Below are 143,777 nucleotides of genomic sequence, written 5' to 3' on the forward strand. Positions count from 1 at the left end.
CATGGGTCTATTGTCTGTCTACAAATTTGTTTACTTATTTGTTTTTCACTCAGGTTTCCGTTGTTGCTTAACTACCTCTCCAAACACGTGTCCCGTGTAAGCTATAGTTTATTTTGCAGTAACCATGTGAGTCAGTGTAAGTGATCAGACACATCTAGATACAGATAAGTGTTCTGGGTTGTTTCTGAACATCCTACACACAACTGCAGGAGGACAGACACTAGAAAATAACAAATGCAGAGTCCTAAACTTGCACGTTGGCTGTAGGCATACTGCCAATTCTCACATAAAATTTGGCTTGCTCTCAATAACCAAGGAGCATTGAGTAAGTATTTTTCCTGTAATTGAATATAACGAGATTACTTAAGTGCTAGCCTCTCCACCCATTGTTATAATTGCCGGGTTAGTAAGATATTTAGATATTTCCTTGCTGTTGAAAACTAGGTGCACTGTTTTTTGGAAATGACACTGAGGTTATACTTGTAGATTGCACCCCAATTCAACTGGTATTTGATTTGCCAGCATTCTTGCTGTCTGCTGATCATCTCTATTTGCATCTATTCTTGGAAAAGTCATTTTTCTGAGAGGTTGTTTAGAGAGATGCTTGTTCTACATTTTCAGTTGATACTGTTGCTTTGAAGCTTACCTGATGCTTCCTACTGTAAGGTGGTGTTCTTACTTATCACCATCCCCTAGCAATTTGGTTTCAACTTCCATGCTAGACCTCTGACTCTTTCTAGAAGAAGAAGAAGGGTGGGGAGGGAAACTGTTGATTTTAGTGTTTTTTGGAAATGAATTTGCAAAAGCTACTTGCTTACAGTAAATTCTTGTGGGCCTTTCTTCAAAATACCCGTGTTTCCTGCTTTGAAACAAGCACTTGGAATTTGCATAAAATACAAAGATGCATTTGTAGTCCCCTGAAAACCTGTCCAAATTGGCTCAGCTGTTTATCTTTGAAAATATGTTTGCTTGTGGTCACTGCTAGATCTTAAGAGCTAACTTATCTTAAGCCTGCTCTCATTGAGGGGGTTAAGCCTCTTGCAGGTCCAGTGTGGGGCCAGAGGTGTTATTGTTTTAGGCGAATGCCTCTGATGAAGGTCAGAAGAAGGACTTGCATACTGGTTGCTCCCAGCTGCTTTTTGCTGTTTGGGCTGTTGCCCAAATGCTTCCATACATGTTGAATTACTTTAGCGGCACATAAATGGAAAACTGAACTTCTTAAGGGCATCTAAGTGGACACAAACATCCAACTTCTGTGAATACAGGACAAAAACAAAGGAGGAAAGCAGTTAATGATTATGTAATAGGTGGTATGGGAATGTTCAAGGGGATCAACTTAAGACTGAGAGTTGTCCCCCAAATCTTAAGTTGATTTAGTACATATTGGAAAGCCTGGCTTTGCAATGCCAGTAATGGGATTGTGCCCTGCAGTAGAACTGCTTGGAAATTCAGTTGCCAGTGGTGGAGGATACCTGTGATGGACTACGTGAATCTATCATCTCTGTAGTTTGCAAATGAAACAATTGCCTTTTGATCATTTGCCAAACAATTGCCAAATGATCATTGCATTTTGAACAATTGCCAAATGATCATTGCTAGTCCCATTTTTTTAATTTGTTGTTGTTTTATTAAGGCAGGGGGACTTTCTGGTATTTCTATTGTTTGGGTTAAACTTTGGGGAAATGGTGTCCAGGACTGTCATCCTTAGTTTACAAATACCTTAATTGGAAAAGAAAAGACGTGCCATTATGAGCCCCAGGTGCTGGAACAGGAAGGGGCTCCACCCAAAACAAGGGTTTGAGGCTGGAGGAGGACATGTGGCTCAGAGAAAAGTCTAGAATTTTTTGGCTAGGTAGTCCACCGGTCCTGCAGTCCCATGTTTTAGTTATTAATGCTGCTGTTCTGGTGGTACAGTCTGCTTAATAACAATTTCCTGTTTCTTAACAACTGTATAGTCTGTTGCTAGGCTGTATGTAATCTGTTTCAAAAAAATAATAAAAAACTTCAGGAGGAAATGGGCTTATTAAGTCCTAATTATTTATTTCCTTGCATATCCTTTTCTCTTATTATTTCTCAGGCAGCAGTTATCGTTCACACAACTTTCTTTAAATAATTAATCTGAATTCCAAATAGATTTTTTTTTTCCTTTTTATTATCTTATCGTGTGCCCTGGGTACTACAGTACTTTCATGTATGTCCTTTCCTCAGTGTTCCCCAGAAGAAGATGCCAGACCCAGGTCAAGTGCTCTTTCCTGATCTGGAGTGCGTATGTGACCTCTGAGATAGACATATAGCCCTGCTTCCCCTAATTGCTCGTGCCCTGGAGAAGAATCAATTGCTGAGCCGTCAGTCTATTCAGCCAAACTCATGCTTTTGTAAAAATAATGTAGTGAAGGATGATAGCATTTAAATTTTTATTCAAACACTGAATTGTTAGTGATCTTTTTAAGAGGAAGAAAGCAGTTCAATGGAACAGGAGGCATTATTTCTTCTCAAGACTCCTCAGTACAGTCTGGTATACGTGCCTTCCTGCTTCCCAGAGCTTGTCCCTCAAGGCATGCTGCTTCTATAGGGAAGAGTGCTAGGCAGAGAGCCAAAAAATCTGAAAGATCCCATTATGCTTTGTACTCCACAAAACTAATCCAAATCAATTTCAGAGTGATCTTTGTATTGTGTCAAGGAGAGAAAACTTAACATCAAATAAATTATGAAAGTGCCTACTTCATTTGTGTTTGCACCAGAAACTATCACCCTAAGGTTATGGAGCCGAAAATTACCCAAATGGTTTTACCACCTTGCAGTGATAAATGTGCATTTAGCTTTTGCACAGCCCCTGACCCAATCTTTCGGTCAGGCTGTGTTGGCCCAATGTAGGGGATGGGGTGGGAGCAGGAATGAGAGGTAGAGGGGAGGCAGTTGCTGACTTGTGAGTCAACATTGCTGCTGAATGTCAGTCAGGGTTTGTATTAAGGGTCTACATTTGTAATGCAGCAACACAAAAACTAAACTCATCCAGCATCAGTGCATTTAAAATGAAAGGAGATGTACAATGGCAACAGTATAGTACTAAAATACTATAGCATATAGTACCTTATAGTACTGTAGTACCTTCTATATAGTACTTTATATAGTACTCTATATAATGCTTTATAGTACTGTAGTACCTTCTAGAAGTTTCCAACAGTTTTGTGGTTTTTCTTATCCCTGTATGTTTGTTTACCTGTCTGCATTGTTTATGGGATTTTATTTAACCCTTTCTTAGCTTATGTCTTTTTAAATACCATTGTTTTTGCTATTGATATTACTGCTCTTAATATACACTGATTTGTTTCTGGTAAGATTCCTGCAAGTATAGACCTTGTAGGATGAACCTATTATGGGTGAATTTATTGTATCCAACACAGTGCTTCATAAATTGTCAGTCATGTGCAAGTCTTCAGTACTTTTGGGTGGAGGTGGCTCTCCCTTCCCGTTTGTTTTGTCTTTTCTAGATGTTATGTGAAAGGGGAAGAATGGTTTTTTTTTTTTTTTTTTTTTTTTTTTTTTTTCTTAAAGTTCCTAGTTTGGTGCGGGGAAACTACCCAGTACACAAACTGAGGGCATCACATCTGATGGACAAGTTTAGTTTCTTCAGTAAAGACACCTATTGCTATCCATCTGCTATGTGTAACGAGCTGGTTTGGGTCAAATAAACCATGGGAGAAAGTAGATAACCTAGGGAATGGTGTACTTGCCCTCTCTGTGGCAGCAGTATCTGGCTGAGTTCCTAGAAAAATGGGCAGCTCCAGCTGCTGTCTCCTCAACTGTGTTCAAAAGGAGAAGCCATGAGAAAGGCTGGATCCCTTTTTTCAGCAAGAAACTGCTTGACTATTACTAGCTTTTGGTTTTTACTGGGGAGATTAACTGTCTGACCAGCCTTCAGGAACTGATATCATGTGGAAAATTAGGTTGCTTTTGTTTCTAAGCACCACAACTTTATACATAAAAGAGGTTAGTGTAGAAAACTCAGAAAACTGACACAAACTTCGGAGAGTCCTAAAGGGGAAATGAGTTGCAAATGGTTTCTATACTGATGTAGGGCATACCTATTTTTGTAACTTTTTGTTGTACTTTTTTATAATGTACTGAGAAACAAAAGAGAACCAAAGCGTTAAAACACCCCCAGAATAGTGGTTCTCTGCCAGCATGCGTGCGACATCCCTCCAGCCAGCCTGACGAGGCCGGGCACGAAGCAGGCCCAGCAGCTCGGGCATGGCGGCTGCTTGCCCCGCCGGCAGGAGGTGCGGAGCCGGCCCCGCTATCCGTCGGGACCAAGCCCAGGGCGGCAGCCGTGGCGCGGGCAGATAAAGTCTGTCAGCCCGGGCAGGGCCGGGGAGGCGAGGCGAGGCGCTGCCAGCCGGGGGGCGAAGAGGCCGAGGGCAGGCGCCGGCCGCCGGCAGCGGGGCGCGCGGTGCGCCCCGAGGAGCAGCCGCAGGCAGGACGTGCTGCGGCCACGCTGCGGCCGCCGCCATTTTGCGGCCGCGCTCCCCCCGCGGTGCTCGGGCCGGGTGCCGGGGAGGGCCGGGGCGGGCTCCGGGGCCGGGCCAGACCCTCCCTTCCCTTCCCTCCCCTCCCTCCCCTCCCTCCCCTCCTGGGCCTCGGCACCGGCGGCCTCGGCCTTGGGGAGGCGGTCACCTTGGCAGGGGAGAAATCCTCTATACGCGCGCTCGTGCGGAGGTGCCTGCCGAAAGCTAAGTAGGTAAGCGGTCCGCTCCTGCCCCCATCCTCTGGTATTTTTCTTTCCGTATTTTTTCTTTTCCCCCAAAGCCAGCTGTCACAGCAGGTAGCGCTGTTATTTTTTCACCCCGTGCGTGGAAAGCGCCGTGTGCTCGGGGCTGGGGCGGCTGCTTGTCGTGGCCCTTTCTCGGTGAGGCGAGGGATGCTTCAGCCCTGCGGGGCGGCTTTCAAGAGATGCTGACAACAAAATGTGATCTGTATGCCGAAAAATGCACTGCTGCTTGCACCAAAAACGCATGTGTCTGTTAATGAACCCTCAGATGAGCCCAACTGGGAATTAAGGAAGGTGCGCTTTCCGCTTGCTTTTCTTGCCTGGTGTTTTGCGCTGCTGGCAGCTGTGGCTTCACTGGGATCTCTCTGAGGTTCCTCGGGACCTCCTGCACCCACACGGCCACGTCCTGCAGCAGCACTGGGTGCCCCTGTGGGGCAGGCCTTGGCGCCTGGGGGTTTTGTGGGTGCTCACTTTCCCCTCCTGCGCTGCTCCGCTGCTGCCTCGTAACCGCAGCACGGGAAACGGGGAAGGGAAACGTGACCTGGGAAACAGCCGCTCAGAGATGTGCAAGGCCCGAAATCTCTTGTGGCGGTGTTTGGATTGCAAGCCCGCGGTGGCACGCTTCTCAGGTTAACTGCTGCTGTGGGGTTATTCCGTACCTGCCTTCTTGGCCCTGCAAAGAGAAAAGCAAATTTTGTGGTTAACTTGCAAGAACAGGAGCTGTAGTAATCACTTCTTCCCACTTAATTTTATCATTGTAACTATCTGCAGATGCTTCCTTTTTTTTGACTTACAGTAAAAACTCATAAAAATATGTACATTGCGTTCTTCTCTGAGATGCTGGAGCTGCTGTGAAGGGTAACTTTTCCTGCCCCAGTCTAACTTTCAGCCTCTTGAATAAATTAGTGTCACACGTGAGGTGTTCCTGCATTGCATTAGGGTAGCAAATAAGGTCACAGTGTGGGATATAATTTATGAACAGTGTGCAGTCTTGCTAGTGTCACCAGAATTATTGTGAGAGTAATGATCAGCTGAAAGTTTCTCTGAGAGACCAGAGAGATGTACATAGAGGATTGAGGTATCTCCTACAATCTCTCATAGTTTAAAACAAAACAACATCAAAACCATCCGAACAAAGGAGGGGAAAAAAAAAAAAAAAAAAAACAGCAACAACAAAACACAAAAGGGTTTTTCCTGCTGGGAAAGGAGGAGACAACTTCTCTAGTCTCATGCTGAGAAAAGAACCTGATGTTGCTCAACTCCCAGCTGCTGGAGAACTAACTTTCTGGTCTGGTGAATTTTAACACTTTACAAATATTGACAACCTACAGGAGACATAGGCAAATATCAGTGCTCTGGTTTATTTCAAGGGAATTGTAAACTGTGCTAGTTCCTTGCTCTCCAACTGTTGTCAGTCTTCATGCTAGGCTTCCTCTCACGACGTCTGAACTCTTCTTTACGGGTGCAACCTGACGGATGGGCTGCAAGCAGCTGTTCTTGACACAGTCAACAGCGGATGAGGCAGCATTGTTCTTAAAAGCTTTGTGTTTATTATTAGTTCCCAGCAATGTAGCTGTGACAGAGCTTTTAAGGATTCAAATCTTAATCTTAAATTCTTGATATATCCTATGTGGGCAAAGCCAAGCTCTTGCCTTTGGGGCTGTGTTATATCTGCTTATTTTAGCGTCCTTTGACTAGTTAATGTTATACATACTGTATGAACTGATGGCTTTCTGTGTAGAATATATAAGGCTTTGGTTTTGCATCAACTCAGCAATATTGATTTCATTAAAAACTGAACTGAAGACATTTTTGCTCACATGAGAAGCTAGTTTGAGTTCAGCCCTAGGTGTGATAAGGCTGTATGCTAAATGTGTGATTAGTCATTATGTAAGCTCACTACAGTTATGTAAATGCATGTATCCTGTGGAGCAAAAGGAACCGAGAGAAATAATTTACTGATAATCAGTAAATCAAAAGCCTGTGTTTCTGGAAAATACCCATGGCTCTGCAATAGACAGTCTTTGGTAAGCATGAATGTTCTGGGATGTGCGCATCTCTGGAGCTGAAGAGGTGATTCATGCTGAAAGCCCTCTGAGGAGTGGCAGTAACAGCTTTACCATGGCGCAGGTTCTGTCTTTGAAACTCATGTGGTTCACCAGAAATCATGCCTGCCTGACTTTACAGGGGCCCTTGGAACAAAGTTCAAGGTGAAGATAGCCTGAAGGAAGGCTGCAGAAGTGCTTGTGGTGTTCTAAAAAAGATGGTTGTAGGATGTGTGGGTGTATATCCGTGTTAGTTTTGATCTTGTGAGGAAGATAGGGGATTTAGCACGTGCTGCTGACTGATACAATGAGAGTCAGCCTGCTGCGTATTCATGTGAGTGAGTCCTGAATTATAACGTGGGACCAATTCTATATTTCGCACTGATTTTTAGAAGGAGAGATAATTTCAGTACAGAGGGAACAGAGGGTGTTTAACCAATTCTGGCGTGGTCTTGGCTTAAAAGCATTTGCCTTGGTAGACTTGTCTGCGAGCGCCTGGCCTGCGCAAGCAAAAAGCTTGCATAGCTCAAACGTCTTTTCAGGAGAGAAAGAGAGGAAGAAGTTCTGGCTGCAAAAGTCTTTCACTGTACATAACTGCATGTAGACTATGGCTTTTGTGAGTAAGAATTTGGGAAAATAAGTACAGCCAGGAGAATATACTTCTGGTACAGATTAAATGTTTCTTTTTTTTTTTCTTTTTTTTTTTTAAGCCTTGTTATTATATAAAAAGGTTATATACATATATAAAAAGTTTGTTATTGCTAAAAAAAATGCCTAAGCAGAGTAGGGAGCAGGTTGAACATGTTGTGTTGCAGAGTCTTATCTCCATGCAGTCCTGCAAGCTTTTATTTGTTGTAGGGCTGCACCAAAAAATGCTTTTTACCTTGCAGCTAATGTAGAATGTGGCTGGCTTTCAGGAATTCAGCATTGAAAATCTGTATTTGACAAAACAAAGCTTGATTCTTTTTTGGATGTTTTGCAAATCCCAACTGCTTCCTTAAATATTCCTAGTAGGAGAAAGGGTTTGTTGTCTGCTTTATTTCTTGCAAGTTTTGCCATTGTTCTATAGGAGATAATTCTCTGAGCTTCGGGTCTAAATAAATCTAGGTGAATGTATCTTTTATTTTTATATATGTATATTACTGTAATACAACATTTAAACAACATTGAAAGTAAGCCCTGCTTGGAATGAGAGTTATTTTCCTTGGAGGAAGAGGTAGCCAGGCTACTTGACAGATTCGGATGATGCAGCTGCTCGGTCCAGATGAATTACAACAGCATTGTGGTGTTTTTCATTAAAAGCTTTGGGCATAAACTCTCTGACTCATGACTTGTATTTATGCTACATGTGAATATGTGTATGCAGGTTGCCAGGGGGTGAAATAGGGCATACAAGATCTCACCTTTGCTCTGACTTGATTTATTTGCTTATTTACCTTGCTGTTACATGCTCTCTGCTCCTTGAGGACAGGATACAAGGAGGCTGGGGAGGCTCTTAAACCAGCCATTGATGTGCACAGATCTAACCACACTGCTGTACAAAGCCCTGCTTTGGGAACTGGGAATCTCAGCTTTGCCACTGATATGTTTGATTTATGATAAATCAGTCTGCCTTGGCCTTATTTTTTGTCTCTACAAAATGGGAGAAACTATCTGGACTTGCTTTCCAGAGTACTCTAGGCTTTAGTCATGTCAAAAATTAATGTGTAGGGTTAGCGTTGATGTGCTGCGTTAGACCATTGACCACTGTGTCCATGAGAATCCCTTGCTACCTGGGAAGTGTACTTCATTAGCACATGATACTGGGAAACCGGGGAAGGTCAAAGTTGCAGGAAGCAAGGTGCAACATTGCAGTGTGATAAGATGACTTGTTTTCTGTACGCTTTTCTTGAAGGTAGGGAGCACCTTGCCAAACGCTTGTGTGCAGAGGTGGAGAAGCTACAGTCCTGGTCAAATTTCTCTTCCTTGCCAAGCACGCAGTTCTTATAAGGGCTATTCCTTCTATGTCTGTTAGAAGGAAGAACAGGAATGGTAAGAAATCTGTGAACTGGCTGTCCGGAGTGTTAGGAGGTGATGTATAACCACTTTCCAGAGTAGGTGACAAGGTTCTCATCAATAGGGTGTGTCTTCCATTGATGCAAGCCCAATTACGTTAGTGTGGAGGCTTGGAGTAAATTTGACAACTCCTTGCGTCCATCTAACTGCTCTGGACATCACAGCCTGGGAGATGAGAGGTAGTTTTGTGCTGGAGATGGGGCTCTGGACAACCTGATCTAGTGGGTGGTGTCCCTGCCCATGGCAGGGGGTTGGAACTGGGTGATCCTTGAGGTCGCTTCCAACCTGAGCCATTCTGTGACTCATTCTGTGATCCCATGGTCTCATGCTCAAGTACTGACTTCTTGTGGCTGAGAAAATACGAAAGTTAGGTTTCTGTGCCAGTCATAGTTTGAAGGCGTTGCTGTAGCCTGATGTGCACAGACAGCATGCTAAAATGGAACTTGGAATTGGGTGTATGGAAGCATATAAGTGATTAATCTTGATAAGTGAATAATCTATGACTAGCCCTGTTAATTTGAGATAATACATGGGCTGCAGTGTCCATGTTCCTGAAATTACCCCGAATCCTGTATGCTGATGAAGAAAGACTCTCAGGGAGTGTTCTTGCTCAGAGCAGTTAGTGCAAGAAATCTTCAGTAACGGTGTATGTTCAGCCTGACAGAACTGTTGAAGAGAAGTGACCAGGTTTTATGTACAGAAGTACGTGAAGGATGTGATACCAGTGGTCCCCAGCAGTACTGTGGGTGTAAAGTGTATAAGATGTGTAACTGACAAGGTTTTGGAAAGCTACCTTGAAAAATTAAAGTTGGCAAGCCAGCCTAAACCAAGTTTGGAATATTAATGTCTTTTAAGCTGGAAAAAAATTCTGGAAATAAGATTTTAAAACTCCTCTCTTGAACTACCACTAGGACGCAGTTGTAGCAGAAGGCAGCATGGCGTTGGACAAGCTCACTGCCTTCCAAAAGGACTGGCTCTGTTTTAGGCCTAGTCTGTGCTACATTTCAGACAGAAGGTGATACTGATTTCCCAGTACATCAGCTTCCAAACAAGCTCTGAGAGGACCCACCTCTCACAACATCCAGACGCTCAGCTGGCAAACGTAGCAGGTGCCGTGCTGTTGGAGCAGTAAATGCTGTTCCTTTACGGGTATCAAAACCAAAAGGGATTCTAATATTGGGTAGAAATAAGGAAACGGGCAGTTTTACTCAGTCTTTTGATGACCTGCTTTTAAACATCAGCATCTGCATGCAGAAAAAGCACAAAATGTATTGAAATACAATGTCATGTTCTTGGCTGATCAGTGGGAAAAGAGCTCTTGTTGTTCCACGATGGAGTGAGGGCATGCAGCTTAGAATGGGAAGGAACATGGAAACAAATTGTTGTTTGGGGGGCTTTGTTGTTGTGGCTTTGTTTGGATGTCTGTACAAGGATGTGTACAAAGGAAGAACTGCTACTGATGGACTAAAAATTTTCCCTGCGACAGCATTATATATCAATGTGAGTCCAGTAAGTCTGCATGTGCCCTGAAGCAGAGGGTTTTCTAACTGTTCTCCCTCACCTCTAACAAAATAGATAGCCCACAGTAACTGAGGGAGCATCCCTTTGGGAAGGTAGGAAAACTGTTTCAGGCTCATTGGACTCTAATTGACAGCAGGACATTCACAAAAGAAATCCTGGAGACAGGCTGAAACGGTAGTTTTAGCAAAAGAAGATGGATCTAGATTAGAGAGCAAGAGATCTGAGTCATCTGTTTATAACTGAATAAGGGCTTATGAAAGTACAGAGGCAGGGGGTGTAGGGAGACAAAAGAGGAACAAGGAAGGAGCCCTATCAGCACCCACAGAAATTTTGAGGGATCCTCCCATGTAGATGCCATAGGATCAAATAGAGATGGGAGGAGAATTAGGAGGAGTTCTAATTACAAAAGATAAGGGAAGGGCAAGATCGAGAAGAAAGTGGTTATGATGTATGATGCTCACAAAGGATGAGGTTGGAACACCAATACTGAAAGGTTAAGAAGACTTTTGGCCTCTGAGGATTTTGGTAAGAGATGTTTCAGGGGCAGAATTTGGGTTAAACAGGGTGTAAAGGAGGGTTCCTGACCATGCTTGAAGCTGTGCATATGGAAGCAAAGATGAAATAGCAGTAGCTAAAGGGAGAGCAAGGGTAGGACTTCAATGTTGGAAGTTTAAAGTGTATTTTTATTGCAGAGGAAAAAGAACCAAGTAAGACATGGCATAGGAAGGACCTGAGATAAGATGTCATGGGGCAAACAAAGGGAGTTAGATAAGAAAATTAACAATTTGATAGTTGAAAGCAAAGAGAATGTGAGGACCATACCTGGGAATTGCTAGTGAGTTGAGGAGGTAAGTAGGATTGTAAGTTGGTAATGAGTGTTTACAGAGTCTTATGCTTTCCCAATAGAGAGGTAACTAGGCTTCTAGTGGTAGTCCAGGAAAATAAGGAATATACTCTGAGAATTTAACAATTACTGTTTTCTGACTGGAAAGGGCTAAAGGGCAATAATTTATCCTCAATGATGTTTAGATCCTTTTTTTTTTTTTCCTTTTTGGATTCCCAAGCTACAATTACTATTTCAGTATTTAGCCTCTACCACTTGTCTTGTTGGGATGTGTGAACTTGAGAGAAGAATGTGTGAGTACAGAATGGTATTTCAGTTTTTCACTTTCTCAGATTTGTTTCTCAATATCTACTTATTACTCTTCTCACTGTTTATACTTAAAAGTGCATTAAAAATAAACTCTATCGTATCTGACTTGCTGACAGAAAACGTTTACAAGCACAGTTTCAGAAGTTAATGAATATTTTTGTTTGTTTTGCAGATGAGATCACTGCATGCTCCTTTTTTTGGAAGAGGTGGTCAGAGGAAATGGATAGCTATTCAGACTTCAGTGCTGAGAACCTCTCATCTTCAGCTAATATGTCTATTGCTTTGCCTGGACAAGTTGGACTCAATACCACCAGTGGTCCTCCTTCTATGTCAATAAGCAGGCTTTTCCCAGCCCTGTTAGAATGTTTTGGAATAATTCTTTGTGGCTACATAGCTGGAAGAGCCAACATTATCACGTCAACTCAGGCCAAAGGACTGGGAAACTTTGTCTCACGTTTTGCACTCCCAGCACTACTGTTCAAAAACATGGTGGTACTTAACTTTTCTAATGTGAATTGGTCTTTCCTGTACAGTATCTTAGTTGCCAAAGCTGCTGTGTTTTTCTTAGTCTGCGTTTTAACCTTGTTGGTAGCCAGTCCTGAGAATCGATTTAGCAAAGCAGGTTTGTTCCCTATTTTTGCTACACAAAGCAATGACTTTGCACTGGGATATCCAATAGGTAAGTAGTTCCTTATGCTTTCCTCTTCAAAATTATTTTTCAGTGCTCTAGATGCTTTTGCTTTTCTTTTGCATTATTTGAAATTGACTGAAGTTATGAACTGCCTTAACAATTTCTTGTTACATTTCTTGAGGAAACTAATTTAAAAAATATCCTCAGACCACGTGCTTTTCAGTAAGAGGGGAAAAGAAAAGCAAACTGTTGGATGTTATGAATGAAACAATTTTAAACAATCTATCTTCTGTTGTATAGGACTGTGATCTTTATCAATAAAAAAAATGGAGTCTGTATCTGTGGCCTCTGAAATAGTAATAGAGGGATTTTGTGCGAATTTGTCATTAACTCTTGGTCTACCTCAAAGAAAACATTTAGCCATAATGTTGATGCCTACTGGTTAAGGTGTGTGTAAGACACACTTTTAATATGCTTAGACTCTAGAAAAAACTTAGAACAAGCTATTTTTTGTGTTAATCTACGTAGCCAGTCATGTTCCATCCCTTAATCTTTGTTCTGTCACAACCAGTAAATGTGCCTTAGGATAGTCTTGGAAGAAGGAAGTCTTTTAAAAGGAAGATTATTGTGTGATTTGTGGTAATCTGCATTTGTGTTACCTCAAATTGGAATTTTATGTGGCTGTGATGCCTTTCTCAGTATGTGCAATTAACCACCCCTCCAGTGGAGTTAAACAAAAAAGGAAAAAACAAGAGAAGGCATTCAGAGTACAACTTGCATAGCTGTGTCGTCTTGTTCTTGTAAGCCTATATTTCTAATTCCAGACAATATCAGTTATTAAACTTGATTTTTATCCCAATCTGCAGACTATTATTTTCTTCCCATTGGGTATTTATTTATTTATTTATTTCCCTTTTTTATAGATTTCCTTAAGCATATGTTGATATGTTTTTTAGTTATATACTATGATATTTAACAAGGGATCTGGAGTTGTACTTTTTACTTTGGGAGGTTCTTTGTTCCAGCGCAGCTTTCAGTGCTGCCTCTCCCCAGGCTGACCTGTATGGCCAGTGCAGAAAGAACAGTGCAAGTATCAGAGTTTCAAAACACACCTTGAGTGGGTAGCATTTGGAGGGGATGGTTGGATTCAGTTGTATTTGTTTGCTGTTCCTTGAGGAGAAGGTACTTGTGCCTCTCAAATTCTATTGAGATCACTGTTACCGTCCAGATAAAGTTAAGAACAACAACAAAAAAAATAAACAATAAAGTTTGTTCTAGCAAAGGAAAGAGCAAGATAATTGCTTACAGAATTGAAAATACAGTTACAAAAGAAAAGCCTAAGCATTCAACTCCAGATTACATGTAGCTACATGTAGCTCCATATTTTAGATAATTTGAGGAGCTGGCAGTTTTATTCACCCTATTCCAGGGCAGCATGCTCCAGAGAATCTTGGATCTTTATTCTCTTCAGATTTTCTGGATGTATATAAAATATAGACAAATGCAATTGCAAACTTTTTCTTCCCTAGATGAATATACCATTTCCCTCAGTTACGTCTCCTGAGACTTATTCCTCATGAGGGAAATCAGAAGTATATCACAAATACGGCTGTGAGAATTACCTCTTTGTTTCTTGGTGCTGGATTAAAATACCAGTTAGGATTTCTTTTTCTTCTCTTTTAAGGTTCTCTGAATATATTTGCCTTGCATCTTTCTACTCAAAACATTCCTTCTATGTTGAATGACTTTCTTGTTGGATTACATTTTTCTCCAAATATCCACAACGTATAAGATATGATTCATGTTTCCTCTATACACAGTTTAGCCAAATTCACAACATCTAGTTTATAAAGGGCTTAATGGCATACCTAACACAACAGAAACTGTAGGCTTTGTTTCTTACAGCTGTTTATTTCCTTTCTTGCCCTTTCACTTCTCTTCTCCAACCCCCAAACTTTTACCAGTTTTTGATTCATGCTGTGTTGTGTGCAAGCTGTTCATGTTAGTGGCTTCTCTGGAATGTTTGCAGGGCTGGATAACACGGAGTGCCTTGCTTAGTTCTTTTTACTTGTGGTAATAGGTGGTGGTTTGAGCAAAACCTGATCTTCTAATGGAAATATATTTTTTAATGCTGCCTTTAAAAGGTTCAGTTGAAATTTGTAAACAAAAAAGTTAGTATTGACAATTCTTTATATTACAATATTTTAAAAGGCAGTTTATTTAAAAAATAATGTCTGGAGTTTTTCATCCAATGTGATACTTCTTTTCTGCAGTAACCAGTATGCTAATTTTTGCTGTTGAGCAAAGATTTGCACATATGAAAATAACTACCTGTATAGGGAAATTAAAATACAGGTTATATTTTCAAAGCTCACCGGCCTGTTTTTCTCTAATCACTGTTACAACAGTTCTATGTTGCAAGGTGATGCTGGTAAGGAGGTTTGCTAGCAAGGTAATTTACCAAGGTAAACTGAATTGCTATGATAGAAAGCTTTGCCTGGTTGGTTTGTATTACTGGGAGAGATGATGCAGCTCTGACAGAACAGCATCATATACTCTCAGGTGCTGTGTTGTTAAAACACAGATGTAGCAGAAGTGTGGTGTGGATGATGTCTTAGTTACAGTAACTTTAATGATGTTAATTGTAGTAAGCATAAGCAAGTAGTGGTTTATTTATATGTATTTTTGAGCAGCTGGGATGAGGAGAATTGTTTTAAAAGAAAGTCTTAAAATAGCATTAATTCATTTTATGCCTATGATCAGCAAGCAGACACCTTGCTTTTTTTTTTTCCTTCTTTTTTTTTTTAAAAAAAAGGCAATTTTTCATCTGAGAATTGTGGATTATTCTCACTGTCCTAATGATTCATCATGAGTGATTTCCTATGTGACTTTTGTTGAGCTGCATTTCATTGAAATGGGTGTTCGACGTAAAGCAGCATAAAAGCATCACTCTCAGGTGTGATGTTTTAGGAAAATTTTGACTTGTATAAAAAATTACCATCATGTTTAAGGTGGTTTTATTTATCAGAATATGTTTAGTGTTTACAGTTTCACTAAATAAAAATGTTTATTAGAGGGGGAGAAGTCTATATCATTGTGCTGGGTGAGAAATGGAAGTCACTTTTCAAGATCTTCTTTATAAAGCTTTTTTTTTTCATCTGCACAAATTACTCTAGCTAATAGGTCAGAACCACAATAAACCATGAGATCACAGAATTGAAATGTATGTAGTCAAATTTTGAGTTTTTTCATAGCACAGAGAAGTTTTAGTGTTTCGCTGAACACTAAACTTTCTTCAAGGTTTTCCAACCTTGTCAGTTCTGTAACTTCTTTCTGGCAGTGCTGTAAATTTATAGGTTAGCAAAAAAGAAGCAGAACTATTATTTTTTAAATCTACCTTATACTCACAACTCCTGCTTGTAATACTTCCAAGAATCACTTCTCCTTTATGCAGTTACTACTTGGTGAACCTTAAAAGTAGTAGCAGATATTTGCAAGAATCTTGTTCATAGAAAAGACTGATCTAAAAATGAACCTAAGCAACTAGATTTTGTATTTTGCATCATTGCTACAGATCAAAATTTGGTGGAGATGTTGAAATGTTCAAAAATATTGTGTCTTGCGAATGCATGTGTAGTGCTCCACAATTCTCATATGTTTCTAGGGAGAAAAAGCAATTCAGAAAAGAAAAAAAAATCAACGTTCAGCATTTGGAATTAATCAAAAGGTGCATGGAATTGTTTATGTTGTTTTCTTTCCTTTTTTTTTTTTCTTCCTCCTATAAGTGTTGCATCATTAAGTAGTATTGGTTAAGTTAATGTTAGGACTTTAATGTGTTCATTACATGACTGTGGCCTAATGGTGATTGGAGGTAGTGTGTTACCTTGTATCAGTTGTGAATACTGATGCCTCTGAAGGATAACAAACGAATTTTCTCTAATTTTCAGGATCAAAAAACAATGTCAATATGAATGTATTTTTGTTCTGAAATGTTATCACTCATCACTTTTCATTTTCTGTCTTCTAGTTGAAGCTTTATATCAAACCACTTACCCAGAGTATCTCCAGTACATTTACCTAGTGGCTCCAATATCTCTTATGATGCTAAACCCTCTGGGGTTTATCCTCTGTGAAATCCAGAAGTGGAGGGATAATCGCACTGTGGCCCACAGCAAGTTCAAAATAGTGGGCCTAGCACTCCTTCGAGTTCTGCAGAACCCAATTGTATTCATGGTCTTCATAGGAATCATCTCAAACTTTATTCTTGGCCAGAAAATTCCCGAATACCTTGAAAATTTCCTTGACGGACTGGGCAGTTCATTTTCTGGCTCTGCACTATTTTACCTTGGACTAACCATGGTGGGACAAACAAAAAAACTGACAAAGGGTATGTTTGTTGCACTGATCCTTCTCATCACAGCTAAACTGTAAGTTCAATTTATGTACTTTTATAATTTTGTTCTATAAAGTTTTTTAGGTGTTTTAAACTCTGAATATACAGCCCATATGGCTTTTCTCTCAAAATCATTGTAGTGATAGCGTCTTTAACTTCCTGTATTTTGTGTGAGTGCTTCCCAAACTCTCTAAGAGTACACAACTTCTAATTTTCAAAAGAAACTTTGCAGACCACATGCCTGTTGTCAGGCTCTGCAGAGAAAATAATTTCAAGGGTGCTACAGCTTACTGGACTGCCCTCAGGCCATCTGTCATGAATTGGGTGTTTGAGGAATTACTTTCTTGAGTTAAAATTCACTAGCTTGAATAGTTAAAGAAGACTAAGTTTAAGCACTACTTGATTAGTTTTTGCATCTTCTTTGGATTAAATAAATCTCTAAATTAGTTGGTTTTTTTTGTTTGCTGTGTCTATAAATCTTTCAGACTGCTGTTTTGGAAGAGCTTAGAAGTTATCATTCTACACTGATAAACTGACTTTTGAACATAAAAAATTACAATTTTTATTTAGAACTTATGCTGTCATTATTTTCCCTTAACTATATCTCAGGTACTGGTGACCAAGTATTTGCTACAGAGCTACAATCAGCATAACCAAAATCTTATTTGGTAATTATGCTTAGAATAGAAAATTTGAAAACCTATTAGAGTATCAGTACAACTAACTAGCAAGCTTGAAGACCTAGTTTGTAAACCAGCTCAATGATAAATTCTGTAAGAAGATGGGAAAAATGAGTGATTGTTCACCACCCTGCTTTACTGGTGGACTTATGGAAGCCTGTGCAAGACTTACAGAGCGAGTCAGTGTGACATCAGGGATATTGCTAAAGGCAATCAGAGGAGCATCAATGTTTGTGCGTTTGTTTTTTTAATTACTGGGCAAAGCTTTCAGCTTGCATCCTTGTTCCATGTCAGACAGTTTACATAAAGGTGGTCTGATATTCAAAGTTGCTTACTGGTTATAGCAGCTTTTACAGTTGAAAATAGTTTTGTTTGTATATTCTACCTTTTCAAATCTGAGGTTATACAAAGAATGTTTCTGCACAGTCAGAAAATGTGTTTGGATCTCAGACATCAGTGTCTTTTTAAACATTTTTGTGTATTTTTTTAATTTAATTTGTGATTCAAAATTTTGAAGCAGCCTGTAAATGTTGTGGTTCTATTCAGTCTTTTATGAATAGACTCTATTGCTCTGTCTTGAATTACTTCTATTCTGTTTTTTTTCCCTCCCTCTCTTTTCAGACTTCTGATGCCATTTCTTTGTAGAGAAATGGTAGAACTCCTGGACAAGAGTGACAGCGTAGTCAACCACACCAGTTTATCAAACTATGCATTTCTTTATGGAGTTTTTCCAGCAGCACCTGGTGTCGCAATATTTGCAGCTCAATTTAATATGGAAGTGGGAATTGTATGTAGTCTTTTTCTTCCCAAACTTGTCATATGGGCTTATTTTTGTTGATGAAATACTTATAATAAACAGGCTAGCTGAAATTACTTTTCTGTAGACTCCCCAGATTTCAAGTTTGAACTGTATTGCAAATTTAATAGTTAACCAATGCACTCTTTCCTGGTGTCTCAAGTTTCTTGATGGCACAGAGTCTGAAATTTGTCCTCATACTTTTCCTATTTATGAAAACAGTAGGAAGAACTAGGATAACTTCAAAGATACAAGTTCTTTATATTTATTTTGTTTTATTTTTCAAATACCTTATCTTTGTTCTACTGTTTTTATAGGGAAAACAGGAATGTTGTTACTGATTTCAGTGAGAACAGTGTTAGGTTCATGCTGAAAACTTGTGGAAGGGCTTGAAGAGCTTGTGCTTTAACTGATTCTCCTGTGTTGTCCTTCAGTTAAATCTTGTGGTAGAAATGCATTTTAAGTAGAAGGTATTAATTAACCTTTTCAATTTAAGATTTAAACATTAAGTTACCCAGCTCCCCCCAACACACACACTTCCAGCCTCCCATCCCCCCCCAAACTTGAAGACAATGGAAGTCCAGCATTACAAGATAGAATTTTGTGCCCAACAAACTCAGGATATTTGTTTAAAAGAAAAATCTGAAGCATGAGTAGAAACTTGTACGTCCATCACTGCAAATTCTAATAAGTGGAAAAACAATGCAAAACTAAGATAGAAATTATTTAAATTTAAATATATATTGATACTTCTCATTAATTCATACATATTAGTGTTTACATAACTACATGTTTGCATATTTATTTACAGTGTGAATCTTTACATCCAAAAGTATATTGTGTCATTGTGAATCCACCACTAGGTTGGAGACATTACTATCCTTGACACATATGAAAAAGCTCTGTAAGAATTCACAGTGGGGAATTTATGTATTCCTACTACTTCAAAAACTTGTCAAAAGTTTCTTTTTAACTGTATATATACAATGGATACTTCCTGGTTTAAATTCTAATTAATTTGTCACAGAAACAACTCAATGGTTTGTTTAAAGCTCTGCTTAAGTCAAAGGTACAATATTGCTAGTTGGTGTATTCATAAAAACAGGCTATTTAACTTGATCTGCTTAACTGTTCATGTTCTGTTTGATTCATTTTGCAGATTACCTCAGGCATGGTGATAAGCACGTTTGTGTCTGCACCTATCATGTATGTTTCTGCATGGCTGTTGACCATTCCATCTATGGATCCCAACCCACTGGCGTCTGCACTCCAAAATGTTAGCTTTGACATCAGTATTGTCAGCCTTGTTTCTCTGGTAGGTGTTGGTAAAGTCAACTACAAAAACACTGTAATGTCAGGGTAGCTTTAGTACATAAGCAGCAAATCAAATCATGATCAGCTGAGACTGACATTTTGTCCTCAGAAGGATGAGGGAGGAGTTGAGTTTAAAAACACAATCTTCTTAATTTAGCAATGGGTCAGCTGGAAAGCTGCACAGTGTGGGAAAAAATGGGTAAATGAATTACAGCACTGCTGCAGGGCTTGAGAGTTTGGGATCTGGCCACCTGATATGTATGGTGTATGTGTGGACAAGCCATCGAGCTGCTCATCTTTAGTTCCTTTTTTAAATGATGGAGTGGGGTGGAAATAACAGCACTTGTTTACCTCATGGGGAATGATTACATCAAATCACAGTTTAATCACAATATTTAATTTAACCTTAACCAGTGCCTATTGGATCCAGAATTCCTAGCAGTTCTAGGCATCCAGCCCTTTTAAAGGGTGTTGATATCTCAGAACCTCAATGTGAGTTGTATTTTGGCTTCACAAGTGTTATAGATATGTGCTTAGGTTTTCTTACCTTTTAAATAAAAGTTTCCATATTGGAGAGAGCTGAAAGTTCCTTAAGCTGGTATCTCACTGAAGCCGTCATACCAAAAACTGTGCCTCAAGGGAAGCAATATATTAGCAGTGCCTCTTGCCATCACAAGTCATGCTGGGAGATTCAGAAGGGATAGGGTGAAGAGACTCTTAAATTCCACATTGCTAGGCTGTTCTAAGGTCACTTATGTCCTGGGGAACAGCCAGGCTTCTTCACGCTGCAGGCAAACCCTTGGTTCTTCCTGGAAATATTTCACAGTCTTGAGAGGCAACAATGCATTGCTTTTTCTGGCCCTATTTTCTGAGGCACAGGGATTGGCAGCAGATGGTATGGAGCTGACCGTGTTAGTCATGTTGCTGAGAAACTTGTCAAGAAAATTTGTTGTATGTTTAATTTCACTGTAGTTTGCCACAATGTTCATCTTGCATGTTTGTTTGTTTTGTGTTAGTCTTAAATTCAGCTTTATCTTGTCTGTTCCAGATTTGGTCTCTCATTGTTGTTCTTCTGAGTAAGAAATACAAACAGCTTCCTCATATGATTACAACAAATCTACTGGTTGCTCAGGTCAGTAGTAGGAAGATTTTATTTTACATCTTGTTTTTAACATTTTTGCAAATTTGGTTTCTACCATGATATCTTTGTAAGGTGAGCAGAGGAATTTAATTCGTGATTTGTTTGAATAATGTCTGTGACTTAGAACACACCCTTGAAGAAAATGACAGAATGACCCTTTGTGCTGGTAGTACAGCTCTCAAAGAGCAGCATCTCAAACAGAGCTGTAAGCAATCAGAATGGCAAATGGCTTCTGCAATATATTTTTCGCTTTGTAAGTTACTGCCAAATAGCATTAAGTGCACTTCCAAGTCAGTTTATGCCAATTTGCAATGCCATGATCAGCAGCAGTGTGCATCTGACTCTGTGGTGATCTGATTCAATGAGTTAAATAGGAAACTAATCCAAATGCTGGTGTAGCTCCCTGAAGTGACTCACAGAGGGATAAGACAGGTGCCAGTGCTGACACAGGGAAGGGGTGTGGGAATACATGGCTGGTGGCTAGGGAATGGCAAAGTCTAATAGCTCTGACTTGGCTTAATTATATTTGTTATTTAAGCTGAGAGAGAACTATAGAATACATGTTCTTTTTTTCCTTGAAGCCAACTGTACAACTATTAAATTCAGTGAGTGTAATACATAGGTGCAGTAGATGCTGTCTGGTGTTCTGTAGTTTAAAAAAAAAAAAAAGTAAACAGGTTAGATTGTAGTCACGTTTGGGAAAGAAAGTAGTGCATGAGAGTTGCAGATGCTTCTTGTCTATAACAGCATGAAGTTAGCTTTAATTTAAAAATAGCTTGAACCTTTGTATTACTATTTGCATGTTATTTTTTTGGCCTATTTTTTGAGATTCCTTCAGTACTAACTCTCATATGATGATGAAAACTTGTATAATTCTTGGCTGAACAAACATCTGTTGTTCTCAGCTTCATTTCTGAATAATTTAAGATAAATGATTTGTACTTAGATAAGATGCAAAGCTTTTGTTATTAAAAGATTGATATTTTTTTCCTAACTTATCTTATTCCCAGCTTATTGAGCTATATAATTGCTGTCAAAAATAAATAAGAGAGAAAGGAGGGGGTTTACCCCAGACATTGACATAACTGTAATATTGAGCTTACTGCTGCACTAGTTTAATGCTATGAAACAATCTAATTCATAAAATGACACTGCAGTTGATCTGGGGGTGGAGTCTGGAAGCTTATTGTAGTTATACTACACTGTGTTCAATTTTATTCTGTCATCCTGCTTTTGAAATCCAAATGATGGAGTCTTCCCTTTCTTTTCAGTTTATTGCTTGCATTGGAATGGTGATATGGAATTTCATTGTTAAAGAGAAAGACATCACATTGCAGATCCTAGTATTTATATTTCTCTACAGCTCACTTTATAGCACCTACCTGTGGACAGGTATGATTTTTCTAGGCAGCACTAGGTAATGTAATAAAAGATTCATGTACTGAAATAATTTGATTATATTCTTCAGAGTAAGTATTCCTTTCACTTGTGTGTAATTCTACAAATTACTTGTAAGCTGTGCCAGGTTGAAGCTCTAGCAATGCAGGCAGCAGTCTTGCTGGCTTGAGGTGGGAAAGGGGAGAGGGTGACACAAAAAACACATCCCAGGTCTCAAGGCAGAAGCAATTACAAATAGAGTGAATGGTGATGGGTTGCCCTTCAACTGGTCAAAAGCTTACTGTCATTTTTTATTTAATGCAGAGTTTAAGATTTTAAATTATTCGTCATTAAGGAGATTGTAAAACCTTATGCTTTAAAAAAAAAAAAAAAAAAAGGGACTTCAACATTTCTTTCCTCTGTCAATTGCAGTTCCTAAAAACAATGTGTGTTCTGCAGGTGTAGATAATAAATGAAGGGATTATTTGAAGTAGGCAGAGTAGAAAGATGCATCAAGGAACTTGGAGAACCATACAGGTGTGATTGAAACAGACTTCAGATGTTTAAGAGACTTTGTACCATTCATGAGTCCATAAGTTTAAAGGTTTAATCCCTGTGGTGTTTTTATGGAGTAAGTTTTGTTTACGTTTAGCTGAGATAGGTAGCTAATGATTAGTATAGCCTAACATAAATACTAGCTTTACTTCAACAAGGAGAATATTGCTGAGCTTCTGAGTTGTAAATAGAATAGACAGTCCCAGAAGATATTCCCATATATAGGTATTTAGGTGAAAACATAGGAAACGTTTTGGTGAAATTTATCAGTGACTTTATAAAGGACTAATCTGCTTTAACCTTAATAAATTAGTTAAGCATTGTATTATAAGTAAGTATTGTGTCTTAAGTATTCTTATGGCACCTTTTAAATACCTGCAAAAAAAAAAAAAAATGCTTTCTAAGCATTTATATGTGGAAACAATAAAAAGTGTGGCAGAATTTCTTCAAGTTTTGTTACTCATGGCTTTTTTTAAAGACGGTAGGTATTTCTATTTTACTTCCTCAAAATGCAACTAGAAAAAATACAATTTTGGAATATTTGAAGTTCTGAGAGGAACGTTTTGGTTACTGAACAGGTCACATCTTAGAGTGTCTAGTTTCTGTAATTTTCAGTTCCCTTTTTAAGAATAAACAAGGTGTTTCTTTTGTTCTTTGTAGGTTTTCTATCTTTCTCTTTGTTTCTGTTGAGGAAGAGAGAAACAGTAAAGATTCCCATTGGGTTTATTATCATAGCTGGATGGGGGTAAGTTAGTACAGATGTTTCCCTGTAGGATTAGTGGGAGCATGCTAAATACATTACTTTGTTTGCATTTTGCTCTTTCAGAATCCCAACACTTCTGGTGGGAATCTTGTTAATAGTTGGTGAACATAACAGCACTAGCATTGACTCTGCCTTTTTCTATGGAAAACAGCAGGTATGAATATGTTCTGTCCTAATCTCTCCTGATTTCTGACACATCCAATACATTACTGAGAAATTGCATTCTCTGCTTGCTTCTTATATAAGTATCTTTCAGTCGAAGTGCAGGGTGCCATAACAATATCACTATAGAACGCTTAGAGATCAGTATAAAAATGTATTTCTGTAATGAAACAGTAGAACAACTTGTTTGAGCAATGACCTTCAAGTTTAGGCAGCTATGACTAAGAAAAAGGGAGTAATCTTCCAAAAGAAAAGGCATAGGAGTGACAGTTAATGAATTGCAAAGTCCTTTTCCTGGTGACTAATTTGTAGTCCAGCTTCATAATTATCTAAAATTGTCACCATCCAATAGTTAATTAATGTTTTTTAGCCTGTAGTAAATTGGATCTGTATTACACGTGTAGCAGCGACTGCTTGCACTATGCAAGACTTCTCTGCACAATCAGGAGATGAAAATTCTTGAGCCTAAACTACTGTTTTTACCAATTAATAGTTCACCTTCACCAGATGATGTGAAGTGCATTAGGGTAGATAGTTGTCTTGTTTTCCCTCTGCCTTCCTTAAGGATAGGGAGGCTATGAGTTGCTCAAGATTATTCATGTGGTGTTTTCACAAGTAGCAAAGTAGCTTCACAGTGGACTCTGGGTACTGGTGGCAGATGATTAGAAGGAAAAGTTAATTAATGGGATAGTCCCCACTGGAGAAAGCATGGAAATTAGAGTTGTGCTGGAGGGTGACAAGAGTACATTCCTCTTTGGAATTAAAAGGTACCCAAACAGAACTTAAAATGAAACACTAATGACCCTGAGGAGAAAGAAGATAATGATGAGAGGACATGTTTGGATTGCATGAGAAATAGGAGTCCCCATTAAAAACAAGAGAGGAGGAAAAAAAGAAAGGGGGGGGAGCAGGAGGAGCAGCTGGGTTATTCATGAGAGGAAAATTAGTTTCATGTACTGAATATTCCTTTAATGCTAGAAGATGTAAGAGCAGTAAATATAGAAAACTGTCCCTTTTCAGATGCCTTTCTTAATATATTTAGGAAGCTGTAGAGTTATATTTGCAACTATTTTCCTTTATTTTGTATGTAGGTGTATTTTCATTTCTCTCTTAACAGATAATTACCACAGCAGTGATTCTGTTCATCAGTATATTGATGTCAGGCATCTCACTTATGTGCATGAACAGAAATAGACAAGAGTCAAACTATGAGGTACTGAACCCATACTCACCTCGTAGCCAAGCAGAGGAGGTTGAGGCGGAAGGGAATGCAGGGAATCGAGTTTCAGCCACTGTGCCTCAACCTTCTGCAGGGTCTTCTGCTCAACCTTCTGTGGCATCTTCTGCACAGCCATCTCCAGAAAGAGGTACAGAAACAAGATCTGTAATAAATGAATAAATGGCTTGGCATACAAAGATAAATAAATAAAGTACTGTTCCAAATTTAATTCTGACCTGGGAAGGATTGTTGTTAACTTCAGATTAGGGTGGAAGAAGATCTAGATATAGCTTTCCAAGGACCCTGGTTTATATTTCTGAGAAAGGTTTGATTATTATCAGTGTAGAGGTGGGGGAAGTGGACAGGAGGGAAAAAAAAAAGGTGTTTTTTTTTTGTCGTTGTTGTTGTTTTTTTTTTGGTAAGTAATGGTGTCTTGATAAGCATGTGATAAATGCAGTCCAGTGGCTGTCTTAGGACATTAGCCCTTTAAACTGTCTCTTTGAAAATAAATTATATGCCTACAGCATTGCTACTCCTTGTTCATGTTTAGCTTTCTTAGTCACTTCCCTTATGTTTCCCTTCTAGCTAAAATACTTGTGTTGCTTCCATGGTGGTAGTGCTGTGCTAAATATTTCTATAGATTTGTAGTGTAACACACATACCCTCTTAGCAAATTGGAAGAATTGCCCACTTTCCCCTTTCAGGTTATTTGTGAGCTGCATAGTGTATACATTGTTATACTTGGAAAAATAATACGGTGGTGAAAGAAACTATCCTGTTACTTCATAGGTTGCTGTTCTTGTCAGACAACAAATGGGGAATTACCCTGTGCTAACGAGAGTAAAGCAGTGCCAAATGCTGTAGAAAGCAAGGTTCCTTCCATTGAAACAGGTAAACTAGTAGTGTATCCTTGTTTTACTATTACACACTGGAACAGGTTGCCCAGAGAAGTTGTGAATGCCCCAGGAATGGGGCTTTGAGCAACCTGGTCTAGTGAGAGGTGTCCCAGCCCGTGGCAGGGGGGTTGGAAATAGATGACCTTTAAGGTCCCTTCCAATCCAAACCCTTCTGTGATCTTCCACAACATTTGCGTGTATTGCACTCGTAGTGAAACTATCTGTTCTCTCAACTGTTGTTAAGAACTGCAGTTCTCTCATCTCTACCTAGTTAACTTATATTTCATATTAAATTCAAGTGTTAGTATGTTTGTTGTGATGTTTGTTCTATTCTGTTTGATATTCATTGGGAATCTTTCGTTGTTCAAGATGAACAGTTTTGAATTTGTTTGGTTGGTTTTTGTTTTTTTTTTGGGGGGGGTGATAGTTTAGTTTTTGGTGTGTTGTTGTTTTTAAACTTCTGTGCTACTTCAGTCCTACTTTGCCTCAATTTTAGCAGTTTTTTATTTAAGCGTGCTTTCTACATACTCATATTCACATCTCATTCCTCCCCAGAAACGTCCATTAAATTATTTATTATAATCATGCTCACGTTTTCAAGAAGAAACCTGAGATTTAGAGAAGCAAATACTACAGACTAGATCAAATGTCCATGCTGCTGCATTATCCATGTCTAGGGGAGAGATGTGGAGAAAATTGATGAAGGGGGCCTTAGGAATCACTGAAATAGAAAAGTGGATCAAAGTTGTATGTTCAGCACCTGCTGGAAAATTGCATGCTCAGCCTGTTCTCATCATACATCACTTTCAACAATGAAAGTTGTCTGCAGGGCAACATTTCCTTTTTTTTTCCTTATTTTTTTTCCATCCTTAACAAGAGAGTTCTTATCCATATGTGTGTTTTTTCTTTTTTTTTTTTTTTTTTTTTTTTTGCATGCTGCATAACCTTCAAAAAATCTAAATATTTCATGCTGAAACATAGTTGGCTTTATCTCCTTTCATAATATGTAGCTTTCTACATATTGCCAGCTATTATTCTGTGATGTAATTCAGACAAGCACCATAAGAATGTCTTCCAGTGATATGGAAAGCAAGTATAATTTTCTTATCCTGAAGGGTAAGAAATCATATCTTATAATTGAGTGGGATTTTCTTCTGCCTACTGAATGAGCACTTCAAAACTGTAAATCACTAAAAGCAAATTGTAATGGATACACTTGTGTAACTTGCTGCAATAATTACTAATCCTTCTGCTATCCCATTGAATGAACTATGGCAGGTATCTGGCCCAAATTCTTAGTTATGTCCTTGCCAGGAGGTTTTTCACTGCCATCTAGAGGATGCTGCTCAGAATTCCTGAGAACTCTGTAGCTATGTCAAGATACAGGGACACTGAGATACAGAGTAAAAATATCACAGCTGATGGTATACCTAAAATATTTATTCCATAAATTAATTCTAGGTTTCAAAACTGTTCTGAGAAATTGTTTTTTTTTGTTGTTATCTCTAGCAGTGATTTCTGAATATTAACCATAGTTTATATTTGCATTAAAGCTTAGAAGGAAGAGATCTGTTGCAAAAAGTTTCTTCATTTTAGGAACACATGTAAACTGTTCCATTTGGGAATAGATGTCTGAACTGGTTGTTGTCAAGACTAATATTAACTTTGTGTGCAGGACTTCAATACAGATACTTACAACACAATTTAACGTAGTAAGTTACATAAGTACATCTTCTACTGGATTTAGAGATACTTTATAAGTTAGAAGCCTAATGAAAATTATGGTTTGTTTTTCAGCTGATCAGTGTGTGAGTCATTGCAGTGCTCGAACCTGTGTACTGGCTCAGGAAGAACAGCTTCTACAGACTGGAGACAAACAGTTGGCCAGACATGTGCTGCTGTGTTTACTTCTTGTTGTTGGCTTGTTTGCTGTAAATACTTTTTATCTCCCTGTTGTTTGAAGTAGAATGTTTTTTAGGAAAGCCGTGTAGACAGTCCTGTAGAAAATCTTCCAATTCCTTTTTTTTGTGGTTATATATATTTAATAAGGAGGCTTTATTTCAGTGTCTTGTTTTAAGGAATATATGATAAGATTAATTTTTCCATGCCACACAATAAATTAAAGGCAAGTTGAAGCTAATGGTATTAGTAAGCAGGCCTCACTGGAGAACCCTAAAGGTACAAAGGAAAAAAAATGGAATCATATTATTAGGTAATTAATTCTTCACCACTACCCCTCTTCATATTTTGCTTAAGAGCTAGTCTTTTTTCCTAGATATTAATTAAAACTATAAAACAAATTCTGAAGGAGACTGTACAAAAATTTTTCCATTTGATTTTGCTAGAATTTGGAAAATGTACTTCTTTGAGATGTTTTTAGTAACGAAGATAATGTAAGACATTATTTGAAATGGAAGAGTGCTGTTCTGATTTGGGGATAAGGTAACCGAGTTGGTAATGCCTATTAAATGGGGGGGGAAAAAGGTTTTGATACAGGAAGTTTGAGAGAGAAATACTCTATTGCAATATATTTTACATCTTCTATGTAAAAGAGGTGTCCCAAACTCCCAAATTTTAGCCTCTATTTTAGTTGTATCTGAATGAATACTTACATACTATGAAGTAATACTAATTCATTAACCTTTACACCCAAAGGGGTTAACTTTGGTGTTTTTTTGTTGTTGTTTTTTCCTTTTATCAGGCATCTAAAATAGCTGAAGTGGTATGTGCTTCAGCTTAACACAATGTTAACTATGTAGAAAATATTTAGAAAGTACTGGACTCGGCTAAACAGGCCTAAAGACAAATATTGCAAATCTGTCTGGGCTAATATTGTCTGTATTGGCTTGCGTACTTAAGTATGCTTAAACCAAGTTCCTTATGTAAACGTGTGAAGAGGCAGGACCTCTACACTGGTATGTTTTCCATTATTTTCTTTAAAAACATACAAGCTCTTTTTTTTTTTTTTTATCTATTAAGCCTAACTAAAATGATGTTCTAAGGTGTTTATTCCCTCTTACTTTTTATCTGAATTATTTGTTGAATAAAGGTAGTGAATGTTGTGTAAGAATCTTATTACCATGTGAAGACTTAGAAAGTACTTCTTAATTTATTTATTTTTAACAAGCTTGGTGGTTTTATTGTTTGATCGTTTTTTGTTCTCTTAACAGAATCTTTCCAGTTGTTTATGGTGGCTGTTCAACCAAGAGCCTGGAAGGCTATATGTTGAATTGCAGTTCTTTTGTGCTGTGTTTAATTTTGGTCAGGTAGTTATCAATGTTAATTCTGAAAGTTACTTCGATAGGCATTGCAATTCATTCTATTACAAGCACTGTAAGATGAAGTCCTCAAATAATGCTGAAGCCAGCAGTTCTTTATGTTATTTAACCTTCTTTTTTTCAGACCTTTTCCATTTCCTTTGATAGCTTTCTTATCATAATGAAATTGTTTCATGTGCATGCACACTTTCAAAGGTACAAATGGCAACACAGTGCCAAATGCCCATGGAGACTGAGGAGGATTTCAGCCTTATTTGTTCCAGAAGGTTTCACCAGCTTCTATAGAATTGCACCAGTAAAACTGAATACATGCAAGATAGCTATGTGGATACTTTACCTATAAGGCTTTAAGTCATTATCTCTTCGGTTTCATTAACTAATGCCTGTCCATTAGATGTATAAATGTGCCAGCTGAACATAGTCTATTTCACGTGCAAACTGACACAAGTTAGCATTGTTACCTATGAAGGTGAAAGCAAGGCAATATTAATACACTTACCAGAGTGTTGTTTGATAGATCAGTGAACAGGTGTGCCTCTGAGAAGCAAGTGCAGTATTAAGTAATGATATACTAGCTTTTATACAAAAGCAGTATAGAAAAATGAATTAATGGGAGAGCATTCTAGCATTTAAATTGTCATCAGTTAAATCATTTCTTTGCTGATGTCAAGGAAAGTCAGATTTAAATAACTGGCTATGTAAGGCTACTGACATTTTGTTCATCAGATGGCATGTCACAGCATTAGGTTTACTGAACTGTTTCTTTGTCAGACTGTTATATAGGAATCCATCTTTTTAAGGACCAAATGAAAAATCAAAGCAGAAACAAAATGAATTTTAAATAGCGTCTATGGAAGAGAGATACCTTTCACTTGTGTTTTGGCAATGAGTTTTTAACATTTTCTTTCAGTTATTCAGAAACCAAACATTTTTGCTTAATCTTCTTCCCTTTTTTTTTTTTTTTTTTTTTTTCATTTTTCCTCTAGGGCTTCATTTCCTTTGGTATTTTTGGCTTAGATAAGCATTTAATCATTCTACCATTCAAGCGAAGGTAAGTAGAAAATTTACATTTATGCCCGTAAACTTAATTATTAACACTAATCATTTTTAAGGGGCTGTGAGTGTTTAGTGCCATAGCATTTGATTTCCTATTTGTTTTATTTTTCAAATTTCTTTTCATTCCTGTTGTGGAGAGTTAATTGCAGTTCACCATACGTAAGATTTTACTGCTGCCCTTATGACACTCGCACAGACAAAAATCTCTCAGTCTCCCTGTAGACAAAATCCTTGTCTAATGATGGTGAAGCAGGTGTTTGGGTCACTGAGGTGATGGATCTTCAGAAATAATTTCAACTGATAAATAACTTCAATGTGAATATTGAACCAGATTCTGTCATCACTGTTTTAAAGTCCTGTTAGCTCATACAGATTCTTTGTGTGAATGGAGACTTTCATTGGTACCTCACTGTAGAGGAGTACAAAGCAATGTTTATTTTACAGCTGTCTGGCTGCAGTGTGAATCCAGCAGCTATAGCTGGCTCCCAACTACTCTCTGTCTGTCCTTCTACCAGCATAAAACCTCCCAGTGTTCAAAAGGCATATGAGCATATGCTCCAAGGGAGCATATATAGCAGGTGGAGGGCCTGGAACACAAGTCCTATGAGGAGCAGCTGAGGGAACTGAGGTTGTTTAGTCTGGAGAAGAGGAGGCTCAGGGGAGACCTTATTGCTCTCTACAGCTACCTGAAAGGGAGTTGTGGCAAGCTGGAGATCGGTCTCTTCTCACAGGTAACTAGCAATAGGACTAGAGGGAACGGCCTCCAGTTGTGCCAGGAAGGGGGGTTTAGGTTGGAAATTAGAAGACCTTTCATCTTTGCAGTATCCTTAAAAGTGCCTTCGTTTGATGTTTGTTTTTTCGGTCCTTCCCCCCCTCCCACTCCCCCCTGCAGACTTGAATTTCTCTTGGGAGGCAGAGAAGCAGCAGAGCATACAGATCCCACTCTACCCGAGGAAATCAGGATGACCTGTCAACAGTTTGTTCGTTATCATAGAGATCACTGTGTCAAAACCATTGTCAAAGGCAGAAGGTAAGGTTTTCAACCTGCACATATAGCTGTTATGAAAGGTCATATCTCACCTTCTGGAAATAATGAAATGCAGTATAGCCGTTCTGTGGGTGATGTCTGTTTTGGAATATTTATGGAAACCTTGAGGTGAGGATTAAGATCTTAGCAGTAACGTTTAGAAAAACATTTCCAGTCTAAAGCTGAAAAATAGAGGTACAAATTACCATATTATCCCATTTAGGTTTTATAGTATCATAAGTTTTGTAACATAGCATGAAGACTTGGCCCCGGTTCTTCCATTTACTAGGAGCTTAGGAGACAAAATCTTTCTGACGATTCCTGTAATAGCGTGTATGTCCATGAATTTTCGTCAAACTTGAGATGCTTCATTTGTTTTGTTTTGTGATTAAGAAGGTGTTGGTATTTATGTTAGAGAGAGTTTACTAATAGATATATTGCAGGAGGCAAAACCATTGTAATAAAGGCCACTCACTATGTGAGATTATAACGTTTTTAGAACACCTATATCTTTTGAATTCATACAGTTTGTTTTGTTCATGTGTCTCATGAGGCCTGAACTTCAATTTGTGAGATTGCCAAAGCTTGCAGACACAAATTATAATACCTGAATTGAAGACTATGTATTCAGGTATGTGCAGGTAGATGAGAAGTGCCAACAGAAAAAGCAGGAACAAGAGAGAGATTGTCTGTCTTTGTATATTTACTGTATAAAATAGAAATAGGAAGAATTGTTTGAACAAGACACTTTCGCTTTTCTTGGTATGAGAACTTTCTAGTAGGACTAGTTTTGGAGGGGAAGTTCTTTAAATGGTTAGATAAACTCAGACCACATTCCAGAACTATTTTTGACAGCATTGGCTACTTTGGATCATAATTTCATTCAGTCTCCCCAGAAATCAGTAATGTTCCATAAGAAATAAATTCAGGGAACCTTGCTGATTTAGGAAAAAATGAACTATGGCAGTTCAAAGACTTGTCAAACAAAAAAGCATCAGAAAATGTTTTAGAATAGGACAGGTATTATAGCTGTTTCCTGTGTTTCTGCTGTTATTGTTTCTTGGGCTTTAGGCTGTTCATTTGGTTGTTTTCAGTGCTTTGTTTGTTGGTTTAATTATATATCATCTGAGAATACATCAAAATCTGACATTCATTGCTTTGTTATTATAATATTATGTTTGTGCAGAACTAGCTTCATGTCTTATTTCTCTTTGTGGTTTAAAACAAAGTATTTATCATACTCATCTAACTTGATTCTATCCTCTTCAATTTAAATATGCTGTAACTGAGACCTTGCGATCATGGACTTTTATTTTTGTTTTTATTTCTCTGCTAAGATATTAACACATGCTCTATGTTTCTGCTGCTTTTATCTTAGGAAAACAAACAAACACACAAACATTTTTTCTCTATTTTTTTATCTTGTATATTTATTAATCATCTTCAAAAACCCTGTGCTTGGCTTCCATAGAGCAGATTTTAGATAAGCAGAAACATTCATTGCTGCAGGTAAATTTCTGAATGGTATTTTTACTGCAGCTAGCTAGATGTTAATGGAATTGCTTCATAAATATGTAACAGAAAGTTAGTTTAGTCCTCTTGTAAATGTTTCATTTATTCTTAGTACTGCCTGTTGTAATAAATATTTAACCAGATATGCAAGTTAAATGGTTTTTGTTTACAATATATGTAAGTAGTTAATGTCTGCTTAAAGCTGTAGAGAAATTATAAAATGGCATTAAATTGCAGATTGAGGTCCTGCTGCTGCAGGCACTCAGCACTCAAATCATATTTTGTTGCAGAAATGGTCATGCTAATGAGTACATGGGAAGTAAGTATCCAATAAATAGACTCACATTGTGTGTGTTTGTAGGAAAGCTGCTGCTTATGTTCATTGAAGTTTATTTGCACAGACCTAAAATAACAGTACGTAAATCTTACTTCTCATTGAATTGTCTGTAGGAAAAGGTAGTGAACGTTGGCATGTCCCTAAAATGCAAAACTTGCAAATTCTCTGCTAACATGCTCTTAACTATCATGATGTCTTTCCTTGTTTCCTGCTATTTTTCTTTGCCTTTTCCATCGTGCAGTGGTGATACCAGATTTACAGAACATGTGGGTGAATCATTCCTTTGACATACAGGTGTGGTGCAAAGATCTCCACTGGCATCTTCTTTGGCTGTGACCTGGTGAACTGGCTCATCCAAGTTGGCCTTGCCTCTGACCGTGGTGAAGCTGTGATGTATGGAGACAGACTGATGAAAGGAGGCGTCATCCAGCACATTACGAATGAATTTGAATTTCGGGATGAATATTTGTATTACCGCTTTATTCCTAAGAGATCAACTACAGTCGAGAGCCAGTGACCTGAGCATGTAGACAGAGGGCGGGCAGGTGGGGTACACATGACCATCTCCTCTGCATTTGCCACCGCACCTGGAAGTGTCCCTTTCTCAGGGCTCCTAGGGAGTTGTGTCACGCTCTCTTGTAGAGTTACAAATTGTGGTTCTACCTGTGTCTATTCTGAAGAAAATAGTAGCAAGTGATATTCTCAGTGAGTGTTCAAACCAGAATGCAGCTAGAACAGAACAAGGTACTCTGGATTTAGAGCATTTTCTCTATTTTCAGCAAAACAAACAGTGAAATTATGTGTGTCACTGATGTTTTTATACCTGCACTGTAACAGCAGCTTTAGTGACTGGTGCCACAATTGGGGGAAAAACAAACATATTCCTCTCATTGTGTTTTTTATGTTGCCATTTGTTTTCAGTATTTCAGTGTGATTTAAGGTCAGGCTTCCCACTGGCTTCACAGAAATAGGATTTTTTCTCTGTTATACCCCAGTTTTTACTATTGTGCACTCTTGTCTAACACCAGAATTTTTTTTCTGGCTGTTTTTTACCTTGGATGAAGCACTTTGTTTCTCCCTTAAAGATAAAGTCCTCCACTCATGATAGCAGGATTATTGTGAAGATGATTACGGTGTAAGAGGATTAACGCTGAGGAAATAGAGTGGGGGGAAAAAAGGTTTTGTACAAAAATACCATGAAAACTTTATATATAAAAAGAAATAATAACCACCACTTTCCATACTAGGAAGCAATATAATGGATTTTATATATATAAACAATTGGTTTTGAAGTTCTGCCTTTTGGCAGTACTAACAGCTTTGTCAAGATTTGCGTTTTACCTTCTGAAATAAGCCTTTCCATTTTAATTCAGAAGTGCAAGCCTCAAAGAAAGAAGTTAGGGAAGCCCTGGATACCTGTGCAAGTTATAACCAAAAATTGTATCAAAATATAAAAACTTCTAAATGACATGCAATGACTTCTATTTCATAAACAGATGTAACAACTTCAAAGCTGGGCTTTAGAAAAACTAAATACTTTAAAATGTTGTTATTGGGTATGTAACGAAGTTTCCTAGCAAGTCTCAGTATCCCTCTGTGACATTAAGTAGTTACTTCAGTGTCATTCAGTGTTCTGTGCACTGAAAGCACCATCTGAGAATCTCTACATCCGCCAGCATACTTTTGAAAAGGTTAAAAACAAACCATAGTATCTGGCAGCCACTACACTGCCCTTCTAAATTGTAAGAATGGTATTTGTTTGTCTTTGTAAAATATTACCTAACGAAGGGAAAGAACACAGGTATTTGGGGGGAAAAAATTGCTTACCTGGAACAGTCAAGCATTTGAACAACTCTTCTCACCTTCTTTTTTTTTTTTTTTTAAAAAATATTTTTTTTTTTTTTAATACATAGATTTTATTACAACTACTTATGCGTTTACTTTGTATTAAGAATTAAAACTGATTTTAGTAGCATAAACTGCTGTTCAGGAAACAGTCATTTTATGGTAGCTATAACTCCATGCAAGACTTAGATTGGAAAAATAATTCTTTTTACTGTCAGTCTTATTGCACATCTGCGGTCTGCACTGAAACATAACTATGTATGTATACTATACAAGCTGACATTTTAATGTTTTCCAACAACAGAATTGGTATTTGTATCAGGCTGCAGCCACAAAGAAAATGATAGCTTATTTCCATTACAGTTGCTGAAGACAGCTATATAAGATATTTTGGAATAACTAAATATATGTGGCTTAAGAGTAGAAGCTATGAGTATGTCTGGCTTCTAAATACTGTAACTTATCAATAAATCTATTATTTGATTTCAGAGTTCTGAGTTTTGGTGTGATACAAGAAGTGGGAGGGTTACATGTGTGTGTCAAGTTTTATAAGAAATATGTCTGAGAAGTTTGTTAAAGTGGCTCGTGGATTTCAAATTTTGCTGTATCTTAAATCCATTCTTGATCCTTTATAAGTATGTAGATTTGTTAATGGATGCCCACCAGTTTTCTTCTAACAGCCTGCCTGCTACTTATTACCAGCAAGGAGCTAATTCAGATCTTTAGGAATTTTTTTGTATTATCCTCTCCTTACCAAATACGTACTTTTGAAGATCCTTCAATTTTTGAAAAAGTTGCTCTTAGTTCAGTTTTATGCTCCAAAAGAGAGTCATTGTTCTCTCACTCATCTCTGTCATTTTCATCATTTAAGTCCTTGCCCTGGCCTCCCTTATTATAATGGCTCTGACATTCCCTGCATTTGATCACAACATACCTGTCTTAAGTAAGAAACGGTTCAAAAGAAGAGAAGAGACTTTGAATAACATTAGAAAGTTACCTAACTCGTATTTGACAAGTATTTGCTTCCACCAAGGAGTACCAGTAAGCTGTAAAAAATAGTTGATAATCCAGTGTATGTCAATACTTTATTTATTGTTGTGTGAATTTTTGGTGGTTAGAAGTAGCTTTGCTTTGAAGATGTGGCCAGTGGTGCAGTAAGTTCTTTTATTTTGAAGGTTGATTAGTTCGGGATAAATACTGCTTAATCTGAAAGCTCTAATTCTGTGAAAACATTCGCTGAACAAGAGAGTAAGTCCGGGGGGATCTCCAATGAAAGACAGCATTAATTTTTTTAGCATTCATTTCAAAATACTTATGATAATGGATGGGGTAGATATTAAACACTTAGAATTTTTTTGGTAGCAGTTTTCTTTTTTTTCTTAAATAATGATCCTTCATAAAGCTAGATGAAATACATGCAAAGATTGCCCTCTAGAGGACATTCTGATTGTTGATACTTTTTTTTTAAATTTATGGTTGCAGGATGGAGGGTCATTTATTCCTTCTGGTTTCATCCTTGTTTTGCGTTTTGCACTGCATGCATTCTAGGAGGATGAAATCCCAGGAAGAAAGGTACCAAAATATACCGTAGTCTGTCAGCCATGGCTTGATCTATCTGAAAACACATTGTTTTTACTGCGTGTCCTGTAGACAAATAAAGGAAGGACAACACCAAAACCAGAGGAATAGCTGGACTGTGTCTACCTATATTAGAATTTGACCACTATGCTTAACCTGATAGACTGGTTAATTGACACCCTGTAATTAGATGGCCAAAAAGTTCACTTAAAAGCCTGTACCACAACTTTCACTACTTCCATTCTTCTATAACTTTACTCTAGTTGCAGTATCACATAAAATTCTCTGTCTCACTCTGCTACACTGCCTGTAAACTTGAATTGTACCTTGATTTCCAGCACTGTTATACCTGGCATTTATTGCTTCTCTGAATTTATCAAGGAGTTAGCATGGAAGAGCTGATGATACAAAACAGCACACGATGATGCAAAGAACTGTCAGATACAGACATCCAAAGAAAACAGGTAAATACAGCAAACTTTTATTAAATATACCATCCAGTTCATGAACATCCTTTTATTATTCTAATAAATTTTGTTGGCAACACAAGCACAAAAGGTTCACAATCAACTTGTGCTTACTTTCATAGATCTTACTTGCTGCTGCCACTTGGTACATATATGATCCCTAGAACTAGGAAGTTCAAGAACTTTTGCCGACCCTTTAGATTTTTGGTGTGGATCTAAATACTTTCATTGTTAGATCAAGTACAAATTTTATCAAACTCTTCATCTTACACGTTTAGCAGCATTCAACAAACTTCATTTTAAGTGTATTTCTTTTATTTGCCTAATTGTTTTTTCCAGTGGGAATATAGAATGGCTTGCAGAATGAGAAAACTGTATGTGTAGCCCCATCTTTTGCATCTGAGAAGAGATGACTCTAGCATCTTGACAAAATATAAAGCATTCATCAAATAATGGTCTTTCTGTGGTCTGGGAGGTTGTTGTATATTGTCACGTATTACCACTGCAGCCTCAATGCTCCACTTCATGTTACATGTTCTCACCTGAAGGTTTGCAGAACTGTTTTTTTGTTTGTTTGTTTGTTTGTTTTGTTTGTTTGTTTGTTCTTTGTCAAGTCAGAACCTTACTTCTCTGTTTGTTCTGCTTGCCCCTTGCCATGGATAATAAAGTACTGACAGCTTGATCACTACTTTTAAGCAAGACTGGCATGGAATTGCTCCTGGCAGGGCAAAAAGCTTATTTAAATCAACTCCTTAAGTCTACCAATTTTGGTAAAACTAGGTATGGTTAAAATGGCTTATATGAAGTAGAAAAACTTTGAAGAATTTTTTTTTTTTTTTTTAAGTGCTCTACTGAGTGCAAGTATATACTCATGGACCCTGACTTCTTCCATTTTAGTTGCCTGATTTAAACAAAAAAAAAAATCAAGAAACATTTAAAAACTCCCTCACAGTGTTATAAAGTGTACTGAAGAATTAATTTACAATGATCATGTTGTATTCAAATAAATAATTGTGTGGTAACTTGCTAGACACTAACATTGTTGAATCCTGTATAATCAGATTTCACAACAAATTATGGTAAAGCTGTAATTGATTTGGGTTTAGCCTAAGACCTTAAGCTCTTAGCCTTATTTCACATTAGAGGAGTAGAAAATTCATATATGAAACATACCTTAGAAAGCCTTTATCAAACATCTGAATATCAATCTCACTTGACTTGTATATCACGTTCATTTTAATTTAGTAAAAAGCAATATTTTTCTACATTTTAGAAAAGCCTCTAGCCTGGCTGTTTTAATTCAAGCAGTAGGAAGTTCTGCTACAACAATTATCTTAGCTATAAAAGCTACATGTGTGTAGCTACTTTGGTGTTCTTCATCCACAGATTAGGTTGTTCAGCAACTTAAGTCAAACTACTTGAATCCTAATTGCATCTCAGGTTGTTGGTGAATCAATCTCTGCTGTCAGTTTTTTCCCACTTAGAGAGGTACTGCCAGCTCTGAAGACACTTTTCAGCCTTGCTTCCTACAACTAAAAGCTATTTGGCCTAAACAGAGATCTGCAGCTTTAAAACTGTCCATACTAAGTAACTGGTATATTGAAAATAAGAGGTAATCTATATAGCCACTCCATTAGAAGAGTTAACCATAACAACAAATTATAATCCATTCATTCAAATAGTAGTTTTAACTACTATATATTTTGAGTTCTTCTTCTACACACTGTGAAAAAAGGTTGAGCACTTGGTTAGTGTCAAGACATCCGTTTTGCAGGATTGATTCCATTTCACTTATCTTACTTTTCTCCAGCATCTGTATCTTTTGCAGCATCTCTTTTCCTTTGTCCTGCAAAAAGAAATGTCTGTATTTCACCACAAGCCATACAAAATATGTAGTGTTCACCCTAACAAAATGCTGTTGTACTGTCCTTATCTAACTCTAATTGTTTCTAGGGTACAAGTTGGTGTTTGTAGAAGTTAGCATCATGGTAGATTTTCTTAGATCAGTGCTTCTTTTCTCATTATCTAGCACTCACTCTGTCTCCCTACATACTTTGATGGAATGCAAAAAAAAAAAAAAAAGGGGGGGGGGGGGGGAGGGCAGGAGAGCTGTTCCAGGTGTTTATGTTAGCAACCCCACTTAAGTTTTGTCTCTCTTTTTTTTTTTTTTTAGAACATGTTAGCTGTGTAAACAGGAGACACTACTGTTACAGGTAAGTACCTCCCTGTTTTACCTTTGGGCCCAGCTATCTTTGTGATCTCTCCTTTCCTGGTGTCACACAGAAGTTCCTCAATGTGAACTGCTTAACGCTGTGTTGTTTTGGCTGCTTCACAGTAACTTACATATTTCAGATTTCTATACTGCTACCTCCATACTGCCATTTAGGTCAGCAAAATTGGGGTCTACAAACTGTAACTATTGTCATAGAGCTACATACAAGTCAGGTGCTTTAAACATGTTTCCAAATTCTATCTGGTTTTAGTATTTGGTACTATCTGGTGCTGTCAGGATCTTGAGAAGATGTACTAGTGAATGTAGTGTCAAGGTCATTAGCGAGATGCTAATTTGGGAAAGAGAGGAAGAAACTAGCACTGGGGCAAGAAGAGAGAATAAGGGGGGGGTAAAAAGCAGCAGAAGATTGTGTCAATACATGACTAGAAGAACTGGCTTTACAACAGGAGCTGAAGTTGGTGTGGGTAAGGACAAATCAACTATTCGAATAAAAAAAGCTATTTTCATTGTTTATTGTGGTGGCGGGAAGAATGTCTCATTACCCTCTAACCCCAGAACTGACATACCGTAGTATCTAATACACTCACTAGGATTAATTGGAATTTGGTGCCAAGATGTTATTATATTAAGTCAACCTGGGGCACTTACAGAAACTGAGTAAAATGCAAAATTCAGGTTTTGCTCCTAAGCTTGTCTGGTATATGGTGTACCTGAGGGGGTCTACCCTCTACCCCCCAACACAGAATGGAAAAGGGCAGGATCTCCTTACTGACCCATATTTGCCTGCAGCTGCTCAACCACTCCTTGTTAGCTAACTAGTTTGTGCATTTGTGGCCTGCTTCTTTCTGTGCAATATAAGCGTTACAAATAGCTGTACACCCAGGCCTAACCCCAGACAACTAAGTGCTAGTTTCAGTTTTTTGTGTTAGAAGCATATGCCTGCCAGATGCCAAGATGATTGGCTTCTGGTGCACTACAATGTTCTTTACTATCCATCAAAGGGCATTAAGTGGTATCGCATTAACAAAATGTGAGCAAGGAGCTTATACAAACCACCTGCTTGCATTGAAATCTAATTTAATCAACATACCTTCATGGCTTCCATAGCTACAGCAGCACTTTCATGTTTTTTATAGAGCTCATGTCTTCGATCTGGCTTACTCTGAAAACGTGGTTGCTTCTTAACTGGATCATCATGACCAAATGTAGGGGAGGTGGTTTTCAATAACTGAGTAACATTGGGCACAAAAATGAAAGGCTTGAATACAGACCTAGAAAGAGAAAATAAAACAGAGATCCTTCACTGATACAATTTTGATAAAATTAAGTCAGCAGATTGCTGTATTTTTCCCCATACTTCTACTTGCTTCTCTCAAGGAAGAATTTAAAAAAAAAAAACAAAACAAACAAAAAAAAAACACTTCTAAAAAAAATCCTTTCAAAAAATCCTAATGCGTTTTTAAGTCGGTGTCATAGCAGTGTTCCAGTAAGTAAGTAAGTTGGTAGATGACACCAAAATGTTCATGAGCATTACTTTTGCCCTACTTTTTGATTTCTTTCAAAAACAAACCAAATCAAAAAGGAATGTAGTTAGATAAACTGCAATACTTTTCATTTAGATACTTGTACTTGCAGCTTTTTATCATAATGGCTTGTTACTACATCACCTTGCAGGGTCTGGAGTTCCTGTAAAGAAGTGAATACAAGGCAGATTAGGCTCCTGAGGCAGTACAGACACCATGCTTCCAGTTGTCATAAAACCGCCTTCCATATTAATGCCACTCTCTTTGTCACGAAGAATTTCCATCATTGTTTCAGAAGTGATAGAACCTATTTCAGATACAAAACAATTATTTACACAAAACTCTATTTATACTATCAACTAAATGGCATGTTTTCTACAACTGGCTGCTTTTACCTTCAGTAGGCAATGCTAATTTTAATTTGTATTGGCAAATAAAAAAAAATCCCAACAGTATGCTTTAATATGTAATATACTTTAAAATACTACTGTTTTCCCACAAGAATTTATTTCAGAGGGTAGGTGATAATGAGCTATAACATTTATGATCAGGGAGAGGAGGGTGATGTTTCCCAGAAGGGTAAGATACACATGGCTAGCAAATGGTCATTCACACAGTAACTTTTCAAATGAAAATTAGTAGCTTGGATTAAGGGCTGAACTTTCTAAGTATTATGTGGGAGTTGACAAGACAAATAATCATATTAGTTATTGGTATTTGTACACAGTTGATACCACCAAGCTGCTTTGAAAATATAAAAAATGATAACTGTGCATGGATTTTGCATGTTATTTTGAAAATGAAACACCAAGCCTGTGGTTATCTTTTTTTTTTTGATTTGGTTTTAACATCTGACCTTTCAAAGCCCTTAGGCTACATATTGACAGTTGAAACGATGCACTGGAGTAACTTAAACCCAGAGTCAACAGAAACTAAAATAGTACATCCATTTGCAAAGAAGACTTAATCAATTACCTATGTGAGGTATAGTGTCTTTATGACAGTAACTCTTTCTTCTCAGTGAGGTGAAACAGAACCCCTTCCACTCTGCATCTGGCCTTCAAATGCTGTTGCTGTTTGTGTACTGTACACCACAGCTTAAAGGCTGGTGTAGTATAGTATCACTACACAATCCAGTATTCTAACAGGCAGTACTTGCAGTAGTTTTCTTTTCAGATTTGGTGTACCAGTTGAACATATGTGTAGAGCGGAAAAAGACTAGGTAATTCACTATTTTTTCCTTCTGCTTGAAGGTACTGTTAAATTTTTTTTGTTGTTGCCTCGGTGAAGTTCTAGCTGCGTATTTTTTTTTTTAACTGCCTAGCCGTCTGTTCTTACAATATACTACTGCTAAGTCAGATGTTCCTTTTTTTTTAATACACAGTCTGAATTGCCTGTAGACAGGCATGCTAGGAAATGCTCCATTTCAGCAAACAAACACACGTAACTATTCCCACAGTTGCCTGGGCCAGTCAGAATTCAAAAAATCAGCACGCTGGATAAACTGAAGAAATTAAGCAGCAGCAGTCAGTTTGTGAGCTGCAAGTTGGCAACTTGTCCAGCAGAAAGGATGGTATTACATATTTTCTACTAGTGTTTTTTTTTTTTTTTACATTACTTTATATTCCTGAAATACATTCCTTATATTTTGAAATGTAACTGTTTATCTAAAAATGGTGTTCCTGTGGTAGACAGCCTGGAAAAAAACTTTAATGCCACTAAGTGAAAAAGCTGGGAAGGGTAGATTAAGAAACTAGCGATTTTACTGCTGCTCTAAACTAAATAGCTTTTAGTTAAGGCACCTATTTTAAAATAAATCTCAACAAGACTGAAACCATATGAGGTTGATAACCTGAACACCTAGTGTGATTGTTAAAATGGTTCAGGTAAATGCCTGAAAATGGGGATTTAGAATGAAAACCCTGACAGAATCTCAGCGTTATCATCATACAGGTAAATACAGGTATTATGAAAATGCTTTCAGTATTCAGAACCTGCAATTCCCCAAATGAATGCAGGATTTACATGATCACTATAGCAGGACAGTAAAAGGTAATTCATTCTGATGCATGAACTAAATGCTAAACTTGGCCTGGCAGAGCTTAGCCAAATTAAAAAACAAAACAAAACAAAAACGGGTGCAATGTTATTTTGGTTCAGATTAATTATTTCAAATGAACAAGTGAATACGGATGCATCAAAAAGCTTCCAGATGGATGTATTTGGAAGTAATAGCTTCTCTCTATACAGGTCTGAAAAATAAGTTAGCAATTAGGAGAACCTGCTTACTATACAGAAAATTCTTTTATTCTGCTCTCAGTGTTTCATTAGAGTGCATAAGGTTGCTGTAGCAGTTATTGGTGAAACCACAAAGATTTTAAAAACAATCTAAAAAATAAATGCAAGATGTGTGTGAAAACACTGTGCCGACGTCTTAGGACTGTATGAATAGGACCAGATTAAAGTTGTTCACAGGGCTGTTTGTGGCTGCCACCCAATAGGAGTCTCTACCTGTAATTACGGGTATAATAATAATACATAGCCTATCAAAATGTTTCAGAGCAGGGCTTACGGACTACTTAGCTGTATGGTCATAATGTGACCTCTCAGCATTGTCACTGTAGTTGTGTCTGATAATGGACCCTTGGCTTAATTTTTCCTCATCACCAAATTGGCAAAATGGATAGAAGACTCTAAAGTTCAGAGTTTCTCCTTTAAGGAAAAAGTTGTTCTAAGAAATTCTGGTTCACCAAATCATCTGCATCAGATGTTTAATCATTTATGATTTAAATTAATGTAGCTCACTAAACACTTTGCATCTCTTTAAAAAAAAAAAAAAATCAAAAATGATACCTTTGTGTTTGTTCAGAAGTTTGTAGCCTTCACAATAGCGGCCCCTGGATGTAGTCATTCTGGCAGTATTTACGTAAGAATATGTGGCAGCAAAATCAAATTCCTTTTCCCCATCCCACCAGCCCTTGCTTTTGGCATATTTCTGCAGCTCTGGATGTTGTCTGTCAATCTTAGTCGTGATAGAGAGCTGGTTGGAAATATTCCGTACACCTCCTGCTGGGAAGGTGAAGAAAGAGTTATTTTAATTCTTCAAATGCTTTTTCCAAGCACTTTGTTTACATTTAGCTTAACAGCTTACTGAATCAAATGATGCATTGAAGAGTTTCCTACGAGATCTGTGCAATAATGTAGTTTATTTTTTGCACTCTCTCCCTGTCTGCATGCATCTTGATTGAAATTCCGCTGCTACCTCAGTTCTGAGTCATTTACTTCTACCACCACCATCATATTTCAGGTTCTGTCCTGATTATTCCTGTCTTTGCATTCTACCTCTTACACCTCCAAAGACATAGCTTGTCCCTTTAAGTCCACTGGAAGAATTGACTGCTTCAGGACCCAGTGCACTGAATCTGTCAGTATCACCCTGTCACCAAATGAAATTGTAAAATGAAATTGTAATTGATTACCATCATCTTTAAGACCATACATCTCATCCTGACCTTGTTGTCCTCTGTTTTCCAACTGCAGAAGTGGTCATCTCTGAACAGGCCTCCTGTGTGTCTCGGCTTCTCTGTCAACCTGCTACCCTAAGATGTAACTCTTGTTGTTCACAGGCACATGTATGTATCTGGAGGTTAGTTTCATGCCTTAAAGAAATGGTAACTGAAAACTGGAGATTTGCCAATTGTCACTGCATTCAAAATACTTGAAACAAAGAGCGTCATCCATACCTTCTACTTTTTCTGCTGCCCAGTATTTTCCTGATGTCTCCAGCACCCAGGCTTCCTTTCTGTCAGCTATCAGAAAACTGTTATGGTACGTAAAAGCCATGTGGCTCTCCATACAGTTTCCTCCCTGTCCATATTTTTCTAGCAAATCAACTATGACAGTAAGAGCCTTTTCAGCTGTGTCCGCTCTCTCGAGTCCAAGCCTAAAACAAAAGGAAGACGTTATCTTTGGAACCATAAACTTTAAACATTATCTATTCAGCATGGATATTCAAATTGAATTGGAATTCAATTAACAATCAAAAGGAAATGCAGAAAGGTAGGCAGAGGGCTCTTAGGAAGTGCCTCTGAATCTGAAGTGGGTATTGGTCTGGGGGGAAACAGTACAAAGAAGAGCTGACTGCCTGCTGCAGGTTAATGAGAGTTACAGTGGCACCCAGTGACACAGACAAAAGAAATTATCATTGTTTACATGGAGATGTATGGCTAAGAGTGAAACTTAGTAGTATGTGTGTGAAAGATGGGGGAAACAGGAAATGAGAACAGACCCTAGGACAGCCCCTGTACATTTAACCAGCCCAAACACTAATTCCTGCGGTTCAGCTGTGCTTTTAACAGTCCTGGCTCAGTTTAGCATATGCTTTGCAGAGAAGAAAGAAGTGCGATAGTTTCCTTGACAGATTCTGTTCTGGTGTGCGACACCTCTCAAGGCCTCCTAGCTCCCGGCAGAGCCCCCTGCTGTGCCAAGACATGCTTATCTGAACCAGGGCTGGAACAGCAGAATAGACGGATGTGTGTCCTGAAAGTGCAGGCAGGTATTACAGAACTAAGCAGGCGTGCTTTAAAGCTAAATTCCAGGCGGGGTACCATTGACCAGCCCAGCCCGCGCAGACCTCACGAGATCCATGCCCAGGAGAGCTTCATCATCGCAGACTTCGTCTCGGCCCCACACGGCCTCGTTGCCGATGCACACCCCGTGCTCGTTAGCGCCCATTTCTGCTCCCCACAGCCACGAGGGCCGGCTCAGGACGACGGCGTAGGTGTGCGGAACCTGCTCGATCTCGATGTAGGTGCACTGCAACGAGCCGGAGCGCGGGACGAGTCACGGTGCGGGCAGCCCGAGGGAGCCGCTCGGGCCGCGGGTGCGCAGCGGGGGAGGGAGGCAGGGAGGCCGCTCACCTGCAGCGCGGCGCCGGGCGGGTGCTGAGCGGCGGGGCAGTGCAGCACCTCCTGCACCTCGTCCCGCGGCCGGTCCGAGTTCTTGCCGAACACCACCCGGCCCCCGGCCGCGGCGGGCGGCAGCGCCACGAACGTGTCGCAGGAGCGGGGAGGCGGCCGGGCGGCCATGGCGCTGCCTCTGCGGCCGGGGCGGAGCGGAGCGCGGCGGGGGGGGAGGAGGAGGAGGAGGAGAAGGAAGAGGAAGGCCCGCCCGCCCCGGAAGGCCCGCAGCCGGCCCGGTGCGGACAGCCGGCGGCTCCCCTCTCGCAGCCGCAACCATGGGGAAGTCGTTCGCCAACTTCATGTGCAAGAAGGATTTCCACCCCGCCTCCAAGTCCAACATCAAGAAGGTGAGGGGTGAGGGGTGCCGGGGGGGGCTGAGCTGGTGCCCCGGCGGCGAGGCCCGGCCGTGCCCCGAGCGCTTCGCTCCGTGGTGTCCGGGGCTTTCCGGAGCCGTGCAGGGGCTCGGGGGGGCGGCCGCAGGCAGCGGGGCAGGGAGCTGGGGGCCGGCGGGGTCGGGGCTGCCCCCGCGGCTCGGAGGAGCAGAGGGGTCGGGCAGCTACACTCGAGCTCACGCCCCCAGGAGATCAGCAGCGTGAAAGACCGCTGCCGGCTGAAATCAGGCGTTAACTGGACATTCAGAAGCGATTCGCGTTGATTTTGGTGTTCTCGCTTTCTAATGAACGTCTCCCGTGGCATAAACTGACCTGTCATGGCAACGCCGTCCTCAGTGTTATCTTTTCAAGCTGATGATTTTGGTTTGGAAAAGCAAGTGTTAATAAACAGGGGGAGGAAAAGGCAAGAAAAAAAGCTTAAAAATAGTTGCAGTTTGAGACTTCCTCACAGGCTTGTGTAACTCTCTTTCCCTGGCTCCACCTCCTGAACACGCATCTCCGTTGATAAATAAACACCATACACCGACCAGGGAGCCCCCCTCCTGGCACCATGTGCTCTCCTTTTCCCAGTATTTCCCTGCTGTCTGACCTGGCTGCTGAGATTTCATCCCCAAAAGAAAAAATGTCACCATTCCCAGAGCTCCTGAGAGAAGCTGGGGTCCGATCAGGGTCTGCCCTGAGCCTTGGGTGTCAGGGTGTCAGTATGGGAAAGCCCAGGGCATTTTCTGAGCTTACTTTCCATTTGTGTTCCTAAACTTTTCCACGTTTTATTTCTGAAATGTTGTTGAAGTTTCAGCTTATCTTTTATACAAAGTCAATTTACAGTAGACTAAACAAGTGATGTAGTTGTACATGGATCTTTACAGTAAGTTCTTGTTTGTTTAAAGTAGAAACTGACTTGTTTTTACTAGGTATGGATGGCAGAACAGAAAATATCATATGATAAAAAGAAACAAGAAGAATTAATGCAACAGTATCTTAAAGAACAGGAATCCTATGATAACAGGTGAGAATTGGCATACCGTCACATGCTTCTTCCTTCCACCTCCTCTTTTCATGACAGCGAAGGTCATCTGAGTGTAAGTTATTTCACAGACTGTCCGCCACTGACCGTAAGTGAGGTCAGTGACTTGTGTGTTATTATCTGTTTAAGCAGAAGTCACAAGAACTTCTTTCAAAAGGTTTATGTGGGTCCTCATTTTCCTTTTAACATCTGCTACATTGAACAGAACAGCAAGTAACCTTGTACAGTGACATACTCTGATCACACAGGAATCTGTTTTCCATAATTTTGTGAACACAGAATTGTGTTTCAGTTGTGTTTGAAATGCGTGATCTTTGGTACGCAGTGGAGCATACAGAAGTGTTGACTGGTCTCTCAGTTCTTTTGATATTCAACATTTGGTGCTCAGATTAACAAATGACAAATTTCAAGTTGCTATCACAATTTCCTGCTGCACATTTCTTTCTTTTTTTTTCTTCAATAATTAATACGAATGTGAATGTTTTGTGTGTAACACTACAAACTCTGTCATTTTCGTTTAGATTGCTTATGGGTGATGAGCGTGTGAAGAATGGTCTTAATTTCATGTATGAGGCCCCACCTGGAGCAAAGAAAGGTACTCTGGTTTCCTGACTGTGAGCAAACAGTGTTGCAAAGCTAAAATCACTCCAAAGAAACAAGCATAGCGTCTTATATTTTAAAATAACATTTTCAAAGTGAGTTAATGCTAGAAGGTATAGTTTTTAGTTCTTCCTGCGGGAATATGTGGAGATGCATACTATTTAATAATTTTGTTGTAATAATAGTTTGATTCCTCCTAAACTGAGAAATTGTTTTTAAGCAGCAGTTCAATGTGAAGAGAAGAAAAAGATAAAATAACTTTTATGGCAACAGCAGAAATTCAGTCCTTGACTAAAGGTGTTTCTCTAACCAATTACAAAGTCATTGCGTGAGGGGCAGGAACTAGACCTTACCAACACAGTAACTCAGACTACACAAACCTGTGTTTGGCCTGCTCTCCTTTTTAGAAACAGCAAGGTCACTTTTGCTTAAAAGATCTGCTCAAAATTCAGCCTGATCCATGTCAGGCATGGGAGATATCAAGGAGTTAATTAGCTGAAGTGTTATAAAGAAATAAATACTGAATGATCCAACTCTGGTGGGTCTGTGACTATGTTTAGTAGATTCATAAATATGAGTTACTGATTACTGTCCCCACTGAGCTGAATTTCTGAATTTTTATTTTTGAATATATATATATAATTCTATCTGCAATAATATAGCCAAAATATTTCATCATATTTGCCTGAAATATTTATTTTCATCATATTTAATATTTTCATCATATTTACTGAAATATGACCTTTTAATTTTTTAAAAGTTTTAAATATGACACTTTTAACATGAAGCTGTACTGATAAGTATGGGCCCATGGGACTGACACAGTGATTGACACAGTAGTTTTTGTTAAGTAGCTTTTAGGGTATTTTTGAGATCCTTTTAACCAAAGAATTGAGTTTAATATAAATTGAACCTGCTTTGCAGTAAGCCCATGCCTGCTAGGAATCATGTTAAACTTTGTCAGAGGAAAACCTTTCATAAATTGCAATTTCAGTTTCATGAATTGGCTAGTGAAAAAACGTATTTTAACAGAGTACTGTACTGTAGGAGGCACTAATTTATTTTGAGAAATTTAGGTTAGGTTTCTCTACTAAGCTTCATCTATTAAATTCCAATTGAGTTGACTATAAAGTTAATGATAACCTACCAGGGCAACTCCTTGTATAACTGGTATGACAGACGAAGTGACTATGAAACAAATCCTTCTCTCTCTGAAAAGCAAAGAAAACTTCACATTGTAGAGTCCAACTCCAGGACGTTTCTGCTGCCTGATTGTATAATGTTGCTTTGGCAAACTTCTAAAGTTTTTTGTGCTTCCATATCAAAGCAATATAATTCTAAGAAGATTTGGTTTCAAAGGATTTGTAACTGCACATACTAGAAGCTGATTATTTATTAGTGTGCTCTATTTAGTTTATGTTACTTTCTGAGTATTTGTGCTATTGTATTAGTATAAACCATAAAATACTTTGTTTCCAGATTAGGTGACAGCTGCATTTTAAATGTATAATTAATGTATCATCTCTTTTCTTTTCATGATTTCTGAAAACTTGAAGAGGAAGCTAAAGAGGTATTTCATTACACCATTTCTTTTGCTTTCTACCTATTTACTTTATTTTTTTTTTTTTTCAAATCAAACTTTCTGTGTTTTCTGTTTTATAGCAAGAAGGAGAGACTGAATACAAATTTGAATGGCAAAAAGTCGCCCCTCGAGAAAAGTAAGATATCTCAATTTTATCCAAAGAAATATATATTTTTTCCTATTTACCTTCCATAACCTCTTATTTTTCTTACTTCTTACTCTTTTTAAGCAGGTTGTATGTGTAACCCTTCCATTTCCTCACAGTTAATTAGTAAAACCTCTAAACCTGGAACCATTTCCTTGATCAGCTTAGTTTTTGTTTGAATTTTATGTCCGTGTTTGAAAATACATTAAAGCCAACATTTACCAGAAGCATATCTCCGAAATAGGTACACTTAACAATAAGAGGTCTCAAAGTAGTTTTGTATGTGATGATTTAAAAAAATAAAAAAAAAAGTGAATTTAATATGTTTGTTTTTTGTGTTTGTGTAACAGATATGCTAAGGATGATATGAATATCAGAGATCAACCATTTGGTATCCAGGCAAGTTACATAAATTTCACTCTGTGGATGTCTTGGGTATATTTCAAATATTATCTAACCGCAGAACATTCACATGGACTCTCTTAATTTTATCATCTGTTTATCAGTGAGTTTAAAAGCTTTTTTTATGCCTAATAACATGTACATTTCTTTAAGTGTTAGGTTGAATTGTTAGGTAAATTATGGTTTGTTTGTTTGTTTTCCTTTTAGGTGCGGAATGTGAGATGTATTAAATGCCACAAGTGGGGTCATGTAAACACTGATCGAGAATGTCCTTTATTTGGCCTTTCTGGAATTAACGCGAGTTCGGTCTCCAGCGATGGTTCAGGTAGGCAGTGAATGCCTTTCAAAGGGTCTGGTTAGAAATTTTGGGGAAAATCATCAGGTTTATTTTGGAAGGTTTAAGTTTATCTTATTTGAAAGGGTTAATAAAATGGGGAAAATGCTTCTTTATTTCAACTGTGCTATCCCCAATTTCAAATTACTTCAAAAGCTAGGGATCTAATTGTTTAATTAGTAACACATTTTAAAAAGAATCTGTAAACACTGTTGCCTTTAATTCTATCTGTGGCAAAAATTCAGAAGCTGCCATTAAATTGTTTATATAAGATTGACAATATCTGTCACAAAACAAACAAACAGAAAAAAACCAACAACCCCATATTGTCAAAGACTGTCCCAGTTCAGAAATTCAGATTTGGACAAACTGCTTGGAAATCTGTAATGTAGCAGGATGTCTTTGCTAATCATCTGGGGAGAAAGGAGAGTTTTTTTTTTTTTTTTTTTTTTTTGTTTTTTTTGTTTTTAAATATATGTAGTTGTTTTTAATATGGACAAAACCATCTTTACAAATGCCTGGTTTCTTCTCAGCTGTCTTATTGTTGCTTCAGGAACTACGTTTTTTGTTTCTCTTTATGAGTTTTCTGTTAGTATTAGATTAAATTTAAAGAAGTGGATGGATATAAACATTCAAATTGAATGTTGTTTGCCTACAGTAGTTTGTTATAAGTTGACTCAAGTTTGTAACACTTCTGATATTCTTAAAGTTGTGGTTTGTTAGGAAACACCTGGTAACATAGGTGAGTCTTCAGACTTGTTTTGCATTTTAAGATCACGTGCCATGTGTATTCAGTTTTGTAGGGATACCATTACAGTTGCACACTTGATAACATCTATTTTTCTTCCATTTTTTCTCAGGTTATCTATTTTATGTAGTAGCTCTTAGTTTTATTACATGTTTAGCCTACCAACAATATTGCCGTTCAGAATTAGACCACCTAGATATGTCATTTCTCTGAGATGAGACGTAGAAGATTTAAGTTAAAGGAAATAGTGTCTCTTACACTCCTCTGCTTTTAGGCATTGTCTGATGATTATACCATTGTATTAGCAATCCTGTAGTTGACATTCACAGCCTTTATATTCAATAGGTTATAACATTAAATCATTTTCTCACCTCGTTCTTATCTTAGAAGAAACTGTGCTTGGAGCATTTGGTGGTGGCGGAATTACATGGTGCAGCTGTAGGTGTCAGATATGCTTTTGTGCTGCAGAACTTTTTCTTTCAGTTCAAATTATGTGGGCAATTTTTAGGAGCGCTTGGCTGGGAAATTTGAAAACATTTGTGCATACTTGCACAAACTTGGGAATGGACTCATCATTTGTAACAGTGTAAAGTGGACACTTTGCAGTGTCAATGTAAGGCTAACTACTTGCTTCAAACCTAACCAAACTAATTATCTAGATGCGGGCAAAGTTTGACTGCGTGGGTGTTTCCTACTGAGAGAGATTGTCTCTAGTTAGCTTCCCAAACAGCCATACGTAAGCCTAAGAGAGGTTGCACATGATGAATTTTGTATGAAGGAAAGAGCTGTAAAATTATTTATATGTTCTCAGACTGTGCAAGTGACCTAACATTTTCGACGCTGGAACTTATACGACAGTGTGCTATGCTGAGCACAGACTTCTTAACAGGCTGAGAGGAAAGATTTCAGCAAGTAGGGGCGGGTGACAGATCAGGATTTGTATATATATAATTTGTTAGACACTGTTCTTGGATTTAAACAATCAGCTGTGATGATACTACTACTTTCTCTTCCTTTCTTTCAGGCAAACTATATGTAAAAACACTAGTAGTAACGTTAAACAATTACAAACTTTTGATTTAATAGCAGATAAAAGGCTTATAGGAAGTAGTAATATCATTAATTAGATCAGCAGTAAAAAGGTTGTCTGCTTTTTCTGACCTCAGGCATGCAATCCTTTCGTCAGCTTTTCTAAATCTTAATCTGATTTAAAAACAAGCTAAATTATGCACCTTTAGGGACTTCTTTAGTTTGCATGAGTGTAAACGAAGCACACAGTTTAGTGAGAATACAAGTTACTGAATTCACTGATTCTATTAAGACTCGTAACTTATGCACAGGACAGATTAAGTTTATGTCTCATATAAATAGTATTTTCTGAACCCTGAAACCAGTCCTGTGTTGTCTGGAATGGGAGTAAGTGTCTTTGCTGTGCTGTGGATCTTCAGTCAGCTCTGTAAAGTTAACCTAAACTGAAAGTCAGTCAGTCTGTCAGGGCAGTGTTTATTTATTTCATAACAAGACACTGTACTACTAAAAAAAAAAAAAACAAAAAACATTCTGACATGTTCTGATCAATGCCCCCCTCCCCAGATATTCTTGGCTTTGACTATTTCTCTTTATTGCTCTTTGTATCCTTTCATTACATCTACCCAATGCTTTTTTATTAGCCCTAATGCTGAATCAGTCTGCACCTCTAAGAACTTTCTTCTGTTCTTCTGTAAAACACACTTCTTCAAGCTCTGCTTTTATGTCTCTAGACTAAATTTCTAATTTTTTTTTCTGATTATTTTACAGTACTTCGAAAATATCTGTTGCCACACCATTCTTTTTTGATTGGCTAGAACTGTAGAAAATACTGCTGTGTAAGGAACAGGCTTGTTGGTTGTTTTTTAAAGGTGTATCTTTGGAATTTTTAGATAGGGTCCTTGAAAAGAGTTCTGTTGCTCTGAAGTTATTTACTTAGTAGCTCTTATTCTGATCTGTAGTCTTGTCATCCTAAAAAAAAGATGATCTAACAATTCTTTTTTCATTTAACTGATTTTTTTTTTTTTTCTTCTAGGCAATGCTTGGTAGTCACACTACCTAACTTTAGGTTAGGTTTCTTAAAATTTTGAAAATCCTTCTCCCTTGTTAGAACATACCATGCATCAGCACAGTGTCGGAAGGTGCTAGTCCACGTACCACAAATCATCCTGGCTGGTAGCAAATTCCAAAGTAGTCAGTGCTTGAAATCCCTTGACCTTGTGGTAGTACAGTTGATACTAGATGGCCATTGACATTGCTGATTTCTTGAGAAGTATCTTGTGAGAAATGGTGTGGGTTCCCTGTGGAAGGCTTCTAAGAGACCTGTTCTTCTGAACCTTGCTGTTCTGCTTTAGAGAAGCACACCTAATGCAGAGGAAGGTAGATAACTTTGTCTTGTTCGCTGCTCTCTTCCCGCATTTACCCAAATGTGAGTAGTTTTATACTAATTGGATTCATGTCTGAATTGCATCATGCAATAACTTTGAAGTCTTTAAAAATCTCCTTTGTAGAATGGTCACTGCTCTCACATTAGCTGTTCACATTACTGAACAGCTAATTAATCTGGAAAGGAAACAGTGGTAGGCCACAGTATTGCTAACAAATCTTGATGCATTTACAAAGGATTGGCACTCACCTAATAGGAGGGAAACTTTCATCTTTTTCCTTGGTTAAAAGCAAAAGCTCTTCCCAGAAAATGATGTGAAAATTGCTTTATTAGGAAAACTAAATTACTGAGTTAAAAACTGCAAAAGCAGCAGTCATTCCCCATCCTTCTTTTCTTCCCCCCAAAAACCCGACATTCAAAGATCTTCTTTGAATGGCATCTTCAATTTAATAAAAGCACAGGGGGTAATTTGTATCTTTAAATGCCCAAATCAGTAAGTTTCGGTAGGACTTGGACTCGTTATTTGAATGAAAAGTTAAGTAATGCAGAAGCTGTTTTACCAAATGAGTATTTCATGTTAAAGGGAAAGAAATAGCATGTGAGCAGAACAGTGAATTAGAGGTTTGTATGGTGAGCTGCTAAAAAGCACAGTTCCTGCATTTCAGCATTTTTGCCTTTTTTGTTTGTTGACAGAAGTTTTCCAGAGCAGTCTGCCATTAGAAGGTGCTTCAAAAAATTTTCTACTTTGTTCTTCTACTACTAATACGAGAACTGTACACATGACTTCTAATAGCCAGCATTGTTTCCTTTGACATCTCTACAGGCAAAGAAGATATTGAAGAGCAATTAACACAAGCGCAGTATGTGTTTTGTTCTACTGTTCTCCTCCTCCAGGAAGAGAGCGAAGTAAAATATCTTATCTGGGCTCAGGCTTTTTTTTCAGCCTCAAGGGAAATGGTTGAGTTAAAAATGAATGAAAATGAAACTTCTGTGTCAAATTGAATTGCATTACCTAAAGTTCTTGCTCTTTTTCCTCATGAGGAAAGAGTTATTCATCTCCTATTTACAATTTTTCAAGCATCATAAATAACCACCATTTTTTCTTTCCCATAAATTCTACAAACTGCAATTCTCTTGTTTCAGCAGAAAGATACTTGTCATCGAATTTATCTTATGTGACGACTGCATTGCGATCTTCCTCTTGTCACATAAACCACAGCAGCAATCGCCAATCAGTTTTAGTGTTGAGTAACTTGCATGCAAAGAGCAGTTGACTTTGGTTTGCTCAGGTGGCACTGCTGCAGGTTAATGCATGCTTGGCACACAACTCTGTTTTACGAGGAAAAAAGGCCACTATCTTTTGGGATCTGAAATACACTGCAGCGCTCCAACAAACAGAAAAATAATTACCACCAGTACCTTAACTTAGGCTTGGTGGCTTGGTTATTTTGCTTCTGGGACTGCTTTACTAATCTAGCTCGTAATTCATACTGGAAAAAAAATAATAATCTTACCATTAAAAAAGCGCCTTTTGAATAATATCTCACCAGTGAATAGAGATTATTTTTGCAATAAGGCAATTTCAGTGGATGTGGTTATCATGGGATAATCACACCCCTGGGGTACAGCCTTGTCTGTAATCTCCCAGGAGTGTAATTATTTCATGATAACTGCACCCCCTGGTGTTGCATTATTTCCATTATGAAATTCTTAGTTTTAGATATAAAGTAACTTACTTTGATCACTGGAAACTGCAAAGTAGTGTTAGAATGCTCCAGCTGTGAGGCTTACAGAGACCAACTTATAAGATTTACTTCTCCTTTGCAAAGTTAAATTAGGCAATCAAAATGCTGCTTTGGGCTAAACTGATTTACAGTTTGTTGGTTGTTTTTTTTTTTTTACTGATAGAATCATAGCTTTCAAAGTTCAGACGATGAAAATACCTGTTGTGGTGCTGACTTTGTGCAACAGCATGTATATGCATGTGTAAAATATGTAATGTGTACCAGGAGAAAAACATGTCAGTAGCCTCTGAAAGTTTGACTGTACATTTTTAAAAATTATTAATCAGCAACATCTGTTTTGTTGTGCTTTTCAATAATTTTTGTGTGTGAGGCCTGAAAAACCTTTGACTTTATTAGAACAGGGACTCATAGGTTTTATGTGCAAAAAGTTTTTGAAGTAATGTTGTTAATTCACTTCAACATTGCCTGTAACTGCCCTGGCTGGGTGAACTAAATACTCTTTTTTTTTTTTTTTTTTTTTTTTTTTTTCATGCAAGCAATCTATCTTCTTCTTCCATTTTGAAGGAGGCAGATGGAAGAAATTGCTAAATAAATAAATAAATAAATAAATAAAAATATGAAAGCTTAAACACTTACAACTTAAATTATATCTGTTTTGAACAACAAGAACAACAAAAAACTGCTAGGAAACAATTTATTACTTTCTTATGAAAAAAGGCATTACTACATTATGAAATGTAGTCTCAGATGGGGAGGTAATTTTATGAATGCTCTAGTTAGTGAGATACTAACATTAAAAAAAATAAAAAAATGTTGGCCTAGGAAACCTAATCCTGGAAAGTTCTGGGCATCCTTCTCTAGTATGAAATCCTTCAAATATTTTGCAATCAACTGGCTCTGTACATAATTCTTCCAGTGAAATTACAGTGAAAGCAAGTACTGTAAAATGATTTAAATGTTAAGGATAATTCAGACAAATAATAATAAAAATGTGACTGGATATCCAGAGCCTGATGTTCTACCAAGATTTTTTTGAAGAAAAAACAAAACCAAAACAAAACAAACAAAAAAGCCACCTCAGTTAATGCCAATAATTTTTTTTTTTTTTTTTGAGTATACCTGAACTAATTGGGGTTGTGTCTGTCACTTGATGATCTGAAGCTTTTTGGGGTGTAAAATTCCTTTCTACGGTAAATGTTGAAATTATCAACCATATTGAGCCAGGAAAAATGAAATCTAAGCATATATTATTATGTCTGTAATCTCACTCCATTTTTTTCAGTGACAAGTATGGTACCATTTTGTTTTTCAACAGATAAAAATTTACATTGTATTGGGAACGCAGGACTGGATTGAAGTGTTCTCTTGAATCTGTATTAACAAAGAGAAAGTACTTGAATATGCTAACTGTGACCATTTGTATTAATGGTCATCTGTAGAAACGCATAGTGTATGAAACTTTCCTTTATGATCTGCAGCTGAGACCTTTGATTGTGAACAGTAGGAGCCCTAACAAAATCTCCACATAGTTCAAGAACTGACACATTTTAGAATAATCCTCCATTTATGCTTCAGAAGAAGCCTCTGTATTTGGTGTGAATGCATAAAATACAGATTTCTATTAGAAGCCTTTTGCTTGGCATTTGAGTGATAAATATGGATTGCTATAGCAGCTTGATAAGTTAAATGGTTTTTACTTCTTAAAAAAGTAAAAAGGAAATTCAAGATTCTCTGAAATAGCCTATGACAAAAGCATGGCAAAGTGTTAAATTCAGCTAAACTGCAGCTACTTCGAAGAAAAGCTAATTAAAAGCCAGAGTTTTTGCATTCATTGGTCTCTCTCAATGCCAACTGGAGCAGTTGCTTTGAAGTGTAAATATGGTCTGAATGCAGTCATCTCTGAAATGGATGGAAAAATTATCAGTAAAAATTTTCAGTTATGAATTAGTGGAGGCAGCATAAATTTGCTGGGTTCTTCAAGACCAGGATCATGGTCACATAATTATGATGATAACTCCTTGTCATTTAGATAAATAAGAAACGTCTATTCTTATCTCTGTCATAACCACCATAAAAATTCACACAAGATGCAGTGTGATTATGCTCAGTGCATTTTATGTCATCTGCAAAATAACATATCAAACTGCGCGGAGAGCACAAAAGCTGTATGGATATGTTATTGACAAGCCTGTCCATGCGAATTCGAAAATTAGTTTCTGTTTTGAAGAAAACCTAAAAAGCCTCGTATCCAAATGTTAGGCATTTGCTTCCACACAGAGAAGGTAACATTCTGAATTCAGAATATATTCATCCTCCTTGCGATGGTGTGCTAAGCTAAAACCCACTAGCAGCATGGTTTTCCAACACCTAGTTAATGTGAAAGAGCTGTTTGCAGTTCAGTTGTGTCATGTGTGAGCTTAGGATGTGCAGTTCATCTTTAATGGATAATTCAATAAAATCCTGTTTGTTTTGTTTAAGGATCACTAATGAGGGGGTTTTAAAGTCTGAGTGGTAGTTGCCAATTTGATCGATCAATTCAACAGCAGAGCATGACTTTAATATTGTTGTCACATAGAAAATCAAATTTCAATTTGGAAGAGTTATGGCATCATACTGTCCAAGATGCATGTAAGAAAGAATGATGACAACATGCTTAGGCCTACTTTGTTAACAAAAATTACGTGGCTATAAAGGATAAGCCTATAAAGGATACAAGAGTATCTTGTCCTTGATTCATAGGTGACTTTTTAAACATTGATAGAGGGGCGTATAATGAGTGCAAAGTATACTGCTGAATGGCTAGCATATCAGCCAGTGTGCTTTTTCACATTTATGTTCATATGAGCTGCCTCTCCATTAGGAAATCATGAGATGTCGAATGGTATGATGTGATATTTTGAAAATGATCACATCTGTAAACTAGAAGATATCCCACACCAGAATGCATTCTTGGCATAGGAAAGCTCTACAAAACTCCAAATGTATTCTGCATATTCCGGTTTGATGAGACACAAAATGAGCATTAGTTAAAATGAAGGTTTAAAAGTTGTAATTAAAATGGCACCATGAAAAACCTACTCCTTTTTTTCTGTATTTTTAATTGAATAGTCTACTTCAATTTGTAACAATACATAACAGCAACCACTATGTAAGCGCAACTGGTTGCTATAATTTCCTTTGCTGCAAGTGGGCATATTGGTTACAATATTAGTGCTTCTTATCTCTTTGTTTTCCATATGTATTCCATGATAAAAACCTAGTTAGAAAATTAATTGATTGCAAAGACTACTTCAGTTTGTTATCTGTACTGGTGACGGCAGTGAAAGCTTTTATCAATAAATCGAGGAGATACTGTCGAGTATGCATCATGAGTAGATAGATGTAAAAGCGCTATTTTTAGTGATACTGGCAATCACAATATTATTGTCTGTCCTTCCTGCCACTGAAACTGTTGTAGAAAAAGTGGTATTTAATCACAGTTGTTATGAAAAGAGGCTTTAACATACTGTTCTCTAATGTTGGGTAATTTGAAAAATGTGCTTTAGACATTTTAATGGAGGTCTGCTGGATGGTGTGTTACAGCTAGCATTGTTCTCCCAAGAGGAGTCCTTTGCCCATGCTCATTAGAGGAAATACTTTGGCAACAACAAAGTGTTACACACACAGCTTCATGAGAAGTACAGACAGAACTGAAAATGAGTTTCAGCTATAGGTTTTTCTCATTTCTGGGCTGAGAGTGGGGGTAATGATGTGGGGTAGGAGAGCTTGCTGTAAGCTAGGCATTTAGTAATTGAAATCCAGAATTATATTGCCCCCTGGTTGTTTAATAGAAGCAGAATTGATTCTGTTAAATTGATCTCAGTTAAGTGCGATAAGAAATTGGAGTGCTCTTTGTTATAAAAGCAAATTGACAAAATGTTGTAGAAATCTTGGTATGATATCCTTCTGCAATTCAGTATAATTGATGCTCACATACGCTTCAGAAAAATTCTATTTACAGCTCTTCTATTTATTTAATTGTATGAATATTGTAGGGATGCACCAACAGCTGTCAAGCTAAGGTTGCACTTGATGAAGGTTGTACTTGATGAAGACTAAAAACCCTCTTTTCACTCTTCATTGAGTGGTTTGAGCTTCCAGATTTAATGCCCCACCTCTGAGTCAACTGAACTATCTCAATGTTTTCCTTAAATGCTATCTTAAAAAGAAGAAAGAATTAATGCATTAAGAACTTCTCTGAGAAGTAAGAAGCAGGAATAAACTATAGCCTGTTTGCTTGAAAACATTATTCCTTGAGAATTGTAAAGACCATGAAAAAATATTTTTAAAATGCTTTTGTGAGTCTTTATTTATGGAGCCTGTGCAAGTCCTTAATATAATTTTAAGTACCTGTAGCTGCAGAAAACTTAACAACATGTCTTAACGCACAAAAATAAGTATGATATCAGCATACAATTAATTTCAATATGTGGCAAAAAGCTTTTCTGAGACTGGATTTTACAAAAGATAAATGTTTCAGTTTTAAACAAGTGTCATCTGGAAAAGTTTTAGTTTTTTTTTTTTTTCCTATCAAAATGTAAATTCCAGAAAATAAGCTTGACACATAGTCATATTCAAAAATAGCAAGGTACTGTATTTGACTTGTTTCAGAAAGAATAAGAAACAGATGATGAAACATTATAGCTTTGAACTTATTTTTAGTTAGCTGATGGATGAATGCTGAAAGACTAGTTGTTAGAAGTCCTAGCAATCAGCTATTTTTACAGGATTCCTGTATCTAAATTGCTGTCAACTCATGACACAATGTCATCTCCAGACCTTTTCACCTGCATGAGATGATTCAGCGAGCTTCTTCACAGACCATCTCACAAGTCTATAAGGAAACACATATATGAGGGCGTCAGTTTGCACAGTACAGTGTTTTTCTACCTTCATATATGAATGATTCCTTGGAATCATATTCCTTGCTGTTCAAGGAATACCTAGCTAGCATCAGTTCCCAATATCTTAGCCAAGAGCCCCTCAACTTAAACTTACTATCTGTTCTTACCATGTTAAACCATACAGTTTTTTTGGTTTTTGTTTTTTGTTTTTTTATTTATTTAATGAGAACTTAACTGAAGGAAGATGCATAGCTTCTCATGCTTAGTCATAGTTGACTTCAGATTTTGTCTGAAGATCTTGCAGGGTGATGTTGTAAGTGTAGTCATAAATCAATGATAAACCGAAAGGATTTACCTCTTTGGCTTACCAAGTAAACAGTTTGATCACAGTGGACACCGTCATGTCTCTAACAAGCACGACTCCACAGCCAGTCACACCAGTGAAAGGAAGATGCCCTCTACCTGAAAGCACACTGGTGGCTCCACAGTTTTAGCTTTAGCTCCTAATAAGCCAAGGACACTTCTGAGAATAATTTTTTTCAGACATGCTAGGTGAGGTTCAGTGTTTGGTTTTGTTTTTTACTGTTTTTGTCTTCCTTGTTTGTATTAGCCAGGAGAAATATCCTACTTAATTTTATAGTGTGGAAAGGAGTGTGGTTGTTTGCTCACACATTGTCACCCACAGCTTTTAAGACTACTACAAAGCAAACTGGCCTGCTTGGGTTGTGCCTGGCCCCAGTCTGCGCATGAAGGGTTGTAAAATAGGACTTTGTTTTTTACTGTACTTTCATTTATGGGGTGGACTTATTTTCTGTTGTTTTCTGAACCCTTTGGTTATAGAAAAACTAATGTATGTAAAAAAGCTTTGTGGAGGCATTTCCTTACAAGCCGGGATGAATTTAAATTACTGTTCCCTCGCCACAATTAAAGGGAGACCAAAAACAGAAATAACTTGATTCAGAAACCACTTTAGTCACAGGGTTCTGTGGGTATGTTTAATGTAGCTTGTATACGTGCAGAAAAGAGGAGTAACAGTGATTCGTTAGCTGTCCTTGTTATCGTAGTACCATCTTGCAACTAAAACGTAGCAGATGGAGCCATGAATGTGTTTCCCTGATGGCATTAATAAGCACAGAAGCAGAACTCATAAATTTATTTTTAGCCTAGTTTGCTTTCCTTTTAAGCATACCTAGTATGTGTGTTTGTTTTTTAAACCTAGTGCTGATTTCACCTCTTAAAAAGCAAATGGAAACTAACTCAGAGCTTTGTGTGTGGTTGTGTGGTGGATCCGGGCTTGAGCAGGCCTCTCACAGGCCTGCTCCCATCTGCTGGTCTGTGCTTTAAAGCACAACTGCTGTCAGTTGGACAGAAAAGCACAAACATCAGTAATATCGTGCATTGAGATTAGCTTTTTATGTAAAAGAGGAAATGACTTTACTTACCTCTTTCCAGTGCTGTTGTGAGTAAAGAATGCCTGATCAGTTAGCGCTGTGCTCTTGTAGGCAGGTATGCCTTCGTGCCTGTCTGTTCGTGCACGTCTGTTCGCTAGTCTTTGTGCATGACTGTAACAGTAGGGGCTCCCTCTTAGTCTTCTTGCAGATTTCCTGTATAAATTTGGACAAGTTGTGTTTCTCTGTTTACCTAATCACACTGATGGGAATTGTTAGTTATACAGTACAGTTCAAAGTGTGTACAGTGCCCCAAGACACCAAGGGGGAAATACCTGCAGAGTTAATTACCTTTCTTTGTTAGGCAGTGGCTCTTCCCATGTTTGAATAAAGGGGAGAATACAGGCTTTGATCAGGTCAAAAGTTCTGATTTCTTTGCTATGGCGAAATCTTTCTTTGAGAATTTGCACTTGTCTCCATTCAACTTCCTCGTACAGGGCTTGGTTTTGATTCTGTACTTGGCACACACGCATGTGTGTTAACAAGCATGTATAGGTACACCAGGGAGCTGGAACTTTTGTTTCTTCTCTTTGATTAGTCTTTTAAATTTGAAATAAGCAAAACTGTAGATGCAAGAACGCATATATGTTCATTAACATCAGTGAGCTTATAATTACACTGTAACACATATAAAGAAAAAACTCTTTTGTTAAAAATGTATGTGCAGGGGAAAAAAAAGCCCCTACTTAATAGATCATATAAACTCAAGGAGAGACTAAAAGGTATCTCATTAAAAAATTCCTTTGCCTGGTAAAATAAGAAACTTGTAAAGAAACACGGGGGCTCCTTAAACCATTTCCAAAGTTTTATCTTCTTCAGTCTTGTTTTACATAAAGGCCTGTTTGTTTCTGTGAACAAAGTGTTATACAGGAAAACTAAGAAAAAGATGAAGCTGACTTGTTTTGAGAAGGTACTATTTCATATTTTCCATAATAAAAAATTCCAATCACTTTTCATACTTTTCCACATTAAAAATTCATGAGTTTTGTTCTTCTCCACAACTAAGAAACTCTTAAAACCGCAAAGCGGGATCAATATTTTCCATAAGACTAAGTTAATCTTATCATTTGCAATTAGTTCTCTGAAGTATTGGTAATCGTCTGTTTGATGCTCAGTTTTACATTGCTTCTAATTGTACCTACTAGATTTATCTTATGCAGTATTGCTAATTCATTGACAGGAAGGCTAGTGAATGAACTGGTATGGAAATTTACTAATGTGACCAACCAGAGAGGGTATGTTTGGGGTGAACAGAAAGCAACTGATCAGAGAATTACTTCAGGTTTTGCTGATTGCAGTATTCGTTTAAAGCAAAAGATTGAGTTATGGGATGTGTAAGTGACACAGTCAAGCTTGAACAATCCAAGCAAAGCTGATGTGCCTAATCCCAAACATCTACTCTAATGCAACATACTGCATATTTTGAAGCTGAAACTCATGAGAAGACTTACAGTAACGCCCAGAGACCTGTTTACGGGTCACTAAACTAAGTAAGGACGTAGATTAACTTTTTTGTGTATTTATTTTCCATATATATACCAGGTTTCTAATGATAGTTAGTTGCTACATTTAAGTCAATTCAAAAATATGTCATTTTGAAAAATGCCTTATTGGTGGCATATTATCAGTGTACTTTCCCATTGTCTTAGGGGAGAGGAGACACTTAAAAGTCTTACTGTATCGTTTAGTTTCTTTAGTTTTCCTGTGCTTTTTGTACTGTAGTAGAAATACACTACTAGACTTACCTAAATATATTGTTTTCAACATGACAAAGTTACATAAGAGAATCCCCTTGTACTTAAAGAAAAATGCAATTATTTTCTATTCTGAATCTCCAGACTGCTGTTTTAGAAAATCATATCTGATTATTTGCTCAGCAGAAGATTATTGAGTTGATTTAGCTGTGATTTTACTTAACAAAGCTTCAACTGAATTCCTACTGTGGAGTCCAAAAAAGGTAGAGAGATATAAATGATACATTCAAACTGTGATTTTTGTGAACAGGGCCATCAATGCACCCCTCGGAGCTAATAGCGGAGATGAGAAACAGTGGGTTTGCACTGAAACAAAATGTACTGGGGAGAAACTTGACCGCAAATGATCCATCACAGGTAATGATCTTTTTACCAGTAAGCTGAAAATGTCTATAAATCTAAATGTGATTGCTTGTGAATTGCTACTTAATGTTTTCCAATATGCATATCCATAGGAAAGCTGAATAGCTGTACCAGTAGAAAATCTCCAGAAACTTACTGTGTTCTCCAGCTCTGTTTTAGTCAGAATGGTGAATCATAAGTTACTTTTTTAAAAACTATATGTAATAAATTAAGTACCTCATTTGGATGACAAGAAATTTAATTTTTCATGAAAGAATGGTTACGGGTTTTGTCACTTAATATTGTTACACCTGCTATTTCTGAGAATGCAAAAATTTAGTTGTCTTTATTTAGACTGCACAAGGTATACTTCTAGTTGAGGTGCTTTGATAAAAATGTAAAGTGTAAAATATATATATATATATTTATTGTGCAAGCCACAACGAAATAACCTTTGTTCATGTGGCAGGATAATCAAGCCAGCAAGTGACCAAGTTTGAAATAGAGAGGGGACAACAGCCCTCAGCTGTCCTTTAAATGCTGGAATAAATCAACAATTCAGTGTGTACCCGTGCATTTAAAAAAGCTATGCACCCCAGAATACATGTAACAGATGGGCACTGTTAAATGGATCACTGAGATACCAGTCTGTTTGCTTTATGTTAGGTGTGATGGTTGTTTTTTTGTGTGTATGTGGAAGAGCTTTTTAATCTTTATTTCTTCTTTCCCCTCCTAAGTGTGGCTAAAATTAAAAACATCATAGTGGAGAACTGTAGTGTTCCAGATGCACATAATTTGAAGAATTCAGGGTCTTAAAAGTAGCTATGCTTTGATTGTGATACTGTAGGCAGATTGTATGATTACAGTATTTTGCGTTGCTAGGACACTTTATGAACATTTAAAGACTAATAACGCAACAGGTAAGGTAGATGTGCTAATGCCCATTTTCCTAATGACTAAACTGAGATAGAAGAGTAATTTGCCTAAATTACTCTGGGTTTGAGCAGGACTAGCATCTTACCTGTTCACCCAAGCATGGTAACAATGAGGTGACTTATCCTAGAGAATCATATGGGCTCCAAAATTGGTTCATTTTTATTAACTATTTCAGAAATGTTTCTTTCTCTAGCAGTGATTTTTCATATGTTACTAATAACTTCTGATGTTTATCCCCCACATTATAGCACCTACTCAGTTTTGAGATAGGATCTGGGTGGGTGGTTTGTGTTTTTTTTCCTTATAGCAAGTATGTCGGTCTTCCAAAGAGTTTTCAGCTGACTTGGTAATGCAAGTATATTTGTGCTTGTGCAAAAATAAGGTACATGCAGATGCATCACTTTTAATACAGAAGTCTGAATGAAGAGGTTATTTTTATGCAAAAAATTAATGTCCTACAATATTTTCCTAGGAATTTGTTGCAAGTGAAGGAGATGATGATCCAGAAGTTGAATTTTTAAAATCATTGTCAACCAAACAAAAACAGAAACTTCTAAGGTAAGTGTTGGTACCTAGGGGAAGGGATCAGTATTGGCAGTAGTTCTGATTCCATCATTGTCTTGTGCAGCATTGTCCTTGTAACTCTTCTATGCCATTGGTACAGCAGAACATCCACTTAGCTTAACATACACTTGACCACAAATAGCACTGTGCAACGTATTTTTTTTAATCCAGCTGTTCTGTTTTAATACATCCATTCTAACCTAGTTGTGCTGCATTTGCATTGTGCCTCATTTCTAACTGGGATACTGAAATAATAATTGGTTCATTGAAAATGCTGACAATTGGTATTTAAAAATATTATTTTGCATTCTGTTGCTTACAGTATCTTCTTCTGGTATTAAAAATTGTATGTGCTGGTTTACTGGCTTACAATTTGGCCAAGTTTGTTATCATCATCTTCTTCTGTGCAGCTAAAGTCAACTTGATGGTTGGCCTAGCTGAGCACTGCTCTAGGATCAGGGTTTTGTAGTTTGCTGCTTTAGCTAAGCCAGCAGAGGGAGCTCCCCGTATTTCTCTAGTTCTAATAAAAAGTTGATGAGGTTTTCATTCTTTGCTTCTACCCTACTGACTTTGTACGTCAGGCAACTCACAGTTTTTTCCTCTGTTAATTTGCAACATAATCTTGAAATAACCTGAGCGTTTCTAAGATGAAAAGTATGAACTACTGCCAGGTAGATCTCATACAGGTATCACTAGTTAAAACAGCAGTCAGCCTTTTGGGTTAAAAACACATGTTGTATACATGGGGAGCAGAAGGGGAGATAGGTGTATGGTTAAGCCGTACATGGGTAGGGTAGGTACATATGATATTTGCATATATAATAAAACATTCTTTGAAAATATCGTGCATATTATGTTTATTTTAAGTAAGGAACTTGTATGTAGTCTGAGTAATTTAAAGCAGTATTTGTGAACTTCTGCTGCCCCAACACAATTAATTATAGAACTTTATATTTTCAAAGTTGAACTTCATTAAGTATGTGGGTCTTTTAGATGTTAGGAGTCTGAAAGGATTTTTTTTTTCAGTGCGCTGAAACTAGTTTCACTGTTCAGTCACTGAGTTTCTGAGGTTAAACACAGAAGGCAATGAGTTGAAAATAGAAAGCTAGGTAAAAGTAGTTGAATGGCAGTGAATGCATGTGAGTGATAGAGTATTGTAATTGTGGCTAGAAATTTAAAATTTCTAGTTGTGACAGAAGAGGTTATTGAAAACAGCAGTATTATTTGCCTGGAGACCTCTGAGACATAGGTAGGCTTTAAAGTCTCAATTTCCATCTTTTTGCTAATGCTAATTGCTTTTTTTTTTTTTTTCAATTTCAAAATCTGCTATAAAGATGCACAAATAAAAGAGCAGATTGACAATAAAAAAGCACTACGGAATACATGTATTCCTAGTGATAAGGCTAAAACTTATCTCTTTGTAAATTAAGGAAATGCAAAATTATATTGTAATTATGGTTAGCTCAAGGTTAGAAGCTTAAAATAATTTTAAATACTTGGCTGAAAGAGGATTGAAATCAACATGCTTTTATGGAAAATAGTGTATTTACTGTGTAGGACATCTGAAGTAGTCAACTTTAAAAGACAATGACTGTAATTTAGAGTGTCTTAACAAGTCTGATTGCACTACTCTTTTATTTTGAAAATAAAAGGAAATTGGATCGTCTGGAGAAGAAAAAGAAAAAGAAGGACAGAAAGAAGAAAAAGCAGCAAAAGAAAAAAAGCAAGAGTAAACACAAGAAACATAAGATGAGCTCCTCTTCCTCATGCTCCAGCGAGTCTTCAGGAAGCAGCAGCGATAGTGAGACTGACAGCAGAGATAAAGCAGCACAAAAGAAGATGTATTCTAAGAAAAGAAAAAAAGACAAGTTTTCAGAGGCTAGCAGCAGTGATTCAGAAGGAAAGGCAAGGACTAGGAAGGAAAAACTTTATGAAGATCTCTCCAGTAGTCACGGTAACAAGGACAAAGACAGGGAGAAGTATAGACTTTTAAAGCAAGATAGTTCCGCGGAGAACAACAAACAGAGCTCCTGTGAGGGGGAAGGAAAGCCCAAAAGCAGATACCACAGCACCAACAAGAGAGAGACTGAAAGAAAAGAGAGGGATAGGAGAAGCCAAAGTGTGGATGAGAGGCGAGGGAGAAGCCCGTGCACAAGTCACAGCAGTTACAGTAGGCAAAGGCAAAGAAGAAGTCCAAGTGAAAGCCCAGCTGAAGAGCGGCACAGGAAAAATGAAACCAGAAGCCCCAGCACAGATGTGCACAGACAGGAGAAAAAATACAGAGAGAGCAACGGGGACAAGTGCAGTAAACTGGAATATAGAGAAAGGAGCAGACGCAGTAGAAGCAGAAGCCGAGAGAGGAAAAAAAACAGATAGTGTAGGGGACAGGTGCAAACAAAAATGTCTCCTTTTTGATGAATACCTTTAACAAGGGCTCAATTACATATTGCTGTTCATTTTCCAACCTCCGTAACTAGCATTTCCTAAATAAAGCCAACAGCATCATTTATCTAATGTTATAATATTTGTAAATTAGGACAAATATTATGGTATTTTTCTTACTGTATAAATATACTTGTTGGCAAATATCTCTTGTATACATGCGGCAATTCATAGACCTGATTTTAGTGTTTTAAAATATTTCAGAGCAGTATGTGATATTCTTTGTTTTGTCAAGGATAATTTTTGTTTTTAGATGCAACTATGAAGGGAAGCAGAGAGTAATTTGAGAAGAGTCCTGGGATATGTTAAATGATAACAAACACTTGAGATAGGACTGGATAAAATCGCTGCTTCCAATATCAAGACATCATATTGTAGAGTTGGTTGTGTTGTTTTTTTCATACTGAAGCATTTTTCCTAAAGTTCCCTGTAAGAGATCAATTTCATGAGTTAAAACAACAGAGAAACAGAGTTCACATAAGTGTGTAGCCAACATTTTTTTGACCTCCTGCCGTGTACAGCTTGGTCAGGGCTATCTAAACATCTTGAACCCCTGTTGGTATGTGTCAGTACAATGTCAAGTTATTGTTCGATAAGCTCTCAAGACATGAAAAGAATATTTACTGCCGCAACTGCTCCAGGTATTTCATTGTTTGTGGTAGAAAGTCGATGTAAATATTCATCTTCCTGGTTTTGTGAAACAAACTTATTTTTCTTGACCATTCTTGGTCATTTTCTGCACACACTATAAAGATGAACTTCATAATAAAACTCCTTATTCTTTAAAAACTGTAAGAATTGCCTTCTTCTCCAGAATTTGTTCTGAATCAGTACAAATTCATAAGGCTGTGTATTATTGTGAAGGGAATTCTTTGCCAGTTCAGGGTGACAGATGGAAATATGTTAGTAGACAGGTGAAAAGGTGTCGCTGTACTTAGTAATCTGACGAGCAGGTTTCTTCCCCTCCACTGACAGGACAAATGGGACTTTTATTACCAGTCCACTTCTACTTCTTAAAACTGTCATGCAGAAGTTTTTCAATATCACATGGAGTATAATATATGGTGGAAGTGACCTGGCTTATCTTTTAAGCACATGTGAATGAGTTTGAAAGGGTGAACCATTAAGCGATGTCACCTTCTTTTAAATGCTTTTGCATTAGGTTGCTCCAGGCGTTCTTGATGAAGTAGCTGGGAGTTAAAGGGCGTGCACAATTCAGTAGAGTCAGGCCATATATTAATGTGTATGTGAAAGCTCTGGTTTAGAAGGAACAGGAGGAGGTGGCTAAAATGCCCATACAAACAATCTAAACAAAATCTCTTGTGAAGAACATATTATCCCTCTGGGAAGGAGGATAGGCAGGCTAATGTGATAGGGGAAAAGGCATATTCTCATGAAACGTTTTCCTGTTAAATGCAGCATGAAAAACACAAAGAATAATAACTAAGTAACGGAATGTGCTTCTTCTCCAAAGAAAGACCTCTTCCTTACAGGTCGGTCTGGGTGTCGCTGTGTGGCACCGGCACAGGAATCTGCCCACGGCTGCCAACAGCAATGCAACCAACTTCCCCCCGGAGAAGGAAGGGCAGCTCGACACCGAGGCTTTTAGGCATTGTGGTGGGCCCTGCGCTGTATTTGTCTGCATGTAGCTGAGGTGTACGCTGCGTACAGCTGGCCTTTCTGCCCAGGAACACGGCAAACAGCAGGGGTTTGCTGCGATGGTGGCCGTTGCGGGTGGCAGTTAAAGCAGGACAGTGCCGTTTGGGAGGCTCCCATCTCACAGACCACCACCTGAGGGCTTCGCAGGGAGCCCTTCCCTCAGCCCACTTCGCTCCCCGTTCCCGCTGCGAGGGGCAACGGCCGGCGCCTGACGAGGCGGCCGTCGTGCAGCTGGGCCTGCCCCGGCCTGCAGGTGGGCCCGGGGCCCGGGGCCCGGCGCGGGGGCGAGGGGCGAGGCCGGGGGTGTTCCCCGGGGCCCTGTGCGCAGGCTCCGGGTCGCGGCGCTCCCGGCGAGACCCCTCACGGCGGGGCTCGGCTGGGGCAGCCCGCCCGGGCCCGCAGCGCGGCTGCCGGCCGCAGCGCTCCCCAGCCCTGTAGGAGGTGCTGTCGCTTCGCGGATGACGGTAAGAACGCCTCGTGTTGTTTTATTATTATTATTATTTATTTAAAAAAGAATTAAAACGCGGATACGGGTTAACGCGTGGCCGGTGCACGTGTGTGTGGGGGGGACCGCGGCACCGTGAGGCGGCTCCGTCAGCCCGGCGGGGGCCGGGAGAAGTTGTGAGGCGAGGGCGGGCGGGCGGCTGCCCGGCCCCGGGGCGGCCCTGAGGGAGGGAGGGAGGGCGGCGGGGCAGGGCCGGGCAGGGCAGGGCGAGGCTCCGGCTCCGGCTCCCGCTCCCGTCCCCGTCCCGCTCCCCCCGGGGGTCTCCTGCCGGGGGCGGCCGGCGGAGAGGGGCTCGGAGCCGAGGCGTGGAGGCTGGGTGCGGGGAGAGGCGGCGAGCAGGTGACTTCCCGATCGAGTCCCCCTCTCGGATCGTTACAATAAATATCCCTGAAGGAAGCTCTCTATTTATGTTGTCATTGATTAATTCCCGCTACCTCATTTGATTCCGATTTAGAACGATTTGATTCTAATTTAATTAGCGTGTAATTTGGATGTACATAATTACTGTAATTACCACGTTCAGGTGAGGCAGAGCTTTTAAGGCTGAAAGGCGAATCTCAAATTCGCCGCCGCCAGCCTACCTCCGCACCTCGCCGGCGGACGAGGGCTCCGCGCCCCGGCAGCCAGGTAGCAATTAGCCCGTCTGGCGAGCGGGGCGGCGGGCGAGCTGCGAGATGAAACAGCCCGGGACGAACCTGAGGAGGAGGAGGAGGAGGAGGCGGCGGCGCGGCTTCGCCCGGTGCCCGCCGGCGGGTCCCCCGCCGGCGGGCACCGGGCGAAGCCGCGCCGCCGAGCCCCTTCCCCGCCGCCAGCCCCCGCTGCAAGCGGCTCGGGGCTGTAGGTGTCGCCAAAGAGCCGCCGAGCTCCGGAGAGCCAACCTAGAGCCACCCCCCCCCCCTTCCTCCTTCCCTTGACATAAAAGCCTTAAGGATGTTATTCCTTGAGGAAATTTGGAGCTAAATTGTTCTCACTTAAAATAAACACTCAGCGCGCCAATTACGCCCGGAGGGGCGGGATTCCGCCTAGGCTCCCTCCGTCGCCCGTGCGGGGACGGTGCCGGGGGATCGCGGCGCACGGGGGCTGGATGCGAGCGCACCGCGGCTCCCGCACGCAAAGTTTGTATCGGCGGCGAGGGGCCGGCCGGGCACGGGACAGGGCGTTTGCGCAACAAACGAGTGTTTTCCCGTTAGGACAAAAATATTCAGGGTGTCGTTTAAGTGTAAAGCCAGCTGTCGAAGCCGTAATTCGCCGCGGGGGGACAGGGGACAGGTTTCCAATGTCTCTCGACAGGGGCCGAGTGGGTGATACTAGCTAAACCTTGTCTCCTGGCGCTGTCCCCCACCACCCTTATTTTTTCCCCGTTGCTCGGTGGCTGCCGTCGTTGCCTTTTGTTGTGGGTTTTGCGTTTCCTTGCGTTTTCGTAACAAAAAGCCCAACAAAGGTGTCGAGGGGCGGTAGGCTCCGCCCGGCTCGGCCCGGGGGCTGCCTCCCTCCCGTTAGGGACCCCGGGACCCCCGGGGGCAGCGCCTCTCGCCGGGGCTTTCTTTCCTCTCCGGGGGTGCCCCTCGGCTGCGGCCGGCGAGGGGGAAACGGGGTTTGGGGCTGGGTTTTCGCGCCGGCCGTCCTTTGTGCAAAAAGTTCCCCAGACCATGTAATTATCGCCAACACGTCCGAAAGAATGGTGTCATTTATTCTTAAAAAGGTGACATGCTGCCTATTTTCCCGGTTAAACGAACCGGCTCCGCGGCCCGGAGCTGCTCCCTTCCCCGTTTGTGGGGAGCCCGCGGGTGATGGACGTTTTCTGACCCGAGGGGGCAAAGGCACTGCCACGAGGTCCTTGATCACTGAGCTGCGAATCGTAACCCCGGCCGGGCAGAAAGCGGACCCGCACGGTTCCCTTTGATGTGCTTTATCCTGCCCCGCACACAAAGCCGCCTCCCGCCCCGCACCCGGCGCATTCCTGGGGAGCCCCGACAGCGGCGGCCCGCGGGGAGCCCCGCGCCCCTTCGGCCGGGATGGGAAGGGATGGGAAGGGAAGGGAAGGGAAGGGAAGGGAAGGGAAGGGAAGGGAAGGGAAGGGAAGGGAAGGGAAGGGAAGGGAAGGGAAGGGAAGGGAGGTCTCCTGGCCCGCTCGCCCCGTTCCCCCGGGCAGCCCCGGAGCCCGGAGCAGTGGGTACTCGGTGTTCGGTGCGATGCTGCGTCCCGGCCGGCCGCCGAGCCCGTTTCCCCGTGCTATTCGCATCCCCTGTTTTGTGGCGGATTAAAATATTTGTATTCCTCCAATCTGTGCCGGGCAGGCTAAATTAACTTTTTTTTTTTTTTTCTTCCTCCCCCTCCTCCTTTTCTTTTTTTTTTCTTTTTTTTTTTTCTTTTTTTTTTTTTCTTTTTTAATAACACAATTATCTCATTTAACAATTTGCCTTTAAAAAAATACTGTGGCTGTTAGGTTGGTGGTCAGGAGACAAAGGGAGTGAAAATAATTTTCATCTCAATAATTGCCTTCTGGTCAATTTAACTGTGCCTTATTTTGAAAGAGCCTGTCTAAATGAGATTCCTGTCCCAAATGTGTTCCCAGGCCTTAGCCCAGCCTTTAATTATTCCTGAGTTTTTTTTCTTCAGAATAAGACGCTGCACTGAGTAATCACAAAGAAGTCAGAGAGCATCCTTGAACCTTTTCAATAGCAGAGCCACTGATATTCAAATAACATGCAAGGACCATTTGACTGCATGGGGACATAAGCATTTCCAATTCACTATTTGCATAGATCAACTGTCTTTGAAAAGGAAAGGAGCAGTTGTCTTCCATAACATTAAAAAGCCTAGTTATCAAATCAAGTGCTTAGTTTGGGGCTTTTAAAACGTTTACATTTTATCTCAGGTTGCCCTTTACCGTTTGACATGCAAATTTGGTGCAGTTAATTTGGACAATTAAAAGGATCTTCAAGGGAGCTTTGTCACCGAGAATATTCGGAGTTTTCCCCGTGGACCAGCTGAGATAAAGTTGGCCAGAACAAATGATGTCTAGGAGATTAATTAGATATTTGATAAGACATGAATCCCTAATAAGGGAATACAAGGCACAGGGGGCTGCTGTGTGCTCTAAGTCAAAATTAATAACATTTAACAAGATTTTCATTTAGGCATGAAATGTCTTTTCCGGAGTATTGACTCTAGCGATTTATTCCCCCGAGATCCCCTCCCAGCCCGGGCAGCCTTGTGGCGCTGGAGGCTTTGAAAATTAAATAAATAGTTCCTCGGCGCTGCGAGCCTTCCTCCCCGGCTCGGGGCCGCGCAGCGCGCCGGCGGGGCTCGGCTTCGTTTCGTTGGGGAAGGAGCAAAATAAAGGCGAGGGTGCTCGGGAAGAGCGAGCGGGGCGCTTCGACTGGCCTCGCCCGGGGGCTGCCCCCTTCCTTTCCGTCCCTTCCCCGGCCCTTAGCGCCTGCCGGGGGCAGCGGCAGGGCTCCGGCCGCAGCCCCGACCGTGCCAGGAATGAGGACAAAACCGCGAGCGTATTGTTCAGAGTCCTTTAATAATACCAAAATGAAAATATGTCGAGATTTTGTTTTTGTTTCTTTTTTTTTTTTTCCATACAGATAAACGCATTTAATTTCTTTAAGTGACCTTAACTTACGTGTGTTTGAGTGAAATGTTAACTCAACATTTTAAATATCTTTTACATATATACTGACTTCCACAAAGTGCATCAGAAATTTAAAATTAAAAAAAATAACGAAACCCCCAAAAGCTCCCTGAATTTCAGGAATTCACCGATAAGAAAAGGAAATCCCCGACCCCCCTATCAGATCAACATTTACAAGAAAAATAAGCAAACACAATCTGGTTGGGGTATTTTTTTTTGTGTGTTTTTTCTTTTTTTTTTTTTTTTTTTCTCTTTGAACCCTATTTATACAGCTGTTTATGCGATACAGAGGAACCGTCTCGGGCTGCCCGTTCAGTTTCTCACCTCCAGCCTCTCTCGGGATGCTTTTCCTTTGGACGGGAAAAGGAAACGGGGAAAGAAAAGCAAAAAAAAAAAAAAAAAAAAAAAGAAAAAAAAAGAAAGAAAACCAGAAGGGCGGAAAACCGAAAGAAACCAAGACCCCAAGGCGAAGGAGCGAGGGGGAGAAGCGTCCCTGGGGGCGGCGGGCGCTGCCCTAGGAGTCGCCGGGCGGCTCCTTGGCGGGGGCGCGGGCGGCGCCCACCCCGTCGTGCAGGATGAGGTCGGGGGACTCGGAGCGCGGCGTCTCCAGGTTGCTGGCGTCCGTGTCGCTGTCGCTGCCCTTTTTGCCGCCGCCGCCCCCGTTGTGCGTTTTGATGTGTTTGCTCAGGTGGTCGCTGCGCATGAAGCGCTTGTTGCAGACGGGGCAGGCGAAGCGCTTCTCGCCCGTGTGAGTCCGCAGGTGCCGCTGCAGCTCGTCGGAGCGGGTGAAGCGCTTGCCGCAGAAGAGCCAGTTGCAGACGAAGGGCCGCTCGCCCGTGTGCCAGCGCAGGTGCGCCTTCAGGTGCGACGTCTTGCCGTACACCTTGCCGCAGCCGGGGATGTGGCAGCTGTGCAGCCCCTTGCGCCGCAGGCTGGCCCCCGCCGGCCCCAGCCGCTCGGCCTCCTGGCAGTTGGGGCAGTCGCAGGTGGCCCGGCCCGAGTAGCGCCGGGCGGAGCGGGCCGAGCCCCCCCCGGCGGCGGCGGCGGCGGCGCCCGTGATCATGGCGCTGGCCGCCGCCACCGCCGCGCTGGAGTCCGTGTAGGAGGGCAGCACGGGCTTGAAGCCCTCCTGGGCGAGCAGGTGCTGGCCGGTGGAGAGCAGGTGCGAGGCGGCCGTGGAGCCCAGGCCGGTGGAGCTGAAGGCGGAGTGGGTGAGCGAGCTGAAGTCGGGGTTGTAGGTGCCCAGCTGGGAGTGCAGCGAGGCCTGGGGGGCGCCCGAGTGCAGCGAGCCCTGGAGCCCCCCCGCCGGGTTTTGCACCTCCAGCCAGGAGCCCGGGTTGGCGTGCACGTCCCACCACGAGGAGGCCGCCCCGTTGGCCACCTCGCCCGCCGACAGCGTGGAGTGGAAGCCGGACTTGTACCAGGACTCGTAGGGGTGCGCCATGCCCACCCGCGGGTACAGGCTCTCGGCCGCCGAGCTGTGCACCTTGGAGATGAAGGCCGACTGCCCGCCGGGCTCCTGCGGCGACACGCCGGCCGCCGCCGCCGAGTTGGAGAAGAGGCCGCCGTAGTCGCTGCTGAAGGCCGAGGAGGTGGGCGAGGTGGAGGCCAGGCAGAAGGCGCTGTTGGCCGTGCCCGTGCCGCTGGCCAGTCCGCCGGAGCCCCTGCTCGTGGCCACCGTGAAGCCCGAGAGGCTGGAGCCCAGGTTGCAGCTGGACGTGGAGCGTTTCCAGGGGTGGAAGCCCCCCTTGGCGAAGGCGCTGGACTCGGGCAGCGTGGTCAGCGGGCTGGTGTTGCCGATCTTGTTGCAGGTGGCGGCCAGCATGGCCAGCGGGGTGGTCCCAAACCTCGGCTCTTCCTAGGACAGACACAAAGCCGGAGCGCTCCGTCAGCCTGGCCGGGCGGCCGCGGGGACCCGACGAGCTCCGCGCCGGGAGCGAGGCTCCGGCCCTGCCCGCAGCCCCGGGGCCGCCTCACGTCGGGGGGCGGCCGCCCGCGGGGAGCGCGGCCGGGGCCGGGGCCCGGCGGCGCCGAGGAGCGCAGCGGGGCGGCCGGGGGCTCGCGGAGCGGCGCCGGGAGCCGAGCCGGGCACGAGCAGCGGGCGGGCGGAGCGCTCCGCGGGTTGGTCGGGGAAAAACAAAAGAACGGCAGCAGAAGGGAGAGGGACGCGCCGCCCGGCGCAGCCCCGCTTCGCCCCGGCCGGGGGAGCGAGCCGAGCCCCCGGGACCGCCCCCGCCCGCAGCCCCGCGCGCCGACGGCGGCAGCTTCTTGGTCGTCTCCCCCATTCGTTTTACTTCCCCCCCCACGCAGGGCAGCGGTGTCGCGCCGCCGACTTACCCCGAGTATAGACGTAGCCATAGCACGGCCCTGGGCTCCCGGGGCTGGGGCTGGCCGGGACGCGAGGGGACGGGACGGGGACGGCGGTGCGGCCGCGCTGCCCCGGCGGCGCCACGGACACTCCGGCGCGGCGGGGCCAAACTCTGCCTAAGTGCGGGGCGCGCCCGCTTTGAAGTACCGCTGCCTGCCGCGCTCGCCCAATGAGGGCGCGGGCGGAGCGGGCCGGAGCGGCCCCGCAGCCAATCAGGCGCGCGGAGGTGCTCGGCGCCGGGGCGCGGGGCGCGTGCCAGCCGAGCGCGCGCGGGCAGAGGACTCCCGCGCCGGGCTGCGGGGAGCGCTCCGCAATTAGCGGCCGGCGCCGGGCGGTGGCACGAGCCGGGGCGCGGCGGGGGGCGGCGGGCGGTGCCCCCCCGGCCCGCAGCCCCCGCCCGGGGCAGCGCCCGCCGCTGCTCCGCGCCGTCACCTTTGCTCGTCCCCCGCTGCCCCGCTCCGGCAGAGGCAGCGCTGCGCGGGGGCGGCGGGGGGTGCGCAGCCCCCGGGCAGGGGCCGGGCGGCGCTGCCCCAACAGGTGCCCGGCCCCGGTCCCGGTCCAGGTCCGGCGGGCGGCCCCCGGAGCCGGAGGCGTCCGTCCCTGCGCGGCGGGGCTCGGAGCCGCGGCCCCCGGCGAGGGAAAGGGAAAGGGAAGGGAAGGAGAGGCGGCGGCCGGGCGGGGAGCCCCGCTGAAGCCTTGGGGGGGTCAAGTGGCTCCTGGCGGGGCTTTGCGCGCTCCAGACCCCGAGTTTTTAAACAAAGATCGATGTGTTATGCTCAAGTGTCGAGCCGCCTGTTAAAACATTTGGGGGGATAATGACAACGTAACAAAGGCCTGGTTCGGAGTGAATCATCACCCTTTTAAAAGTTAAAGCAATTTTCAGGAGAATAGCTTTCAGCAAACGCTTTACATTATTCAAAACGGCCAAATAATGCTCTATTATAGCGCCTGAATGCTGCCAGTCAGCCCATAAGTGCAATTTGTGCAAAGGCTCGGTGCCTTATCTCCACTTCTTTATAAAGAGGTGAATATAAAACAATTTCTTCCAAACCCAGACAGAGAGCACGAAAATTGCTTCCCTTTCTGCAATCAGGGCAATTTAACTGGAGTGCAATTAGCACTATTAAATGTCGATTCTGCATAAACAAATCTGACTAAGAAGCGAAAGTGGGGTGAGAACCTCACATAAACTGAAACTGATTTTTTAAAATTATGTATCCGGGTCCTTCACAATTGATCCGTGACGTTTTCATCTCGGCATATATTTACATCATAAATACATTATGTTTAAATCAACAGAAATCTTAAAAAAAAAAAACTCAATGTGAATCCTAGTAAAGAAGAATAGCCTAATTAAACGCAACAGTTCGCTTCCTTTGAACAATATTGTTTCCCATCTTCCCTTCACGCGTGTCTTTTGATCTGTGCAAGTGCTAAAGTTGGTGCCTTTCGGAGGTAAAGCCGGGAAACAATTCGTTCATTAGAGCTGATTGGGAGGCTCCCGGCTTCTTGTGCGAGAGCGTCAGATGAAACGGCTCTTCTCCTCAAACCGAGCTCCGGGAAAGGGCTGCCAAATATTCCCCAAATAAATCGATTTACCAGCAGTTCAACGCGAGGGTGCCGCACAATTTCCCGCGAGTCCTAGGAGGGGCACGGAGTTTTACACGGGGATGTTACGGGTGGGGAAGGGGCGAAGCCTTCCAAGTTCAAGAGCAGCAGCATGATTTTCTGCCAAGCAGAAGGGACGTGTGCAGGAAACAGACAAAATGCTCATCGCTTGGGCAAATAATTGCGTCCTGCTTTTTTTTTCTCCTTTTTTTTTTTTTTTTCCCTGCCACCAGGACTGCCATGCGAACCTCTCCCTCCCTCCCTCCCTCTCTCTCCCTCAATTATACTTTTCATTTACGTGATCTAGAAACCACCATTGATTATCAGAGCAACGCAGAGGGGGACCTGGTGATAAATTAATAACTTCAGTTAAGAAAAGGCTTCCCCACTATTCTGCCAAAGAGGAGGTATTAAAAGGGGGACGAATAGATAGAGATGGTGCTGAAATACAGCCCTCGGTGCCTGTTGAGCCCACTGAATTCTTTCTGCTGTAGACTTTTTTCATTTGCGGGGAAAGATGAAGCGCGGCTTTTGATTAGAAGGGAATCTTTTTATGGTTAATAAAAAGGGAATGAGCCCCGGGATCAAATAGATCATGGAAATTAAATGGAAATTATGGCACTCTCCAACAATTTCTGCCCGAGCCTGCCGCCGATCCCGGCCGCGTAAAGCTCTGGCTCCTGCTCCTGCCCTGCAGCCGGAGCCGGCGGGGGCAGGAGACGGGGCTCGGCCCGGCCCCGGTGCCGGGGGTCCCGGGGGTCCCCGGGGCCGCCCCGCAGTGCCCGGGGGCTGCCGGAGCGGCGCTGCCCGGCGCTGCCTCCCTCGGGACCGCACCTCGGAGCCCTCCCGCTCCGCTCAGCGCCGCCGCCGCGTTACCGGCTAGAGGCGAGGCCGGTGGCAGGGGAAGGAAGGTGACTGCCGGCTGCGCGATGATTTTAATTACCGCAATTACTGCGAGATTATTCAGCGGCGGCACGGAGCCGTGCGCTGCCTCGCCGGGGAAGCCCGAGGAGCGCCGTACGGGGGCCGCTTTCCCTCCCGCTTCTTCCCCTGCTCGGCGGCGCGGCGAGCCCCGGCTGCGGCACGGCTCGGCTCGGCTCGGCTCGGCCGGGCTCCCCGGCAGCCTGCTGCGGGGCCCGGAGCCCAGCCCGGCGGGGCCCGGCCCGGCTCCGTTCGCCCCCGGTGTTTGGGGCGAGCTGGCCGCCTCTCGGCAGGGGTGCGGGCACGAACGGAGCGGCCGAGGTGACCGGCGTTACAAAGTTAGCCTCGGCCCGCCGTGTCCGCCAAACGCGGCCGGCGGGTCCCCCGGTGGCTGCGGGTCCCCCGATGGCAGTGGGTCCCCCCGTCCCTTCCCCTGCCCCAGGCTCGGGACCAGGACACGCGGAGCCGCTCCCGTGCTCCCGACGCGTCGGTAATTGCTGGCGCTCCAGCCTAAGGTGAATTTCAGCCCGGATCATGAACCATTTCACGTCCAAATGCAAGCTTGCAGTACTTTCCTAGTGCCAATTAGGAGCCTATTACAAGCCATTAGATTGATCAATGTACCTTAAACAATGTGAATGATTTATATGGCAAAGAAAAAAAACCTGCTCGCATCCATTGTACTGTTCCGGCGGCCAACCTGGCCCTGCGTGTCCATTCATCACAGCTGTGAACAACAAAAGCGATTTATTTTGAAAACTTGCATGTGAAGAGACAGGCTCAGCTCCTCCGTCCTGAGACCATGCCGGTCCCTGGTGGCAGGGGCTGTGGGCACGGGGGTGCTGCTGCTTTCCAGAGGGATTAATTCACCCCCTACCTGAAGGGGGGAAGGAAACAAAGGGATCCTGGCTGCTGCCGAAACAAGCCCCTGGCCTGCTGGGCACGTTTGAGGCAAGGAGGAAAGCAGCAGTTACCCATTTGTGTAACGAAGCAGTGGGGTGGCTTCCCAGCCTTATATTGAGCAGGGGGGTGTAGAGCCACCAGCCCTTGAGGTGCTGGAGCTGCTAGGTAAGAAGGGAAGGAGTAGGGTATGGCCTCCTGTGCCTAGCAGCTCCAACCCGAGGTGGTGGCATGTTAGGCACTTGCTAGGTCAGAGCAGTTTGCTGGTAGGCCTTGGCCTGCTTGCTTGCTTGGTCAGAGGGGCAGGAAATGGCTGGCACCTGGGAAATGCCTTCATTTCCTGGGTCAGAGGCACTGGGACTGTGTTTTGCCACAGATTCAGTGGAGGGCCTCTGTTTCTCCCTTTCCCCTTACCTTCTCGCTAACCTTACTTGCCCTACTCCTTAGCACTGTAAAATTGCTGTCCTTTCTACAAGCTGAGTGAGCCAGCAGCTTGGTGCTAGCCAGCTCTGAATCTGAACTCCTGAGGGGGACACGCAGTGCCAGCTAAGCAGGCTGCTGTTTAAAGCAGCGCTCAGATGGGACTGGTGGCACTGTTTGTTAGGAAAAGAAATACACTTCTACTCTTTCTTCAGCTGGAAATCTGCTCTGAGAGAGCGTTACTAATTTAAGATCCCAGGTATCATTGGTGTTTCAGCAGCAATCTGGTCGTCTGTTTGCTATGTTCTGGCCTCCAGAAATTGCTACAGCACTTGTTAAAAGTCACCATTTTATCATGTCATTTTCTGCAAGGAGGTAAGCACAGGGTGCATCGATACCGGGACAAAGAAAAGAAACAAGGGAAGGGTGTCAAATCCTGTCAAGGGATATGACCTTTTTGTCGCAAAGCGTGTGTACAACCACTTCAGAGTCTGATTTTCCTAGTTGTTCATATGGCACCGAGACTATTCACTTACTAATCTAGTCATCAGCTGCTTCTTTTCTTGATAAAAAGGGATTAGGAAAACGCAGCATCTGCCGTGTAAACTGAAGGATGGATGCAATTGGAATACAAGCCCTCCTCCCGCTTCCCTATAGGAGATGCTGTGATGCGAGAGGGAGTGTTTCTGTTGAGCTTGTCACACAGAACCCACTCCTTCCCATTCTGCTAGAGCCTGCACCATCAAGAGCTTAACACGTGCAGCTCACGGTGTGTCCTGCTTACCTTACGGTTGTTCTTTCTTACAGAGAAGATGTGAAAGAAGAATAAAAGATGTGGAGGCGCTTTCAAAGGTTTTGCAGAGTGCGTCCCTTAACCATTGTGCTTTTAGGTCTTTTTCCTTCTCCAGAACGCTGTGTTTGTCACTTTACCCAGGAGAAGCACTGTGCCAGCCTTCTTGGGACAGGCTCTGGCCTTCCCCTCCTTCAAGTATTCCTACAGATGCTGTCTATTCAAAGTGCTTTCTGCAAGCCCTACCGTATGCATTTATACTCTCTTGTGAAAAAGCAGCCTATGTTTCCTATCATGCTGCTTCAGGCACTTACATTCCATCTGGGTCGCATTGCCCTTTAATTATCAGTCGTCTTATTGTGATCAAGTGAACTTTTACTAATCTCCACATTTATTGTTAAGGTAAATAGATTCTGCTTTTAATCAATACAGAGGGCCACACCAATGCAGTTCGACGTAACTTAAGTCAACTGTAAAGAGTTCAATGTGTGTATAATTACAGAGGACGTCGGCTATTCACTCCAGCCTAATTCAGTGTCTCTTCAGAGGCAGACCTCTTCGCTTCCCCATCCCGCTCTCACCTCACATGCTGCCCCCACCCCAAGGAGGTAAGAGAGGAGCAGCAGGGGCCAGCGAGCCACAGCCCTGCTGAACCTCAGGCTGCTCGGCAGATTGGAGCTGCCGGGTGAGCACAAGCCTCCGGGTACAATGCGGCACTTCCTTCCAACAAAAAAGATTGATTGCATCTTGGCCTTGGTATTAAATGTGCTATTATCAGAAGAAGCTGAAATAATGCATACAGTTGCTGTAAAAGAAAGCAGGTTTCTTTTGCGAACATACCTATTATTTCAATAGTACTTGAGAACTGTTTCAATAGTGGCCAGGTTGTTGCTTACTGAAATACATTTGAATTGAATACATATATATCAAGGTTTTTTCTTAATTTTAGTTTGAGTTATTCCTGAAGTTCTCATTAAATTTACCATTTGTAAAGGACAGATTAAATGAAAATGGCTTTCAGAAAAATAGAGCTGGAAATTATTTTGGCCTTTCTGACCTGGAAGAGGTGATAATTTGCAGCAGCACTACATATTGGACATGTCTGACATTTTAGGTATTCCCTCACAGTTTCAGACCTTTGTACGGATGAACTCCGTCTGGGACAACCCAGCAGTCAACTTTTTGTTACCTTAATGTAAATGAGAGGACTGCAGCTGTCTTAAGCAATCTAGGCAGACAACACCGATGGAAATGAAACTCGGGTAAGGGCAATGATAAGAAAAGAATGTCTATTATCCACAATAATGCTCCTAACATTTTCTAAACAGCTATTACCTGTGTCTGTCCATAATTGTCCTTGCTACAGTAACGGTGCAATCTTTCTTTCAGAACACTTACAGAAATCTTTCTCCACTGACTTTTCCAAATGTAAACAACCTATACAGCGTTTTCTAATGTAAAACAAATGTGGTAAGTAGGTCCCACATTAAAGAATCACTTTGACTGGAATGTCTGAAATGCTCCAGGGATTTTGGGGTGGGTTTGAAAATGCTGCCATTTGCATTCAGTTTCCAAACGCAGTCCCATAGATACCTACGAGTGTCAGTAGGACTTACATAGCACATTATTTCTGAGTTTGAATGGTTGCAGAGAACAGATAGAAATTAAGTTATGAGTTTTTTCTATCTAACTTCCATATTTCTCAGGGCTGTTATTGCACACTAACATGACTATTTTTCAGTGTTGGCACTAACAAACAGTTGCCTAGTTAGAAAATGATGCGACTCCAAAATTCTCTGTTACAGCAAAACAACTAGAAGCTAATGTCTGTATCATATGCCCCCCAAGTTCTTATTTCTGTTAGGTAAAACATGTTAGTTAATCTCATTTAAATGAGACTCAGTTTAAAAATAGACTGAGCACCTCAGAGTGATTGAAAGCAGTGTAACAAAATGTAGGTTCTCCCCTCTGTATTAAGAAATGTGATGTTCGCCATACCTATGCAATACTTACGCTGTGTAACTCTATTATGCCATTTAGAGGAAATTTAGCAAAGCTCCGAAGTGTGCTCAGTCTGAGACAGCAGTGCGTGGTGTTTGTCCTTTTTTTTTTTTTGTTTGTTTGTTGGAGACATGACGAATCAAAATATAGGTCTGAGAGGAAGAGGCAGCAGCGTTCTCAAGCTCTTTTGGAGTACGCCCACACATACACTGGTAGGTAACACCACATAGCCAGGTGGTGTAGTCCCTACCCAGCTCGTTACTCACTGGCCTCAAGAGAAACCCTACCTGGGTACCTCAGAGTAAGGTGAAGGTGAGTACATGGAGAAACTTGGGCTCATTCAGAGAAACTTTTTTAAAAAATTATAAGGTAGGTGATCCAGCTGCGGGCCTTGGACAGGCAGGGTGTTGCATTCTGCTTGAAATCCTCAGTGTGCAGGACCCCTGCTCTCCCCGCAGCTGGGGAGGTGCAGGTGCACACGTGGAACAGAAGTGATACTGCTCTGTTCTGGCGGTTGATGTGGTACTTGCAGAGAGGCTGGTGGGATCCTGTAACCAGGGAGTCCCAGAATACCTCTGTGCCAAAAGTGCAGACTGGAAATACTACAAAATGTGCTTTTATTGGTATGTGAGTGAGGCACTCAGCCCATATAACACTGGGTGTTCTTCCAGTCAGATGTAAAAATCTGCCGTACCTCAAGTTTTGCAGCTCTAGGACAGAAATTCTGTGGACACAGACTATCTGCAGATGCTCTCTTACCTGTGCACGCACACTTGTGGCCAAGAAAGGAAGAGGAAGGGAATCTCTGTAAAATCAGCTGCTTAAGAGGAAAACCAAATAGTCAAAGTACCAGCTTGGTAGTTTGATATTCGATTGCCTTTTGTTACAGTATTTTTCAAATAGCTGTTGCCATAACAACATAACATATTCTTCTTTTTTTTTCCTGTTTGAAAAAAATATTCTTGCCAGAATTCTTCCATAATAGCTTCCATTAACTGCAGTGGCTTCTCTTGGTGAGGCCAGTGCTGATGTCTCCTGCTGTCACAAGTCACTCACAAATCTAGCAGATGTTTTGTTTGATAAGGCCAATTTGAGCTTTATAAAACATGTTGTGCGGTTGTTTTCTCCCCCCACCCCCCCAACTCCGAAGAGCAAATATCAGTAAGGATGGGATTCAGAGCTGATCATTAGCCATGAAACAAGATGTTTGATACCTGTTGTTAGGATTTTGCCATACATGAAAATCTGGATCAGACCAAACTTTAAATAACCTACTTTAAAATACAGACAGTGTACCAAATACTAAGAATTAGATTTTGACCTATTAGGAACATATATATACCTACTGGGGAAAGAAAAAAAAAAAAAAAAAAAAAAGAGGAATAAAAGGGGTAAGAGATACAGTATTTTGCTAAATTCTTAAAGTAAGTATTGTAGATAAGAGAGGTTTAACATAATCAAACAAAAGTTACTGTAAAACAGTCAGAAAAAGCAAAAGAAAAGGAATCCCCTTCAAACACTGATGCTGCCCTGAAAGTGCTGGCAGTTCTGTTTTGGATTCAAACAGTTTGCATGACTAAGAAATAATCACTTTTCCAGGCCATCTGCACAGTTGACAGTGGCAAACATGTTCAGATTAATATATTTAATAATTTGTCTGCTAATACAGTCTTCTTTCTAGAAACAATTTAATACCATCTTCAAACAAATTCAAAACAATTCAATACTGGTAAAAATAAGAACAATTTAATACCATCTTCTTTCTAGAAACAATTTAATTTAAGAATTTAATTTATAGAAACAATTTAATCAGATCATCAAAAATAGCTGCCCCTCTGGAGAGTAGGTGTTGTACTTTCTTTTTCCTTGGAAAGGGAAACTGAGGTACCAGCTATTCAAATGTTGCATGATTGCACAGATTGCCCACTTTTTCTCTCACTATACTTCTTTCATATTCAAAGTATGTAACGTTGGACACACTGTTTTTCCAAGTCAAAATATGCATCCTTATTTACTTTCTAAATTGCATGTACTGCCTTTTCGTCATTATTAAATATTCAGTAGATCTAGGGACAAAACTATTTCTTTTTGCAAGGGTTATTTTGTAATTAGCTACAACCATGTTGTAAGTTATTTTGGTTTTTAAGTAGTTATCACTGAATAAGAAAAGGTCCAATGAATTACATTGTTGCTTGTGTCTTCTGTTTCATTTGTGAAGTCTGCAAACAGCAATGCTTAAAACAGCATCACAAATCACATGATTTGTGGCTCTGTATTGAAAATTCAGAAGGGATCACAATTTCTTCCTGTGTAGCTGATATTTTTTTTCTGATGTGTAGCTGAATGATCTCCCCCTCTCCCCCCTGTTTTGCAGTATTTAAAAGCATACCCACATTGATGTGTTTCTACTTTTCAGAATACAGCAGGTCCAGCACCAGTATGTCTGCTCGAGTGTCTCTCTTTGGTTTAGCAACAGAGCTGTGACGGGGCTGATTTAACTCTCCTCGATCAGCCATCACTTTCGGTAAAAAGGTGGAAGTGGTGCTACAGACTCCTGCAGCCTGATTGATAACGTGAAGGATGTTCATCCACACTGCTGCCCGCTAGATTTTATTTGCTGCAGCTAGGTTGTTCAGTCTGAGATCGTTTCGTACTGGTAACAAATCTGCAGGTTTGAAGTCGAGTGACAGGTACCACGTGCGCCTTTGTTACGCTCCACGTTGTTTGCATGTCTGTGTGAGAAATGTGAATGAGATGCATTTCATGTACCGACAGCCACTATCTCTTGCTTTCACACTACTGTGCCGTAAGTGGGGTTGAGAAGAGAGGCTTTAAACAAAAAGAGCTTTCATACCGTGGTCCTGTGTGACAAAGTCACTGTAGGTTGCCCTAGGACTCGGAACTACTGAGGGAACTTTTGAAACGGCCGCTATTTGAACTTCTGAGCAGGGTCTGCAATCTTGCTTAATAATTACATCAAAAGTGACAATTTAATTCACTGTAGGTACCCACAACTATTTCTGAAATTAATAATAGACATGCTTTGTAGCTTACGCATGCCAAAAGTTATAAGACAAGCCTCATCCTGGAACCTGACTATTTTAACATGACTTCCTAAATAGTCCAACAATTTAGAGCTATTACGTAACATTTTGTTCTTGCTAACTTTTAAAACAAAAATGTTTCCTTGCGTTCGCTGGGTTGTCTGTAGTGAAGTGACCTCTACGAAAGGGTTACTCTTTGAAGTGCTCTCTGAAGAGAGCTTCAAGGCAGCTGAGTGTCTCAGATCAGGATTTTCTAGGTTTTGATGCAAGAAATTTGTTTAACAAACAGCTCCAAAATATTTAGATTCTGATTAATAACACCCAGTGGTGTGGTATTTAAATAATATAAAGTATGAAATCTAACATGTGGCCGAAGAGTGTGTGCTCCACATGGCTAGGAGAGTGGGAATGGGAGCATGCCAGTATCTGAGCAGGAGGGACAGTTACACAAAGCCAACTGAACCGTTCTGTAGGGTTATGTGGCTGTTGTCTCTGCTTGCACCAGACCTTTTCTGCTGACGTTTTGTCTGGACAGGATGCGCCTTCAGCAGTGCAAGGACCGCTGGTTGATGTCGCTTTGTTCTTCAGAAGTCCAATTGTGTAAGAGTGTGCAGAGCCCTGCCTGTGGGTAACATGGGGTACTCAGAATGCAGCAGTTTGGGGGGATTAGCCGAAATTCCTAGTGCAGCGCTGTATGTGTAACGCTACCCAAGCTCAGGGAAACTAGCTGTGAATAACCCTCTCACACTGCTCACCCTGAAGCCGGTGACAGGGCCTTAGAACAGACTGTAGCAAAATTCCTACCCAGTTCTACAGTCTTCTTAAATGTTGAAACGTTAGTGATAAAAGCTGCTTTGCTTGGCTGGAAGAATGCTTGGTCTGTCTGAAGGCAGTAAAATAGTAGTGTGTTAGGGTCTGTCTGACAAAAGGGCTTGGACTGACACTGAGATACTGAACTGGCCTCTGCTGAAGGGTTCATTTGAAAATCCCACCTCACTTGTACCATGTTTACTATTAGATTAGGATCACATCTAATCTCATAGTAATTATATATTAGCTGTATATATTAGCTCTAGGATGAGATCTGATGTTTGCATACAAGTATTTATTTTATTAAATGAAAAGGCAGAAGGACCTAGAAAGCTCTGGCATCGTGTATCTGTACCTCATTTGCATACATATGTTTTAACTGCCAAAACAGAAAAGCTTGTGATTTTAATTTCCATTTCGGGACAAGCCAAAGGGGAAAAAAAACCACACACTGATATTTTTAAATCAGCTTTTCTATGATGGAAACAAAATGAAAATCAATTAGCTCCTTACTATGAATACATTAACACTGTGAATATGCACGTTGTCATTTAGCATGCCAATGTAATGCTGTAATTGTCCAGACGTAACACTGTCAGAAGATGAGGTATACCTGTAATTCTTATTGATTTTCAACCTTTTTTTTATTTATAAGGGTTGGAAGTAGTATGTAGCCACAGAGATACACACAACTGAAGAGACTCATAACCTGCCTTTGTGAGCAGTTTCACGTGTGATCAATCCGTTTTAAGAAAATCCTTCCAGATGCAGTTCTGTATTGGTGATGGGAAATACAAGAAAAGGTGTAGTGGGTAAAATCTGAATATGCTTTCAGCTGTGCATTACTATCTAAAATGGACATTGATGCTAAAGCTCATTCATCAAGCCATACTAATTATATCTAGCCCACATTTGCAAATTGTTTATTTGTAAGCATTCCTGGACTGGTATTACTGATTTGTAAGGATTATTTCACAGTTGTTCGTAACAAAATTAAAAATAGTCTCTGTTTAGTCTCTTTCAGAAGAGTTGAAGCTATATGATGTGGAAACAAAAGGTGTGTAATAAATAGAAGGCCTTATAAGCAAATGTCTTGATACTCAAGGAAATTGTTATTTCATGACTGGATTCTAACTTCAGACCCAATTACAGAATTTCCTTTTTAGAGTTCATTCACCCCATCGCAGAGATAATGTAATGAAGATTTTTATAGAACATTTTTATTAGGAGAAATGTGGCAAATCTTTGTGATTCAGGGTTTCAAGACTTTAGATTATCATCTTTAATTTCAGCTAAACAAAAGAGAGTCTCAAGCTTCTTAATTGCAAACACATTGCAAGAAATAGTATTTAGGGCTTTTGAAATCAGGAGATTTTATTTCAGGTGTTCATCTGGGGTGAATTCCCAGTCTGTAGATGCAGATACCTACTACAGTTTACAGTCTGTACCAGTTCTACGTTTCAAAATTAAATAGTCTGGTACTTCTTCAGTCAATAACACTGCAAGATACATACTGGAAAAGGGAGAAAAGCCTTAAAACCTTAAGTTATCAAGTATTTTGAAAATGCTTGATTCCTGCAGACTCCATGAATTACAGGAATATGAAACGTAAATACTGAAGTTGCACAGAGGTCTCTTTTTCTGGTGGACCCTTTGTCAGGTGCAGGAAGGCTAATCAAAGCCAGAGGTGGCCTTGTTGTAATTTATGTGCTCCAAACAGACCAACTCAGATGTGCTCCAATGCAGAGATGTAGGAGCATTATTTTTTCATTTGACTGACTGTTGACCAAACTGGCAAAGCTTCACAGCCAAACCCTTCTTACAGTGTGTCATTCACAGAGCTGGATCTAGGCAAATTCAGGTTTAGTGATTTGTACCCATGTCACCTTGGACATGTTTGTGAGCAATTAAAAAAACAGGTCATGTTTCATACTCTGGAGATACTGCTGTTTGTGATTACCCCCAAATTTAAATATTTTGCCTGCGTCAGACTGCTTCAGTCAGCTTACAGGGTTAATAGAGTGCCCTGCTGAGCAGCTTATAGGAGAGCTCACACTTTCAGGAAAACTCTGTCCAGTAGCAGGGAATTGCTACAAATCTCCTGGTGTGAGGTACACCCTCGCTTTACATCTTATGAGAGTGGCTTCAGTATCCAGCAGCTTCTGTGTCCCACTTCGAGTTGCACCCAGACATCTTTATAAACATATTCAAGGCTGAGAGTTTTAAAGAGGAATTAGCAGCAGCCTTTGGATGTTCAGAAATCCAAAAGTAAATCACTGTTTTACCTTTCTTCCATCCTTCAAAATGCTGCGTGTTCTTATTGCTTTCAAGTCAAACTCATGACTCAAGAATTTTTGAGTTCTGTTGTGACTGAACGTTGAGCACATACGTAACTATCGGACCTTGAACAGAAACAATAAGTACGACTACTTTTTAAACTATTCATACCCATTCTCAGTGTATAGTATCTAATATGATGTTATGTTTTAGACAACATTGATATGAAAATGACATCTGAAGTAAGAAAAAAACCAGGAATTATTTACTTTGTGAATTTGTCTCTGTATTGTAATGATCGCATTTGCTCATTGCACACTGTTACACATGAGATCTCCAAGACAGTGTTTTTGATTCATTGCCTGCTGTGGTCTTTGAATTATTTCTAAGAGAATCTGGTAAAGATGGCTAAGAAACTATGTTCAGTCACTGAACATCACCTGTAATTGTGCAATTAATGGTTTTAACTCATTTTGCAGCTTCCTGAAACACTAGAGAAGCTTTCCAGATTTTCTTATTTAAGCCCTGAAGGCACTAAAGAGTCCTCAAGCTCTGGCTGTTTCCCAAAAGCCCTTGCTTGGGTGTTTCTTAAACAGCTTGATGTTTCTCAGCTGGGTAGAAGAAAGTTAAGCAAGTCCTGAATTTAACAAGGCTAGGTAAGAGGCCACTGTTTTTAATTACCTCATTCCTCTTCTGGTCTTGAGAGCTGAATGTTGCATTCTGACTGCTCTGTCATTTATTCTTCCAGGTATGGGCTGTGGGGTTGACTGGAATTTGCACATCTATACAAGCATTTCATGTGTTTCTTAACAAGTGCTTTACCCACTTAAAGGTATTTTATTGTGGTCATTATTTTGCTCATTAAATATATTTTTGTGGTTAACACAACTGGTGCTCTGGCAGTGGACATAACTTTTCTTCAGCTTTGATGGTGTGGAGGTCATCCAGCCCCTTGTGTTATCACACCAGTGAGATTAATGCTGGCACTAGCGACCATCATCTCTTACTTGGCTGAATGCTGTTTTTTAGGCATTTTGTGCTTGACAATATACATCTTAAGGGAAGTGTGAATCTTCAGCTCAGAGAATCATGAGGCAGCGTTTCAGTCTCTGACACCAGTGATACACCAAGTGCTGAACAACAACAACAAAAACCACCACAGAAATGACAGAAGAAATAACTGGAGAAACTGAAGATCACTTCTGGCTTAAATCGAGAGGAATTCTTCTGCCCCACAGACAGATGAGTCTGCAGATGCTGCTGTTGTTAGTTTTCTTGAATATTTGACCTGTGAGACTGAAAGTGAGATGATAAGAGGTCTCCTGTGTTTCTCCACACACTATCAGCTTAAAAATACGCAGAAGATATAGACAGAATATCATCACTGGTTTCCTACAGGTGAATGCTGAGAAATGGTAAGTGTGTTAAGATTTGCATTGGGGTGGATTTTCAGTGACTGGACATCTCGATTGTTGGATGCCTTTATAAAGTAGCCTATATTTCTGCTGGAATTACACGGAAGACATTAGTCAACGTGAAAAGTGTTTCAGATACTGTTGTGAAACAGTATCTCTTACAGATAACTGTTGTAAAAAGTTAACTTGATCAAAAATTCTCCTGTGAAATCATCTGTATTTCTAGTTTTATCTAGTGAAAAAAGCAACAAATGTGTGAGCTCCTGTTTTTGTTCTAAACTATGGTGGCAGGTGAGGCAAAATTCTCAGACACTTACTTTCTTCATTTTTAACAACTTTTTTTATACTGCAAGCCTTTTTATTTTCTGCATGTTTTATTTATCGTTTTGATTTGAAAACAAAATCTGGCTGTGCTTGGCTCTTTGCATAACAAAACAGTACTCTCATTGTGCAGTTTCATGCCTGAGTCTGCTCAGAAAACAACTTAGCTTTTTGGCTGGAATATGCTTTGAGTGATACAAATAGTGGTCAAATACTAGTTTTATCAGTTCTTCTCTGAAACCAAGAGGGATTAGGACTGGAACTTGCACTTGAGAAGGGACTGCAAAATTCATCCTAGCTAGAAAGAAAAGACAGTACCTTTACCTGGAAGATTAAAAAAAAAAAAAAAAACTAATATTGTTCTCAACCACCTACTTATGAGAAATGTCAATTTATATCCAATTTTCCTAAATTGGGTATTGAAGCAGGGGTATCACTAAAATTGTCCCAATTTCTTTTAAGTCTTCTCTCACTTTGTGCTGCAAAACAATCCCTATCATTTCATTAGAAGGGTTGGACAAAGCCCTACAAGCAATTGCCTAGATTTCTTTTCCAGAGGTTGCAAATGCGTCAGATGCGTCTGTCAGGCTGTACAACAATTAGCCAAAGGTAATGACACTTCATCTTTCCTGAAGCACAGCTATTTGAAACTGGCCATCTATCTACACGTTCCAACCCATGAAACACCATGGAGGGAAAGTAGGAGTGGGATGGTTGCGTGGCAGATAGATACCATAAATGAGGGCTCTTCCTAAGGCTTTTAGCTGAAGAAGCAGTGCCTCAGAATCACTGTGAACCCACTGTAAGGGAAAGTAGTCAGAAGAAATTGTTAGTACTAACATTATTAAACAATCACTGGTCCTTTGGAATGTAAGCTGAGTGGGATGTGCAAAATGTTCTCAGCTGTATGTTTTGAGCTAAATCAAGGCAAGGAGCATAAATTACCACGAGCTGCATGGGTTGGGGCTTGCTGCCCAGCTCCTGCCTGCCCAGGGCTCACTGCCTGTGCCCAGGGCAGCCCTGATGCGAGTAGAGTTCCCTGAGGAAGCACTGTAAGAAATCCCACCAGAGAGCTGCATTTAAACTTCAGTGTGACACTGTAGGTGGGCCTGCACCCAGTTGTGGGGCCTGTTGACATGCATGCTTTACTGGGCCACAGATTTTCTGTGTCAGACTTCTTGGACTTTTGTCAGACTCGGTCAGGCTTCATGGACGTTTCTGGCAGTTACTGGACTTTTGGCTGATCCTGGTGAGCATCACCAAACGTTCTTTACTCTTTGTGCAAGGCATTCCAGATCTTTGTTAGAGTCCTTTGAGCTTTACTTTCATCAGCCAAACTGAAACACTAGTGGCTATCGTTTAAGAGATGATGTAAAAAAAGGTAATGCTAATGTCACTGACATTCTTGGTTATCATTTTGTAATTAACTTTTTCCCCCTTTACTATAACTAGAAGACATTGTAGACTAGGTTACCATACCACTAATATCAAAAAAGGTGAGAAATGGGTCATGTTTTGATCCCTATTTTTAACCCCATTTACATTATGGTTTATTAAACATTTCCATTGTTCAAACTGGTGAACTGACATTATTCATTGAGATTTTAACTCTATGTATTTTCACAATTTTGGTTTCCATTATGTACTTGACATAGTTCAAATGTAACTAATTAGTAGTGAAGTACAACTTTTCATTTATCACTTTCATTTTTGCAGAAACACTTTTTTTAAGCATTTATTGTTACTTGTTTATTATGATACAGTGCTTCAGGTTAGAATCTTATCTAATTTTTAATGAGGATTCTAAATCTATTAATGTGTGTAAAAGGTCCAGAAAGAGTATTGTTATTTTTATAAAACAGTGGTATTACTGTAAACATCACTAAGTGATTATGTTTTCACCATTTTATTCAAAGACGTTCAGTGCTAATACTTACTCCTCAACTTCAATATAATTTTGGAACCACTATCCTAAGAAGTAGATAATCTTAGAAAGAAGTCAAATTATTAATGCAGAGTGGCATAGTCATCAACAGACTACAAAATACACTTTAAAAATCATGCTTTTACAAACATGGCACAGACTCTGCTGTAGCACTGTATGCTTTAAAAGCTGCAGATACATTTTAGAAAACACTGATGAAGCCATTACTGCTCCATCCATTTGTTCATAGTATATATCATTATTCAAGAAATTTAAGAACTGTAATGATGGAAAATCACACAGAAAGAAAAGAAAAGGAACATGGACTTTGTCAGAAACAAGGGCTACATTTTTATTCAAGAGGCCCATAATGACGGAAAATCACAGTGAAAGGCAGAGACGAAACAGGGATCCCATAAAGGACTGACACACCACAGTGGCACAAGTAGTAGAACAGTCATAGCAAGTGGATAAAAATAAAGAAAACAAAATTAACTAGAGAAGAGCTGGACTCAGGGATGAAGCACAAAACAGAAACAAATCACAGCAAATGCTGAAGATTAATTTCAAGGAAGCTACTGAGAATGAATGGAGAGACAAGGTGCATCAATATTAATGAAGCTGAAATAGAGCTCCAAACGACCACGAGTGCAAAATGGCACAGAAAACATTTTCTTTTTAAATAGGTTGGAGATTGGTTCACAAGACCTTCATAAAAATGAAGAGAATTCACAAAAGACATTACAGGAAACGTGGTAAACAATTGTAACACAAATCTTAAAGATGAACTTTAGGAAGATTTAATTACCACTGCATACATCTGTGGTTTTAATTCATAGTTTATAGGCAAGATGTTCAGAAAAGTAACAGAAGTGTGTTTTCTGACATCTAATGAGCTATAAATGTCTTAACAGGATCTTATGCAACTCCAAGTATTGGCCTTTGATTTTTTCAAGCAGTCTAAGAGAGTTAAGCACCTAAAATCCTTAGTGATATATTCTTCTTTGAGTCTTTATAATGTACAAGGAAACGTTATTGCCCACCTTGAAATGAAGAAAGAACAAATATATGTTACGTATAGGTTGGCAGTTAGAACTGTGCAGGCAGGAAATAAACCTTTCTTCCAAAATTACTTTAAGGCAGACGTGACTATAGGCTATGGAGCTCTCAGGGATTCTTGGATGCTTGACATTAAAAATTTGTGCCCCGCCAGCTGACAACTGTATTCACTTCCAGTCAGACAGCCTGTAGTTACAAACAAGGGGTCACATTTTAAGAACCCGATTTCTGAAGAAGACCAACACAAATGTGTAATTTCTCAGATGATGTTGTCAGGAGTCCTGTAAATTGAAACTGGCATGTCAAGCGTTGCAAGATCTTCCTTAGCCAGAAAGCAGAGCAAGCGAGTACTTCTGATAAAGATTGCACTTCCCTAAGAAAATTCAGTGTGTGAGGCTGAATTTCAGTGTCATAGAGATACAATCAATTGATCTGTTTTACTTGTATAACAAATTAAACTACTGGAGGTTTTGCATCTGCCACGAGAGCAGCCGCACACTTTTCCTTCTTGTCATAACGGGTTAGTGATGTTATTTTGGTGCGTTCCCACAGCTTACCAGTAGCAGCCTTTTCCACTTCAAGGGTCTTACTGCCCCGGCTGTAAATATGCTCACCTTTTTTACATTGTAGTAAAGAGGTGATGATCTGAGTAAAGCTATTGAGAGTAATCAAACTGCTTTGTAAGGCAAAATTTTACTTTAAAGGGGAGACTGGGATATAAAATATTGGCATAAATCTGTATGAAAACATAGAACAGATTTGGCAGAAGAGCAGCTATTGGTGGAAGGCCACACTCTTATTTTTCTTTGGGGACGTGGGGGAGGCATTGCATAGTGTCAGGCCCTAGTTAAACTCAAACTGAAAATCTCTCTGCACAATTTATTTGGGCGCTGAAATCCCTATCAATGAAACCTGTATACAAGCAGACAAGCTTAAGTCAAACTTTGGTTGTATCCACAAAAATATTAGAATTGTGATACTTCTCTGATCATATTTTATTTTACTTTTAATGCTGTGATGGTAAACTTTACCACTTAGGAAATAACTTCATAGTATTTTGTAAGAGAATTTCATTGCCTTAACAAGAGCTGCCCTACGGAAGTGTTGTTGGGCTGTGGGTCAGCAAGGCCTTCTGATGTGCCGTGCTCTGGCTTGCTGTGTGTATCCTCCACCCCAGCGACTTGCAAGGCAGGATGGTGATCACCTTCAATTATTGACATGAATGTTATTCGCATTTTGGGAGAACAGCGCATGAGGTAAAATGGAAAGGTGTCTGCTAAATGGTGTTCCTGTTCAGCTGCATTGTCATGTTGATGGCTGTTGCCGGATGATGGTGCTTGTGTGGCACTTCTGGCTGTTAGTGACCTGTGGAGATGGAGGCTGGTACATCTTGAAAACTGCTGTAACTCTTGATTTGTGCTGGGACATAGTGTATATAGTGCATATATATATAAGTTGTTTCCTTCAGACCTTCAAGGCAAACATAAATAGGTCATTTTGAAGGACTGTACTCATGCTTTATGCAGTTCTTCAAATGTGGGGAAAACCTGGATGTTCATGTTCAGTTCATGACTTATGGTTTCACTTTATACTTAGTCTTACTGTATTTTAGTGTATTTCTTCTTTTGATCCATAGCAAAAAGAAAGTGACAAAATGGAAACGGTATCTCTCTGTCAACAGGGCAGTTATGAAAGCAATTAATTATATAGACCAGCAGCAAGCAGAAAGAGGAAACCACTGTATTCTAGATAATAATTATTTTTCCAACTTTTGTGAAAATACTAGAGTTTGAAGAAACATGAAATCTAAGGTGTTATCAGAGCTCTTCTAAAACATGTATACAAGGTAGGTCAGAAAGATGAAACCCAGAGCCAAGGAAAGAAAAGCACCTGAAGGTACAGTGTTCTTCCAGCTTTGAAGAAGACTGGCTCTTAGGAGCAACTTTGTCAATTAACTATGGGGAAAACATTGGATGAGTTGCTAAGCTTTTTCAAGTGGAGAATCATGAAATAAATTGCAAAATAGCTAAGAGATCCTCTTCTGAACACTTGAATGAGGCATAGTTGTATTGTGACTTTTTCTTATGAATAACACTATGATGAAATTAAAGAAAATTTATAGATATTTATATGGTCCAAGGCTAAAATTGCTTTTTCTTACTGAATTTTTATAGTGTAGTAGCTGAATTTTACTGTAAAGGAATAATTGGATTCTTATAATGACCACAAGAATACAATAGCAGCTGTTTGCAGTTAGCATTTATGTGGAAATTGGAGCATTCTAGCAAACGAATCTCCATTGTATTTGCAAAGGTCATGATAACCCTGACATAGAACTGTCATCCCACTTTCCCTAGGGGTGCAGTGCTACCACAGTATTTCTGGATTGGACTCAGATATGCACCCACTTGGTCAACCTAACAATGTTCCTTCATGAGGCAAAGCTTCTAGATGACTGCTGTTGTAAACTCTTGAAATTTTACGTGTCATTATACGCAATGTCTTCTCGAAGAAGTAGATAATGTCCTTGGTATCTTTACATATGTATAGGTGTGACTCACTTTGGTGCTCTAATGAGCGAGTCCTGAGGACCATTCTGCAGCCCTTCAGTATCCAGCCCCTGTTGCTCTCCATCGTTACGGGAGCACGTGCTGCCTGTGCAGTGGTACAGCTGCTGTGGTTTTCCTCAGAAGCCTGGCTGACCTGCCTAAGGTTGCAGCTTTTGACAGATGTTAAGGAATTCTTTGGTATTTTGTGAGTAATATCTCTTAATTCACGTCCATGAGTAACTCTTTTTCCCCTACTTTTCTCTGCTTTTAGTAGTAGTAATTGTAGAATTGTTTTTATTTTAAATCGGTACTTGCTTTTATACTGTCATTTAGCTAGGCTACTGGAAAGTTCAAAGCAAACTTGTCATTTTTGAACTAAAATTTCATTAATCCCCCAGCAATTTCTCCTACTTCAGTATCTTTCTGTCATCTCTGTCTGTGATTGAATCTTTTTCACTATTCTCACTGTGGAAACTTTAGTAGATGTTATACCTGTTAGTGACATCATCTATGTTAGAGTTATGACATTCAGCTGAAATTTCTGTGATCTAGGAAAAAAATATTAATAGATGCCAGATCAGACTCTTCCTCATTATGTGCTCCTGAGCAAGTCTTACCCTTGTACTGGTCTTTAGGTAAGGAGAGTAAGTACAACAACAACAAAAAAAAAAGATTGAAAATGAGTAAATATAAACGTGAAGTATGGTATGAATTTCAGAATGTAAGGAATGGCACAAGCCTAGATTCTCTATGGAAGTAGATGAATCCACAGTTAAGAAAGTAAAGCCAAAGCCTATTGAATCCTATCAAAAGTAGTGTTTAAAAATGTTGTGTTAAAGTACAGTTCAGCTGGGTGATGAGTGCCCTTAAACTCCCCAGAAGTCACTGAACAGCATTTAGTTTAGACTGTGCCCTTGAGCAGCATTTCTTTTTAGCACAGAGTGTATTTATTCCTCATAGCCATCCCGTTCCCTCCCAGGGGCAAGGACCCAGGCAATCCAGGATTGGTGGTGTGCAAAAGCAACTTTGTTCTTCTAACCCCCTGGGTTGCGCTGAACATTGCCCGGTCACAGCAAGGATCAGGGGCTCTGTGTTTATTCTTTCAGTTCTACAAAACCACTTATTTTTGTAGTTAACGGTGGCTTTGCAGTAAATATATGTTCTGGGAAGCAAAAAGCAAAGAGTATGTTGGTGGCACAAACCACGAGGTGTTTGTTTTATTACTCTCCCTTAAACATTGTTTTTAATCAGGCAGAGACCCTCTGGGACTGTTTGACTTCTGCACGTGTGCTAGCTGTACAATAAGCTGTATTTTTGCAGGCGTCCATGTTGTAAAGTTAAGATGACATTGAGATGACTGCTCTCTAGATGTTTTTTCCCATCAAACTTACAGAACACATTTTAAGTAACAGGATTGTTATAATTTAAGCTATGCATGCCAGTTTAAAACAAGGCTTTCATCACTATGACAGATTTGGATAGAAACATTCAACCAAGTAAGGCAAAGCATGACTCTAAATGCAACTTGAAAACAAAGGTAGGTAGGGTGAAATGTTACACTGCCAAGAGATGATTTCTAGCTGATGGAATCAAATGCTTTCAAGTCCTTTACTGTAGGTAATGAAACAGCAATGACTTACAATAAAATAGATATAGAAATAGATTGAAGGGTGGCATTATTACAGTATGGTGTGTGATGAAGTACAAAGGGCATCAATTAAAAAAATTGTATGCAAACTTGCAAATTCTTGCACGCACAGCACTGATTTAGACATGCTGAACTAGAAACAGCAGCAGAAGTGGTCAAGATCTTAACAATTTTTTCTCTTCCAGACTTAAGCTGTTTTCCCAGATAGCTAAAATCAGAGTTACCCACACTTTAGACTCTGTAATGTATATTTATGTATATACATAGATACAAAGATATATATATATATGTCCTTTATTTCAAATAGCAAACTGCTGATACCTATATTGTGCTTATGAACTGGTGAAGAAAAGAATTTAACTGGGTGCTAGATAATTAGCAATTTTCTTGTCATAGACAAATACTCAGCTTAATTATTTTAAGAAGATAGTTTAAAAAAATATTTTGAGAGATATCATGCCTACACTAAAAAGATGGACAACAACATCGATTGACAAAATGTTAAGAGGTTAAGAAAATGTATTTGATGGAAATGGTCCCCAAAAGTAGCCTTTCACAATGTTTGTGGCCTTATTAATGGAGCTAGGTGAGTTCATGCCTTATTCTGCAGTGAAGTAGCCTTGTGTGACCCTACTTTCAGGACATACAGAGTAGGATGGGTAGGAGTGGGCTGTCTTGACCTTTTAGAAGGCTGGAAAACCGAGATGTGTTGATTCCATTCCTGAAAAAGACACAAATTTTGCTTACTGGAGTTTTTTTATTTACGGATGCAAAGGCTGCAGAGCTGCTCAGCAGTTATTCATATACATTTTTGGCTAATTTCAGTATGTCTGAATGTTTCTTGTAGTAATCCATTTGCTTCATTCAAGAGCTAAGTAACTAAATGTTAACTTGAATTAGTTGTTGTTGTTATTTTTTTCTTTTTCCTATTGGTAGTGTTAGATTAAAGTAATAGAAAGACTTGCATAAGCATGCTACCACCAAAGACTGACTATTAATGATTACCACTACACTAAGAGGAAAAATCTCTGCATGGATACCGTAGTCTTTTTCTCCACCATACTGCAGCAAAATCTTTGGTCACCGAAAAGGAAAATAAGTAGTAACTGCTGTTTTTTTGATATGTAATTCAGAATTAGGCTTTGGAAAACAGTGTCCTTTCTTAGCAAAATAAATAAATAAAAAATCAAGATTATATTCCTTTTATTGTAACTGAGATGATATATAATCTGATGATACTCTCACCTTGACTCCTTCACTCTGGTGGTTTTCCAGTTCTGAGAATTTAATCTTACAAATCTAAAATAGGACATGCTATAAGAACAGTTTTTACTGACATCTCTCCTTCAATTTTCTTAGCAGGCAAACACTTGATGGTGTCTGTCTGTAATGGTTCAGAGGAACAGTCTGAGTTGAAGAAAGTGTCTTTAATTTTTTTTTCAAGAGTCTTGGTCAGACTTCTGTAACATTCTACAACTAATTTTTTGTGTATTCTAAATGTTTTGTCTTGTCTTCTTGACATCTAATATATTCCCAGATACAATCTCTCAAGGATTAGTTTGTTATTTATTAAATTGCTGTGCGAGTTGATATAAACAAATCCGGATGTGTTTACAATGGGCATATGCCTCTTGAGCATATGCTGCCTTTACTAATCTAAATAAGCACGAACAAAGACCTGGTAGTATGCCTCACTGCCACTGCTCCTTGAATCTGAAAGGAAAGCTGATGCTCAGTGCATATTCCTGGTATTCTATGTTTCTGGTGCTGCCTGCCCCAGTGCAGGATTGTTGGGTCAGGAAACAGAAGACCAGGAGATCTGAACCTGCATCTCTGCTTGCAGTAAACAGGGTTACTCTTTGTGCCTGATGCTTCCCTTCCCTTCACGTTGTTATTTGCAGAAGGGTTGCAGGGTCTTGGTCATGGTTCCTATACAACCAATAATCACTTCAGAGTGCTCTTAGAGATCACGTTCAATAAAAAAGCCTGTATAGGAGGACATCCTTAAATTATAGCATGACGTATTTTGACAAGACCTATTTAGGTTGAGAGAATTGTTGTTTTCTTGCTGATTTATTTATTTTTGGCTAATTGTTTTAACAGATCTTAGAGGAAGTTAGATGAAAAATGAATTATTCTTCAATTAAAATATTTTAAAGACCCCCCCCCTAGAGCAAATTATACCCTCAACTAAGTATTTGTACTCTTCAAAGTATCAGAATGTGATGTTAGCATAGATTTATGACATGATAAAAAAAAAAGTTCTAGACACATAATGCAAGTCTAATCATTATGGACTCTTTTTTTTTTTTGTTGAAAATGATATTATAAAAGTAATTTGATTGGGGAACTGATGATCTTAACGACTTACAGCTAGTTAGCAATCTTCATCCTATCTATAGATTAAAATTATCTCTTTGTTTCTTTGAAACAGCAAATGGAAACATTCTATGTTCTAATAACTGTCAGTGTAGCCCTAAATGTCCTTGCTATGTTACCTAGCACCCTGTAGAAATACTGACTTCTGAAACCAGCCACTTCTTCCCCCAGCTGATCTGAGAGTCAAGTCCAGTCTTGCGTCTGAAGACTGGCTGAACAGGCTCTGCGCGCCTGCACTCTCCTTTATAGGACAGCAAAGCTGGTTTTGTAGAGGCATTGCTGAAGCAGCAAAAATACAGGTTATATTAATAATGGTCATCCATTACACTAAAATCCTATTTACAGGTTAAGTGGAACCCTGCATGGAGATAAATTCTTCTAGTACAGCTGTAACTTCTTGCAGGTCCCTGTTACCTCCTGCCTAGCCCAGGCTGTTCAGGCACATTCTGCCGGCCAGAACCAGCTCTGCTGGGACATGGAGACTGGACACTGCGCACCTGCAGCTGGGTGCAGAGCTCTGTTCTCGCCTCCAATGCTGGCTCACTGATTCCTCAGGCTGGTGTTGCACCTCAGACAGCCCCCCTTTTACTTAGTTATTTGTCACCATCCCCTTTCTTTGAGTCTTTGCTGATTTTGGGATGTGTGTTTTCTCCTCCTGGGAGGAATGCCCCAGGTGGCTGGTGCTGCAGGTGTTGGGAGCCCCATGGTCACCAGCCCTAAATGCTGGGATCTGTGTGTCTTGTGGCACACAGTTGTTTCCTCCAGGTGGGTAGGGCTCATCTATGAATGTTCTTTTTTAAACAGGTATATGTACTTTTGCTGGTTTTACTTATAGCACATGAGTTGCTGTTATATATACATTGTAATTTATTAAGTAAACACAATTGCATTTGATTGTAATGTATTCAGGTTGTGGTATTTTCTTCCCCAATGATAATCTTCGCTGCCATCAGCATTAGGCGTTATGTTAGACTATGGAGTGCTGTCCGTGAATGGCTTTGGAAAAGTCACTGGATGTGGTGCAGGGGTTCTGTGAAGTCCAAAAGCTTCAGGAACGTCTTTTTAAGTTGGACAGCCTGAAGTATCAACTTGCAGGCGATCCCGCTGCTATCCTCGGAGGTGGGAGTCTCCCGTCCCGCACGCTGCGGTGCCCCCAGCCCGCCTGGATGGCTGCTGGCAGAAGCACGGCGGAGCCGGGACGCGCAGGGCTCTCTCCGTGCTTCCCCGTGCCCGTTCCTGCTCCCTGCCTGCTGGGCCTGCCACGGGCGGCCCCGGGCGCTCGTTGTGGTTTCGGGGCAGCGCGGAGCTCCCGGGCCGCTCCCGGAGCCCCGCCGAGGCCGCCCCGCCCCGCCCCGCTCCGCCGACCTTTCCCCTGGCGGCGGGCACGGCCGATGGGCGGCGCGGCCCCGCCTGTTCCGCCGGCGGCAGCTGCTGGGCCGGCGTGTCCCGGCCGCGTGTCAGGCCGCTCCGCTCCGCTCCCCGCCGGTGCCGTGCCGCGAGGTGAGCCCGGCCGCGTGGGGGCAGCCCCCGCCCCGCCCCGCCGCCCGTGCCCCCGGGAGCAGGCCGCGCACCGGGCCGGGGCTCCGCGGGCGGCCTCCGGGGGGCTCCCCGCCCCTAGGCGGCTCCGCGGGGCCTTCGCGGCGCTCTGCTGTGCTCTGATCTGCTGCGCTCTGATCTGCTGTGCTCTGCCTCCCCAGATGCCGCCGAAGAAGGCAGGCGACGGGGTGAAGGCGCACCCCATCATCGGCCGGTTCGGGACGTCCCTCAAGATCGGCATCGTCGGGCTGCCCAACGTCGGGTGGGTGGCGGCCGCCTCGTGGGCATGGAGCGGGGCGGGCACGGGCAGGCGGGGCCCTCCTGCGTTATCTGGGGAGGGTGAGGGGCGCGGGGGGGGCCTCACGGGGCAGGGCTCCTGGGGAGCTGGTAAAGACGAGTGTCACGGACGGGGCGGGTGGGGGAGAGCTGCTGGAGTCCCCTGGCGTGCTCCTCGGCTGGAGTGCTTCGGGCCTGGCGGAGGAGCCTGTCTTGAGGTGCTTCTGGAGGAGGGTGTGTCCCCTGGAGAGCGCTTGTGGTGGTGATCTGCGTGTCGTGCTCACTAGCAGAACCTCCAGGTGTTCACACACTTACAACCCTTGTGCAATACGATAGCAAAATAAAAGGGAGAAGTAAGGGCAAAGTCGCTGTAAAATGGTACAAAAATAGTATATTTACTATCTCTTTAATGAGATGAAAAAGCACCTTAACCATCACTATCGTATCTTCCATTCTGGTTAACGTTATGAAGTTTTTTGAAAGCTTTCCCTACTTCTTTCTTTTCTGAAAATAAGAAAGAAAACTTTGAACTTGTCTCAAAGCCATAATGAAATGACAAGAAGTCAGTATTTATATCTATTTACTTTTTCAGGGCCTAAGAGAGTTGCACACCAGAAAGGAAATAATTAGTGATAGCAATGGCTAACACATAAATGGAGAAAATAGCATTTGCAGTTATAAAACAACTTTCAAGGACAACTGTGACTGACTTCTGAGCATTTTGGCTGTGTACAGGGACAGCTATCAGACTTCTTTCACCCAGTGGCAGAGAAAGTCTGTAAAACTGAAATTAAAGAAAGAAACCAAACACCTAACAGAGTGTTTGAGGTGGAAGATTCAGGACTTGATTAAGAACTTTCTCTTAGCAATAACTCAGGAGTGGCTATTTTTGGTTTAATAAATGCCAACTAACAAAATAGTCTACTGTCCGGTTTAAATGAAATGTGTTTTTTTTTTTCCCCTAGCAGTTTTACTGACAGTAATTAACACACAAAAAATCTTTGGTGAGTTAAACTGTATATTCATATGCACAAAAAAATCACTTGAAATCAATTAACTGATGTGACTTGCTTTCTTTGCTACCTTTTCTGTGTTTGGTTGTTGACTTTTATTGCTTAGATACTGAAGTTGTGTTAATGCGTAAATAAATCTGAAGAAATAGTATAGTTGTGGAAAAGGCTGATAGGTCTCAGCAAAGCACATTCACTTGAAATACGTTTCAGGCTTCCTGATTGTTTTCTCATTTTATGTTCAAGGAAAATAAGTAGTGGCCAGTAGAGCTGTGTTTTGCTTTTGACCTAGAATTTCTCTGCTGACATGTGCAATACAGTCACTTAGGGGAATTCTTTAGGGCACAGAAGAGAGGTAAACATGGAGTTTTGATGTGACACTCCGTATGTGCATTTGAAAGCATCTTGTACTAGAAACAGTGCAATGGTCACTTGAAGCAGAGGCATAGTTCAGTACTGCATGTGGTTTGGGATAATCCAGCCCTTGTAAATTCTTCTAATTCAAATTTGTTTAAAAAAGTCTTTTTTTTTTTTTTAAACAGGAAATCCACGTTTTTCAATGTATTAACAAAGAGTCAAGCGGCAGCAGAAAACTTCCCGTTCTGTACTATTGATCCAAATGAGAGTCGAGTACCCGTGCCAGATGACAGATTTGACTTCCTGTGTCAGTACCACAAACCTCCGAGGTAACTCAAGTTCTTCGTATTTTTCTTTGTTTAAACAGATGAAATGGTGTTACTGAAACCAAAGTTTGCATAGAAGTTTAATGCAATTACAGTGACTTTGTTTTTACTGGTGTCTCTCTTAGTATATGAAATGGTATGTATACAAACAGCTGGACTTTGTTTTCCATATGACTCTTGTGCTATGAGTGAGAAGTCTGGGTACTGCTAGTCACCGCTCAGCTTTGTTTCACCTTTGAAGGTAGAGACTCCCAGGTGACTTGGATCTTTTGCAGAGATTTGGAAAATCAACAGTAACAATAGTGGACATACCTAATCTGTGTCATGAGACTGTTCATTTTAAAGTTTTCATCCTGTCTTTTACGTTGTTCAGAATACAATATATGCCATGGTTATTTAGCTACCTTGCAGCTTAACCTGTGCCATCAGTCTTTTAACAGTAATGTTTATGGACAGCCTTTTTCCTGAACTCTCTCTCCTTTTTTTGGGGCTCTGCTATTTGTTGACTGATACATTCAATTATATTTAGTGCTCTCTCTCTTTCAAATCTTTCCCTGCTCTATAAGTGTATTGATTTTGTCACATCTTTGTTTTTTGGTAGTGACTGTTTTCATAGCCTGCTCTATGTGCTCAGTGTGAGAAATGGATTTGTGATTGAAAAGAAAAGTTTAAGGTACTTTCAGAACCCAGAAACTAAAATAGATACTCGTAACTTATTAATTTCAGTTTTCAACTACATGCAGGTGTATCTTGAATAAAGTGAATGTACGTAAATCATAGGGTCAAATTATCATGCATGTCCGTGCTTTTGTTTAACATCTGGGCCTTGAGTTTTCGAGCCAGGTATCTCCCAGCTCAAAGAAGATCACTGACCAAGAATCCATTTGTCACCTTAATTTTCAGGTCCAAACAAGTCGCTTCTATCTGTAATTCCTACGTACTTCATAAATACTGAGAAATACACTAATACTGAGTTATTTGTTTAGGTGAATTGTTATAATGTTACGTAATTTTTCCTTCCCAAGTGAGCATTAAACAGACTTGTTACTATGTAGACTATACAATAAAGCTGTGCTGAACTTGAGACAAAAACTTTGGTCTGTTGATTGTGCAGAAGTAACAATGTGGCTTATACAATTCATAGTTTTATGTTTGTTTGTTTTTAAGTCTAAATTGTAATAATATCACTGCTTGGCTACATAAACACTCTGTTTCTTCTCATTTAACTATGACTGGCTACTTCTAAATCAGTAGTTGAAGTGACAAAGAGAACGAGCTCTTCCTCCTCACCTTCTTTGCCCATCTCTCTTTAGAAGGAATGCATGGCGTCCCACTCAGAAGCTGTCTGGAGAGAGAACACACAAAACCCCTTTCCTTTAATATTACTGGACATTTTACTGGACATTGTTATTGGATTACTTAAATGGATATGGGGATTAGTGAGTAGCTCCTCTGAATTCTGTTATTATGCTTTTCTCTCTTTAATATTTCACTGTAACAAGCAAAAAAAAAAAAGGCAGTAATTCAGTAGCACAGTAGACTGAGGTAACGCTCCTTGGACTGTTTGTGTTTATCTGGTTGGAACTAACTCAAGGAAAGGTGGCTGTGGTCATGAAGATACACAATTTAATTTACATTTAAATTGTAATTTAAATTCCTTAATTTCTCTTGAATAGTCTTGATTTCTTTCTTCATCTTTATGTAAGATGTACAGTGTTAATTTTCTTCGTGTTTAGATTAGTAAAAGTAATCAATCTGTGCATGCAAAAATGTCATATAGACATTAAGTACTCGTTAAGCCAGCCTCATTTGCCCTAATGCCTGAAGATTTTGTCTCGTACAGTTTAAAGCACTGATGTTTTTATTTCCTCTATACTACACTTAGTCACAACAGAACTGCAGTCATTATATGGGGGTAGGAGGGAAGAGGGCTTTGTTGTAAGTAACGTATAACAGGCCAAAGCGATTTTGTCTGGATGCTTGGAGTCCAGCACTCCTGAGAGCCTCTTTGCTTAGCGCAAGTAGCAGCCATGCAGAGCGTCAGCAGCCAAAAACCTCGCCTGCCTGCTTGTGCTGGGCTCCCGCAGGTGTGGTGAGCATGACTGGGCCAAGCTGGCAGGCATTGTCACCTGGATGCTGGGAGGACATTGCTTCTGCCAGGGAGGGGTGGGCCCTGCTGCAAGAATAGCACTGGTCTGGGTTGTGGCTGCTCTGCCACCAGAGGAGGAGCGGGGCTCTCCAGGTACCGTTTGTTGCTTGAGGATCCATTCCCATTGCCACAAGATTAAAGCATCCGCTGGAGTGGGGCTGGTGTGCAGTTACCTGCTAGCCCCCACTGACAGCTGGCTGGTGTTACTTACTGGAAATGTAAATGTTTGCAAATAAAATGAATTGTAGGCAACAATTTAGAGGCAATGACATAAAGGTAAAGTTGTACGTATTAGATCAAGGTGTACTGACTGAACCATGCTCAGTGAAAACTCACGGTTTTTATGTCGTGTTAACATCTAGCTTTTCCAGAGAGGAAAGGTGAGGTTTTGTTTTGTTCTCCTACCTCCATTCCCCCAATATGGGTACTTTCAGGCAAGGCTTGACTGACTAATGATTGAATTAGTTTCAGTTTAGCAATTGGAAAAAGATGATCTTTGTTGGAAGATAATCCGTTTAGGAACAAAAGCAGAAATATGTATTCTTTTTCCTGAATCTTAACCAGGTAGGAAACAACGGTATCCACTAATTTTAAAATAGAAAAGGTGTTCATCTTGCCAGGTAGCTCCTGCCTTGAAAATTGGGAATTCAAATCCAGAAACAATTGATCTGTTAACTGCAGGTAATATTTTAACAGAAAAGGATTTTAAAGTCTAGGCATCTGCTTCCTGCTCTGCTTAAAATCAAATCAGATTATAAGCAGGAATGAGTAAAATATAAGTAATTTGTTTGGTCCATCCTTTCTCAAGTTAGCGGTATTCATTCAATTCCTGGTGTGTTTGCAGCTGTAAGTAGATGCATTGTGTGGCACAGTTGTATTCACAAAACAGCATTTATTGCAACTACAAACATTTCTGTTTAATTTAGGCTGTTTTAAATCTCTCCTGGATGTCTTTTTCAACTTAAATTTTAAAGCAATCCTTGTTATCTCACAGGGGAATAATATGTGAAGTACAACTAGCCCTCTTTAGCTCTAGCATTATCCTTCAGGATCTCTCTTTTTTTTTTTTTTTTTTTTTTTTTTTTCCCAGCAAATTGCCTATAAAAAAAAACCCTATTATGTTGTAGATTGTTAAAATTCATGCATTCAGATCTACAGTGCTCGAGTGGTGGTGACTGAACTAAATCTGAGCAGTAACTTCCATTGTTGTCTGGGTCATAAAAGTCTGGTGTAATATTAAATAAAAGTTCTCTTGACTGTATTGCAGGGTAAGGTATTTGGATACTTGATCAAGTTTTGGAGTAAAAATACTTTAATCATTTGGTGGAAATTGCTTGTTAGATCAGCAGTGGGACTCTTTGACATCATATGGGGCCTCCTCCAGGTTAAAAAATAGCATTAATGTAAATGAAAACTTCACCTATAATTCCAAAGTGAAGCATGAATAACTTAGCTGGCTGTAACCCTGGTATGTCAGCATCTATAAGAGAATCCCAGTTTTACAGAAAACTTCTGGCCTGAAGCGGCAAGCACACCATGCTGTTAGCATGCTTCTTCTCTGGGTATCGCTCAGTTTGATAACTCTTCAGTGAGATCTGGCTGCTGTAAGTTAACTTGCATGTAAAAAACTTGCCAGCAGTGAATGAAAAATCTTAAGTGGTGGGAGTTTGTGCCATCTTTTCTGCCTGGTGGGAGAGGCAAAATTTGATTAGATGTATTTTGGTGGTGTAATTACTTACTGAGTAGCATACGAGTATGTGTCTCAATCTGCACTGAATCTTCTACTTTTTTTTTATAATTTACAAAGGTGAAATTTAATTAGCAGATTTTTTCATTTCTGGTTCCTGTACTGTTAGGTTCAACTTAGTACCACGGAGAAGATGTTTTTCATGAAATAGTTCTTGTGTAGAAATGACCAGAGTTCATCTGCAGTACCCGGTTTTTCAAAAGATGGTTTCTTTAATTACCTTGTGAGATGTTTTTACCCTGTGAGAACTTCTTGCAAGGTCGACTGCAGTAGCAGTGTTAGTACAATCTCCTGGAAGACGCAGGGACTGTACTGCTCCGTTGTGTTTGGAAATAAGCCGAAAATAATAGTGAGGACAGAGGACTCTGGATTTCTGAGAAGTTCTCACAATGTAGATGGTCATCTGCATTGCTACTTCTTGTAATTTGTGAAGTGTTAACAGATGACTCCTGCTTAAGCTATAGGAATGCTCAGGAAGGAAGTAGAATTTCTCTTTTCTAACAGATTTCAAATGAAAGCTTTTAAAGGAAGAAGAGCCCATACTGGAACCAGGAGTTAGTAACATTTCTTTTTACCAAAGGGAAAAGAATCTGACCTTTTTTTGCTGTGTGGGATCTTGGACCTGGTAGAGCCTGAGTTGAGAGAAGTGTCTTGGACCATTCAGGGAATGAACACAAAGTAAGCGTTACAAGAATCATCACCCAGGCTTGTTGGAAAACTGCTGCATTATGAAATTGGCTGAAGCTTTTGGTTGGCTTTTCAGGGTATCCTGGTGGGTGTGAGATTTCAGTAAACTGCAGTAAATGCCGCAAAGAAATTATTAGGGCATTGTCATTGGAGAAGAATAAAAACACAGGGAGAGAAGCAGCATTTTGGATAGGTATGTTTTAATCTGAAGCCAAAGCTTTAGGTGCATGTTGCCTGCAACATTTTGCAACTAAACACTTAGTTGTACTAAACAATTACTTGGTTGGGCCACCAAGAATGGTGATTGTTTTACTTTGCTTGGGTTGTTAGCTTTTTGATACCCGAGACAAAGATGAGAAAACATCTTGGAAACCCAGCTACTTCGTCTTCAAAGGTCTCTCGCTAGTATTAGCCAACTGTGAAATAAATATGCTGGAGTTTTGCATCCATTGTCTGGCAAATGAGGCCGATTCTGGTGACAGTAGCCGATCTGCATATGAAGGTGTCTGTCCTGCTCTAATGTGCCATCTCTAGCGAAAGTGTTAATTCTTCTGATGGCTGGCCAGGAAGCTAATCCTGCCGGAATGATTAGAGGCGAGCATCGAAAGAGAACATTTCTAACACTGCCTTTGTTTTTCTTATAGTAAGATTTGAAATTACAATGGAAAAATGCTTTAAAAAAGTATCATTTTTCTGCCTTGCTGCTGACTTAACTTTTTGTCAAAAAGCAACGAATTCTAACAATTCTCTCAGGGAAGTTGCTGCTGTTTCTTGTGAAGGTTTTATTAGCTCTGCACCTCTGTCAGGTGGGAGGAATCAGTAGCTTAATGCATTTATGGAGTTATTGGTTTTTACCTTCAGAATGTGTGTTATTCTTGGTAGTTCCTTAATGATGACTGATTAGCTGCTTCCATTTGAATTTGTGTACTAGTAATTAAAAAAAAAATCAATAGAATTTTCTAAGAAAACCATAGCGGGACAAAAATGTGAAGCTTTCAAAGTTTGTTTACTTCCGAAGGTATTTATAAGAACTACAAGCAACTCATTCTATGTTGTAAACATTTTCTTGCATATTTTCTAATCTCACCCTTTTGAATGTTGTGTTGTATTATGGCTTGTCTCTAATCACGTCACAAAGGTATTGATGACATGGAATGCATTGTTAAGTTCCCAATTTATTACAGCTGATGGGTATAGTAGTGCTTTGAACTTTACCTTGGCGAAGAAAAAGATTTTGTCCAGATCCTGTACTGTAATGTTTGTTTATTTGGAGGAGGGGAAAAAACAAAACAACAGCAAAACAAAAGCAAGAACAAAAAAAAACACACGCACACAAAAAAGAAACACACAAGCACCCCACATTTTTCTTGTGAAGTGTAAGAGGAATATTGAAAACAAAAATGGGATAGACTTCATAGCTTTAGTCACACCCTTTTCATCAACATTACTAGCACATTTAGTCATGGGCATTAGATTTGGGCATTTTTCATTATACTTGAATGTTAGTAGGACAGTGAAGTGTTGTATTTATCTAAGCATCATGCTAGTGAAATATAGTTGGTGATAATTTACGGTGTTTGGAAATTAAGTACTGTTCCTTTTGTTTATGTATTTTGAAGCCTTCAAGTTGGAAGTCTTGGTGCCTGTGGTGTGCTGTTTCTAGTCTTTCGCAAGTGAGGAATTTGCACCATTTTAGCATGGTTTTCTCTCTGCAGTTGTAAATGATGGCATGGTCATTTATGTAGACTGTGCTTTTAGTTGACACATTATCAGAGTTTTAATTGTTGTTTTCCCAAGATGGATTTTGAGAAGTAATTTTGGTTTGAATGTACTTGGTGTAAAATGTCACAGCTGTGTCCATTCAACTCTCAGCTTCATCTAAATTTGTTTTCTGCCTTCTTTCAAATTGTTTGTGTAACCCTGACCACCACTACTACTAGTTAAAACTACTGGTTTTAATCAACACTTCAAAAAATGCCCTTGTCTTCTGACGAAGTTGCTTAACTTACTGAACTAAACAGTAACCTTAGAGGTGAAAACAGCAGAGCGTGATAACCACGTATGAGTTTTATCCCTTTGGTACTATGAAAACTGCTCATTTCAGCATTTCAGGCCTGGTTGGTTATTTGTATAGATGTCATTATGATTCCACATTGTCAAAAAAAAAAAAAAAAGTGTTTTCATTTTCCATGAACTATGACAAATTAAAGAATGGTTGTTGTTTTACTCAAGGGAGGAGGGAATCTTGTCTTTTATACATGGCAAGTTAAATGGAGAAGAAAGATACTGTCATGTGCATCTTTTTCTGGAAAAGGGGAATGCATTTTCGTATTCTTAACTTATTTCTGTGCCAAATGTTTTTGCTGATATGCCTCAACAATGAAACTTTCAACTTTTATCTTTCAGCAAAATTCCAGCCTTTCTGAATGTAGTGGATATTGCTGGCCTTGTGAAAGGAGCCCATACTGGCCAAGGCTTAGGAAATGCCTTTTTGTCTCATATTAATGCCTGCGATGGGATCTTTCATCTGATGCGTATGTAAACTCCATTTATATGTTCTACCTGTAGCTTACAGGACAGCACTGTTGTACTTCAAGAACCGTAGAACCAAATATCCATTAAAAAATCACTTCTACCATTCAGCTTAGTCATAAAATTTGGCGATTGCTATCTTACAGTAATGATTTAGATGGTGAGAACCCGTGTTCCCTTGAAGTTGAGATTTGAAGCATATTTATGCAGAGCAGTGAGCTGACATGCCTTTATAGTTAATTACAGGGCTGATGAACAGGTAAGTTGGGTACAATTTGTTGTGCATCAGGAATACCTAGACACAAATTTGGTACAGAATGGTGGTACTCTGGTTTTAAATCAAGTGGAACAAACTTTGGAGGCAAGTGTATTGTGTTCTTAGGCTTTTACTGCTGAAAAATAGGATGTGCTCTGGGGAACCTAGGCCTTTCTCCAAAGTGTTTGCCTGGAAACCATCTTTAAGTAAGTGGGGGGGAGGGTGGTGCAGAATGCATTATCTCACCTTTGAGAACTTGGCCATATGTATATCTAGTACTACTGTTTTCTCCCTAAGTCATATGACATATACTTTGAGTAGAATAGAAAGCCATGGGATAACGATTGCAGCTAAGTAATGACCAGTATTTGAAGTGTTCTGAAAAGGTGAGGACAAATCTTCACTGGGATAAAGTGAAGTAATCTGTTGAATTTCTGCATCACTTCAGGAACTAGATCCATATGTGAAGGTGGTACTAATACATCGATATATTGTAAATGCTCGTGTTAGGACTACCTAACAACCATTGCTACAATTTCCCTAGAAGAAAGGGGAGATCAGTCTCTCCAAATCCATTGCTGTCCTGGGTTTGTAATTATGGTTTTGTCTGGTGCCAGTTAAGAACAAGTGATAACCTGTTTAGACTTGTTCTGTTTCAGTATTTATATCATAGATGCTTGTTATGGAACAAATTGATCCAGTGGAGAAGATGCTTTTTAATGTATATATTGAATAATGTTACGTGTTTGTCTCTGACAGCTATTATAAGGGTTAATGCCCTTTGTGCTTTTCTTTGGGGGATTGAAAAAGCAATTGGACCATTCAGATACTTTGTATTCTTCGTATTAAAATCTGTCTCTTAATCTAGTCTTGCATTTACTTGATAAACGTTTCAGTTTCTTTTTGGGATTCTGAAATATAATGGTTGTGAAATGGTTATTGCTCTTTTTCTTCAGTCTTTTGGATCAAAAAAGATACTAGAATCACTTTTTAAATAGCACTTTTTTCATTTTCTTTTTTTTAAATATTAGCCCTCCTCTTATACTGCTCTTGCTAGACACATTTTAGTTAAAATGCCAGCTAGTCGTGAATTGTTGTAAAATTGTATTAATTGCCCATAAACATGAAGATCGTTCCAAAGAATATTTATGGTTGTTAGAGCTAACAGTTAATAAAATAAAATAAAACAAAGTTAATGCAAATTAGTCTGGCTGACTACTTTCTTCTTCTTGCAAACTGCATACTTTCTAACTTCATTTTCCCACAGTACTGTTAAAGTGAAGATTTGGTACTAAAAGCTAGTAATAACCTCTCTAGTAAATTAAAAATAAGAAACTGTTGTTTACACAACCCAAACTTAAGTCAAAATGTATGACTCAGTGAAGTGTTCTACATACCGTGTCAAATTATATGTATAAACCCTTTTTATATGTTTTAATGTTATTTACACTCAACTACCTTTCACAATTATTTCTATTCTAAAAATTCTTTCTTACGAGTCTGTGGCATATGTGGGGTTGGCACTATTTCTGTCAGATTTCATAAACTACCTAAACTGTATCGCGAATCCTTAAATATTACAGATCCTGGGAAGATGGAGCTTTTTTGTTGGCTTTTGTCAGAGTTCGGTCCAAATCCTTAATCAGCTGTCTGTCTTTGGGAGCCAGTGCTCAGGGACTGGCTGTCAGTTTTGAGCCCAGCTGGCAGGCACTGGATTTTTGCAGTAGCATAGAAGCTGACTTGAAAGGAATCCGGACAGGTTGCTTCTACTACAGGGGAAGAGGCTGTGATCTGGTAGGTGAGGCCTTGTACACCAGCAAGCTGGAAAGGTGTTCCTGAAGGTTAAGAGATGATGGGAATGACAAAACGCTCTTAAGAAGAGGTTTACTAAGAAGTGATCTGGGGAAGTAAGCAGGACTGACTAAAAAGCTGCTAAGTTGTTTTATACGGGATTTTCAGGTAGGAATCAGAACAAAACAGTTATCAGGGAGATTATGTAAACTTTTGGGTCATTCTGTTTCAAAGCATAAAAAATGTAGTGTTCAGTTGTTGATCTGGAACAAACTTACCTTTGAGCACTGCAACTATTGCTCCCAGTCCTTATCCTGCCGCTGTTAATGGGCAGTGTGTGAAGCAGAGCCCTTCAGAGAACTGTGTTTTTTCTTCTTTCTGGGTGTCAAGCAGAAAGTTAAAAGCAGGTCACTGTGAGGCTTGTGCCATGCACTTCAAGGTCTGTGTGCCTGAATGTATTGAAGAAAGGTTGGTTAGGCAAACGGCGTTGTGTGTCACCCTGACACTGAGAAGTGTGGCAGACCACGCTCAAGCTGGAGTGCTGCTAGTGTCAGGCTGAGCATGTTGTTATCTACATGAGTTTGGGTTTTAGGCTTACTGGCTGTTATTCGCGTATTCATTACATTTCTCTGAAAAACTAGGAAAGGTAGGTAGTGGTGACTTTGCAGATCTGAAACAAACATAACTTTCATTGTGTGGAATGTGTTAATCCTGACAAGAAAAACTGGATTTCCCATGGTTATAAATAGCTTTTTATCCAGATCTGGGTAGAGTCATTTTGTCTTGGTATTGATGGGCTCCAGTCAAGAGGATTGTCCTTTGTACTGAGTTTGTTTCTTTTAATTTAGGTTTATAGTAGGAAAAGATGCTGATTACATCCTGCTGTGTGGGCTCTCTGTGGACTCCTGGACTGGCTACGGATGTACCGAAGTAGTGCGGTATGAGGTAGCAGGGTGTTGATCTTTTCCTCCTCTTCTGTGATTTGCAGAACTCAGATGCCAGTGGGAATCTTCTGAAAACTTCATGTTCGCTTATTGTCCTAGGAACTTGACTTCAAGAGATGGAGTGAGCGTTACTAACTCCAGCTGCTACCAAAGTAAATGTGTGCTAGACTGGCTTGGGAAACAACAGTTTTTTGTTTGGTTGGTTGTTTTTTGTTTCAGAAAAAAGGCTTTAAAACTAATGCTGTCTACCAGATCACATTATTTGAGTCTCTATGTTATTTTCCCAACAATGAAGATGCTTGGCCATTTATTTTATTTTATTTTTTTTTAATGTCAGTGTCTGATTCCATAACATAACTTATGGAGCACCTTTATTGCTGCCCTGGAGCACATTATTTTACCGGGTAAAAACAGTTCTTGGACTATAATCAGAGGTAGCAGAGTCAGATGATCCCAAGAATTTACAGGGATGTGTGCCTGGCTGTTCTTCTAGGCTTGGTTCAGTTGGAGTTTTTGCAAAAAGCTCACTCAGGTTGTGTTATTTAAGGTAATGACAGGTGAGGAATTGGGTAGCTAGGAATGGAGAGCGGTTTGAGTGTAATGAGCTTCTGGAATCTCACTGAAGGTACTTTATAGTCCTAGGCTAATGGTTTTGATCCCGTTTTTCTTTATTCACTAAGAATATGTTGAATTTTTGCTTTCTTAAGGACAAAAGGGTCTGTTTGTGGTTTTTAGCTCCCACAACAGGATTCAGTGATGTTTATTCTGTGCTAAGGGAAGGTTTTTGAAGAAGATCATTGCCTATCACTTAGTCCACCGCAGGGCACGTAGGTGAGCTGCAGCTCTAGTGCTCTTAGAATAATTGTGATTACGTTTCTGTTGAAACTGTGGAAGTTGTGTGTGACATTTACCTACGCTGTTTCTTGCATAAGATAAAGCTAAACAGAAGATTTATGTCTGCTTAATGTGGTACTTTATTTCATTTTGAAAAAGGAAAGTAACTCCACCTTGAAGTGGTTATGGATTTTCAGGCTTCTGATTTCCATATCCTAGATACACTGTTACTTTCACTGGGAGGCATGGTGTTTATGAATTCAAGGAAAATGTTTTTATGTGTAAACTACTCTTCAAATATATATATACTGAAGGAGCAGCAATGTGTGAGAACAACATATGGTAGGGTAATAGGATAAGTAAAGCCAGGTAATGTGTTAGAGAGTACTGCTGTATTTTTGTGTGATTAGTAACAATATGGAGTGGGTTCTCGTAGCTCAGCAAACAAGTTTTCCCATACAGAGTAGAACTGTATGTTTTTCTTTCCTTAAAAACTTACTACAGTTTTTTTTTTCTAATAAAGTGCACAAACTAAAAATGAATACTTTGAGGTAACCAATTTGATATCAACCTTTGTTTGTTTATTTCAGAGGCTATCCCAGTTTTTTTTGAGGGAAATAGGGTTATATTTTATTTTTGGATGAATCAAAGTATGAAAACTTCTGTTCAAGCAGATGTATTCACTTATTATTAGTTGAGTGAACATGGGCTTTAATTCTAAATTTCTTTTTTTTTTTTTTTCTGTCCTGGATAATGGCATTTACAACATTAGCACCATGATAACACACACTTTAGACTAGTTAAAACCTTGTTCATCCTCTGAGCTTCATTGTTTTGAAATATTTCTCTCTCAGTTCTGTTTTCCACGTTTCAGGTGGATTTATGGTTTAACTGAGGCAGAAGCATTTTCATGGTGGCATAAGACAGGCTGTTTGAAGGTTGTAATAGTGTTTCTTCCCCAGTTGTATGCCTTCAACTACTTTCAACTTTTATGGCAGATCAGTCACAGGTACTTGTAGAAAATTACTTTCTTTGTAAGGCGGATTAAAAATAGTGACCCTGTCACAAGTGCAAATGTAGGAAACACTCTTAGATAACATTTTAGCAAGGAAATGGAAGTTGTCAATATTTAGTCCCTGCTACGGCTCCATCAAGTTTTGAGTGTTCTGGGTGCTAAGCAGCCAGAGCTTTTGGTGGTTTTGAGCTGCTTCTCCCACTGATACCCCCGGGTCCTAGTTTTCCAGGAAATGTGTTCCACATCCTTCTCTTATTTTTATTTGCTTTAATGAAATCCAGTCTTTCTCTTCAAAGGTACAGAAATTGGAAAGAAATCCATCTGTAAAAATACTTCTCTATGAAATGCTCTGTTCTAATAAATAAAAATGTGGCATTCAATGCCCAGTGCTCTGAGCAGGGTGGGCAGCCCCTGCTTTTATGGAGGGGATGAGGAGCTGCAGCTTGCCCATACCCAACGATCCGTCTGTCCCTTTGGGGCTAGGATGGAGTGGGGAGGGAACAACAGGCCTTCCCCACAACTTGTCTGAGCCCTGTCCTGCCTGCTCCTTGAATTTAAAGGGCCTTGGTGAAACTAAATATTAGGGAGTTGGGTAACTGGCTGTCCGTGAAACGTCAGTCTTCGTGACAAGAGTGAAAGGGCCACAAAGCTGGGTAAACGTCAGCTGCCATGTGGTACAGGTGGCTGGTGTGACTGAAACCAATATGAACTGGTTTCTGAAAGCTTTAATTGCTTTGACCCCAGTTTTATGTCTTATAGCTGGAATCATTTTGTACACCCCCTGGTTTTGCTTGTTCATGGTTTTACATAACTCACAAACCAATTTGCCATCATTTAAAGCTTGTATAGATACCAGTCACTTGAGCTGCAAGTCCTGCATTCATATTTGATACAAACACTAACCAAAACTGAATCTGGTGAATACTCATAATGACTTTTGCTCAAGATAAAAAATCAAGTTACTTGGCTTTATTTTTATCATCGTGAAGGTTATTGGGAACTCAGAGTAATAACTCCACTGTTTTGCTTTTCTTGTAAAAATAGAAATGGTGATTAAAAAAAAGTATTTAGTTAAAATGGTCATTCTTGTGTCCTCTGAGCTCATTTTTTGACCTTCTGTTTAATTATAATAAAAGAAAAGCATTTTCTGTATAAAGGTGCTAATCTTTCTGTAGCTTTATATACTTGAGGCATGAGGCATTTTTTTCTGTCTTTTTTGAAGAAATCTTACCTACTGCTCGTGGAAGTAGCTGCTATGGAGAGGAGGCATATGATGATATCTCTTAGCCACACTCCATTGCTCCAGCGTTTCAGTGAGCAGAGTATGAGTTGCATTTCAGCTCCTCTGCACGTACATTCAGTGCACTGGGAATCATAGCGGCTTTGTGTTTGCAGCTGTAGCTTGGCTGTGTCGCTTCTGTTAAGCGAGGCTGCTTTCTTATCTTTATGATGTGTCAGAATTCACCTTGAAGTAATTAAACACTATTGTCTTACAGATTTTTTTAATACATTTTGCTTCAGTTTTTCTTAGGATTTTTTCTTTCTGTTAGTAAAACTATTTGATACCCGTTAAAAGTTAAGGTTCCTTGCTTATGTGTACAAACATTTGACTGCTAAGCTATCAGAGTTTGAAACTAACTTCCTGCACACATTAAACTAGTTAGTGTTATACAATCAAGATGTATTCCTGTATGATATTGAGTAGATAACAGTTCTTACTGAATTCTTCTTTGTTATTTGTTAGAGTAAGTAAAGTTGAATAAAATACTTGGAGTAGTTCAATTTAATTAAACTTTGAATTAACTTTCAGTGATTCTGGTATATTAAAGCAAAAAAAATATGAAAGCTTTCAAATTAAAGTTGCAGACACTGCCATGTGAAACATTTTATTGCATTAACTAAAGCTTGTTTTCATGTTTTCGTAAAATCTTGTGGGGGTTCTTGATTTTCAGTAAGGCACTGCATAGGAGATTTTTCAAACGCATATTTGTGAAAATAGCATTCCTCTGCCCACTTTTAGCAAAATCCTTGCTGAAACTGAAGTATTTTTTCTTAGCAAGACCATATCTGCATCATGTTTCAATTTTAGAATATCAGATTGGAAAAAAATAACAGGTAATTCATCTTAGGTAATTTGCTGTCTTTCTTTTAATTTTTACTTCTGAGCATTCAGTCCACCACCTTGAAAGGGGAGGGAGAGTACCAGATGTTTCAGGGGATGCATACAAATTTGCTTATCACTAGTTTGTCTTCATATGAAAATATAATGTTTATGTTGCAGGAGAATAGTTTTTCAGAGGATGGTTAGCTTTATTTTACTCCAGACTTTTTGTTATAGATGAAATGAGCAGAAGCAGCAGAGTGATAGATTTCTTCCCTACTTACAGCAGCTTTTACCTGCAAGCAGAAACTGAGCACATGTGTAACAGCTGCTATCTAAATTTTGTAACCCTGTTGATGCTGTATTTGGTCTGCTGTGGAAAACTGCTGAAACTAATCAGGATTTTCACTTAGGCAAATAAAATTGATACTGGAAGGTCAATAACCTGTTAAGCTAAAGATGGATAGCAGAGGATAAAAATGTCTTAAAGCATTGCAGAGGAATTTTGCAAGATGTCTGTCGTCATTCTTACTTGAGCGTAACATTAGTCTCTCTCTAAGACCTAGGAAGTCACACTGTAAAATCACCCTCATCACCTGTTTTATTACTGTTGTTTGTTTTCTTTTGGTGTGCAAGTATGAACAAAACTTACTGTTTGTACCTCAGATCTGCTTGCAGCATGCTCTACTGCTTTGTTTCCCATGGAAGAGTGAGCCTGCTTTCCTAGGCACATGGGTGAGGACTGGAAAAGGTGCTGGAAAACTGTCAACACTCCAGTGAGTTAGCCTTTGTCTTTGCTAATCAGTAAATTAATTATGTCACTGCCGAGTGGAAGCAATAGGCAAGCTTTAAGCTCTCAGGCCAGGTAACTATGGTTTAAAGCAGAGGTAAACTCAAGTGAGAGTTTGAATAGGCTTTATTCTTGAGTTTTGGCACAGTAATTGCTATTCTTTGAGAGCTGAATAAGCCTCTGGAATACATAGGTATAGGGAACAAAAAACTTATGCACTGCTGAGTGGTGTCCTTTTTAACCCCGATAATGAAATAAATGTCTCCTGAAGAATTTTTTTCTTCAGAAAATGGGAACTGTGAATGTTGGAATGTTTTTGTTACTAAGCAAAAATCCAAAGTTTGTTTTACATTTTGATAGTAGTGTACCTAGGAGGTTTCTTTTCAGTCTCAGTCTCTGCAATATTAGTTAATTACTTATGCTCATTGAGAAGGAAATTTATTGTGCTTAAGTTCTTCTCTAGCCTTTATTACAGTTTAGTGCTGGAATTGTGAGTCTGATGGTTACTGAAGTTACAAAGGATTTTGGAGCCCACTTTGCCATTCATCTAATATATTGTTCCTCTCTACGTCCAATTTCTACTTCTCATCAGAACAGAAGGAAACATTAAAAATTCTTATCTACAGGCTACCACCCTTGTTGGAGTAACACCATCTAATGCCATTCTATTTATAGATGGAACTTGTTAAATTTCCTCAGCAGGGACTTAAAGCTATGACCTTGTAGGCCAGAAACAGGAGAGCTACCTACTGAGCTACAAGGGCAATCTCTCAATTCTGAAGAATACATAAAAAAATAAAATAAAATAAATTCTAATATACTGCACTGTGAGTCATAAAGTACTTGACCAGTAACACTCCCCCCGCCTCTCCTGAGAATAAAGACCAGGCAGGTTGTCTTTACTGAGTCATTGCTATTATTTGACCTACAACTACTTTTGTTATAGTTCTGTGTGTCATATGACAGTGCATAATTGATATTTAGGCAATACAGGTGGGATTTCAATTTCCTTTGCAACATTTTAAGGAAATTATCAAGCTGTGACAGTGTTTTGAATGTATTCAGGTGATTGTTTTTCAAATGTTTGCCTCCTTGAGTGGACATGTTTATTGATGCTGTAGTGTACCTTGGCTTTAAGACAGTGATACTTTAGTATTTTGTAAGTTATTTCTTCTTCTCTTTGCCGTGGGGTTTCTGGAAAGCTTGAAGGTAGAAATCCTGCAGTATTTTTTTCTTATTACTATAATATGAAATGTGAAAACCTGTGTTCCTTCAGTTGGAGGAATGTCACCTCAGAAAAGTTAAAATCAAGAATTCCATGTTAGAATTTGGGAATAGAAAAAGACAAGCAGATGGAAGTTGGATCAGCATTACTTTATTAGCTGCAGCAATTGTATCAGAATGGTGAGTGATCTGTAGACTGAGAATATTATAACTTTACATTCAGAAAGTTGCTTTCTCAAAAGAAACAGCAGCTTTTTTTTATTTTTTTAAGTGAAGTTTTCATTAGAACTTTGCAATAGGCTTGTGGAAGCACTTCCCTGTTTCCTAATTTATACAATAGACTTCCCAGACAGAAAGGATGGTTGTGCTCCCTAACCCAGCAGAGGGCATAGACCTGTGCTTGCTTGTGAACCAGCAGAAGCAGTTAGCTGTCAGTGCTCATGGGCTGTTCATCGCTATTCCTTGTCACTGTGGCGAGGGACTGTGTGTGTCGATATCAAATGAATTGGTTTAATTGTTGCTAAGGCTGATGTGAAATGAAGTGGCTTCATAGTAAAACAGACAAGGAGCGCTCACAAAAGTGATCGTGCTGTGTCATCTGGGGGAGTGGTGGCCTCCAGGTGGGGAGAACTGATGCATTGGCTCCTGCTAGATCTGCAAGCACTGTAGTTTTTGTGCCTTGAGGCAGGAGACCAATTCACTCCAAAATCTTTTATCGTCTTCTCCTCAGATAGGTACTAAAATCCAAGATTTTGAAGTAAAAAAAAAAAGTCTGGAATGGCAGTAATCTAGCTGAAGAAGGGAAAATGATATTTGAAGTGCTTGTGAAGTAGAGCATCAGTGAGCACACTTTTGTACTGGACATTTTATTTAAAAGTACTTTGCCATGTCATGGACTTGTGTTCAGTTCATATTCCTAAAACTAATACGTGCACATCATTGGACACGTGTTCATTGTATTTACATTTAAATAAGCTTTATGCTTACAAATTGTTCTGAATACAGTTTATGCTTTGCTAGCTGGTCTTGTCCTCAAAAATTCATTAATTAAATTCTTTCAATTGTCTGGACTTCTTGTATTGATATACCCAGCATGTGGTATATCATCTGTAATGCTACTGCACACGTTCTGTTACAGGCAGCTGTTCTTGTGTCCATAACTTTTTAGACTTCTCTGGCTTGTTCACCTTGATTTTATTTTTCCTTGATATTATATCTTTTACATAGTTGAAGTCAAGGCAGTTGCCTGGTATAGATATGTGGTGCTGCTGTGAACTGAGCAGTGGAGAAAATCCTCTAAATGAAGCCCAGGAGAAGCTGGCTCTGGTCTTATAGTTCTGGCTATGAGTTACTTATCCTAAAGAAACTAAAACAGGACTACTGGCTTAGTTGGGATATTTAATTGCAAGTCTTAATTAAAATATAATTCCTTTTTTTGTGTGTGTCAAGCAAATTTGTCTGAGATCCTGTGTGGGGTCAACTGAGTGCTTCTTTTTTCTTTGCCCATGGTCCCACAGGTGCTTGAAAGGCACTGACAGCAGTAACTGCACGTTAGAAAGCCAAAGAGTGTATATATCCTTACCAAAAGAACTACTTTAGGAGTCACAGCCAAACAAAATTTCTATGCAGTTACCAATTCTTATGCAACCTTTTTTCAGTCTGAGACTGTTTAATAAGCCGACAGAAAAACCTCTGCTTCAGTTTTCTTTCAGAATTGCTATTTATTGGAGCAGTCCTGGTTTCACAATGAACAAATTGCCAATTCCAGAAAAACAGGTATCTTCCCTGCCCCAATTCATACTTTGTGCCCAACTTACACAACTTGCAAAGTCTTTTGGCAGCTTTAGCACTTCCATACTCCAACACCTTTTCTCATCTATATGCTGTCACTTTCTTGTGTGCTGCTGAAGCTGATTGTAGAACTGTGCAGTAAAATGGCTTTGGGAGCCAATTTGGTTTTAAAAATAACCATATTCTTGCTGGGTTATTTTAAAAATAGATCATTTTTCTAATCACATTTAAAGTGTAATCCAGAAAATAGTCGTGCTGTTCTAGCTGAGGGAGCATTAAACTGATACAGTGAGTTAAAAAAAAAAAAAAAAAAAAAAAAAAGGCTGTAAAGAGGCAGCCATAGGAAATACCTAATGCAAATTGCACGCTTTTGGTCTTCTTTCTTTTCTTGAAGTCTGCAAGGCCTAGAGACATTTTCTTTCAACACTGTGCATATTGTCTACTGAAGTCCACAGAAAAATGACCTTTTAATGACTATACTGTGTTCTGGAGATGTTAGTGAGATACAAGGTTTGACTGCAGATGTGCCTTTATGCTGTTGTTGTAATGACGAGGTACTGATGTGGAAATGTGCTGCCTTTCTTCTGGTGAGCCTTCTACAAAGGTACTTGGTATTTTCCAGTATCCTTTCCAAAACTTCTCTTCCATCCATTAGCGAAGGGTGAAGTTTTACTTTTTCGCTTGGGTGCAGAAGTGATTTTTCATTTTTGTTAATCAGTTCTCTCTGGTATCTCAGCAGAAATTCTGATGGTCTGATTTTTTTTTTTTTTTTTCTCTCTGGAAGCTGTCAGTCTTGCAATTTGTGTTTCTCATGACTACTTCATAGTGTATTTCAGAATATAGTTTTTGTCCTGTAATCCTACGTGGAAGAACACTCGCCATGTGCCGAGGCGATCGGCTCTGGGGCAGACGCGTTCTGCAGCGAAGCGGGGGATCGGACAGGCAGGGCTAATTTTTCCGGCACCGAGCCCACTCGAGGGAGCCGCCAGGACCCGGCAGCCCTCGTGAGGGAGGGGAACGAGGCGAGAAGGAGGCGTAGGCAGAGCCAGCAGCGCCCCCTCCCCGGCCGTTCAAAAGCTGCCCCTAGGGAGCGCGAGTGAGCAGGAGCGCAGTGACCAGGGCTGGCGGGTAGGGCAGGGCGCGGCAGTTAGGGTGTGGCACAGCCGTTAGGGCGTGGCACGGCAGGGCGGGGCGCAGCAGTTAGGGCGTGGCACGGCAGTTAGGGCGAGCAGAGAGGGCAGAGCGCTCCCCCCCGCCCATACGAACACCTCCTCTAACGGCGGTCTAGCGCTAGCTCAGCTGCAATGGTGTACACCAGGCACAGCGCTCTCCAGGAAGTCTGTGCGCACCCAGACCGACTGCCCGCTCAAAACTGCGGCAGTTCAGGTGTCCGGGTGCAGGGAGTGCCTGAGCCTGTTGCTACCACCCGCGGGGGACAGAGAGACTGTGTGCGTGAGGTGCGAGCAGGTGGACGACCTGGTCCGCCTGGTGGCAGAACTCAAGGAGGAGGGAGCTGAGCTTGTTCAGCCTGGAGAAAAGGAGGCCTGTAGCGAGGTGGGGGTTGGCCTGTTCTCCCATGTGCCTGGTGACAGGACGAGGGGGAACGGGCTAAAGTTGTGCCAGGGGTGTTTTAGGTTGGATATTAGGAAGAACTTCTTTACTGAGAGGGTTGTGAGGCATTGGAATGGGCTGTCCAGGGAAGTGGTGGAGTCACCATCCCTGGAGGTCTTTAAAAGACATTTAGATGTTGAACTTAGCGATATGGTTTAGTGGAGGACTTGTTAGTCGGAGGTTGGACTTGATGATCTTGAGGTCTCTTCCAACCTAGACAATTGTGTGAACAAAACAGCATTGGGCTTGATTTTAGTGTGGATGTTGACATCAGCAGTAGTTGCTAGAGCTGCTTTGAAAGCTATTGTTTTAATATTGATGCCAAGGGGAATCTGTAGCTTCAAATACCACCCTGAAGTCTCATTGCTTGGACACAATTAAAAAAAAATGCATAAATTAATAACGCTTAAATTAATAATGCCTAACTGAACAGCTGTTTTTGTTCAGAACCTCAGAAATGCTACTTCTAGTTGTTACGTTAGCTTTTTCAGTTGAAGTGGGGCTTCACTTGACGTCAGATACAACAGTGTTCTTCAGAACCTCAGTGTTTATCTTTAGATGTAGAGCTTATTTTCTGAGAATTCAATATTAGACAATTACTTTGTTCTCTGTTAAAAGGTAGTTTAAAAGACTTTCTTTATAAAATCAAGTGCCACCTCCTTCCTTCTTTCTCTCTGCCTTCCTTTCCTTCTCCTTTCTTGTTTCCCCCCACATCCCAAAAAAGACTCAAAGCACTCTCAGGCAGGTCTTCTTCCAATAACAATAATGACAGGTAAGCTCCTGTACCTCAAGCTAAATTTACTAATTAAACTTTTAAAATATGTTTGAGCATAGGTTTGCATTTCAGTACTTACTGAGATAGCTGTTACTGAGATAACAGTTCCTTGAGGCTTATTGAATATTTTTATGCACCAAGCTTTGGTAATTTGATGCAAAAATTGATGTCTGCAAACTAAATAGTAGCAGGAGTGGGAAGTCAAGTGTGTGAAAGAGTTGCAAAAGGGGGGAATGTATAACTACAAGACTGTACACTACCAGGGAGGGATTGTTTGCTTTCAGAGGAAATATGGAAAGAAGCAGAGGGAATCTGAAAGATAGGCAGTCAGTCTCTGGGCTGAGCTGCTCTGCGCTGCTCTGAAGTGTCACAGAATAGAAAGATTGATCTAGCAAACATCACCATAGAAATTGCATACATATATTTTTGTGATGTACAGAACAGAAATATTGATGTGTCATATTTTTTAGTTGTTGGGGACGGTGTGGTGAAATTGCCATGCAGAGAAAAATGTCTAATATCCTAGTATGTGAATTTAATCTATCCAAAAGACCAGACACTAAAATGTTTTAATCAAAAGCAGACAGTTATTTCATATTTAATTACAAGGCAGAATATAAAGATTGTTTCTGAATGCTTACTGTGTTTCTGCCTTCTTCCTTCTCAATTTATCTTTCAAAATTTTCTAGAATAAGTGAACCAGTCAATACCACTCCAAGATACCTTTTTATTTTTTTTTATTTTTTTTTTTAAACAAACAAACAAAAACCACAAAACATTTTAATCTGAATTAGCTGTGTGTCTTCTTCCTTTGAAATCCTTTGGAATTAAATGCAGGTGAGAAGTATTATTCTGCATTCTGCTGTGTAGACCTTTCAAGTATTTTTTTTATAATTGTGTGCATGCTTAAAGAAAAATAAATTGTTCATTGGCCTATGCAATATTTAAGAAAAACAAACAAACAAGCAAACAAACAGTATGTTTCTGTAATGCTGCTCTTGGCCCAAAACTGCATCAAGCAAAGGTTGAAACCCATCACTCTGTCAGTTGGTTTAGAGACCTGAAAGCAAAAATTTCCTCTTGACTATGTTGCAATATTTAGCTGTTGTTTGAGATGGGTATAGAAACAGCAGCAAAAAATATGAAATGTCTTGTCTTAAATTGATGTAATTTATATGCAACAAAGTGCTGTTTAAATATTGAGTACTTTGTGCAATTACACAACATATGCAGAATTCCCAAGTCACTGGGGTCCAGAACCTTACCCCACTTTATGGTTTTATTAAAATAATGAATATTTTTTCCCGAGACATAGTTCGTCTTTGTAGTTAGTATGTTGAGCTTTTCTTTGTAGAGATTGTTTAGTCATTATGATAACACACGTTATAAAAATTTTGCTAAAGAGTTAAAAACCTCTCTGTGTTTTCTTTTTATAAGCCACCTGTTGCCTTAGATGCATAAGTACATAAATTCGAACAAAGTGCTCATCACTTGTCAGCCATCAGTGGCAGCATAAAAATTACTTGTGGTGCTTGCTTTGCAAGAAGTTCTTTTGTGTTTGTGACATCAGCTTTGTTTTATACAATTAAAGTATTACACGCTAGAATAATCTAAATTGCAACCACTAAATGGTGATGTAGTTCTTTTTTCATAGAGCTGAATTTGTTTACTGATTGTATACAGCTATTGACTACTGTTTAACATGACATGTCCCTTTTGCCTTGAACAGTCTTTGGAAAAGGTGTTTTTTTGTGTCCTGTTCTTGTCGCCCACCCCCTCCATTTCCCCTCCCTTCTCCATTGTGGAAGGCTTTTCTCATCCTTTTTTTTTTTTTTTTTTTAAAACAAGTAGATATAAATATACATAGACCTCAGTATTTTTTTTTTCCAAATAACAAAGTAATGGCATATGATGATACTGCAACATAGAGAAGCCTTGCAGTAAAGTGATCTGGACTGCAGGAGATGTTTTGTTCCATATGAACACATCTTGGCATGAATAGAATAGTTGTAGTTTGCATGCTTCAAAATAAATCCCAAAAGCAAACCCTAGTTTTGAAGATACTAGTTGTTCTGATTCTGATCCTACCATACTAATGCCAGTAGACATACCTACAGAATGACCATTGCTGTCAGAACACCACAGATTAGGTCTTTCAGTTATTGCTCTGGTTTTCTTTAATTTACGTGCCTTTGCACTTCACAGGGAGAAGAAAGAATCTGCGCGTGACTAGGTTATGATTTCCTTGTATTACGTTATCTTCCTTGTGTTAAAACAGATATTCAGTGCTATAGAAATTCATGGAAAATGATACTGTTTCCTCCCCAAACTCTGTAGTCTTGACTAAAGGATGATTATTTTAAATTTTGGTTTTAAATTTTTAATTATATTTTAATTGCATTTTTAAGGTTAAACTGCTTAAAATTAGTGTTTCTGACAACTGCTTTTAGTGGTCGTCCCTCCTCCTAGAGCCAGAAAAATGGAGACAGGGTGTGCAAATAGTAACTGGAAGCTCAATTTTCCCGTTCTTTCACACAGTGCTATCTACTAACTTACCCTTCTGAACAGTACCAGACTGCAAGCTAAGGAGCACCCGATGGAGTAGGCTCCATCCTTTTTCTCAAACCTCCCACCCTGTGTGGTGATGTTGAAGTACAATAAATCTAACTCAGTTAAGGTGTTCTGGCCACTCCATGTGGCTCTGCTGGGGTAAGGAGTCAGAAGAGTCTATTCGTACTAGTTACAACTGGGAAAAAGTTACTGAAGCCTGATACAGAATTTCTTAAAACCAGATGGCACAATTTGGGCAGGTTTCTTGTTTTACTAGTTCAGGCTTTTACTAGAGGAAGGGGAAAGTATATGCAATGGTATTTCAAGATAATCCTTCAATCCACAAATAAAAGTAGCTTACAGTTGAGTAATAATGACAAGACTGTTCCTGCAATAACCCCGTCGAAGATGAAAAGTTGTAAACGTAAGCTACAGCCTTGCTGAACAGTCTTAAAAATGCAGCTGTACTCAAATAGGTTTTCTTTTCCATGCAGTAGCTTTGATATGGATATGATAATATTTTAATGTTTGCATTTCACTGTTACGGTTAAAGTGATAAATCTTTAACAATCATTTTACTTAGATTAGATTAAATATATTATTCCAACATCATTCTAAGCTTCTAGCTAGTAAAGCACTGATTCGTGTTCTTGTCCTTTCATGTGTGTTCCTCTTGTTGCTGTTCTTGGAATGTGTGTATAAACAAGTAGGAAGAGAGAACAAAAGTGACTTTTTAAAGTACTTTTGTATCCTTTCCAAGGGCGTGATTCTTTTATTTTGTCATACTGTGATTGTAATTTAAATTCTATGAATTGCAGTCAAGTTCTGCTCACTGTTAATAAGGGTGGCTTGGTCGGAACCAAAGCTAATCAGTATTATATTTATAAAAAAATAATCTCCCCTTTGCAGTATTTATTAAATTTGCCAAATGACATTAATATCTGTGCCATATAAAAGGAGTAATTTATTGTACAAGTTAATTGATCATTTACAAAGCTACATATTTTTTTGTTGTGTATAGAGAATGTTTCTGGTAGCTGATTTGTCCTGTGCTGAAACAAAGTAACACCGGTATGTTCATTTAAACTGTTTTTCCTCTCTATGTTTTCACTGTGAGTGGTTTTGGGCATTAATGGAATCCAGTTGCGTTGAGTAAATAATGGGAGAGATTTGTTACATGTATGCATTCTCTTTTATACAGAAGCTTTTAAAATATCACCATTAGCCCTGCTTTTTCCAGTTGCTGGGGCTGGAAGGGACAGTGTGAGCACGTCAGCAGGGTGAAGTGAAGGTGCCCTGCAGCTGAATCAGCTAGGCAGTTGTCAGGCAGCTAGCTCACTAAAGCTCAACAGGGTTTCGCTTATAACACAAGAAAAGAACCTTTGTAATTATCTAATAATTTAGTTTTAATGAAACCCTCTACTATTTTTTTTTAGGGAAAAAAAAGGTTTTGGATATTACTGAGTTTTCCTTTTCCTCCCTTGTGTTCGTTGTGATGTTGCCATGCTAAGATATTACTCCTAAGTCCAGGAGTGCAGTGTGAGTCGTCAGGCTCTGGCCATGCCTGCTGCCCCACTGGGACAGCAGTGCAGTGCAGAGGCTCTGCCTCCTGGGGTGATGCCGGGCACTTGCCTGCATGGAGCCACCCCAGCAGGCAGGCAGCTTCTTTCTGCAGGGGATCCCCAGGCCAGCGTGCTGGCACACAGTCCAAGCGCCTGCTGGGGTCTGGTGGTGCTGCGCTGGAAAGCAGTGAGAGGCTTGCTCACAGCTGGCACCCCGCTCGCGTGGGGAATTGCTGCTTCTTTGCATCCCCTCATCCACTTCTCATAAGCAGTGATACCTTTAAAATGCCACCTCTGTCAGCTGAGAAACCTTAAAGCATGCTTTTTTCTCGTCTCTTGCTGTTTGTGGATTTTTTTGGAAGTTCCTCTTCAGTTGGCAATATTACACATTTTTGTTGCACTTTTTTGCCTTTTTTTTTTTTTTTTTTTTGCCTTCCTATGTAATAGCAGGGTGCCACTGGTTAATAGGATTGTAACATCACTGGTGTTATTTACTAGAGTGTTGCTAGTTTATTGTGTGTAGAGCAGGGAAAATGTGAAAGACAATAACTTGTTTGCAGACTCGGCTTGAGAGGTGTAAACTTCTTTGCTAGGAAGGTATTGTTGGGACCACTACAACTATGGGAAATTGAAGTGTTAAAGTTGGTGGAATTTGATACCTGAAGTCCCAGTTTAACACAGAAAAACTTCTAATCTCACTCAGAAAATGTGCGAGGTTATTTTTTCTGTTTTCAACTTTGCTTTGTGGAACAAATAGCTGTTCTTTGTTTTAGAATGAGCATAATTATGTGGAAGTGCATTATTTTTGCATTACACAAGCACTGAATAGAAATATTTCCACATAACTAGAATGAAATATTCAGCATATTTAAAAGAAAGGGCCTTTTAGAAGCCTTTGGTAAGGGAAAAAAATACTTGTATGATGCAGTTTGAATGCATAAATCAGTCTCATATGTACAGTATGCCACCAAATTTAATACGTTGATGGAGTGAGCAGACAAATAAGCTGGGCATGTGCATGTCAGCGCAGGGGAGGAATGCAGATGGAGAGCGAGGCAGTGTTTCCCTGGAATGTAAAAGGCACTTAAGGCCTCTCTTAGGAGGGCATATTGTAATATTACCAGCAAAGTTGTGGTGAAAATTGAAAACCAGTAACTGAAAGCACATTGTGAAGAAACAGATGATTTTAATGACTCCGAGAACATTTTTAAGGTTAGTAATCAGCAAACCACAAAGAAAATTATCTTGTGATCAGAGTTCTGATTTTTCACCAAGATCGAGAGCCTAGTCAAAGGTAATCCATCTTCTGTTCACTTAACCTGTTTTTTCTTAGCTATACTGCCTATCCATTTCTTTAATGAAAATGATTTTATATGTGTCTGTATTATTAAATAAATGATGGAATAGAAGCTTAACAGCCTTGTAGAAGTTCCTGTCTTCTCAGGGAGCAACATCTCGTAAAACTTAAGAAAATGATTTAATGGAAACAAATTGTTTGAAAAAACAGCATTGAGTAAACACTGGTTTGATAATAAAATGTGGCCTCTTTTCATACAATTGCAGCAGCTATGCTTTCTTCATTTTTTTAATATTTTGTTTTTAGTGGAAAAGTTTCCTGTTGATTTGTGGTGTGTTTCTAACCTTCTTGACATTTCTGTATTAGAGTTTCATAAGCTCTGCGCATCAGGGTTTTCCTGCCAAACAAAAAGGAAAGAATCTTAGATGGGTAACATTTTCTTCCTGTATTATGCTGTGTTATGTGATTTTTTTTTTGATGATTTTTTAAATTTCTGATCAAATTTAGGTTAGAATATTTCATTATGTGAAAAGATATGTGTAGTATTCTTTGTGAGGTTTGTTACCAAAAAAAAAAAAAAAAAAAAGGAGCAGTAAACTACACCTTCATAACAAAGTTAAACCATTTTGAAATCATAAGGTTACAGAAATACAGGACACAACTTTTAAAAGATCTACTTTTCTGTCAGATTCTCCTCTTGCATCTAGCAGGTGATGTGAAGTCTGCTAGGACAGGACAGTCCGTCTGGCCTGTGGCTTGCTCCTTTCAGCACTCTTTCCTGTGGCCAAAGGGCACTCAGGCTACAAGTGAAATGAAACTTCACGGGGTGGTAAAAGTGCTTGTTGACCCGGTGTGCTGGGGCTGTCTGTAGTAGTAGTGTCAGAGGCATCTGAAAATCCTTAATGTTGTATATGCCTTGTTCGTATCCTTTGACATCTTTTTTTTTTTTTTTTTTTTTTGCCAGACTGTTTTAATCTGATATGGAAAAAGTATTCTGCTTCGGCATTTTCTGTTTGGTGTCTACTAGTTTTAGAAACCCTAAAATAATTCCATATATTGCCTACACCCAAGGTAAACGCTACATGATAGCATCAGCTTTTGAGGGAAAGAAAAATTACTAGGAAACTTGCTACAATAATTGGATGAAGATTTTTTTATAGATATGTGTGCTGATAAACAAGAACTTCCTTCAGGTACTTCAAAATTATAAAATAATAAAAAAGGACTTCTGGAAGTGTAATGGTCAATATGGTCCTTCTGGAGGATTTCTTTGAAAGCCAGAATGTTTTGAGATGAGGAGAATTTTTCATTCTGTCTGAAAATGATTTTGGGGTTTATTTTATCAGGAGAATAAGACCAGATTCAAACTAGACTTTGAATGAAAGATGTTGCATGCTGGAACTAGCAACTAAAATAATAATTTTTTTAGTCTTTTTCTGACAGAGTGTGAGTTTAGGAGTTTATGTTGCAGCCTATTTGGGAAAAAAAGTTATGGTAGAGGTGATTAAAAAGGCAGCAGTCAAGAACACACTGGTATTGGTTATTTCTCCTTCTGAAACGTTTGGGTTTCAGATACTTCTTTTTTAATCAGAAAGGTAGTATTTTAAGATATGTGCTTCCTTTTGCAAAAAGGCTGTTTCTGTTGGCCTGCTTGATTTTTTTTTTTTTTTTTTCTTTACTGCACAATGCACGTGTGATGTTCACATGTGGAGGAGCTGTGGATATTTACCCTGAGAATTTGAGCATACCTTTATGTACGCGCTTCTGGATTTCAGAACATCCCTAGAAAGGTAGACATACTATTGCTAGCTTATAGCGACAGGGAAACTAAGGCAGTGCTGCTGAGATGGGCGTTGTGCCATCCGTTAGGTGGCAGCCCTGTGGTTTTACTTGTAGACTGTCCTGCTCCTGCACGTGAGCCCCAAAATACTTGGGGTGCTGCACCAAACTTTACAGAATGCCTGATATTGTTTATTACTAACCACCAACTAATTTACAGGTGCAGTACTTGTGTATACCCATTTAATAATCACAAAACTGTGGTGAAAATTAATACACCTTTATATGTTCTGTAAATCAAAAGCTTAAGTTAAGCAGATAAGTAATGGGAGAAGTCTATATGGAAACTGGTGGTGACTAGTAAAAATCAGAAGATTTTCATCTGAAAGTCTTGCTCTGTGTTGAGACTACTGCTAGGGCTGCATGTGTGGGGCACAATTTTGCCTGGCAAGCATTTTTTTTGTTAATACAGACAAATATGAAATATAAAATATGAGGTAACAAATAGAAGTCGGGTTTAAAAACAGCACAGAAAGGGAAATGCCACTGTTTTAAAATGGGGATATAACTGGAAAACAAAAGAATTGCCTAACAAAGAATGCAGCTGAGCTGCTGTTGCACACCGGTGTGTTGAGGAGAACATGGCAGGCGTCTCAGTGGCCATCTCCAAACTGGGGGCCTGGGTGCCACTGCTACAGCTAGGCTGGTGCCCTGCTTCCTGTCCCCGCCGGGTGCTGTGGTGGTGGCAGTGTGCTTCTTATGGCCGGGAAAACGGGAAGCTCTTACTGTACCTCTGCATAAATACATAAGAGGTTGGGTGTGCTTGCAAATGCTCAGAAGTGCAACAATTTGCCTTGATGATGCTTGCTCTACATGAACCATGTGGTGAAAGGGCAGTCCCCAAACCACTCACCTAGCCATGTACAACGTACACTCGTGTTTTTAATTCATAACGTATCATCACTTCAAATCGCAAAGTTAAAGTTTTTAATGTATTAAACTAGGTTTGTAGCAAATTGTTTATGTTGCTGTACTTTATAACATCTTTGTCTTTTTCTATCATTAAGAAAAGTGTTTCTGTAATGTTAATTAGCTAGTAACTGCTGTTTTCAGTGTGCTTTAATTACCGTATGTTGCTTGATTATATGTTATGAAATAAACTTAAGGTTATTCTAGATTGTTAAACGGTGAGCTAATATGGAACTACTGTGCTTAAGATGAGGTTTTTAAGATATGGTGCTGGGGATATTAGGAGGCAGAATAGCTAGAAAACCAGACTCATTCCCGAGTATTTGAAGACAATTTTAAGAATTGCCTCTTAGATTTTAAAACTACTACTTACAAGAAATACCTGGTAAAATACCATGAAAATATTTTGAATCGCAACTGTACATAATCATAAAGAAGATTGTAAAGATGTAACTGTTGGATGATTTGAGAGTGCGTTACTAATAGGCATCCTTTCCTGACAGTCTAATACAAGATACTTATTTGCTATCACTTAAATTTTTTTTAAAAACGCTCCTGTTCAAATTACATTTAGTAACAGTTACATTCAAGTAGATAAATTACACGTCTATACTACAGACTGTGTATCTGAGTACTAATATCTGAGTGATGGCTGTAGTTTTTAATTAGCAAATGTTTAAACAACTTAATCTTCACGGGCAGTTTTATATTCAATTTATGATAGAACAGTTAAGGTTACATTTAAAGTTTGTTGTATGGTCAACACTTGTTCAAAAAAAAGGTAAGTTTTATAGAGGAGTTAAAAGTTCTGATCATGTAAACTTGACTTGCTTAGATGTTAAAATTAAGAAGTTTCAATAATTTATTTCTGAGCAGAATTCTTTAGTATTATAAAATGTATCCTATAACTGCTTTGTCTCCTCTGCAAAGTTATTTAAAGTAATTTTTTTATTAGCAATTGACGTAACTGATCTAGCACTGGAAACCACTAAGAATTTTAATATTGTTCATGTATAATTGCCTTAATCTCTGGTCTTTGCAGGAGATGGTGCTTTATAAATACTCAAGAGATTTTTCCATGGTGTTTCTTTCTCAGATTGCTAGAATAAAATCAGTATTTGTTTCAGTCGATTGTACGTAGAAATAAACAGTTTACATTTTTAGCTGATGCATAACTTTTTCATTTTCCTTACCATATCTTAAATTCTAGACTCATCCCATTAAATCTTGTGGTTATGTTAACATAATTCCCCTCAGATCTTCGAGAAGTTCAACGTAGACAGTTGTATAGTTTTGATCATGAGCTAACTTTGAAAATAGCGCAAAATGTATGAAGACAAATCCTGTACTATTCCAGTTTTTGTCCAAAGACTTTCATTGTTTCTTTTGCAGAAATATTTTCAAAACCACTTCACCAGAAATACTAGCTCTCAATAAGCCATCAGTCAATAAATGATTTTGATTTTTTTTTTTTCAGTTTCTCTCTTAAAGAGTTTTTCTCTGAAGCAGAACAACAGTATGGCCTAGCAATGTCAGTACTGACAAGGGTAAGGTCAGCTGGGGATTTAGTTGGTTGTTTTCTCCCTGTAGCCTAATAAAATGTGGCATTTTAAGTGTTGTAGAGAGGGTCTGAATTGTGGCTGTTGTCTCAATCAAGTAACTGCTTAGGAATGCTGAAGACGCCCTTTTTTTCATTCTAAGAAAACAAAATAATTATGTGTTCTTGCCTCTACAAATGTTGTAAAATCGAATGTATCTGTTAATTTCCCTTATTTTGCCATTTATAGTGGATGCCGGGGCTTTGTTACAGGTGGGTCCTTTTCAGTTTGATGTCTGTTACCACAGGTGGTGTTTTAAGTCTCATTGTCAAGTCATGAATTAATGATTTTTTTTAAACATTATCATTATTTACTAAACTTACTGGCTGTTATTTTAAATAATATTGGTGGCATTTTTGTATGGTAAGTTGCGTATTTTTGGGATTCTTCAGTCACCAGATAGCTTGTTTATATATTTAGTGATTATTTTTCAGTACTGCAATTCTGATGCTTTGTACTTTGTTGACAATTTAGTTACAAGAATTAAGTATTTCTAGAGTTAACTTCATGGAGTTGTTTTGGGGTTTGGGGAAGAGAGTCATTTTGGGTGGAGGGAATTCTTTTTACGAACTGCTGTTATTAAAATAATAGTATATAATTCAGATTTTAAAACATTTGAATTTACTTTGAAAGATTTTCAGGTATAAAACTGTTGTGCCCCTGACAGCACTTCTGATTATTTCAGTGGCTGACTCAAACATTTAAGAGAATGAGAATGTTTCTTTACACAGAGGGAATTGGGCTAGGAATTGGGAACAGAGAGGCAGGGGAAAAAAACAAAACAAAACATCTTGAAACCCCCTTCTGATGATGATTATCATGAAATTGAGCTTTGCTTCAAGATTGTATCTGATGCTATGCTTTCATAATTTAATTGGTATTTATTTTCTTGGACTTAACTGATGGGAATTTATTAGAAGATACCTACAACAAATTGGATGTATCAATAAGTAACTTATTTACAGAATTATTGTACTCAATTGTGAGACATTTAATTGCAGTTTGCCTCCGTCATTTTTCTTGACAGCTGTTGAAAATAATGTGGTAAGATTGGATTTATAGCGACTTTTAGGAAGCAGATATTTGTTCAAAAGCAGTCGGGGAGTGCAAAGATCCATGCCAATATTCAGAATTCATATTTCCCTTGAATGGAAGGTTGTGATAAAATGGTACATGGTGTGTTTTCATTGCCTGTTGAAAGACTTTCATGCAGTTAAAATAAGCATTTTGATGGTGGTTGAATTAAGAGTTTTTGTCAGTCTCTTCTCATCATGGATGATTAGACTAAAACGTCTGCTTGTCTTGACTTGAGATCACCACAGCTTCAGATAACATGCTTTGTGATTGAAGGTCGAAATATTTTGAATTCTAATAGGCTGCCAGATGAATTGCTTGAAATAGACTGTAAAATTTCAAGGCTTCCTTTTCCATCTGCTGTGAAAAGAACCATTGGGAATGGTTGAGCTTGATGATCATAGAATTACGGGATGGTGATTCTAAAACCCTCAAAGGGAAGTTGCTATGGAGATCTAGTTCCAAACTGTGAAATGATTCACCTCTGAAAGGCTTCAGGGTCTGAGAAGCTGAACACATCATTGTTCAGGTGGTCATTGGTTAGGAAATTGCTGGTGCCTGTGTAATCAGCACTCCTGTGGTAGTTAACGATCTAAAAAGGTTTGTTCTGAATGATGTGGGACAACAGCAATGTGCATAAGATGGCTTCTCTCAATCATAGTTTGCTCAGCCTGGTGCTTGTAAAAATACAGTGAGCTAAATGGCAGAGAAATGAACTGCTTCATTGAGGAAGTCTTTTAAAAACAAAATTTTTTCCTGTGATGGATTTGACATCTAAAGTAAAAGGAGAAGAACCGTTTCAGCTTAAAAAGCTGTGGTTAGATGTTGCAAAAGTATCACATTTATATATTTGTTTTGCAAGGAGCAGAATGGTGGGGCTGTGTATCCGTGCTTGTTTGCAGGTTAAAGGAGCGGTGCTATTGGAAATGGAAGATTTCTACTGAGTTGTACCTCGGGAATGTAACGAAGTAGCCTCAGTATGTTGATATTTCTCCCACCCCCAAAGTCCCCTTTTAGAGGCCTAGAAGATACTCTGCTTTGACAGTTATGGGGGAAAAAAATGCCACCCCGTATGTCCAGGATCAAAGTTAATCAAAGCGTATGCTTTCTCTCATTGTTTCTAACTTGCATCTTTTCAGGATAAAAAGGGAATAAACAGAAACTATTTGCACACGTGCATAGAGAGATGTGTTTTGTCAACTATTGCTAAAATCTGCCAGCTGATTCTTAAATTACTTGGGAACTTAAAAGTGCACAAATATTTAATATGCTTTTTCAAGGAAGGCAGAAGGCATTTGCTCAGTGTACAAGTAGTTACTGACTACAGCTGTAAGTACCTCATGCAGCATAAAATGTTTGACCATATAAGATTCAGATGGAGTTTCTCTTACTGTTTTATTTGTTGTATATCTGTTCAGTATCATCCCTTGTCATAGGTTCTCTTAATGGGATTTTGTAAAGGCGATGCCACCGGCTACTAGGTGGTGCCAGATAGTTACAGAACAACTGAAATGTTCCATGAAGTAGTTGTCATTGAAGTGAAAGATTACTAGAAAGAAAAGCAAATCCCTGAGCGTTCAGGTTTTCTTCACTGAAATAATGTACAAAAGAGTGAGTTCTTCACTTCCTGTGGAATAAGTGGTCAGCCAATCTTTACAAATATGTGTAGTTTTGTGTTGGATTGCTGTTTTGTGCTTTATATAGAAAGACTAACATCTGAAGTAAAACAGTAGTGTTGGGCTTTATCTGGTTGTTACGTTAAGATTTGAATATTGATCAGGAAATATTGCAAACCATCTTTCTCAGATCTAGCACCTCACATAAGATGTAAATGATATTCCCTTTTGTTTTCAGTATTTCCGGTGATATTTTAAAAAGATAGTTTGGTATTTCGTGTGATCCCAAGGCTGCTCCCTTATGTGAAGTCCAAACAACTGTGACATCATCTTTAATTTGGTGAAAACTAATCATTGAATGTGAAAAATAATGATGAAGAACAAGCTGTCTCTTAACCAGCTAATTATTTTTTTCATTCTCAACAGGAATTCTGTTAAATTTTTGAGAGTTCTGCCTCTAAAGGTTCTGTTAAATTAATACACGAAGGACAAATCTGTATAAAGTGTATTATGTTACATTAAGTTTATGTACTACATTCTAAATGCAGACTAAACGCAGAAGGCAAGTGCGAGTAAGGTTGACTCTTGTATAGTATTCTTGTTTTATTTTAACAACAATAATCTTAAGTTTCAGAATATTTGGGAACTGCTTAGGTAACTAACCTCTGGCAGCTGAAAAATTGTCATTACTGAGTTTTGTCTAGGTATTTATATAGATCAAGATTGTTTTGAACGTTTTTTGAAGAGAAGCTGCCTCATTGGAACATTTTTCAGTAATTCTTCTTTATACCCTTTGCTGTGGGTTCCAGGAGGGTGGTTATAGCTTTATGTTCTGTGCTGAACTGAACTGTTCATTCTCAGTTCATTATGGTACAAAGCATTGCAGTGTGTTGAGGATTGCAGAACTGTTCGGACTTTGTTGCAGCATTAAGGATCCAAAGTGGTTCAATAGGAGTCATGGTAACCACTTGGCAGAGCTATATGAGACTTGATAAAAAGTTGAAGGCTCAAGTGTCTTTAGGTATCTGCATCATTGGCATAGTCAATCAGTGACCAAGATAAACTGTCTGTGAATAATTAAAGAGTTTGTTGTGTACCTGGTTGGTTGAGGCCAGGTAGAACCATCCCGTGGGCTTCCACTGGTAGTCACTAATTCCTGTTTGTGATGTACGTAATTATATTGCCTTAAAACACAGTTATTGGCAGCAATTATATTTTGTTATGGTAACTGTCAGGAATCCCAGTTAAGCCTGGCTCTGTAGGGAAGACTTGGAAGACTGATCTTCAGTCAGAAAAAAAAAAAAAAAGAAAGGGTAAAATGTACTATGGAGATGATGGTGAAAGTAATACAAATGTGCAGTCATGTATATGTACTTATTTCTACTTCCAATTTGTTTCTACTTAGGAGCATTTTCTTTCCATTGTAGATGCCATCAAATTACAAATACACCAGTTCCAGTCTGCTCTTGAGTAGAAATGTTCTTCTGTGAACGGTCTGGATATGTGGCTCACAGAGGCATGTTAAAAGTTACCCACTGACATTTGTGGCCAGACCTTCCCACGTGTACCATTCGTTATGTAAGCGACGCTGCTGTGCGAGGGCTTAGCAGGGAGGGTGATTCTGTGGGGACTCTCCCTTGTTACTGCTTGCTTCTCTTTTCAAGACTCTAACTCACAGAGGGAGGTTTTCAGTCATTAGAATGTAAAATGAAATGAAGCGTTGCTGAGCTCAGGTTGACAAGAACGCTTGTCTCTGAAGTAAATGTTAACGTTCTTCAGCTTTTTTATGTTTTGGAAATTTTGCAGTTATCCAGGCTAGGTTCCAGACTTCCCTTGTTGTTCCAATTAACAGAGTTGTGTTTTGGAAAAATCTGAACAGAGTCTAGTTTTTCCTAGGGAATTCTCTTAATGTGTGGTGGTATGTCAGCCATCTCACAAAGTTTTATATTGAGTGCTGCCCTTCTCAGGGCAAAGCGGGTTGCCAGAAGAGTTACCAAGGAGTGTATCTTAGATGCTACTTGGTGGACAGTGCAGTGGTAATATTTCAAATGTATGATCAAGGGCAGTAAGAGTGAGCCCTCTCCAAGTGGAGGCATGAAAGGCTCAAAGATTATTCTTTCAGCTTTCAAATAATGCTCTTTACCCAGTGCAACCAAGTTCATAGCAAATCTCAGCAGGTAGAAGGTTTTGCCTGCGGAGCATTGACTACATCCCGGTGGTGCTAGGATGAAAGAACAATGGCAGGTAAACACATTTTACATCAGAGATAAATCACTAATATTTGTCACACAGATCCAAGGGTGAGGACTCTGGAACAGGATTTTATAGATAAGTTCAGTGGAATTACTTTCTTGGTAATGACTTTTCTCTTAAAAATGCTTCCACTAGGAACCAGACTGAGGTTTCTTCTGGTAACTTGCATGTCCTAAAGTGAATTGTTTTGCCTCAGATTTTCCTGTGAAGGTTGTAATTCTCATCCCTGACTTTGTGAAGTACTTCCTTGACAAGTACTTTTATGCAAATATAAACTCTTTGTATGCTCGAGGAGTTGATACTACAGTCATATAAAATCCCGTATTGCTGCTGCATGCTCTCATTGTGCATGTGCCTGAGCTGAAATAGACTTGCTTTTTTTTTTTTTTTTCTGTCAAATACTCCCGATAGATTTGATATTGAATGGCCTGCTATTCAACTGCTATCCCAGACTTTTGGGGAGGGGTGCTTGCTTTGCGCTCTCCCCACTAGTGCAATACTAGGGCTCAGCAGGGTAAATGTAGTTGCTTATCTTTTGTAGAGGTTAGTAATGAATTTGACTCCTAATACCACACCAGTCGAGAGAGCCCAAAGCAGCTGCTTTTACCATCCCATATCTGTATAGCCATATGGTATGCATAAACCATAACCTTGTGTTCAAAGTAATTAATGCCACAGCCAATATTCTGAACTGTTTTTTCTGTTACTGAAAATCAGCTAAACTTGAGAATAAAAACAAATGTTTTTAATGGGAATTAAAACCTTTTCTTACGCTTCTACGGTGCAGGTAAAACAAAATAATTATTGCTACAGTGACTGCTTGCATTTTAAATAAATTTATACACATTATTTTTTAAAAAAAATCTAGTTAACTTTAAAATATGTAAGTTTTCTTGTCATTTAGGGTTCTGTGAAGCTGATCATCAAGAGGGTTGCAAATCATTGGCGGTTTCTATTTTCAGAGTTCCACATCCCAGAGTAATTTGCTTTAATTTCACCCAATTTAACCTATACTTCACACCATCACCATTCAGCTTTAATAGCTATGTTCTATGCATAAGAAAAGCAGATAAATGTCCACAATTAGACTGCACGTGATTACAACTAGTTAGGGCTTTATGAAGACAAAACTTAAAGGGCTGTGGCACAAAACAAAGCCACAAAAGATGTCTGAAAAAATTCTTTCTTCAGAAGTCAAGGTTTACTACGGCATTTTATTTAATGTTTTTTTGTGCTTGATTTTGCTTATGTTGAAGATGTAGGCAGGTGCACCTTCTTCAACTGAAAATTACTCTGCTCAAAGAATATTAGGTTTGTGTTACAGGTGATTAATTTTACTTGAAATTAGCTTGCAAGGGAAAACATGCTAAACCTACTTTATTTGTTGATCCTTTGTTAACATGTGCTACATTTAAGAATCTGTTGTATATGTTGACTCTGATACTATTCTTTTGCCCTTCCGACTGTGAGTATGCACAGTAGAATCGTCAAAGTTTAATGCTCTCTATAATGTTAAATGTACCTCAGTCAGAAATGGTGGTCTTTTTTTTTTTTTTTTTTTTTACCATTTAAGTCTTTATAATGCTGATAACATGTCAGACAAGTCTAAGTAGAGATATTATTTATGATTTAATGTTTTTTGACATATGTAGTCTTGTTTCTTTTGACAGCTCAAAGAAACACTCTGCTTCTAACCCCCTGCCGAAGTTACCCTATTTTGTTTCTTTTTGTTCCCCCCTATTTCTACCCTACTGAATGGCCGGATAGGTATTATTGCTCATTTACTTCAGGGCTTATAACAGGGTACGTATCCATATTGTGATGTACTGTATCAGTCTGTGATGAGCAGCTCCTTCTGATAATAGTCATTGAATGTATGCTTGTGAGTAAGTGCAAGCATCAATTATTCTTTAGGTCTGGTTTTTGGTGGTGTTATTAAACATTCTTTTATAGCTTACTGACAAGAGGCTGGTCATTACTCAAAATACTGATGGGAGTTTCATCTTGTGGTGCAGTTCAGATTTTGATCAAGTTGTGAATATCCGTCTTAATTACAGCATAACATAGGCCAATGCAGTTGCTTACCTTTTGTAAATGAATGCAAGATACCAAAATGCTATTATGTGGAAACTTAATATTAGCCAAATATTTTGTTCAGTTTTGCTTTAAGGATAAGAGTAATTAAAGAAATGAAGAAACTGACATAAGTATAAATTAATTTTGAAGATATTCATTAATTTCCATAATTGCAATTAGGATCAAAATAAGATGTCTAGTAGTTTTATTTTGATTTCAGCATCTCGGTAGCTGCTCGGAGCAGACAGGAACAATAAAGTTTAGGCTTTAGGCAGCTTCGTTTTTGCGTCAAACTAGTTTTATATGCTATATCATAAACTTTCAGTCCAATCAGCAACTACATTTAAATACTGCAAATTGTGGCAGCAAAACAATAATTCTGCTGATTAGCCCCTTTCCATTTCTTGTAAGTGAACTGTTTATGCTGTTGAGTACCTTTTGAAAAAAGAAAAAGCCAAAACAGCCTTGATTAGTCAAGGAGTAATTGGATGACTTGATTTTAGCAAGAGAATGAATTGGTTGATGATAGCCTGTAACTAAGTGTAGTGGTTCTGTTCAGATGAATACATAACATACAGTCATCAGATCTTGACAGGTATAACATAAGCAATGCAAAAATCTCTGGAGGCTGAGAGGTAAATTTTGTCAAAGAATTTTGAAGCTGATTCTTGAAAGAAATGGAAAGAAACGTGTATGCCATTAGATGATACCGGTTAAAACGTGGCATTTGTTACTGCTGTGCTGTATGCATATTTATCTGTCACTACTTTTGCATATGAAGAAGAGAAGGTGAAGTCTGTGTGGTCTTGCTGCGATCAGGACCTGGCAGATAGGCAATTCCTGCTCTTCTTCAGGACGAAAACAGTGTTTCCACATCTCCTCCAGCCAGTTATCCTGTTTTCCCCATCTTAGTTATCCAGTACCACTTGGAAGCAAAGTGTGGAACTAGCTGTCTCTGCGTTATTTCTTCAATGCATCTTTTTTAAAATATTTTTTCCCTCCTAGCATTACATTTGAACATGTATAAATAAGTGTCATTGCTAAATGGATTCTCCAAAGAGGTCTGCAGGTGCACATGACCTACCTACATGACATACCTACATGTCACTAAAGCGTTACGGGAATTGATGGCAACAGCTTTGTTTGCTTACAGCAAGGTCGATGTTTCTAACTCTGTAGTCACTGTTCTTTTACACCAAAGGAAGTGGAAGGGATCCACCATTTACGCTCAAATGCAAATCCATTGACATTTTCTGGGGGGTAATTTGAAAAAAGGTTCCTAGCTAGGATAATTGAAAAAAAGGGTTAGATTCCACTCAACTTCTTTTGAAAGGCTGACAAACCTCTGATGGTGGGACACACTGGACACCAGAGAAGTGATAACTAGTTCCATAAATAAGGAAATTACTGATCATTGATTTCTGGTTGACTTTCCTGTGTCGCTGTATGCTTACCTTTAATCAACTTCCTACTCTTATTGACATAGCCCATACTTCCCAGAACTGTTTCCTCCTTTCCCCTTCCTGCCTACCCTGTCTCATCATAAATGTCTTGGAGAACAGGGTGGAGAACAGGAACTCATTTTGGGCTTCTTTTCTTTCCCTCAAAAGTACCAGTTAGGATTCTTAGGTGTTGACAGATGCTTTTTTGGGAAGACTCTTGAGTAAGCCCTTTTTATGGACACTTTTTTTCCTGCCTATATGGTAAACTGATTCCTCTCTTTCTGGAAGAAATCCGTGGAGTTCCTGGAGGGCATAAAGGCAGTTGAACCAGATTACTAGTTGGTGCTTTCTGCTTTGGAAGCCAGACCACAGGGCTCAGCAACTGGTAACCAGGCAGGTGCAGGTATGCTCTAGAGGTTAGTGTGTAGACAAGTACCTAACCATGGAAAGATCCCTTCACATGTGCAGCAGTTGAATCCTCGCTGTGTCAGTAAGAAGATGGACATGTTTTTGTTTGAGGTTCACCATATTTAAGCACTGCTCATAATCAGAAATTCTAGCAGGTGACCGTATGTGTTCTGTTTTTTATTGACTATCCCATTCGTGTTCTTTTCTTCCTCATCCAGATGCACCTTTAGTATGGCTTCAGGGAAACTTTTCTCCCTCATCTTTCTACCAAACTTTTTGGACTCCTTTTCTCCCTTTCCCTATTATTTTTACTTGTTGATTCTGTTGTGATCAGTATCAGCTATGTCAGCGTCAGCATTCCTTATCAACATTCGTCTTTTATTTTCTATCTTCAGAGTGCAACATGTCCATAAACTGCTTTTAAAACTTTTTTTTAAAACTTTCTTTTAAAACTGCTTTTAAACCAAGGACTGGCTAAAACATTATTCTAATAATTTAACTTTGTTATTTTCTCTGTTTTGCTTTTCCAAAAGATCTCTTCTCTCCACGGAGCCTAATCCCTTAGATAACCACCAGTTCTTGCTGACTGATGTCCCTGGATTAGCACACATTCAGTTCTGCAGGCTGGAGTTGGTTTCCCTACAATGCTCAGCGTGATCTGTGCTATTCCATCAGTACAGAGTGTGCTTGAGGCTGGGATAATGGATTGTCCAAGATTGATCCCACATGGATATCAAGATGAAGTTATAACTAAGGCTCTTTCATCAGCGTAGCGTCTCCCTTCTCTTCTTTTCCTTCTTCCTTGAGTATCCCGTCATCTTCCTTCTGGCTGGGCTGTCAGTCAGCAGCTGATCTGTTTTAGGTTGGTGACTGAAATCTGTGTTGATAAATCCTGAAAAAAAGTTTCAGCATCTTCCTTATGAAGAAGTCTCTCTCAGTTTATGCCAAAATCTGGATGTTATTCCCGTTTGAGGGTCTTTTGTGTGTACAGGATTTTATACCTAAATGCTTTCTTATGGACTGCAACTGTCTCAATGGGAAGATTTTGATTTCTCCAAGTGTTCCTGGTAATTTAAAAATATCTGCCATGATTAATTTAATTGACTTCCTGGTTATTTCAAAAGTAATTGTATGAGCTTTTGTCAGCATGCCTGTTAATATATTACATCCTTTCCAAGTAAAGAAATGCACTTTTCTTCTAAATTCAACATTGAAAATTTAGGCTCACAATCCAGTGTTTTAATAGAACATGCAACTAGTGTCTGTTTCTTTCATGAGAAACTCCTCACCTAACCAAGCAACCCAATTAAACAATTTACCAGTTTACTACTTATTTTTATGTTCTTAATGTAGGGTCTCTATAGTCGTAGAGCTTTTCTCCTCGCTTTTATAGTGTTGTTTTTTTTTTTTTAAATCCTGTGGACACCAAATGCAGCAGGAAGATGTGAACAGCTTGAGAATATATTATTTAGATGGTGATGCACTCTTTTTTTTTTTTTTTTTTTTCATTACAAGGAGGAAAGAACACTTTTTACTTTTTTATAGCTGACTAAATACTATCATCTGTTGAGAAGTCTGGTCAGGTAGAAGAATTTTCTTTGATCTGTATGGTGACATCTTCCTTTTTTTTTTTTTTTTGTGTAATTTCCTTGTAAATTTAAACAGATCCGTAGAATGACGTTTTCATGTATCTGTGTATCCAGACAGCCCATGTCCCATTGCTGACTTTGGTGCACAGATAGAGATTTACGGAAGACAAAGGCTACAGCACCTCTTCTTTAATTGCCTGGCATTGGTATGGGTTAGCGTAGCAGGTTTTCATTTGACGGGGGCACATTCTCCCGTTACAGCCGGCATCAGGGCTGCATCTGTTGCGGAGGTGCTTTTCTTGTACCGGGGAGCTCACAGATGATCTTTGGAGAGAGACAGCTGATGGAAGAGCAGGAAACTTCCTCTAACCGCTGTTCTAAAGACTTTTTGTGTTTATGTGAAAATGATTTTGATGTTTGCCAACAACGTTACAAGCCTGTGTATCGTTTGTTTTGATGTTAAAATCTTTATTGCTAAAACCACTGTTTTCAGTAATTTAGAAGGAAAAAATTAAGATGTGTGTGACAACAAGG

The 143,777-nt window shown here is 39.9% G+C and overlaps 5 protein-coding genes across 6 annotated transcripts in view; 3 read left to right on the forward strand and 2 right to left on the reverse strand.

The window, feature by feature from the left end:
• The first annotated feature begins 4,631 nt into the window (after positions 1 to 4,631).
• GPR155 (G protein-coupled receptor 155) lies at positions 4,632 to 35,007 on the forward strand. Its single transcript, XM_084288956.1, has 16 exons — positions 4,632 to 4,738; positions 11,715 to 12,221; positions 16,201 to 16,600; positions 17,868 to 18,033; positions 19,202 to 19,357; positions 20,405 to 20,488; positions 21,769 to 21,889; positions 23,090 to 23,174; positions 23,256 to 23,346; positions 24,472 to 24,721; positions 25,363 to 25,464; positions 27,267 to 27,400; positions 28,640 to 28,735; positions 29,734 to 29,798; positions 30,696 to 30,833; positions 32,974 to 35,007. Exons 2-16 carry the CDS (start codon positions 11,762 to 11,764, stop codon positions 33,194 to 33,196), a joined length of 2,571 nt encoding a protein of 856 aa, XP_084145082.1. The 5' UTR covers positions 4,632 to 4,738; positions 11,715 to 11,761; the 3' UTR covers positions 33,197 to 35,007.
• A 1,551-nt stretch (positions 35,008 to 36,558) lies between these two features.
• SCRN3 (secernin 3) lies at positions 36,559 to 45,454 on the reverse strand. Of its 2 annotated transcripts, none has more exons than XM_084289030.1 (7): positions 45,245 to 45,454; positions 44,959 to 45,140; positions 44,069 to 44,268; positions 43,179 to 43,391; positions 40,470 to 40,632; positions 39,893 to 40,073; positions 36,559 to 38,415 (listed from the first exon to the last, which is right to left on the reverse strand). In XM_084289030.1, the coding sequence occupies exons 1-7, from the start codon at positions 45,410 to 45,412 to the stop codon at positions 38,257 to 38,259; spliced, it is 1,266 nt and encodes a 421-aa protein (XP_084145156.1). In that variant the 5' UTR covers positions 45,413 to 45,454; the 3' UTR covers positions 36,559 to 38,256. The 2 variants fall into 2 exon arrangements, with proteins under 2 accessions (XP_084145156.1, XP_084145155.1); XM_084289029.1 differs by having other exon boundaries at positions 43,179 to 43,394.
• Positions 45,455 to 45,481: 27 nt separating this feature from the next.
• Positions 45,482 to 67,808, forward strand: CIRSR (corepressor of RBPJ and splicing regulator). The gene is made up of 10 exons (XM_084289028.1): positions 45,482 to 45,633; positions 46,590 to 46,684; positions 47,224 to 47,297; positions 48,859 to 48,872; positions 48,965 to 49,020; positions 49,380 to 49,428; positions 49,639 to 49,756; positions 63,007 to 63,113; positions 64,507 to 64,592; positions 66,251 to 67,808. The coding sequence occupies exons 1-10, from the start codon at positions 45,562 to 45,564 to the stop codon at positions 66,972 to 66,974; spliced, it is 1,395 nt and encodes a 464-aa protein (XP_084145154.1). The 5' UTR covers positions 45,482 to 45,561; the 3' UTR covers positions 66,975 to 67,808.
• A 5,550-nt stretch (positions 67,809 to 73,358) lies between these two features.
• On the reverse strand, positions 73,359 to 75,202 carry SP9 (Sp9 transcription factor; the record flags this gene model as incomplete). Its single annotated transcript, XM_084288664.1, has 2 exons — positions 73,359 to 74,702; positions 75,182 to 75,202. 2 exons carry the CDS (start codon positions 75,200 to 75,202, stop codon positions 73,359 to 73,361), a joined length of 1,365 nt encoding a protein of 454 aa, XP_084144790.1.
• Positions 75,203 to 100,643: 25,441 nt separating this feature from the next.
• The window catches only part of OLA1 (Obg like ATPase 1), a 96,489-nt gene continuing 53,355 nt past the window's right edge, over positions 100,644 to 143,777 (forward strand). Inside the window, exons 1-4 of the mRNA XM_084289561.1 lie at positions 100,644 to 100,778; positions 100,976 to 101,076; positions 102,643 to 102,786; positions 109,773 to 109,900. Coding sequence (XP_084145687.1) covers positions 100,976 to 101,076; positions 102,643 to 102,786; positions 109,773 to 109,900 — 373 coding nt within the window. The 5' untranslated portion in view covers positions 100,644 to 100,778. The remainder of the gene's footprint in view (positions 100,779 to 100,975; positions 101,077 to 102,642; positions 102,787 to 109,772; positions 109,901 to 143,777) is intronic.

Source organism: Netta rufina (genome assembly GCF_964035555.1).
Source record: "Netta rufina genome assembly, chromosome: 6".
NCBI classification, from domain to species: Eukaryota; Metazoa; Chordata; class Aves; order Anseriformes; family Anatidae; genus Netta; species Netta rufina.

Excerpts from the sequence above, each read along its gene's own strand:
- GPR155 (XM_084288956.1), top strand. The coding sequence starts at position 11,762 with ATGGATAGCTATTCAGACTTCAGTGCTGAGAACCTCTCATCTTCAGCT. Across the intron at positions 21,890-23,089 it reads TAGCACCTACCTGTGGACAG|GTTTTCTATCTTTCTCTTTG; the intron begins GTATGATTTTTC and ends TGTTCTTTGTAG. Across the intron at positions 23,347-24,471 it reads TTTTCTATGGAAAACAGCAG|ATAATTACCACAGCAGTGAT; the intron begins GTATGAATATGT and ends CTCTCTTAACAG.
- SCRN3 (XM_084289029.1), bottom strand. The coding sequence starts at position 45,412 with ATGGCCGCCCGGCCGCCTCCCCGCTCCTGCGACACGTTCGTGGCGCTG. Across the intron at positions 44,269-44,958 it reads CTGGGCATGGATCTCGTGAG|GCTTGGACTCGAGAGAGCGG; the intron begins GTCTGCGCGGGC and ends CTTTTGTTTTAG. Across the intron at positions 40,074-40,469 it reads GGAACTCCAGACCCTGCAAG|GTCTGTATTCAAGCCTTTCA; the intron begins GTGATGTAGTAA and ends TTCTCTTTCTAG.
- CIRSR (XM_084289028.1), top strand. The coding sequence starts at position 45,562 with ATGGGGAAGTCGTTCGCCAACTTCATGTGCAAGAAGGATTTCCACCCC. Across the intron at positions 49,757-63,006 it reads GGTCTCCAGCGATGGTTCAG|GGCCATCAATGCACCCCTCG; the intron begins GTAGGCAGTGAA and ends TTTTGTGAACAG. Across the intron at positions 63,114-64,506 it reads CCGCAAATGATCCATCACAG|GAATTTGTTGCAAGTGAAGG; the intron begins GTAATGATCTTT and ends ATATTTTCCTAG.